The 136,762-nt window shown below is 54.9% G+C and overlaps 9 protein-coding genes across 18 annotated transcripts; 7 read left to right on the forward strand and 2 right to left on the reverse strand.

Annotated features, from left to right (window-relative positions):
* Positions 1–16,426: 16,426 nt before the first annotated feature.
* Positions 16,427–21,403, forward strand: LOC142364813 (uncharacterized). The gene is made up of 4 exons (XM_075444938.1): positions 16,427–16,591; positions 16,679–16,849; positions 18,051–18,196; positions 21,068–21,403. Exons 1-4 carry the CDS (start codon positions 16,427–16,429, stop codon positions 21,270–21,272), a joined length of 687 nt encoding a protein of 228 aa, XP_075301053.1. The 3' UTR covers positions 21,273–21,403.
* Positions 21,404–26,104: 4,701 nt separating this feature from the next.
* On the forward strand, positions 26,105–32,088 carry LOC142364798 (transmembrane protease serine 11A-like). Its single transcript, XM_075444926.1, has 4 exons — positions 26,105–26,373; positions 26,631–26,801; positions 28,004–28,149; positions 31,754–32,088. Exons 1-4 carry the CDS (start codon positions 26,368–26,370, stop codon positions 31,956–31,958), a joined length of 528 nt encoding a protein of 175 aa, XP_075301041.1. The 5' UTR covers positions 26,105–26,367; the 3' UTR covers positions 31,959–32,088.
* A 4,291-nt stretch (positions 32,089–36,379) lies between these two features.
* On the forward strand, positions 36,380–40,447 carry LOC142364797 (acrosin-like). Its single transcript, XM_075444925.1, has 2 exons — positions 36,380–36,507; positions 40,112–40,447. The coding sequence occupies exons 1-2, from the start codon at positions 36,398–36,400 to the stop codon at positions 40,314–40,316; spliced, it is 315 nt and encodes a 104-aa protein (XP_075301040.1). The 5' UTR covers positions 36,380–36,397; the 3' UTR covers positions 40,317–40,447.
* A 2,114-nt stretch (positions 40,448–42,561) lies between these two features.
* On the forward strand, positions 42,562–50,155 carry LOC142364847 (urokinase-type plasminogen activator-like). 3 transcript variants are annotated; one of them, XM_075444967.1, is made up of 5 exons: positions 42,562–43,196; positions 43,315–43,412; positions 45,536–45,706; positions 46,910–47,055; positions 49,927–50,155. In XM_075444967.1, exons 3-5 carry the CDS (start codon positions 45,560–45,562, stop codon positions 50,129–50,131), a joined length of 498 nt encoding a protein of 165 aa, XP_075301082.1. In that variant the 5' UTR covers positions 42,562–43,196; positions 43,315–43,412; positions 45,536–45,559; the 3' UTR covers positions 50,132–50,155. The 3 variants fall into 3 exon arrangements, with proteins under 3 accessions (XP_075301082.1, XP_075301081.1, XP_075301080.1); XM_075444966.1 differs by having other exon boundaries at positions 42,562–43,412; XM_075444965.1 differs by lacking the exons at positions 42,562–43,196; positions 43,315–43,412 and adding an exon at positions 44,325–45,279.
* A 1,506-nt stretch (positions 50,156–51,661) lies between these two features.
* LOC142364849 (urokinase-type plasminogen activator-like) lies at positions 51,662–59,969 on the forward strand. 2 transcript variants are annotated; one of them, XM_075444971.1, is made up of 5 exons: positions 51,662–53,010; positions 53,129–53,226; positions 55,350–55,520; positions 56,724–56,869; positions 59,741–59,969. In XM_075444971.1, the coding sequence occupies exons 3-5, from the start codon at positions 55,374–55,376 to the stop codon at positions 59,943–59,945; spliced, it is 498 nt and encodes a 165-aa protein (XP_075301086.1). In that variant the 5' UTR covers positions 51,662–53,010; positions 53,129–53,226; positions 55,350–55,373; the 3' UTR covers positions 59,946–59,969. The 2 variants fall into 2 exon arrangements, with proteins under 2 accessions (XP_075301086.1, XP_075301085.1); XM_075444970.1 differs by lacking the exons at positions 51,662–53,010; positions 53,129–53,226 and adding an exon at positions 54,194–55,093.
* A 1,833-nt stretch (positions 59,970–61,802) lies between these two features.
* LOC142364850 (uncharacterized) lies at positions 61,803–69,502 on the forward strand. Of its 4 annotated transcripts, none has more exons than XM_075444972.1 (4): positions 63,469–64,804; positions 64,892–65,062; positions 66,265–66,410; positions 69,282–69,502. In XM_075444972.1, exons 1-4 carry the CDS (start codon positions 64,448–64,450, stop codon positions 69,484–69,486), a joined length of 879 nt encoding a protein of 292 aa, XP_075301087.1. In that variant the 5' UTR covers positions 63,469–64,447; the 3' UTR covers positions 69,487–69,502. The 4 variants fall into 4 exon arrangements, 2 of the variants coding, with proteins under 2 accessions (XP_075301087.1, XP_075301088.1); XM_075444973.1 differs by having other exon boundaries at positions 63,469–64,759; XR_012766352.1 differs by lacking the exons at positions 63,469–64,804; positions 66,265–66,410; positions 69,282–69,502 and adding exons at positions 61,803–62,824; positions 62,943–63,040 and having other exon boundaries at positions 64,892–65,303.
* Positions 69,503–71,016: 1,514 nt separating this feature from the next.
* On the forward strand, positions 71,017–79,044 carry LOC142364848 (uncharacterized). Of its 4 annotated transcripts, none has more exons than XM_075444968.1 (4): positions 73,010–74,345; positions 74,433–74,603; positions 75,806–75,951; positions 78,823–79,044. In XM_075444968.1, exons 1-4 carry the CDS (start codon positions 73,989–73,991, stop codon positions 79,025–79,027), a joined length of 879 nt encoding a protein of 292 aa, XP_075301083.1. In that variant the 5' UTR covers positions 73,010–73,988; the 3' UTR covers positions 79,028–79,044. The 4 variants fall into 4 exon arrangements, 2 of the variants coding, with proteins under 2 accessions (XP_075301083.1, XP_075301084.1); XM_075444969.1 differs by having other exon boundaries at positions 73,010–74,300; XR_012766350.1 differs by lacking the exons at positions 73,010–74,345; positions 75,806–75,951; positions 78,823–79,044 and adding exons at positions 71,017–72,365; positions 72,484–72,581 and having other exon boundaries at positions 74,433–74,844.
* A 42,482-nt stretch (positions 79,045–121,526) lies between these two features.
* On the reverse strand, positions 121,527–122,543 carry LOC142364814 (olfactory receptor 14A16-like). Its single transcript, XM_075444939.1, has one exon. It carries the CDS (start codon positions 122,496–122,498, stop codon positions 121,527–121,529), a length of 972 nt encoding a protein of 323 aa, XP_075301054.1. The 5' UTR covers positions 122,499–122,543.
* A 13,263-nt stretch (positions 122,544–135,806) lies between these two features.
* LOC142364793 (olfactory receptor 14J1-like) lies at positions 135,807–136,742 on the reverse strand. Its single transcript, XM_075444921.1, has one exon. It carries the CDS (start codon positions 136,740–136,742, stop codon positions 135,807–135,809), a length of 936 nt encoding a protein of 311 aa, XP_075301036.1.
* Between the last annotated feature and the right edge of the window lie 20 nt (positions 136,743–136,762).

A 136,762-nucleotide genomic window follows, 5' to 3' on the forward strand; every position in this document is an offset into this window, starting at 1 on the left:
CGCAGCAGCCTGCAGGGTGGTGAGGAGGGGCAGGACGTGGCTGCCGTCCAGTGTCTGCCCTGAGGTTGTCACCGAAAATCCGGGAATAAAACCTCGTAACACCAATGTAGTGTTAAAAGGCAGCATTCTTTATTGCGACGTCGGATGCATGGGGGATAATTCCGCCGAACGTGCATACCCCATACCCTTTCCGTGCAGTTTATATAGATCAAAATATACATATTCATCTGATTACATAAGCCCTTTCTTTCATAGTCAAATCAGTTCATTTTCATACACTCCTCCCACCCGCACTTGCGCAGTGCCTCCTAGTGGTGGTCGTCGGGGGTCCTAAGATGAAGGCTTATCCTCTTCATCACAGTTTCTGCGCAAACTCAGTCCTCTTCTGGCTCTTGTCCCTGCGGCACGGGTCATCTTGACCAGTTCTAGGCACCTGCTGGTTTTAATTGAAACTACCTTCTTTGGGGAGAGATGTATGACTTTTTGCTTCAATTAATTCACACAATAGATAGGTACCACAAATACACCTGCAATCATTTGGTAACGCTATTTCTATTAAAAAAATCCCCTTCACCATTATTGTTTAACGTTAATGATTACCTAGGGACTAAACCCTCTGTTCCCAGACCTAATGTTCAGATGGGTAGGGCTGTACAAGAGACATAGCAGCATTGTTCGTGCTTTATGATTAACTAATTCCATCACTGTGGTTACATTTCCCCCCTTTGGAAGTTTTGAAATAATTATCTTTTCAATACTTCCATAATTAAATTTTTTTTTGATCATATAATGATTAAATACTATTAAAATATACTTTTCAAAATTACAACACTACACTTATAGTCCACTTGTTTCGCTATAGGGTGGTGGAAGTGTTACAACCGACTCACTAAGGTTTTGTCTTCTTGCAATAGCCTGAATAATCATTTGATTAAAAGCTGTTCTGTTGGTGAGTTCCTTTTTTAGACAATAATAAATGAGCAGTATTATTATTAAAACTACTACCAGTAAAAGCAGTCCGGTACCGACTAAAGATTTGACCCAAGAACTAATATTCCACCTGAATCCATTAAAAATTTTATCAAGCCAATTTTCTTGCATGTCTTGTTGAATTTCTTCATGGGACTGATTTTCCTACCGCCCTTGGGATTGGAAGACATGTAGTTATTTGGGTCACATTTTGTAAATTTGCAAATTCTTCTATAAGCCCGATCATCAAATTTTTTCTGGAGTCCTCCTTAGGAGGTATATTAATTGTTTTGCTTTTATTGGCAGTGAATTAACGTTTTTTGTTCTTACTTCTAATACACTGAACAGTGTTCTTAGTATCATCAGTTTTCAGATCGAGATACAGTCTCCTCGCATTTTACAGTAATAACTACTCTTTTTAGATATATTTCAAAGTCAGTTTTGCAGTCTCTGGATCTCTATTGATGACTCTCCACGAAGGGGCCTTCTTCACTCGAGTGTAGTGTATCTACGGTTCCACCCCTTCTACTTTGATTGCAGTGTAAGTTGTTAACAGTACCTGAAAAGGTTCTTTCCACTTTTTTTGCAGTGGTTCAGAGTTCCAAGTTCTTATGTACATGAAATCACCTGGTTGATACTGATGCACAGGGGTATCCAAAGCAAGCGATTTGGTCAGCACAATGTATTTTCGGAGTGCTTCAAGTGTTTTTCCTAAAGAAACCAAATACATTTTTAAATCTGTTTCCCTTGTTATTTTTATATCCCCTGGGATTAAAGGAGTCTGATAAGGTTTGCCATACAAAATTTCGTATGGACTTACACCATCTTTAGATCTTGGTTGGATTCTGATTCTCAGAAGTGCTAATGGTAAAGCTTGTGGCCATTTTAAAGACACTTTTTGACAAATTTTATTTATTTGTCTTTTTAATGTTTGGTTTATTCTTTCAATTTTCCCACTTGATTGTGGCCTCCAGGGGGTATGTAAATCTTAATTTATTCTTAAAATTTTATTTACTTGCTGAACTATTTTTGTTACAAAATGTGGTCCCCTATCGGAAGACATGCCAATTGGTACCCTAAACCTTGGTATTATTTTTTTTAACAATATTTTAACTACTTTTTTCGCTTTGTTGGTGTGACAAGGAAAGGCTTCCGGCCATCCAGAAAAAGTATTAATTAATACTAATAGATACTTGAATCCATTCTGCCTGGGCAGTTCAGAAAAATCAACTTGTCAATAATTTTCTGGGGTGTTATCCTGTTTTGTTATTCCTAGGGGTGCTCTTTTCCGATTTAAAGGATTATTTTTGAGACAAATTGGACACTTAGTTATTATAGATTTCATTACTTCTGTCATTCCTACACACACTGCAGATGATTTTAGGCTCGAGATTATAGCATCTACACCCCAATGTGTCTGTGTATGTTTTTTTTCGCAAGTTCTATCATGACTTGCGGGGTTATTGTTATCTGCTTTTTTGGTGTTACCCACCACTCTTCTGTATTTTGTGATGCCTTTAATTGTTCTGTCAATTGTTCATCCAATTTACTGTATTTTGTTTCAGATTTGGGATTTTTATTTGTTTTACTGGTATTAGTGCAAAGATACTTTGTTTAGCAGTCTCTTTTGTTGTTTTGTCTGCCAATCGATTACTTATGTTTATAGTTGTCCGACCAAATTGATGAGCCTTGCAGAGCATCACTGCCACTTTCTTTCGTTTCTGCGCCTCTTCGAGGAGCTGAAGGATTTTTTCTTTATGTTTTATCGATGAACCTTGGGCTGAGAGCAGTCCTCTTTCTTTCCAGATGGCTTCATGAGCATGAATTACACCAAATGCATATTTAGAGTCAGTCCATATATTTACCCTTTTTTCTTCTGCCATTCGCAAGGCTTGCCTCAATGCCACCAGTTCTGCTTTCTGTGCCGAGGTATTTGCAGGTAGCGTTCCTGACTCCAGTACCTCGGTGGTGGTGACAACAGCGTATCCGGCCGTTCGTCTTTCTTCTTTCACAAAGCTGCTTCCATCCGTGAACAATTCGAAATCAGGATTTTCCAGAGGCTCATCCCTCAGGTCCGGTCTGCTGGAATAGACTTGTTCAACAGTTAGCAGGCAGTCATGTTCTAGATTTTCTGTTGGATTTTTCGTTGACAGAAACATTGCTGGATTTACGATGGTTGTGGTTTTTAGTTCCACATCATCCTGCTCTGGCAAGACAACCTGATATTTTAGCATTCTGCTGGGGGACAGCCAATGACCCCCCTTTTGTTCTAGAACAGTTACCACCATGTGTGGTACATACACCACCATCTTTTGGCCCATAGTCAATTTTCAAGCTTCCTGAATTAGCAATACCGTCGCTGCCACGGCGCGCAAACATCCCGGCCATCCTTTACTCACGTTGTCAAGTTGTTTAGAGAGGTATCCTACTGGCTGCTTCCAGGATCCCAGACGTTGTGCCAGCACTCTAAGGACCAGATGTTGTCTTTTATGGACAAACAGTTTTCCAAATATTGTGGGGCTATTTTTAAATCCTTGTGGAAGTATAGTCCATGTCAGTTGTATCTTTCGTTCTGTTGCAGGGCTCTTCCATTCAAAAGCAAATATGCTTTGACTTTGTGCATCCAGAGGTATGCAAAAGAAGGTATTCTTTAAATCTAGTACAGTAAACCATTTATGCTCCTCTTTCAGGGATGTCCATAAAGTATAGGGATTGGCCACTACTGGGTGTATATCTTGAACTATTTGATTTATAGCTCTTAGATCCTGGACTAGTCGATATTCTCGTCCTCCAGGTTTCTTTACCGGTAGTATAGGTGTGTTGTATTTTGACTCGCATTCTACCAAAAGCCTATATTCCAAAAATTTCATGATTAACCCCTTTAATTCTTTTCGTGCCTCCCACTTAATAGGATGTTATTTTTGTCTTACCGGTTTGGATCCAGGTTTTAAGGTCACTTTTACCAGTTCTGCCAATTTGGACTGTCCCGGAACTTCATTTGCCTAAACCAAGCAGGATTACTGCGTTTTCCACCTCTTCTGGAATTTGTTCCTCCTTAAAAGAATCCTGTAACACAAACACCCTTGCCTCTACGGCTTTTGATTCTGGTATCAATAATTTAATTTTTTCATTTTTTTTTAAAGTTATTTGTGCCTCTAATTTGCTTAATAAATCTTGTCTTAACAAAGGCAACGGACATTCAGGCATATATAGAAACTGGTGAGTCACCCACTGTTTTCTTAATTTCAACAGCTCTAAGAAAGGTTAATTTTCTTTTTACCCTGTCGCACCAACAACATCTACAGATTTATGACTATATTTCCCTTTACATGTGTTTAATACCAAATAAGTGGTTCTTGTATTTATTAAAAATTTTACTTCCTCATTCTCTGTCTTTTCAGAGAGGGGCTTGGAGGGGAGAAGCCGATTCTGGTACCCCCCCCCCCGCCCCGTCCTTCCCTGTGTCCTTCCCGAAACCGGGCTAAATCCTCTCGCACCCTCCCCCAGAGGGGAGGTGGAAGGGCTAACGATCTCGGATTCCTCTTCCTAATTATCCCCCCATCTCCGATGCGGTGCCACTATTAATTCAACATCATCCTCCTCAGGCTCATATTTCAAACACTCTTTGCCAACACTACAAGCGACGCAACATTTCTTTGAACCCTTTTCGCAGTTTCCTTTCTTTAAAGCCATTACCATAGAACCGCGCGGATGTATCCTACACTGCCTTTGCCATTTCGAATGATTTCTTAACGAGAAAAACAAATCTACATATGTCATTTTTTTCTATTTATTTTCCCTTTTACAAAACAACATTAATTGCAAAATGGTATTATAACACAGTGTCCCATCCTCCGGCCACTTCTCCCCGTCATCTAGAGTATATAACGGCCACCGATGATTACAATACTCAATTAACTGCTTCCGAGTTAAAGGGCCCCCCCCCAGTTCTTTCCAGTGCTTTAAAATACATCCCAAAGGCGTGTCCCTTGGCATGGGTCTTTTACTCGGAAAGGTGCCCATCCTTCAAATGACCAGTGGTAGTGATTGTGCACTATATCACAAACACTAATCAGAGGGACCCCAACCCTTGTTGGAGCTCCCTTTTGGGATCCCAGCCCCCTGCTGAGATCCTGGAGACTTCAACCCCCTGTTGAAGACCTCCCCCTTGGGCCCCGCTCCACCGGCTTTCACCGAGCAGAGACTTTCCACAAAGGTACCTTTCAGCCCAACTCTACGAGGTTTTCACCACGATTTACGAGCAGGCGTATATTATACCTAAAGAATGCCTTAATTAAGTTCCAGGGGACTTACTTGGAATCCTTCGGTCCGGGGATCAGAGGTTCTCCTCGAGAATCCCTCGATGCCGGCTGGAGGTCCCGTGATCCCGCGGATCCGTCGGTATTCACAAGCAGGGTCCCATCTGGGTCGCCAGAAACTGTCACCGAAAATCCGGGAATAAAACCTCGTCACACCAATGTAGTGTTAAAAGGCAGGCATTCTTTATTGCGACGTCGGATGCACGGGGGATAATTCCGCCGAACGTGCATACCCCATACCCTTTCCGTGCAGTTTATATAGATCAAAATATACATATTCATCTGATTACATAAGCCCTTTCTTTCATAGTCAAATCAGTTCATTTTCATACACTCCTCCCACCCGCACTTGCGCAGTGCCTCCTAGTGGTGGTCGTCGGGGGTCCTAAGATGAAGGCTTATCCTCTTCATCACAGTTTCTGCGCAAACTCAGTCCTCTTCTGGCTCTTGTCCCTGCGGCACGGGTCATCTTGACCAGTTCTAGGCACCTGCTGGTTTTAATTGAAACTACCTTCTTTGGGGAGAGATGTATGACTTTTTGCTTCAATTAATTCACACAATAGATAGGTACCACAAATACATCTGCAACCATTTGGTAACGCTATTTCTATTAAAAAAATCCCCTTCACCATTATTGTTTAACGTTAATGATTACCTAGGGACTAAACCCTCTGTTCCCAGACCTAATGTTCAGATGGGTAGGGCTGTACAAGAGACATAGCAGCATTGTTCGTGCTTTATGATTAACTAATTCCATCACTGTGGTTACAAGGTGGCGAGGACGGGGGGGATGTGGGGCTGGGGTCTGCCCCCCGAAGTAGGGGGGTCCCAGGGCTGATGCTCTCCCCCATCCCCACAGCTCCTGCACATCATCTCCTTCCTGACGCTGCCCGCCCTGCTGAGACGGGGCCAGACCTGCCGCTGCCTCCACGAGGGCTGCGACAGCGAGGCCGCCTGCACCTCCTCTGCACCGCTCTCTGCCCCGCCACCGCCAGCGCCCGCCCCTGCAAGAGGGCCACCATCCTCAGCTGTGAGTCTGTCATTGCCAAGGGACGGGGTGGGGGTGGCGCTTGGTCTCCAGGACTCATCTTTAGTGTCCAAACTTTTATTGTAGGTTTTAATGCCTTCTTTTTAGGACCCAAAGCCTCCTTTTTAGGGTACAAACCCTCATTTCTAAGTTCCAAACCCAGGGCTCATAGCATCATTTTGAAGGTGCAGAGCCTCCTTTTCAGAGTCCAAAGCATTGTTTATAGGGTCCAAAGTCTCCATTTGAGGTCTCAACCCTCATCTTTATCTTCAAAACCCTGCTTTTCAGGAGCCAAAGCCTCCATGTAGAATCAAAACTGCTCCTTTAGACTTAGAAGCCTTGTTTGTTTGATGTCCCAAGCTTCATTCTGAGGGTCTAAAATCCCATTTCAACAGTACAAAGCCCTGATTTTCAAACCCGAAGCATCACTTCAGGGCTTAAAACCATCAGAAGTTCAGGGTTCAATGCCTCAATGTAATTTCCAAAGCCCCATTTTCAGGGCCCAATGTTGCATTCTTAAGCCCCAAGCCATCCTTTGGCGGGTCTAAACTCTACTTTGAAGGGTCCCAAGCCCTCTTTTACACCTGAAAGCCTCCACTGGAAGTGCCCAGAGCCCTCTATTTGGGACGAAATCTCCATTTCTGGAGGCCATGGAGGAACCAAGTCGTTCCCCTCCTTTTCAGGGTCTAAAGCGTCCCTTGTAGCATCTAGCCTATCCTTTGGAGTGCCCAGAGCCCCATTTTCAGGGCTGAAGCCCTCGTTTATGGGATCCAAACCTGTCTTTTATCACTCACAACCTTCTTTTAGGGCCCACAGTTCCATTTTGAGGGTCCTAACTCTCATTTTGGAGGCAGAAAGCCTCTTTTTAGGCTCCAGAGCTATATTTCTAGCATCCAAAGCATCATTTTGACTTTCCAAAGTCTTAGCTTTGGTGGCAGAGCAGAGAGCAGCCTGGTCCCACTGAGCGCAAGGCTGCTCTCCTGCCTCGGCTGCCCTCAGCCCGCCGTTGCTCTGCACACCGCTGCCCACGCGATGACCCACAGAGGTCCCTTCCAACCCCTAACACACCGCCCTGGCAGTTTTCCTGTGGAGCGCTGGGGACAGCTGCCCAGGGGAACGGGGAGATGGCTCTGCCCCGTCCTGCTGCGAGAGCAGGGCTCGGCCCTGGTGCTGAGGGCACTGAGCGTCTGCCTTGCTGCTCTCCAGCTCCTCCGGCGTGCGTGGAGCCCTCCGTCACCAGGCATGGGAAGTGTGCGGCTCCAGCGTACGCACCCGTGGGTGTCCCAGGGCACACGTGGAGATCCCGCCTGGACCCGGGGAGTGACAGCTCTGCAGCCGCTCGTTCAGGCGAGGTGAGCACGCTTTGTTTTTGCCCTGCGTTAGTGGGGCACGAAGCACTCAGCCCAGCCCTTGAGCGAGCTGTGCATGCTTTCAGCCAGCTGGCACTTGTGCCGCTGCTCAGGAGAGCCCCTGCAGGTGAATTTGCCGCCTTGGCTTGAAAAACAGGCCAGCACTTCCCTGCTCTTGGGCTGTTGTCCTCTGCCCTCGGTGATTCCTGCCCTGGCAAGTCCAAGAGACGCCTCTGTGAATGCCCGCCTGCGCAGTGCGTGTCCTTCTGGCCTGGGGCCGTCAAAGCAGATCTCCCTGCAGCTAAGTGATGGCTGGGAAATGCGTACCCTTGCAGCCCCAGTGTCCTCCAGTGACAACCTGCTGGTCAGCTGAGTCCCCAGGGCTGGCTCAAAGCCTGCACAGTGGGACGCAACTGCTGCCTCACAAGACCTCTTTCTGTCCTACAAGAGGTCGATGGTGATAGCACCATCTGGAGGGCACAAAGCCTTTTTTTAGGGTCCAAACCCTCCTTTGCAGGGTCAAACCCTCATTGATAAGTTGCAAGCTTCGCTTTTACAATTCACAGACTCCTTTTAAGGGACCAAAGCATTCTCTTGAAGGCCCAAAGTCTGATCTGAGTGTCAAAGGGCTCCTTTTTAGAGTCCAAAGCCTTATTTGTAGGGTCTAAAGTCTCCTTTCATGGCACCAAAGCCTCATTATCTGGATCCATAGCCTGACTTAGAGGATCCAGTCGGCAAGCTGGAGGGTCCAAAGCCTCATTTTAGCATCCAAACTGCTCATTTTGGGTACAAAGCCTCACTTGTTTAATGACCGAAGCCTCATTTGGAGGCTCCAAAGACCTGTTTTTAGCATACAGAGCCCTAGCTTTTGGACCAAAACATCATGTGAGGGCAAAAGTCCTGATTTGAGGGTTCAGCATCTCATTTTCATTTCCAAAGCCTTATTTTCACATCCCAACGCCCCATGCTTCAGGCCCAAACTCTTTTTTGGAGAGTCCAAAGTCTCACTTCTAGGGCCAAACCCCTCTTACAGCTCTAGGCCTGCACTGGAGTGTTTCGTTTTATGGGGCAACGGAGGAACCAAGAGGTTCCCCTCCTTTGCAGGGCCCAAAGCGTCATTTGTAGACACTCTCCATCCATTTTAGATCCCAGAGCCTTATTTGCAGGGCGGAAATCCTCATTTTTTTGGGTCCAAAGCTGTCTTTTATTAGCCATAGACTTTCTTAGGGCACACCGTTCCCTTGTTAGGGTTTAAACCCTCACTTTCAGAGCAGAAAGCATCTTTTTAGGATCCAAAGCTCTATTGGTAGTGACCTCCCCAGGGCCAGGACTCTGCGCTTCCCCTGGCTGCACTTGTTGGGGCTCTGCTGGGGCAGGGTGCGACCCTGGGCTGGTGCAGAGAGCAGCACCACGTCGTGACTCTGTGCAGGAGCAGGGTTTTGGGTGCCACCGTCGCGAGGCTGCGCCCAGCAGTGCAGGCTGGTCGGGGAGCAGCGCCCCGAGACGTGGGGGCAGAGGGTGCGGGAAGAGGGGGACAGGCGTGGGGTGCTGAGCGATGGGGCACGGGCTGGCCCTGGAGACCCCCGGGCTGGAGACATCTGCCCCGGGACCAGTGCAGAGCTGCAGGCCTGGAGCTGGGCAGCACTTGCCTTGGGGGAGAACAACAAAATAGTGCCTGGCACGCGCAGAAGGACCCCTCAGCGTTCACATCCCACCCCTCCCTGTAAAAGAAAAGCTAAAAAGGGTGAGGACAGCAAAGCCATCTGCGCTGTTGGTAACACTGAGACTTTTTCTGTCATTTGCATGCGATTCTTTTATTTGGCTAATGGGATCTGGGAGCCCTTGAGGGCCAGCGTGTGCTGCAGCTGGTGGCCCAGTCCTGGTTCGGCCGTCTGGCGAGGGCCCCTCCAGGGTCCCTGGTGTGGTGCTGGCCTCTTGTTGGCTGGAGAGTCCTCAGAGCTGCTGGTGCTCCTCTTTGGGGGTGGCCGTGGCCCCCCGGGGGCGTTCCCTGCCCCAGCTGGTAGTGGAGGGCCTGGGCACAGCCTCCCCAGGCTCCTCCTGGGGCTCTTCTTGCTCCGTGGGGATGGCAGCGGGAGCAGCGGGGCAGCTGCCAGGTGCCCACCAACAGCGGCGCATGAGGTGCCGAGGAGCTCGTCCGTGCCGGATCTCGCAGGGCTGCCGGGGGAGGCAGAGACCCTCCTCAGGAGGCAGCGGGGTCGGGGGCATCTTGGTCAACATGGCCATGATGGTGTCTTCCACCATGGCTGACTCCAACCCCCTGTTGTCAAAGATCTGCACCAGCTCCTGCTGGACCCAGGGCTGCATGGTCTGCAGGAGCATTGGGTGGTTCTGGAAAAGGTCGCTCCCGTTCGGGGTACAATATAATACAGACAATAATAAACTGTATAGCGCAGTCCCATACCTACCATACCCACAATACCCACAATGGCTGCAAAACAATAAAAACTACACAATACGTACTGTACAGAGCAGTGCATACTCTACATACAGTAATCTACATGCAACATATTATAAAACAAAATACCTTAGAAAACTAAACACTCGAGAATGACCAAGCGCCACCACCACCCCATCCCTTGGCAATGACAGAGCCAGCGTGGAGCGTGCTCCATCTGTGTTTCGCTGTGCTTTGTGCAGGACAGGATGGCAGTGCTTGGCTATGCTTGGTTGATTTGGCTTGCCCATCCCTGCTTGCCTGCCGCGGCTGTAAGCAGATTGGCTCTTCAGCCCCCAACCAGGTGCCTACTGCCTGTAGTAGTTCCGTTCTGCGGTGTCAGTTTCTTTGGGAAGGACCTGGTGGCAAGCGGCTGCGCAGAGCGGGGTGGCAGTGAACTTCCCAAAGAGGCTATGGTGCCACACTTGGTTTTCCCGGCTAGCTGTTAGCAGGCAGCACTGGGAGGCAGGCGCTGCTGCCTGCCACGAGGTCTGCAGAGCCTCGTCCCGCAAGCAGAGCATTCAGCGGGGGTCTGCTGGGGGTGTCCGAGCCCAGCTTCTGCCTCCCCTCCTGCTCGGAACCCTCCATGTTGCCCGCCCCCCCCTAGAATCCACCGTGCCCAGCACCCGGAACCAGCCACTCTGTGACATCAGCCACGGGGCCAAGGGTTCCCTGGGCAGCGGGACTGCTGCAGGCACTACGTCGGCTGCTGCACTGCTGGCCACCAGCTCTCGCTTCTTGCAGCTGCCACGTGCCGCTGGCAGCCATGAATTTTCTCCCCGTCCTGGTCCTGCTGGCCGTGTGCTGGCCGGCGTACGGCATGTGGGACAACTGTGGGTAAGTGGCCCGAGGCTCTGGGAGGGAGCTGGGGCAGCCCTTGTGGGCTTCACTGGCGGGTGCTCGCTTTTCCCCCTGGCCACCCCAAAGCTTCCCAAACGCCATGTGAGAGCCTCAGTTCCTTGCCAGCAGCCAGGCCGCTGGCACAACTCGCCTACGGGGCTCAAGCACAAACAGGGGTAGATGGACGCATGCCCCACAGGGTTCCGCGGCCCTGCTGTCCATGCAGCGCCTGGTGGGGGGGAAGGGGGCTGACCTGCAGCCTGAACAGCAGCAAGCCACCGAGCAGGACATTCATCAGTTTCTGCTTACAGAGGGACCTGCGGGCACCGGCCCGTGGATTCTTACTACGGCATGTCACGCGTCGTGGGTGGCACCGATGCCCAGCTAGGGGCCTGGCCCTGGATCGTCAGCATCCAGAAGCCCATCATAGGAGGCATGGCGCATGTCTGCGGAGGGTCGCTCATCAGCCCACAGTGGGTGCTGACAGCAGCCCACTGCTTCATCACGCCCGGGTAAGGAGGACCAGGGAACAGCCCCACAGCACTAGCACGTGCCCGCTCCACAGCAGCACGTGCTAGCGCCATCCCGCTTCCCTGCAGCACGCCCAGTGCCTGGGCACTGCCAAGCCCAGCTGAGAGACTGCTCGCGAGAGGGCTGGGCTCACGCCACGGCTTCCTAGCAGCCTCCCGCCCGACACTCCTTGTGCCCAAGGCGTGCTAGGGCAGTCGCACCCTCCGTAGCGCTGCCTTCCTCTCTGCCCTGTGCAGCAGAAGGCAGGCAACTGCTGGGCTGCTTGCAGCACGTGGCTGCGCTCCCTCTGACCCCTCTCTCCACCTGCCTTGCAGGCACATCACCATGTGGCACGTGGTGATCGGGGCCAGCCACTTGACTCAGCTGGGCCCTGAGACCCAAGTGCGCACTATTAAGCGGCTACTGGTTCACGAGCACTACTACAACATCACGCAGAGGAACGACATTGCCTTGCTGGAATTGGACCAGCCTGTCCTGTGCGGCTACTACGTGCAGCTTGCCTGTGTGCCCGACGCCTGGCTGAGAGTGTCGCAGCTGAGAAGCTGCTACGTCAGTGGCTGGGGTTCCACGACTGCAAGAGGTGAGTTCCCAAAAGGGAGGGGTGTCCTGAGCGCAGGCTGGGCACACTGGGGAGGCGGGGTGGGCTTCCTGACAGCAGAGGCGAAAGCCAGAGTCGGGCTGCGGGGTGCATGCCGATGGAGAGGTGGGCCTGGCCCATTACCCCAAGCAAGACAGAAGGGAGACAGCAGCGGCACAGGGCCTCTGGAGACGCAAAGCCCAGCCCTAGGGCAGGGCTTCAGCCAGACGCCGGGGGCATGGGGAGGGGAGGAGAGGAGAAGTGGCAGCGAGCTGCTGGCTGTTAACTCCTTTCTGTGCTGACAGCTGGGGGACCAAGTTATGTCCTGCAGGAGGCCAAGGTCCGCCTCATCGATATCAAGCTCTGCAACAGCAGCCGCTGGTACGGAGGGGCCATCCACAGCCACAACTTGTGTGCTGGCTATCCGCAGGGCGGCATCGACACCTGCCAGGTAGGAGCGTGCTACAAGTCCACCCCCAACAGCACAGGCAGCCCTGTGGCAACCGCCCAAACCTGCCCCAGCGCGTGCTTTGCCTGGCAAGTCAGCCTGCCACTGCTGGGTCCCCTCCACTCTTGGGGTTCACCTCCCCTTGCCCAGATGCAGGTCCTTGCCCAGGGCCGCCCTTGTCCCAGAGGCCTGGCTCTCTGCCCACAAAGCCCATCTAGTGCTCTTGGCAGCCCACAGCTCCAGAGCCCAGTCCTGCAACATCCCCCTTCCACACATCCAGGATCACTGTGCAAAGAGGACAGAGAGAGAGCCCTGCCTGACTGGCCCACCACCCCCTGCCAGACAAGCTTCTGTAGGCTCCAGCACCTGAGCAGAGCCTTTGTGTGCAGTCAGGACAGCTCTGGCAGCTGCTGCGGGAGAGAAGGAGCCAGCCAGAGTGCTGACCGGGGCCACCCAACACCACCTTAACCCTCTCTCCTCCGCTGCAGGGTGACAGCGGTGGTCCTCTGGTCTGCAAAGATAACACCTACGACTACTTCTGGCTTGTTGGAGTGACCAGCTGGGGGAGAGGCTGTGCCAGACCAAACCAGCCTGGAGTCTACACCTCCACGCAGCACTTCTACGACTGGATCCTGCTACAGATGGGACTGCGCTCAGCAAGAAGAGATAGTCCAACAGCACAGCCATGGAGTCATTTTCTCTCCACCTCAAGCCCCTCTCAGAGGCCAAGGCCAACACCAACACAGTCGGGCAGCATTAGCTCCTGTCCATTTCCACGCCAGAAGCTGGTGGAATTCTTTACTCGGCTGAAGGAGCTCCTGCAGTTCCTCAGGGGAAAAAAGGCTTGAGGAGCAGGATCAACAGGAACCAGCGCAGGCTGCACTGGACCATGATCATTTCCTTCTGGGGCAATGCCTGCTGCTCCAAAGGCAGCCTCAGCATCAAAGGCCTGCTCTGTGCTGCCCGCTCTCCTCCCCGTGCACACAAATGCTGAAGCTGACTTAGTTCTTGGAATAAAGTTGCCAGGTTTCACAGTTAACCGTGCCTGAGTCCAATTCACTCTCGTGCGCAAGGCAAGGATTTCCACGCCCGGCAAAATGAGGCTGCAGGCAGTCAAGGAGGGCACAAAGGGCAAGAGTCGCTCAGCAGGGCTGACACCATGCCTGGTCAGACAGGAGCGTGCTCAGAGCCACCATGGCATGAAGAAGACTGGCACATTGAGGCTAGAAAGAGGACGCAAAATAATGATGTGGCGTGCAGACAACTCTGGGGATGATGATTAGGACCTGGTTGAAGCATCTGCTAATTGGAAATATGAAAGAAAGCTGGCAGGAGTTACAGTGCCATGAGGAAGAGCCAGATGTCACCAGAAGTTAAGGGGGAATGGTGTGAGAGGTGGCCAGACTTCAGCAATATCTGAAGGAAGAGCTGGGGTCATTCTGGGGACAACATCACGAACAGGAACGACATTGCCTTGCTGGAATTGGACCAGCCTGTCCAGTGCGGCTACTACGTGCAGCTTGCCTGTGTGCCCGACGCCTGGCTGAGAGTGTCGCAGCTGAGAAGCTGCTACGTCAGTGGCTGGGGTTCCACGACTGCAAGAGGTGAGTTCCCAAAAGGGACTTGTTTGGCAGGCACAGAGTGACTTCTGCCAGCCCAAGCCCTTACCAAGAGAAACAAGTCCTTCAGCTTCACCTCAGGCAGGCCGGCGTTTCACTGGTCATTTGGCCAACAGAGAAAGTGATGGAGGAAGGTGGGGTCATCCCAGATCACAAAACAACTCTTCTCTAGAGCTGAAACTCAGCTTCTGGAATCTCCTGGCTCCTAGTCCTGGGTAATGTGCTTGATACGTCTGGGCTAAGCTCCTGAATCGTGAAGAAAAAGTTTTTCTTTGTGTAGGGGTGGCGCGACCACAGGTATTTCCAACATATTGTACAACCTCTCTTCTCCAGGAGAAACCTAGACTGAGAGAAGAAATGTGGAAATATCACCAGAGGAGGAGACAGAAGGAGTGTGAGCTCGGGAAGGTGTGGATGCTGACAAGAAGCAGGTGCTCAAATGTTACTGCTTTGCACACACCCTGTGTGCTCACCTTCTCCCAGAATCCCACAGCTGTGTAGCAGGAGGGCTTTGGTAGGGCAGTGTCAGCCTCACCTCAGCCGGGGCCTGGAGCAGAGCCTGCCCCTCCGACAGCAGCATGGCTGCCTGGCAGCTGGGTGGGAAAATGGGAAATGGCAGCCCCCGGGGGAAGCAGGGTTGCCCGGGGAGCATCCCAATGCCATCCCTTCCCAGCAGCCCAAGGCAGCACAGCGCATGCTGACCCCGGGTGTCCTTACAGCAGAGCCCCAGCTGCCCCACTGGAGCACAGAGACCTGGAGGGGAGGAGGAGGGGAGACGCTTTAGGCAGCCTGCCCCCTCCCCAGACACCCCCGGGCATGGAAAGGCCCCGCGCCCTGCCAAGCCGGCGAGTCGCCACTCGTGCCGCGGTGCAGAGGCGGCCACCTCCTGCGTGCTCTGGGCTGGCGCAGCCTTGCCCTGAGCCGGGGGAAGGTTCCCTGTGCCTCAGTCCAGAGTCCTCACCTGCAAAGCCTCATTTTCAGGGCCAAAATCCTCATTTTTGGGGCCCCAACCTGTCTGTTCTTGCCCACAGCCGCGTATTTCCCTGTCCCACTTCACCGCTCTCCACAGCTTCCCCAGGAGGGGACGTGAGAGGGAGGTGCTGAGCTCTGCTGCTGGGGTCCAGGGACAGGATGCGTGGGAACGGCTCAGAGCTGCGTCAGGGCAGGTTCAGCTGGGCTCAAGGATCCGTTTCTGCACCGAGAGGGCGGCCGGGCGCTGGGACAGGCTGCCTGAGAGGCGGTCGGTGCCCCCGGCCTGTCCGTGCCCAGGAGCCCTTTGGGCAGTGCCCTCCATGCTCTGCTGTCAGGCCGGGCCAGCCCTGCAGGGCGGGCGGTTGGACGGGGCGATGGCTGCCGCTCCCTCCCCAGCCGAAGCTCCCTGCTCTGCCGTGCCCACAGGGTCACCGCGAGCACCCAGCCCACCCTGTGGAGTTCATCACCACATCGCCTGGGAGCAGGGCAGGCACGGGCGGAGGGGAGAGCGGCCCCTCAGGCAGCCAATAGCGGAGAGCAGCACCTCAGGGGAGGGTGGGCACTGCATCTGGGCAGAGTGACAGCACTGTCAGCCAATGGCAGGTCATGACTTCAGGTGAAGGGCAGGCACTGCAGCCCAGCAGCCTGACCACCTGGGGTCCAATCAGAGGCAGCAGCACCTCAGGGGCGGGTGGGCATTGCATCTGGGCAGAGTGACAGCCCTGGAAGCCAATGGCAGGTCATTCCCTCAGGTGAAGGGCAGGCACTGTAACCCAGCAGCCTGACCACAAGGGGGCCAATCAGAGGCAGCGTCACCTCAGGGGAGGGTGGGCACTGCATCTGGGCAGAGTGACAGCACTGTCAGCCAATGGCAGGTCATCACTTCAGGTGAAGGGCAGGCACTGCAGCCCAGCAGCCTGACCACCTGGGGTCCAATCAGAGGCAGCAGCACCTCAGGGGCGGGTGGGCATTGCATCTGGGCAGAGTGACAGCCCTGGCAGCCAATGGCAGGTCATTCCCTCAGGTGAAGGGCAGGCACTGTAACCCAGCAGCCTGACCACAAGGGGGCCAATCAGAGGCAGCAGCACCTCAGGGGAGGAGACTGACAGCCCTCCCGACCTCTGCCGGCCAAGACTACATGGGAAGGAGGCGGGCCCCGATTGCAGCCAGGCCCAGCTTCACCGTGGCTCCTGTGGGGCCTGCCCCGAGGCCGAGCAGCCCCTGGACCAGGCCCAGGGCCCCTCCTCCCCCCTTGCAGCGCTCCTCTCTGTCTCCTCTGCACCCCCCAGCTGTCCCCGTGTTCTGGAACCCCCCGTCTCCATGATGCTGAGGCCGGTGGGGTGGACAAGGCTGGGTGGGGGTGATGCTTGCCCTGGGGCCATCGGCTCCCCCACATCCCCTCCGCGCAGCCCCAGCGACCCCGCAGCAGCCTGCAGGGTGGTGAGGAGGGGCAGGACGTGGCTGCCGTCCAGCGTCTGCCCTGAGGTGGCGAGGACGGGGGGGATGTGGGGCTGGGGTCTGCCCCCCGAAGCAGGGGCGTCCCAGGGCTGATGCTCTCCCCCATCCCCACAGCTCCTGCACATCATCTCCTTCCTGACGCTGCCCGCCCTGCTGAGACGGGGCCAGACCTGCCGCTGCCTCCACGAGGGCTGCGACAGCGAGGCTGCCTGCACCTCCTCTGCACCGCTCTCTGCCCCGCCGCCGCCAGCGCCCGCCCCTGCAAGAGGGCCACCATCCTCAGCTGTGAGTCTGTCATTGCCAAGGGACGGGGTGGGGGTGGCGCTTGGTCTCCAGGACTCATCTTTAGTGTCCAAACTTTTATTGTAGGTTTTAATGCCTTCTTTTTAGGACCCAAAGCCTCCTTTTTAGGGTACAAACCCTCATTTCTAAGTTCCAAACCCAGGGCTCATAGCATCATTTTGAAGGTGCAGAGCCTCCTTTTCAGAGTCCAAAGCATTGTTTATAGGGTCCAAAGTCTCCATTTGAGGTCTCAACCCTCATCTTTATCTTCAAAACCCTGCTTTTCAGGAGCCAAAGCCTCCATGTAGAATCAAAACTGCTCCTTTAGACTTAGAAGCCTTGTTTGTTTGATGTCCCAAGCTTCATTCTGAGGGTCTAAAATCCCATTTCAACAGTACAAAGCCCTGATTTTCAAACCCAAAGCATCACTTCAGGGCTTAAAACCATCAGAAGTTCAGGGTTCAATGCCTCAATGTAATTTCCAAAGCCCCATTTTCAGGGCCCAATGTTGCATTCTTAAGCCCCAAGCCATCCTTTGGCGGTCTAAACTCTACTTTGAAGGGTCCCAAGCCCTCTTTTACACCTGAAAGCCTCCACTGGAGTGCCCAGAGCCCTCTATTTGGGACGAAATCTCCATTTCTGGAGGCCATGGAGGAACCAAGTCGTTCCCCTCCTTTTCAGGGTCTAAAGCGTCCCTTGTAGCATCTAGCCTATCCTTTGGAGTGCCCAGAGCCCCATTTTCAGGGCTGAAGCCCTCGTTTATGGGATCCAAACCTGTCTTTTATCACTCACAACCTTCTTTTAGGGCCCACAGTTCCATTTTGAGGGTCCTAACTCTCATTTTGGAGGCAGAAAGCCTCTTTTTAGGCTCCAGAGCTATATTTCTAGCATCCAAAGCATCATTTTGACTTTCCAAAGTCTTAGCTTTGGTGGCAGAGCAGAGAGCAGCCTGGTCCCACTGAGCGCAAGGCTGCTCTCCTGCCTCGGCTGCCCTCAGCCCGCCGTTGCTCTGCACACCGCTGCCCACGCGATGACCCACAGAGGTCCCTTCCAACCCCTAACACACCGCCCTGGCAGTTTTCCTGTGGAGCGCTGGGGACAGCTGCCCAGGGGAACGGGGAGATGGCTCTGCCCCGTCCTGCTGCGAGAGCAGGGCTCGGCCCTGGTGCTGAGGGCACTGAGCATCTGCCTTGCTGCTCTCCAGCTCCTCCGGCGTGCGTGGAGCCCTCCGTCACCAGGCATGGGAAGTGTGCGGCTCCAGCGTACGCACCCGTGGGTGTCCCAGGGCACACGTGGAGATCCCGCCTGGACCCGGGGAGTGACAGCTCTGCAGCCGCTCGTTCAGGCGAGGTGAGCACGCTTTGTTTTTGCCCTGCGTTAGTGGGGCACGAAGCACTCAGCCCAGCCCTTGAGCGAGCTGTGCATGCTTTCAGCCAGCTGGCACTTGTGCCGCTGCTCAGGAGAGCCCCTGCAGGTGAATTTGCCGCCTTGGCTTGAAAAACAGGCCAGCACTTCCCTGCTCTTGGGCTGTTGTCCTCTGCCCTCGGTGATTCCTGCCCTGGCAAGTCCAAGAGACGCCTCTGGGAATGCCCGCCTGTGCAGTGCGTGTCCTTCTGGCCTGGGGCCGTCAAAGCAGATCTCCCTGCAGCTAAGTGATGGCTGGGAAATGCGTACCCTTGCAGCCCCAGTGTCCTCCAGTGACAACCTGCTGGTCAGCTGAGTCCCCAGGGCTGGCTCAAAGCCTGCACAGTGGGACGCAACTGCTGCCTCACAAGACCCCTTTCTGTCCTACAAGAGGTCGATGGTGATAGCACCATCTGGAGGGCACAAAGCCTTTTTTTAGGGTCCAAACCCTCCTTTGCAGGGTCAAACCCTCATTGATAAGTTGCAAGCTTCGCTTTTACAATTCACAGACTCCTTTTAAGGGACCAAAGCATTCTCTTGAAGGCCCAAAGTCTGATCTGAGTGTCAAAGGGCTCCTTTTTAGAGTCCAAAGCCTTATTTGTAGGGTCTAAAGTCTCCTTTCATGGCACCAAAGCCTCATTATCTGGATCCATAGCCTAATTTAGAGGATCCAGTCGGCAAGCTGGAGGGTCCAAAGCCTCATTTTAGCATCCAAACTGCTCATTTTGGGTACAAAGCCTCACTTGTTTAATGACCGAAGCCTCATTTGGAGGCTCCAAAGACCTGTTTTTAGCATACAGAGCCCTAGCTTTTGGCACCAAAACATCATGTGAGGGCAAAAGTCCTGATTTGAGGGTTCAGCATCTCATTTTCATTTCCAAAGCCTTATTTTCACATCCCAACGCCCCATGCTTCAGGCCCAAACTCTTTTTTGGAGAGTCCAAAGTCTCACTTCTAGGGCCAAACCCCTCTTACAGCTCTAGGCCTGCACTGGAGTGTTTCGTTTTATGGGGCAACAGAGGAACCAAGAGGTTCCCCTCCTTTGCAGGGCCCAAAGCGTCATTTGTAGACACTCTCCATCCATTTTAGATCCCAGAGCCTTATTTGCAGGGCGGAAATCCTCATTTTTTTGGGTCCAAAGCTGTCTTTTATTAGCCATAGACTTTCTTAGGGCACACCGTTCCCTTGTTAGGGTTTAAACCCTCACTTTCAGAGCAGAAAGCATCTTTTTAGGATCCAAAGCTCTATTGGTAGTGACCTCCCCAGGGCCAGGACTCTGCGCTTCCCCTGGCTGCACTTGTTGGGGCTCTGCTGGGGCAGGGTGCGACCCTGGGCTGGTGCAGAGAGCAGCACCACGTCGTGACTCTGTGCAGGAGCAGGGTTTTGGGTGCCACCGTCGCGAGGCTGCGCCCAGCAGTGCAGGCTGGTCGGGGAGCAGCGCCCCGAGACGTGGGGGCAGAGGGTGCGGGAAGAGGGGGACAGGCGTGGGGTGCTGAGCGATGGGGCACGGGCTGGCCCTGGAGACCCCCGGGCTGGAGACATCTGCCCCGGGACCAGTGCAGAGCTGCAGGCCTGGAGCTGGGCAGCACTTGCCTTGGGGGAGAACAACAAAATAGTGCCTGGCACGCGCAGAAGGACCCCTCAGCGTTCACATCCCACCCCTCCCTGTAAAAGAAAAGCTAAAAAGGGTGAGGACAGCAAAGCCATCTGCACTGTTGGTAACACTGAGACTTTTTCTGTCATTTGCATGCGATTCTTTTATTTGGCTAATGGGATCTGGGAGCCCTTGAGGGCCAGCGTGTGCTGCAGCTGGTGGCCCAGTCCTGGTTCGGCCGTCTGGCGAGGGCCCCTCCAGGGTCCCTGGTGTGGTGCTGGCCTCTTGTTGGCTGGAGAGTCCTCAGAGCTGCTGGTGCTCCTCTTTGGGGGTGGCCGTGGCCCCCCGGGGGCGTTCCCTGCCCCAGCTGGTAGTGGAGGGCCTGGGCACAGCCTCCCCAGGCTCCTCCTGGGGCTCTTCTTGCTCCGTGGGGATGGCAGCGGGAGCAGCGGGGCAGCTGCCAGGTGCCCACCAACAGCGGCGCATGAGGTGCCGAGGAGCTCGTCCGTGCCGGATCTCGCAGGGCTGCCGGGGGAGGCAGAGACCCTCCTCAGGAGGCAGCGGGGTCGGGGGCATCTTGGTCAACATGGCCATGATGGTGTCTTCCACCATGGCTGACTCCAACCCCCTGTTGTCAAAGATCTGCTCCAGCTCCTGCTGGACCCAGGGCTGCATGGTCTGCAGGAGCATTGGGTGGTTCTGGAAAAGGTCCATCCCGTTCGGGGTACAATATAATACAGACAATAATAAACTGTATAGCGCAGTCCCATACCTACCATACCCACAATACCCACAATGGCTGCAAAACAATAAAAACTACACAATACGTACTGTACAGAGCAGTGCATACTCTACATACAGTAATCTACATGCAACATATTATAAAACAAAATACCTTAGAAAACTAAACACTCGAGAATGACCAAGCGCCACCCCCACCCCGTCCCTTGGCAATGACAGAGCCAGCGTGGAGCGTGCTCCATCTGTGCCACACCAAAGCTTCCCAAACGCCATGTGGGAGCCTCAGTTCCTTGCCAGCAGCCAGGCCGCTGGCACAACTCGCCTACGGGGCTCAAGCACAAACAGGGGTAGATGGACGCATGCCCCACAGGGTTCCGCGGCCCTGCTGTCCATGCAGCGCCTGGTGGGGGGGAAGGGGGCTGACCTGCAGCCTGAACAGCAGCAAGCCACCGAGCAGGACATTCATCAGTTTCTGCTTACAGAGGGACCTGCGGGCACCGGCCCGTGGATTCTTACTACGGCATGTCACGCGTCGTGGGTGGCACCGATGCCCAGCTAGGGGCCTGGCCCTGGATCGTCAGCATCCAGAAGCCCATCATAGGAGGCATGGCGCATGTCTGCGGAGGGTCTCTCATCAGCCCACAGTGGGTGCTGACAGCAGCCCACTGCTTCATCACGCCCGGGTAAGGAGGACCAGGGAACAGCCCCACAGCACTAGCACGTGCCCGCTCCACAGCAGCACGTGCTAGCGCCATCCCGCTTCCCTGCAGCACGCCCAGTGCCTGGGCACTGCCAAGCCCAGCTGAGAGACTGCTCGCGAGAGGGCTGGGCTCACGCCACGGCTTCCTAGCAGCCTCCCGCCCGACACTCCTTGTGCCCAAGGCGTGCTAGGGCAGTCGCACCCTCCGTAGCGCTGCCTTCCTCTCTGCCCTGTGCAGCAGAAGGCAGGCAACTGCTGGGCTGCTTGCAGCACGGGGCTGCGCTCCCTCTGACCCCTCTCTCCACCTGCCTTGCAGGCACATCACCATGTGGCACGTGGTGATCGGGGCCAGCCACTTGACTCAGCTGGGCCCTGAGACCCAAGTGCGCACTATTAAGCGGCTACTGGTTCACGAGCACTACTACAACATCACGCAGAGGAACGACATTGCCTTGCTGGAATTGGACCAGCCTGTCCTGTGCGGCTACTACGTGCAGCTTGCCTGTGTGCCCGACGCCTGGCTGAGAGTGTCGCAGCTGAGAAGCTGCTACGTCAGTGGCTGGGGTTCCACGACTGCAAGAGGTGAGTTCCCAAAAGGGAGTGGTGTCCTGAGCGCAGGCTGGGCACACTGGGGAGGCGGGGTGGGCTTCCTGACAGCAGAGGCGAAAGCCAGAGTCGGGGCTGCGGGGTGCATGCCGATGGAGAGGTGGGCCTGGCCCATTACCCCAAGCAAGACAGAAGGGAGACAGCAGCGGCACAGGGCCTCTGGAGACGCAAAGCCCAGCCCTAGGGCAGGGCTTCAGCCAGACGCCGGGGGCATGGGGAGGGGAGGAGAGGAGAAGTGGCAGCGAGCTGCTGGCTGTTAACTCCTTTCTGTGCTGACAGCTGGGGGACCAAGTTATGTCCTGCAGGAGGCCAAGGTCCGCCTCATCGATATCAAGCTCTGCAACAGCAGCCGCTGGTACGGAGGGGCCATCCACAGCCACAACTTGTGTGCTGGCTATCCGCAGGGCGGCATCGACACCTGCCAGGTAGGAGCGTGCTACAAGTCCACCCCCAACAGCACAGGCAGCCCTGTGGCAACCGCCCAAACCTGCCCCAGCGCGTGCTTTGCCTGGCAAGTCAGCCTGCCACTGCTGGGTCCCCTCCACTCTTGGGGTTCACCTCCCCTTGCCCAGATGCAGGTCCTTGCCCAGGGCCGCCCTTGTCCCAGAGGCCTGGCTCTCTGCCCACAAAGCCCATCTAGTGCTCTTGGCAGCCCACAGCTCCAGAGCCCAGTCCTGCAACATCCCCCTTCCACACATCCAGGATCACTGTGCAAAGAGGACAGAGAGAGAGCCCTGCCTGACTGGCCCACCACCCCCTGCCAGACAAGCTTCTGTAGGCTCCAGCACCTGAGCAGAGCCTTTGTGTGCAGTCAGGACAGCTCTGGCAGCTGCTGCGGGAGAGAAGGAGCCAGCCAGAGTGCTGACCGGGGCCACCCAACACCACCTTAACCCTCTCTCCTCCGCTGCAGGGTGACAGCGGTGGTCCTCTGGTCTGCAAAGATAACACCAACGACTACTTCTGGCTTGTTGGAGTGACCAGCTGGGGGAGAGGCTGTGCCAGACCAAACCAGCCTGGAGTCTACACCTCCACGCAGCACTTCTACGACTGGATCCTGCTACAGATGGGACTGCGCTCAGCAAGAAGAGATAGTCCAACAGCACGGCCATGGAGTCATTTTCTCTCCACCTCAAGCGCCTCTCAGAGGCCAAGGCCAACACCAGCACCAACACAGTCGGGCAGCATTAGCTCCTGTCCATTTCCACGCCAGAAGCTGGTGGAATTCTTTACTCGGCTGAAGGAGCTCCTGCAGTTCCTCAGGGGAAAAAAGGCTTGAGGAGCAGGATCAACAGGAACCAGCGCAGGCTGCACTGGACCATGATGATTTCCTTCTGGGGCAATACCTGCTGCTCCAAAGGCAGCCTCGGCATCAAAGGCCTGCTCTGTGCTGCCCGCTCTCCTCCCTGTGGAGGATGAAGCATTAAAGGACTGGGGACATGTGAGCAATCCAGCATTTCTCTAGAAGGCCATGAAGCCTTAGCCTAAGGCCGCAGAGCCTTAGCATAAGGCCGCAAGGGCATCCAGAGGACAAACTGCGATTTGAATGAGGAAGTAAGAATGCAGAGACAAACAACTCCCAGATGCCGAAGAGGAACTTGCCGCCTGCAAGAAGGCCACGAGCAGTGCGCGTGAGCTAGTGACGCACACCAATCATAATCGAGTTACTATGTGAGTTAAATTGATTATCACCAATGGGGGATCGCCGCGTATGTAGTGGGGAATATAAAAGTGAGCTATCTGAGGCTAATAAACGGCTTGTACGTGATCACATTGATCATCGTGTCGAGTCCGGTTCTTCCTCCGCAACACTTCCCAGTGCACACAAATGCTGAAGCTGACTTAGTTCTTGGAATAAAGTTGCCAGGTTTCACAGTTAACCGTGCCTGAGTCCAATTCACTCTCGTGCGCAAGGCAAGCATTTCCACGCCCGGCAAAATGAGGCTGCAGGCAGTCAAGGAGGGCACAAAGGGCAAGAGTCGCTCAGCAGGGCTGGCACCATGGCTGGTCAGACAGGAGCGTGCTCAGAGCCACCATGGCATGAAGAAGACTGGCACATTGAGGCTAGAAAGAGGACGCAAATTAATGATGTGGCGTGCAGACAACTCTGGGGATGATGATTAGGACCTGGTTGAAGCCTTTGCTAAATGGAAAGATGAAAGAAAGCTGGCAGGAGTTACAGTGCCATGAGGAAGAGCCAGATGTCACCAGAAGTTAAGGGGGAATGGTGTGAGAGGTGGCCAGACTTCAGCAATATCTGAAGGAAGAGCTGGGGTCATTCTGGGGACAACATCACGCAGAGGAACGACATTGCCTTGCTGGAATTGGACCAGCCTGTCCAGTGCGGCTACTACGTGCAGCTTGCCTGTGTGCCCGACGCCTGGCTGAGAGTGTCGCAGCTGAGAAGCTGCTACGTCAGTGGCTGGGGTTCCACGACTGCAAGAGGTGAGTTCCCAAAAGGGACTTGTTTGGCAGGCACAGAGTGACTTCTGCCAGCCCAAGCCCTTACCAAGAGAAACAAGTCCTTCAGCTTCACCTCAGGCAGGCCGGCGTTTCACTGGTCATTTGGCCAACAGAGAAAGTGATGGAGGAAGGTGGGGTCATCCCAGATCACAAAACAACTCTTCTCTAGAGCTGAAACTCAGCTTCTGGAATCTCCTGGCTCCTAGTCCTGGGTAATGTGCTTGATACGTCTGGGCTAAGCTCCTGAATCGTGAAGAAAAAGTTTTTCTTTGTGTAGGGGTGGCGCGACCACAGGTATTTCCAACATATTGTACAACCTCTCTTCTCCAGGAGAAACCTAGACTGAGAGAAGAAATGTGGAAATATCACCAGAGGAGGAGACAGAAGGAGTGTGAGCTCGGGAAGGTGTGGATGCTGACAAGAAGCAGGTGCTCAAATGTTACTGCTTTGCACACACCCTGTGTGCTCACCTTCTCCCAGAATCCCACAGCTGTGTAGCAGGAGGGCTTTGGTAGGGCAGTGTCAGCCTCACCTCAGCCGGGGCCTGGAGCAGAGCCTGCCCCTCCGACAGCAGCATGGCTGCCTGGCAGCTGGGTGGGAAAATGGGAAATGGCAGCCCCCGGGGGAAGCAGGGTTGCCCGGGGAGCATCCCAATGCCATCCCTTCGCAGCAGCCCAAGGCAGCACAGCGCATGCTGACCCCGGGTGTCCTTACAGCAGAGCCCCAGCTGCCCCGCTGGAGCACAGAGACCTGGAGGGGAGGAGGAGGGGAGACGCTTTAGGCAGCCTGCCCCCTCCCCAGACACCCCCGGGCATGGAAAGGCCCCGCGCCCTGCCAAGCCGGCGAGTCGCCACTCGTGCCGCGGTGCAGAGGCGGCCACCTCCTGCGTGCTCTGGGCTGGCGCAGCCTTGCCCTGAGCCGGGGGAAGGTTCCCTGTGCCTCAGTCCAGAGTCCTCACCTGCAAAGCCTCATTTTCAGGGCCAAAATCCTCATTTTTGGGGCCCCAACCTGTCTGTTCTTGCCCACAGCCGCGTATTTCCCTGTCCCACTTCACCGCTCTCCACAGCTTCCCCAGGAGGGGACGTGAGAGGGAGGTGCTGAGCTCTGCTGCTGGGGTCCAGGGACAGGATGCGTGGGAACGGCCCAGAGCTGCGTCAGGGCGGGTTCAGCTGGGCTCAAGGATCTGTTTCTGCACCGAGAGGGCGGCCGGGCGCTGGGACAGGCTGCCTGAGAGGCGGTCGGTGCCCCCGGCCTGTCCGTGCCCAGGAGCCCTTTGGGCAGTGCCCTCCATGCTCTGCTGTCAGGCCGGGCCAGCCCTGCAGGGCGGGCGGTTGGACGGGGCGATGGCTGCCGCTCCCTCCCCAGCGGAAGCTCCCTGCTCTGCCGTGCCCACAGGGTCACCGCGAGCACCCAGCCCACCCTGTGGAGTTCATCACCACATCGCCTGGGAGCAGGGCAGGCACCGGCGGAGGGGAGAGCGGCCCCTCAGGCAGCCAATAGCGGAGAGCAGCACCTCAGGGGAGGGTGGGCCCCACACCATGGCACAGCGACAGCCCAGGTAGCCAATCAGAGGTCACATTTCAAATGAAGGGCAGGCACCCAGCGGGGCAGCCTGAACGCAAAGGGGGCCAATCAGAGGCAGCGTCACCTCAGGGGAGGGTGGGCACTGCATCTGGGCAGAGTGACAGCACTGTCAGCCAATGGCAGGTCATTCCCTCAGGTGAAGGGCAGGCACTGTAACCCAGCAGCCTGACCACAAGGGGGCCAATCAGAGGCAGCAGCACCTCAGGGGAGGAGACTGACAGCCCTCCCGACCTCTGCCGGCCAAGACTACATGGGAAGGAGGCGGGCCCCGATTGCAGCCAGGCCCAGCTTCACCATGGCTCCTGTGGGGCCTTCCCCGAGGCCGAGCAGCCCCTGGACCAGGCCCAGGGCCCCTCCTCCCCCCTTGCAGCGCTCCTCTCTGTCTCCTCTGCACCCCCCAGCTGTCCCCGTGTTCTGGAACCCCCCGTCTCCATGATGGTGAGGCCGCCGGGGTGGCGGTGGGGTGGACAAGGCTGGGTGGGGGTGATGCTTGCCCTGGGGCCATCGGCTCCCCCACATCCCCTCCGCGCAGCCCCAGCGACCCCGCAGCAGCCTGCAGGGTGGTGAGGAGGGGCAGGACGTGGCTGCCGTCCAGTGTCTGCCCTGAGGTGGCGAGGACGGGGGGGATGTGGGGCTGGGGTCTGCCCCCCGGAGCAGGGGCGTCCCAGGGCTGATGCTCTCCCCCATCCCCACAGCTCCTGCACATCATCTCCTTCCTGACGCTGCCCGCCCTGCTGAGACGGGGCCAGACCTGCCGCTGCCTCCACGAGGGCTGCGACAGCGAGGCCGCCTGCACCTCCTCTGCACCGCTCTCTGCCCCGCCGCCGCCAGCGCCCGCCCCTGCAAGAGGGCCACCATCCTCAGCTGTGAGTCTGTCATTGCCAAGGGACGGGGTGGGGGTGGCGCTTGGTCTCCAGGACTCATCTTTAGTGTCCAAACTTTTATTGTAGGTTTTAATGCCTTCTTTTTAGGACCCAAAGCCTCCTTTTTAGGGTACAAACCCTCATTTCTAAGTTCCAAACCCAGGGCTCATAGCATCATTTTGAAGGTGCAGAGCCTCCTTTTCAGAGTCCAAAGCATTGTTTATAGGGTCCAAAGTCTCCATTTGAGGTCTCAACCCTCATCTTTATCTTCAAAACCCTGCTTTTCAGGAGCCAAAGCCTCCATGTAGAATCAAAACTGCTCCTTTAGACTTCGAAGCCTTGTTTGTTTGATGTCCCAAGCTTCATTCTGAGGGTCTAAAATCCCATTTCAACAGTACAAAGCCCTGATTTTCAAACCCAAAGCATCACTTCAGGGCTTAAAACCATCAGAAGTTCAGGGTTCAATGCCTCAATGTAATTTCCAAAGCCCCATTTTCAGGGCCCAATGTTGCATTCTTAAGCCCCAAGCCATCCTTTGGCGGGTCTAAACTCTACTTTGAAGGGTCCCAAGCCCTCTTTTACACCTGAAAGCCTCCACTGGAGTGCCCAGAGCCCTCTATTTGGGACGAAATCTCCATTTCTGGAGGCCATGGAGGAACCAAGTCGTTCCCCTCCTTTTCAGGGTCTAAAGCGTCCCTTGTAGCATCTAGCCTATCCTTTGGAGTGCCCAGAGCCCCATTTTCAGGGCTGAAGCCCTCGTTTATGGGATCCAAACCTGTCTTTTATCACTCACAACCTTCTTTTAGGGCCCACAGTTCCATTTTGAGGGTCCTAACTCTCATTTTGGAGGCAGAAAGCCTCTTTTTAGGCTCCAGAGCTATATTTCTAGCATCCAAAGCATCATTTTGACTTTCCAAAGTCTTAGCTTTGGTGGCAGAGCAGAGAGCAGCCTGGTCCCACTGAGCGCAAGGCTGCTCTCCTGCCTCGGCTGCCCTCAGCCCGCCGTTGCTCTGCACACCGCTGCCCACGCGATGACCCACAGAGGTCCCTTCCAACCCCTAACACACCGCCCTGGCAGTTTTCCTGTGGAGTGCTGGGGACAGCTGCCCAGGGGAACGGGGAGATGGCTCTGCCCCGTCCTGCTGGGAGAGCAGGGCTCGGCCCTGGTGCTGAGGGCACTGAGCGTCTGCCTTGCTGCTCTCCAGCTCCTCCGGCGTGCGTGGAGCCCTCCGTCACCAGGCATGGGAAGTGTGCGGCTCCAGCGTACGCACCCGTGGGTGTCCCAGGGCACACGTGGAGATCCCGCCTGGACCCGGGGAGTGACAGCTCTGCAGCCGCTCGTTCAGGCGAGGTGAGCACGCTTTGTTTTTGCCCTGCGTTAGTGGGGCACGAAGCACTCAGCCCAGCCCTTGAGCGAGCTGTGCATGCTTTCAGCCAGCTGGCACTTGTGCTGCTGCTCAGGAGAGCCCCTGCAGGTGAATTTGCCGCCTTGGCTTGAAAAACAGGCCAGCACTTCCCTGCTCTTGGGCTGTTGTCCTCTGCCCTCGGTGATTCCTGCCCTGGCAAGTCCAAGAGATGCCTCTGGGAATGCCCGCCTGCGCAGTGCGTGTCCTTCTGGCCTGGGGCCGTCAAAGCAGATCTCCCTGCAGCTAAGTGATGGCTGGGAAATGCGTACCCTTGCAGCCCCAGTGTCCTCCAGTGACAACCTGCTGGTCAGCTGAGTCCCCAGGGCTGGCTCAAAGCCTGCACAGTGGGACGCAACTGCTGCCTCACAAGACCTCTTTCTGTCCTACAAGAGGTCGATGGTGATAGCACCATCTGGAGGGCACCAAGCCTTTTTTTAGGGTCCAAACCCTCCTTTGCAGGGTCAAACCCTCATTGATAAGTTGCAAGCTTCGCTTTTACAATTCACAGACTCCTTTTAAGGGACCAAAGCATTCTCTTGAAGGCCCAAAGTCTGATCTGAGTGTCAAAGGGCTCCTTTTTAGAGTCCAAAGCCTTATTTGTAGGGTCTAAAGTCTCCTTTCATGGCACCAAAGCCTCATTATCTGGATCCATAGCCTGACTTAGAGGATCCAGTCGGCAAGCTGGAGGGTCCAAAGCCTCATTTTAGCATCCAAACTGCTCATTTTGGGTACAAAGCCTCACTTGTTTAATGACCGAAGCCTCATTTGGAGGCTCCAAAGACCTGTTTTTAGCATACAGAGCCCTAGCTTTTGGCACCAAAACATCATGTGAGGGCAAAAGTCCTGATTTGAGGGTTCAGCATCTCATTTTCATTTCCAAAGCCTTATTTTCACATCCCAACGCCCCATGCTTCAGGCCCAAACTCTTTTTTGGAGAATCCAAAGTCTCACTTCTAGGGCCAAACCCCTCTTACAGCTCTAGGCCTGCACTGGAGTGTTTCGTTTTATGGGGCAACAGAGGAACCAAGAGGTTCCCCTCCTTTGCAGGGCCCAAAGCGTCATTTGTAGACACTCTCCATCCATTTTAGATCCCAGAGCCTTATTTGCAGGGCGGAAATCCTCATTTTTTTGGGTCCAAAGCTGTCTTTTATTAGCCATAGACTTTCTTAGGGCACACCGTTCCCTTGTTAGGGTTTAAACCCTCACTTTCAGAGCAGAAAGCATCTTTTTAGGATCCAAAGCTCTATTGGTAGTGACCTCCCCAGGGCCAGGACTCTGCGCTTCCCCTGGCTGCACTTGTTGGGGCTCTGCTGGGGCAGGGTGCGACCCTGGGCTGGTGCAGAGAGCAGCACCACGTCGTGACTCTGTGCAGGAGCAGGGTTTTGGGTGCCACCGTCGCGAGGCTGCGCCCAGCAGTGCAGGCTGGTCGGGGAGCAGCGCCCCGAGACGTGGGGGCAGAGGGTGCGGGAAGAGGGGGACAGGCGTGGGGTGCTGAGCGATGGGGCACGGGCTGGCCCTGGAGACCCCCGGGCTGGAGACATCTGCCCCGGGACCAGTGCAGAGCTGCAGGCCTGGAGCTGGGCAGCACTTGCCTTGGGGGAGAACAACAAAATAGTGCCTGGCACGCGCAGAAGGACCCCTCAGCGTTCACATCCCACCCCTCCCTGTAAAAGAAAAGCTAAAAAGGGTGAGGACAGCAAAGCCATCTGCGCTGTTGGTAACACTGAGACTTTTTCTGTCATTTGCATGCGATTCTTTTATTTGGCTAATGGGATCTGGGAGCCCTTGAGGGCCAGCGTGTGCTGCAGCTGGTGGCCCAGTCCTGGTTCGGCCGTCTGGCGAGGGCCCCTCCAGGGTCCCTGGTGTGGTGCTGGCCTCTTGTTGGCTGGAGAGTCCTCAGAGCTGCTGGTGCTCCTCTTTGGGGGTGGCCGTGGCCCCCCGGGGGCGTTCCCTGCCCCAGCTGGTAGTGGAGGGCCTGGGCACAGCCTCCCCAGGCTCCTCCTGGGGCTCTTCTTGCTCCGTGGGGATGGCAGCGGGAGCAGCGGGGCAGCTGCCAGGTGCCCACCAACAGCGGCGCATGAGGTGCCGAGGAGCTCGTCCGTGCCGGATCTCGCAGGGCTGCCGGGGGAGGCAGAGACCCTCCTCAGGAGGCAGCGGGGCCGGGGGCATCTTGGTCAACATGGCCATGATGGTGTCTTCCACCATGGCTGACTCCAACCCCCTGTTGTCAAAGATCTGCTCCAGCTCCTGCTGGACCCAGGGCTGCATGGTCTGCAGGAGCATTGGGTGGTTCTGGAAAAGGTCGCTCCCGTTCGGGGTACAATATAATACAGACAATAATAAACTGTATAGCGCAGTCCCATACCTACCATACCCACAATACCCACAATGGCTGCAAAACAATAAAAACTACACAATACGTACTGTACAGAGCAATGCATACTCTACATACAGTAATCTACATGCAACATATTATAAAACAAAATACCTTAGAAAACTAAACACTCGAGAATGACCAAGCGCCACCCCCACCCCGTCCCTTGGCAATGACAGAGCCAGTGTGGAGCGTGCTCCATCTGTGTTTCGCTGTGCTTTGTGCAGGACAGGATGGCAGTGCTTGGCTATGCTTGGTTGATTTGGCTTGCCCATCCCTGCTTGCCTGCCGCGGCTGTAAGCAGATTGGCTCTTCAGCCCCCAACCAGGTGCCTACTGCCTGTAGTAGTTCCGTTCTGCGGTGTCAGTTTCTTTGGGAAGGACCTGGTGGCAAGCGGCTGCGCAGAGCGGGGTGGCAGTGAACTTCCCAAAGAGGCTATGGTGCCACACTTGGTTTTCCCGGCTAGCTGTTAGCAGGCAGCACTGGGAGGCAGGCGCTGCTGCCTGCCACGAGGTCTGCAGAGCCTCGTCCCGCAAGCGGAGCATTCAGCGGGGGTCTGCTGGGGGTGTCCGAGCCCAGCTTCTGCCTCCCCTCCTGCTCGGAACCCTCCATGTTGCCCGCCCCCCCCTAGAATCCACCGTGCCCAGCACCCGGAACCAGCCACTCTGTGACATCAGCCACGGGGCCAAGGGTTCCCAGGGCAGCGGGACTGCTGCAGGCACTACGTCGGCTGCTGCACTGCTGGCCACCAGCTCTCGCTTCTTGCAGCTGCCACGTGCCGCTGGCAGCCATGAATTTTCTCCCCGTCCTGGTCCTGCTGGCCGTGTGCTGGCCGGCGTACGGCATGTGGGACAACTGTGGGTAAGTGGCCCGAGGCTCTGGGAGGGAGCTGGGGCAGCCCTTGTGGGCTTCACTGGCGGGTGCTCGCTTTTCCCCCTGGCCACACCAAAGCTTCCCAAACGCCATGTGGGAGCCTCAGTTCCTTGCCAGCAGCCAGGCCGCTGGCACAACTCGCCTACGGGGCTCAAGCACAAACAGGGGTAGATGGACGCATGCCCCACAGGGTTCCGCGGCCCTGCTGTCCATGCAGCGCCTGGTGGGGGGGAAGGGGGCTGACCTGCAGCCTGAACAGCAGCAAGCCACCGAGCAGGACATTCATCAGTTTCTGCTTACAGAGGGACCTGCGGGCACCGGCCCGTGGATTCTTACTACGGCATGTCACGCGTCGTGGGTGGCACCGATGCCCAGCTAGGGGCCTGGCCCTGGATCGTCAGCATCCAGAAGCCCATCATAGGAGGCATGGCGCATGTCTGCGGAGGGTCTCTCATCAGCCCACAGTGGGTGCTGACAGCAGCCCACTGCTTCATCACGCCCGGGTAAGGAGGACCAGGGAACAGCCCCACAGCACTAGCACGTGCCCGCTCCACAGCAGCACGTGCTAGCGCCATCCCGCTTCCCTGCAGCACGCCCAGTGCCTGGGCACTGCCAAGCCCAGCTGAGAGACTGCTCGCGAGAGGGCTGGGCTCACGCCACGGCTTCCTAGCAGCCTCCCGCCCGACACTCCTTGTGCCCAAGGCGTGCTAGGGCAGTCGCACCCTCCGTAGCGCTGCCTTCCTCTCTGCCCTGTGCAGCAGAAGGCAGGCAACTGCTGGGCTGCTTGCAGCACGGGGCTGCGCTCCCTCTGACCCCTCTCTCCACCTGCCTTGCAGGCACATCACCATGTGGCACGTGGTGATCGGGGCCAGCCACTTGACTCAGCTGGGCCCTGAGACCCAAGTGCGCACTATTAAGCGGCTACTGGTTCACGAGCACTACTACAACATCACGCAGAGGAACGACATTGCCTTGCTGGAATTGGACCAGCCTGTCCAGTGCGGCTACTACGTGCAGCTTGCCTGTGTGCCCGACGCCTGGCTGAGAGTGTCGCAGCTGAGAAGCTGCTACGTCAGTGGCTGGGGTTCCACGACTGCAAGAGGTGAGTTCCCAAAAGGGACTTGTTTGGCAGGCACAGAGTGACTTCTGCCAGCCCAAGCCCTTACCAAGAGAAACAAGTCCTTCAGCTTCACCTCAGGCAGGCCGGCGTTTCACTGGTCATTTGGCCAACAGAGAAAGTGATGGAGGAAGGTGGGGTCATCCCAGATCACAAAACAACTCTTCTCTAGAGCTGAAACTCAGCTTCTGGAATCTCCTGGCTCCTAGTCCTGGGTAATGTGCTTGATACGTCTGGGCTAAGCTCCTGAATCGTGAAGAAAAAGTTTTTCTTTGTGTAGGGGTGGCGCGACCACAGGTATTTCCAACATATTGTACAACCTCTCTTCTCCAGGAGAAACCTAGACTGAGAGAAGAAATGTGGAAATATCACCAGAGGAGGAGACAGAAGGAGTGTGAGCTCGGGAAGGTGTGGATGCTGACAAGAAGCAGGTGCTCAAATGTTACTGCTTTGCACACACCCTGTGTGCTCACCTTCTCCCAGAATCCCACAGCTGTGTAGCAGGAGGGCTTTGGTAGGGCAGTGTCAGCCTCACCCCAGCCGGGGCCTGGAGCAGAGCCTGCCCCTCCGACAGCAGCATGGCTGCCTGGCAGCTGGGTGGGAAAATGGGAAATGGCAGCCCCCGGGGGAAGCAGGGTTGCCCGGGGAGCATCCCAATGCCATCCCTTCCCAGCAGCCCAAGGCAGCACAGCGCATGCTGACCCCGGGTGTCCTTACAGCAGAGCCCCAGCTGCCCCGCTGGAGCACAGAGACCTGGAGGGGAGGAGGAGGGGAGACGCTTTAGGTAGCCTGCCCCCTCCCCAGACACCCCCGGGCATGGAAAGGCCCCGCGCCCTGCCAAGCCGGCGAGTCGCCACTCGTGCCGCGGTGCAGAGGTGGCCACCTCCTGCGTGCTCTGGGCTGGCGCAGCCTTGCCCTGAGCCGGGGGAAGGTTCCCTGTGCCTCAGTCCAGAGTCCTCACCTGCAAAGCCTCATTTTCAGGGCCAAAATCCTCATTTTTGGGGCCCCAACCTGTCTGTTCTTGCCCACAGCCGCGTATTTCCCTGTCCCACTTCACCGCTCTCCACAGCTTCCCCAGGAGGGGACGTGAGAGGGAGGTGCTGAGCTCTGCTGCTGGGGTCCAGGGACAGGATGCGTGGGAACGGCTCAGAGCTGCGTCAGGGCGGGTTCAGCTGGGCTCAAGGATCCGTTTCTGCACCGAGAGGGCGGCCGGGCGCTGGGACAGGCTGCCTGAGAGGCGGTCGGTGCCCCCGGCCTGTCCGTGCCCAGGAGCCCTTTGGGCAGTGCCCTCCATGCTCTGCTGTCAGGCCGGGCCAGCCCTGCAGGGCGGGCGGTTGGACGGGGCGATGGCTGCCACTGCCTCCCCAGCCGAAGCTCCCTGCTCTGCCGTGCCCACAGGGTCACCGCGAGCAGCCAGCCCACCCTGTGGAGTTCATCACCACATCGCCTGGGAGCAGGGCAGGCACCGGCGGAGGGGAGAGCGGCCCCTCAGGCAGCCAATAGCGGAGAGCAGCACCTCAGGGGAGGGTGGGCACTGCATCTGGGCAGAGTGACAGCACTGTCAGCCAATGGCAGGTCATGACTTCAGGTGAAGGGCAGGCACTGCAGCCCAGCAGCCTGACCACCTGGGGTCCAATCAGAGGCAGCAGCACCTCAGGGGCGGGTGGGCATTGCATCTGGGCAGAGTGACAGCCCTGGCAGCCAATGGCAGGTCATTCCCTCAGGTGAAGGGCAGGCACTGTAACCCAGCAGCCTGACCACAAGGGGGCCAATCAGAGGCAGCGTCACCTCAGGGGAGGGTGGGCACTGCATCTGGGCAGAGTGACAGCACTGTCAGCCAATGGCAGGTCATTCCCTCAGGTGAAGGGCAGGCACTGTAACCCAGCAGCCTGACCACAAGGGGGCCAATCAGAGGCAGCAGCACCTCAGGGGAGGAGACTGACAGCCCTCCCGACCTCTGCCGGCCAAGACTACATGGGAAGGAGGCGGGCCCCGACTGCAGCCAGGCCCAGCTTCACCATGGCTCCTGTGGGGCCTTCCCCGAGGCCGAGCAGCCCCTGGACCAGGCCCAGGGCCCCTCCTCCCCCCTTGCAGCGCTCCTCTCTGTCTCCTCTGCACCCCCCAGCTGTCCCCGTGTTCTGGAACCCCCCGTCTCCATGATGCTGAGGCCGCCGGGGTGGTGGTGGGGTGGACAAGGCTGGGTGGGGGTGATGCTTGCCCTGGGGCCATCGGCTCCCCCACATCCCCTCCGTGCAGCCCCAGCGACCCCGCAGCAGCCTGCAGGGTGGTGAGGAGGGGCAGGACGTGGCTGCCGTCCAGTGTCTGCCCTGAGGTGGCGAGGACGGGGGGGATGTGGGGCTGGGGTCTGCCCCCCGGAGCAGGGGCGTCCCAGGGCTGATGCTCTCCCCCATCCCCACAGCTCCTGCACATCATCTCCTTCCTGACGCTGCCCGCCCTGCTGAGACGGGGCCAGACCTGCCGCTGCCTCCACGAGGGCTGCGACAGCGAGGCCGCCTGCACCTCCTCTGCACCGCTCTCTGCCCCGCCGCCGCCAGCGCCCGCCCCTGCAAGAGGGCCACCATCCTCAGCTGTGAGTCTGTCATTGCCAAGGGACGGGGTGGGGGTGGCGCTTGGTCTCCAGGACTCATCTTTAGTGTCCAAACTTTTATTGTAGGTTTTAATGCCTTCTTTTTAGGACCCAAAGCCTCCTTTTTAGGGTACAAACCCTCATTTCTAAGTTCCAAACCCAGGGCTCATAGCATCATTTTGAAGGTGCAGAGCCTCCTTTTCAGAGTCCAAAGCATTGTTTATAGGGTCCAAAGTCTCCATTTGAGGTCTCAACCCTCATCTTTATCTTCAAAACCCTGCTTTTCAGGAGCCAAAGCCTCCATGTAGAATCAAAACTGCTCCTTTAGACTTAGAAGCCTTGTTTGTTTGATGTCCCAAGCTTCATTCTGAGGGTCTAAAATCCCATTTCAACAGTACAAAGCCCTGATTTTCAAACCCAAAGCATCACTTCAGGGCTTAAAACCATCAGAAGTTCAGGGTTCAATGCCTCAATGTAATTTCCAAAGCCCCATTTTCAGGGCCCAATGTTGCATTCTTAAGCCCCAAGCCATCCTTTGGCGGGTCTAAACTCTACTTTGAAGGGTCCCAAGCCCTCTTTTACACCTGAAAGCCTCCACTGGAAGTGCCCAGAGCCCTCTATTTGGGACGAAATCTCCATTTCTGGAGGCCATGGAGGAACCAAGTCGTTCCCCTCCTTTTCAGGGTCTAAAGCGTCCCTTGTAGCATCTAGCCTATCCTTTGGAGTGCCCAGAGCCCCATTTTCAGGGCTGAAGCCCTCGTTTATGGGATCCAAACCTGTCTTTTATCACTCACAACCTTCTTTTAGGGCCCACAGTTCCATTTTGAGGGTCCTAACTCTCATTTTGGAGGCAGAAAGCCTCTTTTTAGGCTCCAGAGCTATATTTCTAGCATCCAAAGCATCATTTTGACTTTCCAAAGTCTTAGCTTTGGTGGCAGAGCAGAGAGCAGCCTGGTCCCACTGAGCGCAAGGCTGCTCTCCTGCCTCGGCTGCCCTCAGCCCGCCGTTGCTCTGCACACCACTGCCCACGCGATGACCCACAGAGGTCCCTTCCAACCCCTAACACACCGCCCTGGCAGTTTTCCTGTGGAGCGCTGGGGACAGCTGCCCAGGGGAACGGGGAGATGGCTCTGCCCCGTCCTGCTGCGAGAGCAGGGCTCGGCCCTGGTGCTGAGGGCACTGAGCGTCTGCCTTGCTGCTCTCCAGCTCCTCCGGCGGGCGTGGAGCCCTCCGTCACCAGGCATGGGAAGTGTGCGGCTCCAGCGTACGCACCCGTGGGTGTCCCAGGGCACACGTGGAGATCCCGCCTGGACCCGGGGAGTGACAGCTCTGCAGCCGCTCGTTCAGGCGAGGTGAGCACGCTTTGTTTTTGCCCTGCGCTAGTGGGGCACGAAGCACTCAGCCCAGCCCTTGAGCGAGCTGTGCATGCTTTCAGCCAGCTGGCACTTGTGCCGCTGCTCAGGAGAGCCCCTGCAGGTGAATTTGCCGCCTTGGCTTGAAAAACAGGCCAGCACTTCCCTGCTCTTGGGCTGTTGTCCTCTGCCCTCGGTGATTCCTGCCCTGGCAAGTCCAAGAGACGCCTCTGTGAATGCCCGCCTGTGCAGTGCGTGTCCTTCTGGCCTGGGGCCGTCAAAGCAGATCTCCCTGCAGCTAAGTGATGGCTGGGAAATGCGTACCCTTGCAGCCCCAGTGTCCTCCAGTGACAACCTGCTGGTCAGCTGAGTCCCCAGGGCTGGCTCAAAGCCTGCACAGTGGGACGCAACTGCTGCCTCACAAGACCTCTTTCTGTCCTACAAGAGGTCGATGGTGATAGCACCATCTGGAGGGCACAAAGCCTTTTTTTAGGGTCCAAACCCTCCTTTGCAGGGTCAAACCCTCATTGATAAGTTGCAAGCTTCGCTTTTACAATTCACAGACTCCTTTTAAGGGACCAAAGCATTCTCTTGAAGGCCCAAAGTCTGATTTGAGTGTCAAAGGGCTCCTTTTTAGAGTCCAAAGCCTTATTTGTAGGGTCTAAAGTCTCCTTTCATGGCACCAAAGCCTCATTATCTGGATCCATAGCCTAATTTAGAGGATCCAGTCGGCAAGCTGGAGGGTCCAAAGCCTCATTTTAGCATCCAAACTGCTCATTTTGGGTACAAAGCCTCACTTGTTTAATGACCGAAGCCTCATTTGGAGGCTCCAAAGACCTGTTTTTAGCATACAGAGCCCTAGCTTTTGGCACCAAAACATCATGTGAGGGCAAAAGTCCTGATTTGAGGGTTCAGCATCTCATTTTCATTTCCAAAGCCTTATTTTCACATCCCAACGCCCCATGCTTCAGGCCCAAACTCTTTTTTGGAGAGTCCAAAGTCTCACTTCTAGGGCCAAACCCCTCTTACAGCTCTAGGCCTGCACTGAAGTGTTTCGTTTTATGGGGCAACAGAGGAACCAAGAGGTTCCCCTCCTTTGCAGGGCCCAAAGCGTCATTTGTAGACACTCTCCATCCATTTTAGATCCCAGAGCCTTATTTGCAGGGCGGAAATCCTCATTTTTTTGGGTCCAAAGCTGTCTTTTATTAGCCATAGACTTTCTTAGGGCACACCGTTCCCTTGTTAGGGTTTAAACCCTCACTTTCAGAGCAGAAAGCATCTTTTTAGGATCCAAAGCTCTATTGGTAGTGACCTCCCCAGGGCCAGGACTCTGCGCTTCCCCTGGCTGCACTTGTTGGGGCTCTGCTGGGGCAGGGTGCGACCCTGGGCTGGTGCAGAGAGCAGCACCACGTCGTGACTCTGTGCAGGAGCAGGGTTTTGGGTGCCACCGTCGCGAGGCTGCGCCCAGCAGTGCAGGCTGGTCGGGGAGCAGCGCCCCGAGACGTGGGGGCAGAGGGTGCGGGAAGAGGGGGACAGGCGTGGGGTGCTGAGCGATGGGGCATGGGCTGGCCCTGGAGACCCCCGGGCTGGAGACATCTGCCCCGGGACCAGTGCAGAGCTGCAGGCCTGGAGCTGGGCAGCACTTGCCTTGGGGGAGAACAACAAAATAGTGCCTGGCACGCGCAGAAGGACCCCTCAGCGTTCACATCCCACCCCTCCCTGTAAAAGAAAAGCTAAAAAGGGTGAGGACAGCAAAGCCATCTGCGCTGTTGGTAACACTGAGACTTTTTCTGTCATTTGCATGCGATTCTTTTATTTGGCTAATGGGATCTGGGAGCCCTTGAGGGCCAGCGTGTGCTGCAGCTGGTGGCCCAGTCCTGGTTCGGCCGTCTGGCGAGGGCCCCTCCAGGGTCCCTGGTGTGGTGCTGGCCTCTTGTTGGCTGGAGAGTCCTCAGAGCTGCTGGTGCTCCTCTTTGGGGGTGGCCGTGGCCCCCCGGGGGCGTTCCCTGCCCCAGCTGGTAGTGGAGGGCCTGGGCACAGCCTCCCCAGGCTCCTCCTGGGGCTCTTCTTGCTCCGTGGGGATGGCAGCGGGAGCAGCGGGGCAGCTGCCAGGTGCCCACCAACAGCGGCGCATGAGGTGCCGAGGAGCTCGTCCGTGCCGGATCTCGCAGGGCTGCCGGGGGAGGCAGAGACCCTCCTCAGGAGGCAGCGGGGTCGGGGGCATCTTGGTCAACATGGCCATGATGGTGTCTTCCACCATGGCTGACTCCAACCCCCTGTTGTCAAAGATCTGCTCCAGCTCCTGCTGGACCCAGGGCTGCATGGTCTGCAGGAGCATTGGGTGGTTCTGGAAAAGGTCGCTCCCGTTCGGGGTACAATATAATACAGACAATAATAAACTGTATAGCGCAGTCCCATACCTACCATACCCACAATACCCACAATGGCTGCAAAACAATAAAAACTACACAATACGTACTGTACAGAGCAATGCATACTCTACATACAGTAATCTACATGCAACATATTATAAAACAAAATACCTTAGAAAACTAAACACTCGAGAATGACCAAGCGCCACCCCCACCCCGTCCCTTGGCAATGACAGAGCCAGTGTGGAGCGTGCTCCATCTGTGTTTCGCTGTGCTTTGTGCAGGACAGGATGGCAGTGCTTGGCTATGCTTGGTTGATTTGGCTTGCCCATCCCTGCTTGCCTGCCGCGGCTGTAAGCAGATTGGCTCTTCAGCCCCCAACCAGGTGCCTACTGCCTGTAGTAGTTCCGTTCTGCGGTGTCAGTTTCTTTGGGAAGGACCTGGTGGCAAGCGGCTGCGCAGAGCGGGGTGGCAGTGAACTTCCCAAAGAGGCTATGGTGCCACACTTGGTTTTCCCGGCTAGCTGTTAGCAGGCAGCACTGGGAGGCAGGCGCTGCTGCCTGCCACGAGGTCTGCAGAGCCTCGTCCCGCAAGCGGAGCATTCAGCGGGGGTCTGCTGGGGGTGTCCGAGCCCAGCTTCTGCCTCCCCTCCTGCTCGGAACCCTCCATGTTGCCCGCCCCCCCCTAGAATCCACCGTGCCCAGCACCCGGAACCAGCCACTCTGTGACATCAGCCACGGGGCCAAGGGTTCCCAGGGCAGCGGGACTGCTGCAGGCACTACGTCGGCTGCTGCACTGCTGGCCACCAGCTCTCGCTTCTTGCAGCTGCCACGTGCCGCTGGCAGCCATGAATTTTCTCCCCGTCCTGGTCCTGCTGGCCGTGTGCTGGCCGGCGTACGGCATGTGGGACAACTGTGGGTAAGTGGCCCGAGGCTCTGGGAGGGAGCTGGGGCAGCCCTTGTGGGCTTCACTGGCGGGTGCTCGCTTTTCCCCCTGGCCACACCAAAGCTTCCCAAACGCCATGTGGGAGCCTCAGTTCCTTGCCAGCAGCCAGGCCGCTGGCACAACTCGCCTACGGGGCTCAAGCACAAACAGGGGTAGATGGACGCATGCCCCACAGGGTTCCGCGGCCCTGCTGTCCATGCAGCGCCTGGTGGGGGGGAAGGGGGCTGACCTGCAGCCTGAACAGCAGCAAGCCACCGAGCAGGACATTCATCAGTTTCTGCTTACAGAGGGACCTGCGGGCACCGGCCCGTGGATTCTTACTACGGCATGTCACGCGTCGTGGGTGGCACCGATGCCCAGCTAGGGGCCTGGCCCTGGATCGTCAGCATCCAGAAGCCCATCATAGGAGGCATGGCGCATGTCTGCGGAGGGTCTCTCATCAGCCCACAGTGGGTGCTGACAGCAGCCCACTGCTTCATCACGCCCGGGTAAGGAGGACCAGGGAACAGCCCCACAGCACTAGCACGTGCCCGCTCCACAGCAGCACGTGCTAGCGCCATCCCGCTTCCCTGCAGCACGCCCAGTGCCTGGGCACTGCCAAGCCCAGCTGAGAGACTGCTCGCGAGAGGGCTGGGCTCACGCCACGGCTTCCTAGCAGCCTCCCGCCCGACACTCCTTGTGCCCAAGGCGTGCTAGGGCAGTCGCACCCTCCGTAGCGCTGCCTTCCTCTCTGCCCTGTGCAGCAGAAGGCAGGCAACTGCTGGGCTGCTTGCAGCACGGGGCTGCGCTCCCTCTGACCCCTCTCTCCACCTGCCTTGCAGGCACATCACCATGTGGCACGTGGTGATCGGGGCCAGCCACTTGACTCAGCTGGGCCCTGAGACCCAAGTGCGCACTATTAAGCGGCTACTGGTTCACGAGCACTACTACAACATCACGCAGAGGAACGACATTGCCTTGCTGGAATTGGACCAGCCTGTCCTGTGCGGCTACTACGTGCAGCTTGCCTGTGTGCCCGACGCCTGGCTGAGAGTGTCGCAGCTGAGAAGCTGCTACGTCAGTGGCTGGGGTTCCACGACTGCAAGAGGTGAGTTCCCAAAAGGGAGGGGTGTCCTGAGCGCAGGCTGGGCACACTGGGGAGGCGGGGTGGGCTTCCTGACAGCAGAGGCGAAAGCCAGAGTCGGGCTGCGGGGTGCATGCCGATGGAGAGGTGGGCCTGGCCCATTACCCCAAGCAAGACAGAAGGGAGACAGCAGCGGCACAGTGCCTCTGGAGACGCAAAGCCCAGCCCTAGGGCAGGGCTTCAGCCAGACGCCGGGGGCATGGGGAGGGGAGGAGAGGAGAACTGGCAGCGAGCTGCTGGCTGTTAACTCCTTTCTGTGCTGACAGCTGGGGGACCAAGTTATGTCCTGCAGGAGGCCAAGGTCCGCCTCATCGATATCAAGCTCTGCAACAGCAGCCGCTGGTACGGAGGGGCCATCCACAGCCACAACTTGTGTGCTGGCTATCCGCAGGGCGGCATCGACACCTGCCAGGTAGGAGCGTGCTACAAGTCCACCCCCAACAGCACAGGCAGCCCTGTGGCAACCGCCCAAACCTGCCCCAGCGCGTGCTTTGCCTGGCAAGTCAGCCTGCCACTGCTGGGTCCCCTCCACTCTTGGGGTTCACCTCCCCTTGCCCAGATGCAGGTCCTTGCCCAGGGCCGCCCTTGTCCCAGAGGCCTGGCTCTCTGCCCACAAAGCCCATCTAGTGCTCTTGGCAGCCCACAGCTCCAGAGCCCAGTCCTGCAACATCCCCCTTCCACACATCCAGGATCACTGTGCAAAGAGGACAGAGACAGAGCCCTGCCTGACTGGCCCACCACCCCCTGCCAGACAAGCTTCTGTAGGCTCCAGCACCTGAGCAGAGCCTTTGTGTGCAGTCAGGACAGCTCTGGCAGCTGCTGCGGGAGAGAAGGAGCCAGCCAGAGTGCTGACCGGGGCCACCCAACACCACCTTAACCCTCTTTCCTCCGCTGCAGGGTGACAGCGGTGGTCCTCTGGTCTGCAAAGATAACACCTACGACTACTTCTGGCTTGTTGGAGTGACCAGCTGGGGGAGAGGCTGTGCCAGACCAAACCAGCCTGGAGTCTACACCTCCACGCAGCACTTCTACGACTGGATCCTGCTACAGATGGGACTGCACTCAGCAAGAAGAGATAGTCCAACAGCACGGCCATGGAGTCATTTTCTCTCCACCTCAAGCGCCTCTCAGAGGCCAAGGCCAACACCAGCACCAACACAGTCGGGCAGCATTAGCTCCTGTCCATTTCCACGCCAGAAGCTGGTGGAATTCTTTACTCGGCTGAAGGAGCTCCTGCAGTTCCTCAGGGGAAAAAAGGCTTGAGGAGCAGGATCAACAGGAACCAGCGCAGGCTGCACTGGACCATGATGATTTCCTTCTGGGGCAATGCCTGCTGCTCCAAAGGCAGCCTCAGCATCAAAGGCCTGCTCTGTGCTGCCCGCTCTCCTCCCCGTGCACACAAATGCTGAAGCTGACTTAGTTCTTGGAATAAAGTTGCCAGGTTTCACAGTTAACCGTGCCTGAGTCCAATTCACTCTCGTGCGCAAGGCAAGGATTTCCACGCCCGGCAAAATGAGGCTGCAGGCAGTCAAGGAGGGCACAAAGGGCAAGAGTCGCTCAGCAGGGCTGGCAACATGCCTGGTCAGACAGGAGCGTGCTCAGAGCCACCATGGCATGAAGAAGACTGGCACATTGAGGCTAGAAAGAGGACGCAAAATAATGATGTGGCATGCAGACAACTCTGGGGATGATGATTAGGACCTGGTTGAAGCATCTGCTAATTGGAAATATGAAAGAAAGCTGGCAGGAGTTACAGTGCCATGAGGAAGAGCCAGATGTCACCAGAAGTTAAGGGGGAATGGTGTGAGAGGTGGCCAGACTTCAGCAATATCTGAAGGAAGAGCTGGGGTCATTCTGGGGACAACATCACGAACAGGAACGACATTGCCTTGCTGGAATTGGACCAGCCTGTCCAGTGCGGCTACTACGTGCAGCTTGCCTGTGTGCCCGACGCCTGGCTGAGAGTGTCGCAGCTGAGAAGCTGCTACGTCAGTGGCTGGGGTTCCACGACTGCAAGAGGTGAGTTCCCAAAAGGGACTTGTTTGGCAGGCACAGAGTGACTTCTGCCAGCCCAAGCCCTTACCAAGAGAAACAAGTCCTTCAGCTTCACCTCAGGCAGGCCGGCGTTTCACTGGTCATTTGGCCAACAGAGAAAGTGATGGAGGAAGGTGGGGTCATCCCAGATCACAAAACAACTCTTCTCTAGAGCTGAAACTCAGCTTCTGGAATCTCCTGGCTCCTAGTCCTGGGTAATGTGCTTGATACGTCTGGGCTAAGCTCCTGAATCGTGAAGAAAAAGTTTTTCTTTGTGTAGGGGTGGCGCGACCACAGGTATTTCCAACATATTGTACAACCTCTCTTCTCCAGGAGAAACCTAGACTGAGAGAAGAAATGTGGAAATATCACCAGAGGAGGAGACAGAAGGAGTGTGAGCTCGGGAAGGTGTGGATGCTGACAAGAAGCAGGTGCTCAAATGTTACTGCTTTGCACACACCCTGTGTGCTCACCTTCTCCCAGAATCCCACAGCTGTGTAGCAGGAGGGCTTTGGTAGGGCAGTGTCAGCCTCACCCCAGCCGGGGCCTGGAGCAGAGCCTGCCCCTCCGACAGCAGCATGGCTGCCTGGCAGCTGGGTGGGAAAAAGGGAAATGGCAGCCCCCGGGGGAAGCAGGGTTGCCCGGGGAGCATCCCAATGCCATCCCTTCCCAGCAGCCCAAGGCAGCACAGCGCATGCTGACCCCGGGTGTCCTTACAGCAGAGCCCCAGCTGCCCCGCTGGAGCACAGAGACCTGGAGGGGAGGAGGAGGGGAGACGCTTTAGGCAGCCTGCCCCCTCCCCAGACACCCCCGGGCATGGAAAGGCCCCGCGCCCTGCCAAGCCGGCGAGTCGCCACTCGTGCCGCGGTGCAGAGGCGGCCACCTCCTGCGTGCTCTGGGCTGGCGCAGCCTTGCCCTGAGCCGGGGGAAGGTTCCCTGTGCCTCAGTCCAGAGTCCTCACCTGCAAAGCCTCATTTTCAGGGCCAAAATCCTCATTTTTGGGGCCCCAACCTGTCTGTTCTTGCCCACAGCCGCGTATTTCCCTGTCCCACTTCACCGCTCTCCACAGCTTCCCCAGGAGGGGACGTGAGAGGGAGGTGCTGAGCTCTGCTGCTGGGGTCCAGGGACAGGATGCGTGGGAACGGCTCAGAGCTGCGTCAGGGCAGGTTCAGCTGGGCTGAAGGATCCGTTTCTGCACCGAGAGGGCGGCCGGGCGCTGGGACAGGCTGCCTGAGAGGCGGTCGGTGCCCCCGGCCTGTCCGTGCCCAGGAGCCCTTTGGGCAGTGCCCTCCATGCTCTGCTGTCAGGCCGGGCCAGCCCTGCAGGGCGGGCGGTTGGACGGGGCGATGGCTGCCGCTCCCTCCCCAGCCGAAGCTCCCTGCTCTGCCGTGCCCACAGGGTCACCGCGAGCACCCAGCCCACCCTGTGGAGTTCATCACCACATCGCCTGGGAGCAGGGCAGGCACCGGCGGAGGGGAGAGCGGCCCCTCAGGCAGCCAATAGCGGAGAGCAGCACCTCAGGGGAGGGTGGGCACTGCATCTGGGCAGAGTGACAGCACTGTCAGCCAATGGCAGGTCATCACTTCAGGTGAAGGGCAGGCACTGCAGCCCAGCAGCCTGACCACCTGGGGTCCAATCAGAGGCAGCAGCACCTCAGGGGCGGGTGGGCATTGCATCTGGGCAGAGTGACAGCCCTGGCAGCCAATGGCAGGTCATTCCCTCAGGTGAAGGGCAGGCACTGTAACCCAGCAGCCTGACCACAAGGGGGCCAATCAGAGGCAGCGTCACCTCAGGGGAGGGTGGGCACTGCATCTGGGCAGAGTGACAGCACTGTCAGCCAATGGCAGGTCATCACTTCAGGTGAAGGGCAGGCACTGCAGCCCAGCAGCCTGACCACCTGGGGTCCAATCAGAGGCAGCAGCACCTCAGGGGCGGGTGGGCATTGCATCTGGGCAGAGTGACAGCCCTGGCAGCCAATGGCAGGTCATTCCCTCAGGTGAAGGGCAGGCACTGTAACCCAGCAGCCTGACCACAAGGGGGCCAATCAGAGGCAGCAGCACCTCAGGGGAGGAGACTGACAGCCCTCCCGACCTCTGCCGGCCAAGACTACATGGGAAGGAGGCGGGCCCCGATTGCAGCCAGGCCCAGCTTCACCATGGCTCCTGTGGGGCCTTCCCCGAGGCCGAGCAGCCCCTGGACCAGGCCCAGGGCCCCTCCTCCCCCCTTGCAGCGCTCCTCTCTGTCTCCTCTGCACCCCCCAGCTGTCCCCGTGTTCTGGAACCCCCCGTCTCCATGATGGTGAGGCCGCCGGGGTGGCGGTGGGGTGGACAAGGCTGGGTGGGGGTGATGCTTGCCCTGGGCCATCGGCTCCCCCACATCCACTCCGCGCAGCCCCAGCGACCCCGCAGCAGCCTGCAGGGTGGTGAGGAGGGGCAGGACGTGGCTGCCGTCCAGTGTCTGCCCTGAGGTGGCGAGGACGGGGGGGATGTGGGGCTGGGGTCTGCCCCCCGGAGCAGGGGCGTCCCAGGGCTGATGCTCTCCCCCATCCCCACAGCTCCTGCACATCATCTCCTTCCTGATGCTGCCCGCCCTGCTGAGACGGGGCCAGACCTGCCCTTGCCTCCACGAGGGCTGCGACAGCGAGGCCGCCTGCACCTCCTCTGCACCGCTCTCTGCCCCGCCGCCGCCAGCGCCCGCCCCTGCAAGAGGGCCACCATCCTCAGCTGTGAGTCTGTCATTGCCAAGGGACGGGGTGGGGGTGGCGCTTGGTCTCCAGGACTCATCTTTAGTGTCCAAACTTTTATTGTAGGTTTTAATGCCTTCTTTTTAGGACCCAAAGCCTCCTTTTTAGGGTACAAACCCTCATTTCTAAGTTCCAAACCCAGGGCTCATAGCATCATTTTGAAGGTGCAGAGCCTCCTTTTCAGAGTCCAAAGCATTGTTTATAGGGTCCAAAGTCTCCATTTGAGGTCTCAACCCTCATCTTTATCTTCAAAACCCTGCTTTTCATGAGCCAAAGCCTCCATGTAGAATCAAAACTGCTCCTTTAGACTTAGAAGCCTTGTTTGTTTGATGTCCCAAGCTTCATTCTGAGGGTCTAAAATCCCATTTCAACAGTACAAAGCCCTGATTTTCAAACCCAAAGCATCACTTCAGGGCTTAAAACCATCAGAAGTTCAGGGTTCAATGCCTCAATGTAATTTCCAAAGCCCCATTTTCAGGGCCCAATGTTGCATTCTTAAGCCCCAAGCCATCCTTTGGCGGGTCTAAACTCTACTTTGAAGGGTCCCAAGCCCTCTTTTACACCTGAAAGCCTCCACTGGAAGTGCCCAGAGCCCTCTATTTGGGACGAAATCTCCATTTCTGGAGGCCATGGAGGAACCAAGTCGTTCCCCTCCTTTTCAGGGTCTAAAGCGTCCCTTGTAGCATCTAGCCTATCCTTTGGAGTGCCCAGAGCCCCATTTTCAGGGCTGAAGCCCTCGTTTATGGGATCCAAACCTGTCTTTTATCACTCACAACCTTCTTTTAGGGCCCACAGTTCCATTTTGAGGGTCCTAACTCTCATTTTGGAGGCAGAAAGCCTCTTTTTAGGCTCCAGAGCTATATTTCTAGCATCCAAAGCATCATTTTGACTTTCCAAAGTCTTAGCTTTGGTGGCAGAGCAGAGAGCAGCCTGGTCCCACTGAGTGCAAAGCTGCTCTCCCGCCTCGGCTGCCCTCAGCCCGCCGTTGCTCTGCACACCGCTGCCCACGCGATGACCCACAGAGGTCCCTTCCAACCCCTAACACACCGCCCTGGCAGTTTGCCTGTGGAGCGCTGGGGACAGCTGCCCAGGGGAACGGGGAGATGGCTCTGCCCCGTCCTGCTGCGAGAGCAGGGCTCGGCCCTGGTGCTGAGGGCACTGAGCGTCTGCCTTGCTGCTCTCCAGCTCCTCCGGCGTGCGTGGAGCCCTCCGTCACCAGGCATGGGAAGTGTGCGGCTCCAGCGTACGCACCCGTGGGTGTCCCAGGGCACACGTGGAGATCCCGCCTGGACCCGGGGAGTGACAGCTCTGCAGCCGCTCGTTCAGGCGAGGTGAGCACGCTTTGTTTTTGCCCTGCGTTAGTGGGGCACGAAGCACTCAGCCCAGCCCTTGAGCGAGCTGTGCATGCTTTCAGCCAGCTGGCACTTGTGCCGCTGCTCAGGAGAGCCCCTGCAGGTGAATTTGCCGCCTTGGCTTGAAAAACAGGCCAGCACTTCCCTGCTCTTGGGCTGTTGTCCTCTGCCCTCGGTGATTCCTGCCCTGGCAAGTCCAAGAGACGCCTCTGTGAATGCCCGCCTGTGCAGTGCGTGTCCTTCTGGCCTGGGGCCGTCAAAGCAGATCTCCCTGCAGCTAAGTGATGGCTGGGAAATGCGTACCCTTGCAGCCCCAGTGTCCTCCAGTGACAACCTGCTGGTCAGCTGAGTCCCCAGGGCTGGCTCAAAGCCTGCACAGTGGGACGCAACTGCTGCCTCACAAGACCTCTTTCTGTCCTACAAGAGGTCGATGGTGATAGCACCATCTGGAGGGCACAAAGCCTTTTTTTAGGGTCCAAACCCTCCTTTGCAGGGTCAAACCCTCATTGATAAGTTGCAAGCTTCGCTTTTACAATTCACAGACTCCTTTTAAGGGACCAAAGCATTCTCTTGAAGGCCCAAAGTCTGATCTGAGTGTCAAAGGGCTCCTTTTTAGAGTCCAAAGCCTTATTTGTAGGGTCTAAAGTCTCCTTTCATGGCACCAAAGCCTCATTATCTGGATCCATAGCCTAATTTAGAGGATCCAGTCGGCAAGCTGGAGGGTCCAAAGCCTCATTTTAGCATCCAAACTGCTCATTTTGGGTACAAAGCCTCACTTGTTTAATGACCGAAGCCTCATTTGGAGGCTCCAAAGACCTGTTTTTAGCATACAGAGCCCTAGCTTTTGGCACCAAAACATCATGTGAGGGCAAAAGTCCTGATTTGAGGGTTCAGCATCTCATTTTCATTTCCAAAGCCTTATTTTCACATCCCAACGCCCCATGCTTCAGGCCCAAACTCTTTTTTGGAGAGTCCAAAGTCTCACTTCTAGGGCCAAACCCCTCTTACAGCTCTAGGCCTGCACTGGAGTGTTTCGTTTTATGGGGCAACAGAGGAACCAAGAGGTTCCCCTCCTTTGCAGGGCCCAAAGCGTCATTTGTAGACACTCTCCATCCATTTTAGATCCCAGAGCCTTATTTGCAGGGCGGAAATCCTCATTTTTTTGGGTCCAAAGCTGTCTTTTATTAGCCATAGACTTTCTTAGGGCACACCGTTCCCTTGTTAGGGTTTAAACCCTCACTTTCAGAGCAGAAAGCATCTTTTTAGGATCCAAAGCTCTATTGGTAGTGACCTCCCCAGGGCCAGGACTCTGCGCTTCCCCTGGCTGCACTTGTTGGGGCTCTGCTGGGGCAGGGTGCGACCCTGGGCTGGTGCAGAGAGCAGCACCACGTCGTGACTCTGTGCAGGAGCAGGGTTTTGGGTGCCACCGTCGCGAGGCTGCGCCCAGCAGTGCAGGCTGGTCGGGGAGCAGCGCCCCGAGACGTGGGGGCAGAGGGTGCGGGAAGAGGGGGACAGGCGTGGGGTGCTGAGCGATGGGGCACGGGCTGGCCCTGGAGACCCCCGGGCTGGAGACATCTGCCCCGGGACCAGTGCAGAGCTGCAGGCCTGGAGCTGGGCAGCACTTGCCTTGGGGGAGAACAACAAAATAGTGCCTGGCACGCGCAGAAGGACCCCTCAGCGTTCACATCCCACCCCTCCCTGTAAAAGAAAAGCTAAAAAGGGTGAGGACAGCAAAGCCATCTGCGCTGTTGGTAACACTGAGACTTTTTCTGTCATTTGCATGCGATTCTTTTATTTGGCTAATGGGATCTGGGAGCCCTTGAGGGCCAGCGTGTGCTGCAGCTGGTGGCCCAGTCCTGGTTCGGCCGTCTGGCGAGGGCCCCTCCAGGGTCCCTGGTGTGGTGCTGGCCTCTTGTTGGCTGGAGAGTCCTCAGAGCTGCTGGTGCTCCTCTTTGGGGGTGACCGTGGCCCCCCGGGGGCGTTCCCTGCCCCAGCTGGTAGTGGAGGGCCTGGGCACAGCCTCCCCAGGCTCCTCCTGGGGCTCTTCTTGCTCCGTGGGGATGGCAGCGGGAGCAGCGGGGCAGCTGCCAGGTGCCCACCAACAGCGGCGCATGAGGTGCCGAGGAGCTCGTCCGTGCCGGATCTCGCAGGGCTGCCGGGGGAGGCAGAGACCCTCCTCAGGAGGCAGCGGGGTCGGGGGCATCTTGGTCAACATGGCCATGATGGTGTCTTCCACCATGGCTGACTCCAACCCCCTGTTGTCAAAGATCTGCTCCAGCTCCTGCTGGACCCAGGGCTGCATGGTCTGCAGGAGCATTGGGTGGTTCTGGAAAAGGTCCATCCCGTTCGGGGTACAATATAATACAGACAATAATAAACTGTATAGCGCAGTCCCATACCTACCATACCCACAATACCCACAATGGCTGCAAAACAATAAAAACTACACAATACGTACTGTACAGAGCAATGCATACTCTACATACAGTAATCTACATGCAACATATTAGAAAACAAAATACCTTAGAAAACTAAACACTCGAGAATGACCAAGCGCCACCCCCACCCCGTCCCTTGGCAATGACAGAGCCAGCGTGGAGCGTGCTCCATCTGTGCCACACCAAAGCTTCCCAAACGCCATGTGGGAGCCTCAGTTCCTTGCCAGCAGCCAGGCCGCTGGCACAACTCGCCTACGGGGCTCAAGCACAAACAGGGGTAGATGGACGCATGCCCCACAGGGTTCCGCGGCCCTGCTGTCCATGCAGCGCCTGGTGGGGGGGAAGGGGGCTGACCTGCAGCCTGAACAGCAGCAAGCCACCGAGCAGGACATTCATCAGTTTCTGCTTACAGAGGGACCTGCGGGCACCGTCCCATGGATTCTTACTACGGCATGTCACGCGTCGTGGGTGGCACCGATGCCCAGCTAGGGGCCTGGCCCTGGATCGTCAGCATCCAGAAGCCCATCATAGGAGGCATGGCGCATGTCTGCGGAGGGTCTCTCATCAGCCCACAGTGGGTGCTGACAGCAGCCCACTGCTTCATCACGCCCGGGTAAGGAGGACCAGGGAACAGCCCCACAGCACTAGCACGTGCCCGCTCCACAGCAGCACGTGCTAGCGCCATCCCGCTTCCTTGCAGCACGCCCAGTGCCTGGGCACTGCCAAGCCCAGCTGAGAGACTGCTCGCGAGAGGGCTGGGCTCACGCCACGGCTTCCTAGCAGCCTCCCGCCCGACACTCCTTGTGCCCAAGGCGTGCTAGGGCAGTCGCACCCTCCGTAGCGCTGCCTTCCTCTCTGCCCTGTGCAGCAGAAGGCAGGCAACTGCTGGGCTGCTTGCAGCACGTGGCTGCGCTCCCTCTGACCCCTCTCTCCACCTGCCTTGCAGGCACATCACCATGTGGCACGTGGTGATCGGGGCCAGCCACTTGACTCAGCTGGGCCCTGAGACCCAAGTGCGCACTATTAAGCGGCTACTGGTTCACGAGCACTACTACAACATCACGCAGAGGAACGACATTGCCTTGCTGGAATTGGACCAGCCTGTCCTGTGCGGCTACTACGTGCAGCTTGCCTGTGTGCCCGACGCCTGGCTGAGAGTGTCGCAGCTGAGAAGCTGCTACGTCAGTGGCTGGGGTTCCACGACTGCAAGAGGTGAGTTCCCAAAAGGGAGTGGTGTCCTGAGCGCAGGCTGGGCACACTGGGGAGGCGGGGTGGGCTTCCTGACAGCAGAGGCGAAAGCCAGAGTCGGGGCTGCGGGGTGCATGCCGATGGAGAGGTGGGCCTGGCCCATTACCCCAAGCAAGACAGAAGGGAGACAGCAGCGGCACAGTGCCTCTGGAGACGCAAAGCCCAGCCCTAGGGCAGGGCTTCAGCCAGACGCCGGGGAGGGGGGGGGGAGGAGAGGAGAACTGGCAGCGAGCTGCTGGCTGTTAACTCCTTTCTGTGCTGACAGCTGGGGGACCAAGTTATGTCCTGCAGGAGGCCAAGGTCCGCCTCATCGATATCAAGCTCTGCAACAGCAGCCGCTGGTACGGAGGGGCCATCCACAGCCACAACTTGTGTGCTGGCTATCCGCAGGGCGGCATCGACACCTGCCAGGTAGGAGCGTGCTACAAGTCCACCCCCAACAGCACAGGCAGCCCTGTGGCAACCGCCCAAACCTGCCCCAGTGCGTGCTTTGCCTGGCAAGTCAGCCTGCCACTGCTGGGTCCCCTCCACTCTTGGGGTTCACCTCCCCTTGCCCAGATGCAGGTCCTTGCCCAGGGCCGCCCTTGTCCCAGAGGCCTGGCTCTCTGCCCACAAAGCCCATCTAGTGCTCTTGGCAGCCCACAGCTCCAGAGCCCAGTCCTGCAACATCCCCCTTCCACACATCCAGGATCACTGTGCAAAGAGGACAGAGAGAGAGCCCTGCCTGACTGGCCCACCACCCCCTGCCAGACAAGCTTCTGTAGGCTCCAGCACCTGAGCAGAGCCTTTGTGTGCAGTCAGGACAGCTCTGGCAGCTGCTGCGGGAGAGAAGGAGCCAGCCAGAGTGCTGACCGGGGCCACCCAACACCACCTTAACCCTCTCTCCTCCGCTGCAGGGTGACAGCGGTGGTCCTCTGGTCTGCAAAGATAACACCTACGACTACTTCTGGCTTGTTGGAGTGACCAGCTGGGGGAGAGGCTGTGCCAGACCAAACCAGCCTGGAGTCTACACCTCCACGCAGCACTTCTACGACTGGATCCTGCTACAGATGGGACTGCGCTCAGCAAGAAGAGATAGTCCAACAGCACGGCCATGGAGTCATTTTCTCTCCACCTCAAGCGCCTCTCAGAGGCCAAGGCCAACACCAGCACCAACACAGTCGGGCAGCATTAGCTCCTGTCCATTTCCACGCCAGAAGCTGGTGGAATTCTTTACTCGGCTGAAGGAGCTCCTGCAGTTCCTCAGGGGAAAAAAGGCTTGAGGAGCAGGATCAACAGGAACCAGCGCAGGCTGCACTGGACCATGATGATTTCCTTCTGGGGCAATGCCTGCTGCTCCAAAGGCAGCCTCGGCATCAAAGGCCTGCTCTGTGCTGCCCGCTCTCCTCCCCGTGCACACAAATGCTGAAGCTGACTTAGTTCTTGGAATAAAGTTGCCAGGTTTCACAGTTAACCGTGCCTGAGTCCAATTCACTCTCGTGCGCAAGGCAAGCATTTCCACGCCCGGCAAAATGAGGCTGCAGGCAGTCAAGGAGGGCACAAAGGGCAAGAGTCGCTCAGCAGGGCTGGCACCATGCCTGGTCAGACAGGAGCGTGCTCAGAGCCACCATGGCATGAAGAAGACTGGCACATTGAGGCTAGAAAGAGGACGCAAAATAATGATGTGGCATGCAGACAACTCTGGGGATGATGATTAGGACCTGGTTGAAGCATCTGCTAATTGGAAATATGAAAGAAAGCTGGCAGGAGTTACAGTGCCATGAGGAAGAGCCAGATGTCACCAGAAGTTAAGGGGGAATGGTGTGAGAGGTGGCCAGACTTCAGCAATATCTGAAGGAAGAGCTGGGGTCATTCTGGGGACAACATCACGAACAGGAACGACATTGCCTTGCTGGAATTGGACCAGCCTGTCCAGTGCGGCTACTACGTGCAGCTTGCCTGTGTGCCCGACGCCTGGCTGAGAGTGTCGCAGCTGAGAAGCTGCTACGTCAGTGGCTGGGGTTCCACGACTGCAAGAGGTGAGTTCCCAAAAGGGACTTGTTTGGCAGGCACAGAGTGACTTCTGCCAGCCCAAGCCCTTACCAAGAGAAACAAGTCCTTCAGCTTCACCTCAGGCAGGCCGGCGTTTCACTGGTCATTTGGCCAACAGAGAAAGTGATGGAGGAAGGTGGGGTCATCCCAGATCACAAAACAACTCTTCTCTAGAGCTGAAACTCAGCTTCTGGAATCTCCTGGCTCCTAGTCCTGGGTAATGTGCTTGATACGTCTGGGCTAAGCTCCTGAATCGTGAAGAAAAAGTTTTTCTTTGTGTAGGGGTGGCGCGACCACAGGTATTTCCAACATATTGTACAACCTCTCTTCTCCAGGAGAAACCTAGACTGAGAGAAGAAATGTGGAAATATCACCAGAGGAGGAGACAGAAGGAGTGTGAGCTCGGGAAGGTGTGGATGCTGACAAGAAGCAGGTGCTCAAATGTTACTGCTTTGCACACACCCTGTGTGCTCACCTTCTCCCAGAATCCCACAGCTGTGTAGCAGGAGGGCTTTGGTAGGGCAGTGTCAGCCTCACCTCAGCCGGGGCCTGGAGCAGAGCCTGCCCCTCCGACAGCAGCATGGCTGCCTGGCAGCTGGGTGGGAAAAAGGGAAATGGCAGCCCCCGGGGGAAGCAGGGTTGCCCGGGGAGCATCCCAATGCCATCCCTTCCCAGCAGCCCAAGGCAGCACAGCGCATGCTGACCCCGGGTGTCCTTACAGCAGAGCCCCAGCTGCCCCGCTGGAGCACAGAGACCTGGAGGGGAGGAGGAGGGGAGACGCTTTAGGCAGCCTGCCCCCTCCCCAGACACCCCCGGGCATGGAAAGGCCCCGCGCCCTGCCAAGCCGGCGAGTCGCCACTCGTGCCGCGGTGCAGAGGCGGCCACCTCCTGCGTGCTCTGGGCTGGCGCAGCCTTGCCCTGAGCCGGGGGAAGGTTCCCTGTGCCTCAGTCCAGAGTCCTCACCTGCAAAGCCTCATTTTCAGGGCCAAAATCCTCATTTTTGGGGCCCCAACCTGTCTGTTCTTGCCCACAGCCGCGTATTTCCCTGTCCCACTTCACCGCTCTCCACAGCTTCCCCAGGAGGGGACGTGAGAGGGAGGTGCTGAGCTCTGCTGCTGGGGTCCAGGGACAGGATGCGTGGGAACGGCTCAGAGCTGCGTCAGGGCAGGTTCAGCTGGGCTCAAGGATCCGTTTCTGCACCGAGAGGGCGGCCGGGCGCTGGGACAGGCTGCCTGAGAGGCGGTCGGTGCCCCCGGCCTGTCCGTGCCCAGGAGCCCTTTGGGCAGTGCCCTCCATGCTCTGCTGTCAGGCCGGGCCAGCCCTGCAGGGCGGGCGGTTGGACGGGGCGATGGCTGCCGCTCCCTTCCCAGCCGAAGCTCCCTGCTCTGCCGTGCCCACAGGGTCACCGCGAGCACCCAGCCCACCCTGTGGAGTTCATCACCACATCGCCTGGGAGCAGGGCAGGCACCGGCGGAGGGGAGAGCGGCCCCTCAGGCAGCCAATAGCGGAGAGCAGCACCTCAGGGGAGGGTGGGCACTGCATCTGGGCAGAGTGACAGCACTGTCAGCCAATGGCAGGTCATCACTTCAGGTGAAGGGCAGGCACTGCAGCCCAGCAGCCTGACCACCTGGGGTCCAATCAGAGGCAGCAGCACCTCAGGGGCGGGTGGGCATTGCATCTGGGCAGAGTGACAGCCCTGGCAGCCAATGGCAGGTCATTCCCTCAGGTGAAGGGCAGGCACTGTAACCCAGCAGCCTGACCACAAGGGGGCCAATCAGAGGCAGCGTCACCTCAGGGGAGGGTGGGCACTGCATCTGGGCAGAGTGACAGCACTGTCAGCCAATGGCAGGTCATCACTTCAGGTGAAGGGCAGGCACTGCAGCCCAGCAGCCTGACCACCTGGGGTCCAATCAGAGGCAGCAGCACCTCAGGGGCGGGTGGGCATTGCATCTGGGCAGAGTGACAGCCCTGGCAGCCAATGGCAGGTCATTCCCTCAGGTGAAGGGCAGGCACTGTAACCCAGCAGCCTGACCACAAGGGGGCCAATCAGAGGCAGCAGCACCTCAGGGGAGGAGACTGACAGCCCTCCCGACCTCTGCCGGCCAAGACTACATGGGAAGGAGGCGGGCCCCGATTGCAGCCAGGCCCAGCTTCACCATGGCTCCTGTGGGGCCTTCCCCGAGGCCGAGCAGCCCCTGGACCAGGCCCAGGGCCCCTCCTCCCCCCTTGCAGCGCTCCTCTCTGTCTCCTCTGCACCCCCCAGCTGTCCCCGTGTTCTGGAACCCCCCGTCTCCATGATGGTGAGGCCGCCGGGGTGGCGGTGGGGTGGACAAGGCTGGGTGGGGGTGATGCTTGCCCTGGGCCATCGGCTCCCCCACATCCACTCCGCGCAGCCCCAGCGACCCCGCAGCAGCCTGCAGGGTGGTGAGGAGGGGCAGGACGTGGCTGCCGTCCAGTGTCTGCCCTGAGGTGGCGAGGACGGGGGGGATGTGGGGCTGGGGTCTGCCCCCCGGAGCAGGGGCGTCCCAGGGCTGATGCTCTCCCCCATCCCCACAGCTCCTGCACATCATCTCCTTCCTGATGCTGCCCGCCCTGCTGAGACGGGGCCAGACCTGCCCTTGCCTCCACGAGGGCTGCGACAGCGAGGCCGCCTGCACCTCCTCTGCACCGCTCTCTGCCCCGCCGCCGCCAGCGCCCGCCCCTGCAAGAGGGCCACCATCCTCAGCTGTGAGTCTGTCATTGCCAAGGGACGGGGTGGGGGTGGCGCTTGGTCTCCAGGACTCATCTTTAGTGTCCAAACTTTTATTGTAGGTTTTAATGCCTTCTTTTTAGGACCCAAAGCCTCCTTTTTAGGGTACAAACCCTCATTTCTAAGTTCCAAACCCAGGGCTCATAGCATCATTTTGAAGGTGCAGAGCCTCCTTTTCAGAGTCCAAAGCATTGTTTATAGGGTCCAAAGTCTCCATTTGAGGTCTCAACCCTCATCTTTATCTTCAAAACCCTGCTTTTCAGGAGCCAAAGCCTCCATGTAGAATCAAAACTGCTCCTTTAGACTTAGAAGCCTTGTTTGTTTGATGTCCCAAGCTTCATTCTGAGGGTCTAAAATCCCATTTCAACAGTACAAAGCCCTGATTTTCAAACCCAAAGCATCACTTCAGGGCTTAAAACCATCAGAAGTTCAGGGTTCAATGCCTCAATGTAATTTCCAAAGCCCCATTTTCAGGGCCCAATGTTGCATTCTTAAGCCCCAAGCCATCCTTTGGCGGGTCTAAACTCTACTTTGAAGGGTCCCAAGCCCTCTTTTACACCTGAAAGCCTCCACTGGAAGTGCCCAGAGCCCTCTATTTGGGACGAAATCTCCATTTCTGGAGGCCATGGAGGAACCAAGTCGTTCCCCTCCTTTTCAGGGTCTAAAGCGTCCCTTGTAGCATCTAGCCTATCCTTTGGAGTGCCCAGAGCCCCATTTTCAGGGCTGAAGCCCTCGTTTATGGGATCCAAACCTGTCTTTTATCACTCACAACCTTCTTTTAGGGCCCACAGTTCCATTTTGAGGGTCCTAACTCTCATTTTGGAGGCAGAAAGCCTCTTTTTAGGCTCCAGAGCTGTATTTCTAGCATCCAAAGCATCATTTTGACTTTCCAAAGTCTTAGCTTTGGTGGCAGAGCAGAGAGCAGCCTGGTCCCACTGAGCGCAAGGCTGCTCTCCTGCCTCGGCTGCCCTCAGCCCGCCGTTGCTCTGCACACCGCTGCCCACGCGATGACCCACAGAGGTCCCTTCCAACCCCTAACACACCGCCCTGGCAGTTTGCCTGTGGAGCGCTGGGGACAGCTGCCCAGGGGAACGGGGAGATGGCTCTGCCCCGTCCTGCTGCGAGAGCAGGGCTCGGCCCTGGTGCTGAGGGCACTGAGCGTCTGCCTTGCTGCTCTCCAGCTCCTCCGGCGTGCGTGGAGCCCTCCGTCACCAGGCATGGGAAGTGTGCGGCTCCAGCGTACGCACCCGTGGGTGTCCCAGGGCACACGTGGAGATCCCGCCTGGACCCGGGGAGTGACAGCTCTGCAGCCGCTCGTTCAGGCGAGGTGAGCACGCTTTGTTTTTGCCCTGCGTTAGTGGGGCACGAAGCACTCAGCCCAGCCCTTGAGCGAGCTGTGCATGCTTTCAGCCAGCTGGCACTTGTGCTGCTGCTCAGGAGAGCCCCTGCAGGTGAATTTGCCGCCTTGGCTTGAAAAACAGGCCAGCACTTCCCTGCTCTTGGGCTGTTGTCCTCTGCCCTCGGTGATTCCTGCCCTGGCAAGTCCAAGAGACGCCTCTGTGAATGCCCGCCTGTGCAGTGCGTGTCCTTCTGGCCTGGGGCCGTCAAAGCAGATCTCCCTGCAGCTAAGTGATGGCTGGGAAATGCGTACCCTTGCAGCCCCAGTGTCCTCCAGTGACAACCTGCTGGTCAGCTGAGTCCCCAGGGCTGGCTCAAAGCCTGCACAGTGGGACGCAACTGCTGCCTCACAAGACCCCTTTCTGTCCTACAAGAGGTCGATGGTGATAGCACCATCTGGAGGGCACAAAGCCTTTTTTTAGGGTCCAAACCCTCCTTTGCAGGGTCAAACCCTCATTGATAAGTTGCAAGCTTCGCTTTTACAATTCACAGACTCCTTTTAAGGGACCAAAGCATTCTCTTGAAGGCCCAAAGTCTGATCTGAGTGTCAAAGGGCTCCTTTTTAGAGTCCAAAGCCTTATTTGTAGGGTCTAAAGTCTCCTTTCATGGCACCAAAGCCTCATTATCTGGATCCATAGCCTAATTTAGAGGATCCAGTCGGCAAGCTGGAGGGTCCAAAGCCTCATTTTAGCATCCAAACTGCTCATTTTGGGTACAAAGCCTCACTTGTTTAATGACCGAAGCCTCATTTGGAGGCTCCAAAGACCTGTTTTTAGCATACAGAGCCCTAGCTTTTGGCACCAAAACATCATGTGAGGGCAAAAGTCCTGATTTGAGGGTTCAGCATCTCATTTTCATTTCCAAAGCCTTATTTTCACATCCCAACGCCCCATGCTTCAGGCCCAAACTCTTTTTTGGAGAGTCCAAAGTCTCACTTCTAGGGCCAAACCCCTCTTACAGCTCTAGGCCTGCACTGGAGTGTTTCGTTTTATGGGGCAACAGAGGAACCAAGAGGTTCCCCTCCTTTGCAGGGCCCAAAGCGTCATTTGTAGACACTCTCCATCCATTTTAGATCCCAGAGCCTTATTTGCAGGGCGGAAATCCTCATTTCTTTGGGTCCAAAGCTGTCTTTTATTAGCCATAGACTTTCTTAGGGCACACCGTTCCCTTGTTAGGGTTTAAACCCTCACTTTCAGAGCAGAAAGCATCTTTTTAGGATCCAAAGCTCTATTGGTAGTGACCTCCCCAGGGCCAGGACTCTGCGCTTCCCCTGGCTGCACTTGTTGGGGCTCTGCTGGGGCAGGGTGCGACCCTGGGCTGGTGCAGAGAGCAGCACCACGTCGTGACTCTGTGCAGGAGCAGGATTTTGGGTGCCACCGTCGCGAGGCTGCGCCCAGCAGTGCAGGCTGGTCGGGGAGCAGCGCCCCGAGACGTGGGGGCAGAGGGTGCGGGAAGAGGGGGACAGGCGTGGGGTGCTGAGCGATGGGGCACGGGCTGGCCCTGGAGACCCCCGGGCTGGAGACATCTGCCCCGGGACCAGTGCAGAGCTGCAGGCCTGGAGCTGGGCAGCACTTGCCTTGGGGGAGAACAACAAAATAGTGCCTGGCACGCGCAGAAGGACCCCTCAGCGTTCACATCCCACCCCTCCCTGTAAAAGAAAAGCTAAAAAGGGTGAGGACAGCAAAGCCATCTGCGCTGTTGGTAACACTGAGACTTTTTCTGTCATTTGCATGCGATTCTTTTATTTGGCTAATGGGATCTGGGAGCCCTTGAGGGCCAGCGTGTGCTGCAGCTGGTGGCCCAGTCCTGGTTCGGCCGTCTGGCGAGGGCCCCTCCAGGGTCCCTGGTGTGGTGCTGGCCTCTTGTTGGCTGGAGAGTCCTCGGAGCTGCTGGTGCTCCTCTTTGGGGGTGGCCGTGGCCCCCCGGGGGCGTTCCCTGCCCCAGCTGGTAGTGGAGGGCCTGGGCACAGCCTCCCCAGGCTCCTCCTGGGGCTCTTCTTGCTCCGTGGGGATGGCAGCGGGAGCAGCGGGGCAGCTGCCAGGTGCCCACCAACAGCGGCGCATGAGGTGCCGAGGAGCTCGTCCGTGCCGGATCTCGCAGGGCTGCCGGGGGAGGCAGAGACCCTCCTCAGGAGGCAGCGGGGTCGGGGGCATCTTGGTCAACATGGCCATGATGGTGTCTTCCACCATGGCTGACTCCAACCCCCTGTTGTCAAAGATCTGCTCCAGCTCCTGCTGGACCCAGGGCTGCAGGGTCTGCAGGAGCATTGGGTGGTTCTGGAAAAGGTCCATCCCGTTCGGGGTACAATATAATACAGACAATAATAAACTGTATAGCGCAGTCCCATACCTACCATACCCACAATACCCACAATGGCTGCAAAACAATAAAAACTACACAATACGTACTGTACAGAGCAGTGCATACTCTACATACAGTAATCTACATGCAACATATTAGAAAACAAAATACCTTAGAAAACTAAACACTCGAGAATGACCAAGCGCCACCCCCACCCCGTCCCTTGGCAATGACAGAGCCAGCGTGGAGCGTGCTCCATCTGTGCCACACCAAAGCTTCCCAAACGCCATGTGGGAGCCTCAGTTCCTTGCCAGCAGCCAGGCCGCTGGCACAACTCGCCTACGGGGCTCAAGCACAAACAGGGGTAGATGGACGCATGCCCCACAGGGTTCCGCGGCCCTGCTGTCCATGCAGCGCCTGGTGGGGGGGAAGGGGGCTGACCTGCAGCCTGAACAGCAGCAAGCCACCGAGCAGGACATTCATCAGTTTCTGCTTACAGAGGGACCTGCGGGCACCGTCCCATGGATTCTTACTACGGCATGTCACGCGTCGTGGGTGGCACCGATGCCCAGCTAGGGGCCTGGCCCTGGATCGTCAGCATCCAGAAGCCCATCATAGGAGGCATGGCGCATGTCTGCGGAGGGTCTCTCATCAGCCCACAGTGGGTGCTGACAGCAGCCCACTGCTTCATCACGCCCGGGTAAGGAGGACCAGGGAACAGCCCCACAGCACTAGCACGTGCCCGCTCCACAGCAGCACGTGCTAGCGCCATCCCGCTTCCTTGCAGCACGCCCAGTGCCTGGGCACTGCCAAGCCCAGCTGAGAGACTGCTCGCGAGAGGGCTGGGCTCACGCCACGGCTTCCTAGCAGCCTCCCGCCCGACACTCCTTGTGCCCAAGGCGTGCTAGGGCAGTCGCACCCTCCGTAGCGCTGCCTTCCTCTCTGCCCTGTGCAGCAGAAGGCAGGCAACTGCTGGGCTGCTTGCAGCACGTGGCTGCGCTCCCTCTGACCCCTCTCTCCACCTGCCTTGCAGGCACATCACCATGTGGCACGTGGTGATCGGGGCCAGCCACTTGACTCAGCTGGGCCCTGAGACCCAAGTGCGCACTATTAAGCGGCTACTGGTTCACGAGCACTACTACAACATCACGCAGAGGAACGACATTGCCTTGCTGGAATTGGACCAGCCTGTCCTGTGCGGCTACTACGTGCAGCTTGCCTGTGTGCCCGACGCCTGGCTGAGAGTGTCGCAGCTGAGAAGCTGCTACGTCAGTGGCTGGGGTTCCACGACTGCAAGAGGTGAGTTCCCAAAAGGGAGTGGTGTCCTGAGCGCAGGCTGGGCACACTGGGGAGGCGGGGTGGGCTTCCTGACAGCAGAGGCGAAAGCCAGAGTCGGGCTGCGGGGTGCATGCCGATGGAGAGGTGGGCCTGGCCCATTACCCCAAGCAAGACAGAAGGGAGACAGCAGCGGCACAGTGCCTCTGGAGACGCAAAGCCCAGCCCTAGGGCAGGGCTTCAGCCAGACGCCGGGGAGGGGGGGGGGGAGGAGAGGAGAACTGGCAGCGAGCTGCTGGCTGTTAACTCCTTTCTGTGCTGACAGCTGGGGGACCAAGTTATGTCCTGCAGGAGGCCAAGGTCCGCCTCATCGATATCAAGCTCTGCAACAGCAGCCGCTGGTACGGAGGGGCCATCCACAGCCACAACTTGTGTGCTGGCTATCCGCAGGGCGGCATCGACACCTGCCAGGTAGGAGCGTGCTACAAGTCCACCCCCAACAGCACAGGCAGCCCTGTGGCAACCGCCCAAACCTGCCCCAGCGCGTGCTTTGCCTGGCAAGTCAGCCTGCCACTGCTGGGTCCCCTCCACTCTTGGGGTTCACCTCCCCTTGCCCAGATGCAGGTCCTTGCCCAGGGCCGCCCTTGTCCCAGAGGCCTGGCTCTCTGCCCACAAAGCCCATCTAGTGCTCTTGGCAGCCCACAGCTCCAGAGCCCAGTCCTGCAACATCCCCCTTCCACACATCCAGGATCACTGTGCAAAGAGGACAGAGAGAGAGCCCTGCCTGACTGGCCCACCACCCCCTGCCAGACAAGCTTCTGTAGGCTCCAGCACCTGAGCAGAGCCTTTGTGTGCAGTCAGGACAGCTCTGGCAGCTGCTGCGGGAGAGAAGGAGCCAGCCAGAGTGCTGACCGGGGCCACCCAACACCACCTTAACCCTCTCTCCTCCGCTGCAGGGTGACAGCGGTGGTCCTCTGGTCTGCAAAGATAACACCTACGACTACTTCTGGCTTGTTGGAGTGACCAGCTGGGGGAGAGGCTGTGCCAGACCAAACCAGCCTGGAGTCTACACCTCCACGCAGCACTTCTACGACTGGATCCTGCTACAGATGGGACTGCACTCAGCAAGAAGAGATAGTCCAACAGCACGGCCATGGAGTCATTTTCTCTCCACCTCAAGCGCCTCTCAGAGGCCAAGGCCAACACCAGCACCAACACAGTCGGGCAGCATTAGCTCCTGTCCATTTCCACGCCAGAAGCTGGTGGAATTCTTTACTCTTCTGAAGGAGCTCCTGCAGTTCCTCAGGGGAAAAAAGGCTTGAGGAGCAGGATCAACAGGAACCAGCGCAGGCTGCACTGGACCATGATGATTTCCTTCTGGGGCAATGCCTGCTGCTCCAAAGGCAGCCTCGGCATCAAAGGCCTGCTCTGTGCTGCCCGCTCTCCTCCCCGTGCACACAAATGCTGAAGCTGACTTAGTTCTTGGAATAAAGTTGCCAGGTTTCACAGTTAACCGTGCCTGAGTCCAATTCACTCTCGTGCGCAAGGCAAGCATTTCCACGCCCGGCAAAATGAGGCTGCAGGCAGTCAAGGAGGGCACAAAGGGCAAGAGTCGCTCAGCAGGGCTGGCACCATGCCTGGTCAGACAGGAGCGTGCTCAGAGCCACCGTGGCATGAAGAAGACTGGCACATTGAGGCTAGAAAGAGGACGCAAAATAATGATGTGGCATGCAGACAACTCTGGGGATGATGATTAGGACCTGGTTGAAGCATCTGCTAATTGGAAATATGAAAGAAAGCTGGCAGGAGTTACAGTGCCATGAGGAAGAGCCAGATGTCACCAGAAGTTAAGGGGGAATGGTGTGAGAGGTGGCCAGACTTCAGCAATATCTGAAGGAAGAGCTGGGGTCATTCTGGGGACAACATCACGAACAGGAACGACATTGCCTTGCTGGAATTGGACCAGCCTGTCCAGTGCGGCTACTACGTGCAGCTTGCCTGTGTGCCCGACGCCTGGCTGAGAGTGTCGCAGCTGAGAAGCTGCTACGTCAGTGGCTGGGGTTCCACGACTGCAAGAGGTGAGTTCCCAAAAGGGACTTGTTTGGCAGGCACAGAGTGACTTCTGCCAGCCCAAGCCCTTACCAAGAGAAACAAGTCCTTCAGCTTCACCTCAGGCAGGCCGGCGTTTCACTGGTCATTTGGCCAACAGAGAAAGTGATGGAGGAAGGTGGGGTCATCCCAGATCACAAAACAACTCTTCTCTAGAGCTGAAACTCAGCTTCTGGAATCTCCTGGCTCCTAGTCCTGGGTAATGTGCTTGATACGTCTGGGCTAAGCTCCTGAATCGTGAAGAAAAAGTTTTTCTTTGTGTAGGGGTGGCGCGACCACAGGTATTTCCAACATATTGTACAACCTCTCTTCTCCAGGAGAAACCTAGACTGAGAGAAGAAATGTGGAAATATCACCAGAGGAGGAGACAGAAGGAGTGTGAGCTCGGGAAGGTGTGGATGCTGACAAGAAGCAGGTGCTCAAATGTTACTGCTTTGCACACACCCTGTGTGCTCACCTTCTCCCAGAATCCCACAGCTGTGTAGCAGGAGGGCTTTGGTAGGGCAGTGTCAGCCTCACCCCAGCCGGGGCCTGGAGCAGAGCCTGCCCCTCCGACAGCAGCATGGCTGCCTGGCAGCTGGGTGGGAAAAAGGGAAATGGCAGCCCCCGGGGGAAGCAGGGTTGCCCGGGGAGCATCCCAATGCCATCCCTTCCCAGCAGCCCAAGGCAGCACAGCGCATGCTGACCCCGGGTGTCCTTACAGCAGAGCCCCAGCTGCCCCGCTGGAGCACAGAGACCTGGAGGGGAGGAGGAGGGGAGACGCTTTAGGCAGCCTGCCCCCTCCCCAGACACCCCCGGGCATGGAAAGGCCCCGCGCCCTGCCAAGCCGGCGAGTCGCCACTCGTGCCGCGGTGCAGAGGTGGCCACCTCCTGCGTGCTCTGGGCTGGCGCAGCCTTGCCCTGAGCCGGGGGAAGGTTCCCTGTGCCTCAGTCCAGAGTCCTCACCTGCAAAGCCTCATTTTCAGGGCCAAAATCCTCATTTTTGGGGCCCCAACCTGTCTGTTCTTGCCCACAGCCGCGTATTTCCCTGTCCCACTTCACCGCTCTCCACAGCTTCCCCAGGAGGGGACGTGAGAGGGAGGTGCTGAGCTCTGCTGCTGGGGTCCAGGGACAGGATGCGTGGGAACGGCTCAGAGCTGCGTCAGGGCAGGTTCAGCTGGGCTCAAGGATCCGTTTCTGCACCGAGAGGGCGGCCGGGCGCTGGGACAGGCTGCCTGAGAGGCGGTCGGTGCCCCCGGCCTGTCCGTGCCCAGGAGCCCTTTGGGCAGTGCCCTCCACGCTCTGCTGTCAGGCCGGGCCAGCCCTGCAGGGCGGGCGGTTGGACGGGGCGATGGCTGCCACTGCCTCCCCAGCGGAAGCTCCCTGCTCTGCCGTGCCCACAGGGTCACCGCGAGCACCCAGCCCACCCTGTGGAGTTCATCACCACATCGCCTGGGAGCAGGGCAGGCACCGGCGGAGGGGAGAGCGGCCCCTCAGGCAGCCAATAGCGGAGAGCAGCACCTCAGGGGAGGGTGGGCACTGCATCTGGGCAGAGTGACAGCACTGTCAGCCAATGGCAGGTCATCACTTCAGGTGAAGGGCAGGCACTGCAGCCCAGCAGCCTGACCACCTGGGGTCCAATCAGAGGCAGCAGCACCTCAGGGGCGGGTGGGCATTGCATCTGGGCAGAGTGACAGCCCTGGCAGCCAATGGCAGGTCATTCCCTCAGGTGAAGGGCAGGCACTGTAACCCAGCAGCCTGACCACAAGGGGGCCAATCAGAGGCAGCAGCACCTCAGGGGAGGAGACTGACAGCCCTCCCGACCTCTGCCGGCCAAGACTACATGGGAAGGAGGCGGGCCCCGATTGCAGCCAGGCCCAGCTTCACCATGGCTCCTGTGGGGCCTTCCCCGAGGCCGAGCAGCCCTGGACCAGGCCCAGGGCCCCTCCTCCCCCCTTGCAGCGCTCCTCTCTGTCTCCTCTGCACCCCCCAGCTGTCCCCGTGTTCTGGAACCCCCCGTCTCCATGATGCTGAGGCCGCCGGGGTGGCGGTGGGGTGGACAAGGCTGGGTGGGGGTGATGCTTGCCCTGGGGCCATCGGCTCCCCCACATCCCCTCCGCGCAGCCCCAGCGACCCCGCAGCAGCCTGCAGGGTGGTGAGGAGGGGCAGGACGTGGCTGCCGTCCAGTGTCTGCCCTGAGGTGGCGAGGACGGGGGGGATGTGGGGCTGGGGTCTGCCCCCCGAAGCAGGGGCGTCCCAGGGCTGATGCTCTCCCCCATCCCCACAGCTCCTGCACATCATCTCCTTCCTGACGCTGCCCGCCCTGCTGAGACGGGGCCAGACCTGCCGCTGCCTCCACGAGGGCTGCGACAGCGAGGCCGCCTGCACCTCCTCTGCACCGCTCTCTGCCCCGCCGCCGCCAGCGCCCGCCCCTGCAAGAGGGCCACCATCCTCAGCTGTGAGTCTGTCATTGCCAAGGGACGGGGTGGGGGTGGCGCTTGGTCTCCAGGACTCATCTTTAGTGTCCAAACTTTTATTGTAGGTTTTAATGCCTTCTTTTTAGGACCCAAAGCCTCCTTTTTAGGGTACAAACCCTCATTTCTAAGTTCCAAACCCAGGGCTCATAGCATCATTTTGAAGGTGCAGAGCCTCCTTTTCAGAGTCCAAAGCATTGTTTATAGGGTCCAAAGTCTCCATTTGAGGTCTCAACCCTCATCTTTATCTTCAAAACCCTGCTTTCAGGAGCCAAAGCCTCCATGTAGAATCAAAACTGCTCCTTTAGACTTAGAAGCCTTGTTTGTTTGATGTCCCAAGCTTCATTCTGAGGGTCTAAAATCCCATTTCAACAGTACAAAGCCCTGATTTTCAAACCCAAAGCATCACTTCAGGGCTTAAAACCATCAGAAGTTCAGGGTTCAATGCCTCAATGTAATTTCCAAAGCCCCATTTTCAGGGCCCAATGTTGCATTCTTAAGCCCCAAGCCATCCTTTGGCGGGTCTAAACTCTACTTTGAAGGGTCCCAAGCCCTCTTTTACACCTGAAAGCCTCCACTGGAAGTGCCCAGAGCCCTCTATTTGGGACGAAATCTCCATTTCTGGAGGCCATGGAGGAACCAAGTCGTTCCCCTCCTTTTCAGGGTCTAAAGCGTCCCTTGTAGCATCTAGCCTATCCTTTGGAGTGCCCAGAGCCCCATTTTCAGGGCTGAAGCCCTCGTTTATGGGATCCAAACCTGTCTTTTATCACTCACAACCTTCTTTTAGGGCCCACAGTTCCATTTTGAGGGTCCTAACTCTCATTTTGGAGGCAGAAAGCCTCTTTTTAGGCTCCAGAGCTATATTTCTAGCATCCAAAGCATCATTTTGACTTTCCAAAGTCTTAGCTTTGGTGGCAGAGCAGAGAGCAGCCTGGTCCCACTGAGCGCAAGGCTGCTCTCCTGCCTCGGCTGCCCTCAGCCCGCCGTTGCTCTGCACGCCGCTGCCCACGCGATGACCCACAGAGGTCCCTTCCAACCCCTAACACACCGCCCTGGCAGTTTTCCTGTGGAGCGCTGGGGACAGCTGCCCAGGGGAACGGGGAGATGGCTCTGCCCCGTCCTGCTGCGAGAGCAGGGCTCGGCCCTGGTGCTGAGGGCACTGAGCGTCTGCCTTGCTGCTCTCCAGCTCCTCCGGCGTGCGTGGAGCCCTCCGTCACCAGGCATGGGAAGTGTGCGGCTCCAGCGTACGCACCCGTGGGTGTCCCAGGGCACACGTGGAGATCCCGCCTGGACCCGGGGAGTGACAGCTCTGCAGCCGCTCGTTCAGGCGAGGTGAGCACGCTTTGTTTTTGCCCTGCGTTAGTGGGGCACGAAGCACTCAGCCCAGCCCTTGAGCGAGCTGTGCATGCTTTCAGCCAGCTGGCACTTGTGCCGCTGCTCAGGAGAGCCCCTGCAGGTGAATTTGCCGCCTTGGCTTGAAAAACAGGCCAGCACTTCCCTGCTCTTGGGCTGTTGTCCTCTGCCCTCGGTGATTCCTGCCCTGGCAAGTCCAAGAGACGCCTCTGTGAATGCCCGCCTGTGCAGTGCGTGTCCTTCTGGCCTGGGGCCATCAAAGCAGATCTCCCTGCAGCTAAGTGATGGCTGGGAAATGCGTACCCTTGCAGCCCCAGTGTCCTCCAGTGACAACCTGCTGGTCAGCTGAGTCCCCAGGGCTGGCTCAAAGCCTGCACAGTGGGACGCAACTGCTGCCTCACAAGACCTCTTTCTGTCCTACAAGAGGTCGATGGTGATAGCACCATCTGGAGGGCACAAAGCCTTTTTTTAGGGTCCAAACCCTCCTTTGCAGGGTCAAACCCTCATTGATAAGTTGCAAGCTTCGCTTTTACAATTCACAGACTCCTTTTAAGGGACCAAAGCATTCTCTTGAAGGCCCAAAGTCTGATCTGAGTGTCAAAGGGCTCCTTTTTAGAGTCCAAAGCCTTATTTGTAGGGTCTAAAGTCTCCTTTCATGGCACCAAAGCCTCATTATCTGGATCCATAGCCTAATTTAGAGGATCCAGTCGGCAAGCTGGAGGGTCCAAAGCCTCATTTTAGCATCCAAACTGCTCATTTTGGGTACAAAGCCTCACTTGTTTAATGACCGAAGCCTCATTTGGAGGCTCCAAAGACCTGTTTTTAGCATACAGAGCCCTAGCTTTTGGCACCAAAACATCATGTGAGGGCAAAAGTCCTGATTTGAGGGTTCAGCATCTCATTTTCATTTCCAAAGCCTTATTTTCACATCCCAACGCCCCATGCTTCAGGCCCAAACTCTTTTTTGGAGAGTCCAAAGTCTCACTTCTAGGGCCAAACCCCTCTTACAGCTCTAGGCCTGCACTGGAGTGTTTCGTTTTATGGGGCAACAGAGGAACCAAGAGGTTCCCCTCCTTTGCAGGGCCCAAAGCGTCATTTGTAGACACTCTCCATCCATTTTAGATCCCAGAGCCTTATTTGCAGGGCGGAAATCCTCATTTTTTTGGGTCCAAAGCTGTCTTTTATTAGCCATAGACTTTCTTAGGGCACACCGTTCCCTTGTTAGGGTTTAAACCCTCACTTTCAGAGCAGAAAGCATCTTTTTAGGATCCAAAGCTCTATTGGTAGTGACCTCCCCAGGGCCAGGACTCTGCGCTTCCCCTGGCTGCACTTGTTGGGGCTCTGCTGGGGCAGGGTGCGACCCTGGGCTGGTGCAGAGAGCAGCACCACGTCGTGACTCTGTGCAGGAGCAGGGTTTTGGGTGCCACCGTCGCGAGGCTGCGCCCAGCAGTGCAGGCTGGTCGGGGAGCAGCGCCCCGAGACGTGGGGGCAGAGGGTGCGGGAAGAGGGGGACAGGCGTGGGGTGCTGAGCGATGGGGCACGGGCTGGCCCTGGAGACCCCCGGGCTGGAGACATCTGCCCCGGGACCAGTGCAGAGCTGCAGGCCTGGAGCTGGGCAGCACTTGCCTTGGGGGAGAACAACAAAATAGTGCCTGGCACGCGCAGAAGGACCCCTCAGCGTTCACATCCCACCCCTCCCTGTAAAAGAAAAGCTAAAAAGGGTGAGGACAGCAAAGCCATCTGCGCTGTTGGTAACACTGAGACTTTTTCTGTCATTTGCATGCGATTCTTTTATTTGGCTAATGGGATCTGGGAGCCCTTGAGGGCCAGCGTGTGCTGCAGCTGGTGGCCCAGTCCTGGTTCGGCCGTCTGGCGAGGGCCCCTCCAGGGTCCCTGGTGTGGTGCTGGCCTCTTGTTGGCTGGAGAGTCCTCGGAGCTGCTGGTGCTCCTCTTTGGGGGTGGCCGTGGCCCCCCGGGGGCGTTCCCTGCCCCAGCTGGTAGTGGAGGGCCTGGGCACAGCCTCCCCAGGCTCCTCCTGGGGCTCTTCTTGCTCCGTGGGGATGGCAGCGGGAGCAGCGGGGCAGCTGCCAGGTGCCCACCAACAGCGGCGCATGAGGTGCCGAGGAGCTCGTCCGTGCCGGATCTCGCAGGGCTGCCGGGGGAGGCAGAGACCCTCCTCAGGAGGCAGCGGGGCCGGGGGCATCTTGGTCAACATGGCCATGATGGTGTCTTCCACCATGGCTGACTCCAACCCCCTGTTGTCAAAGATCTGCTCCAGCTCCTGCTGGACCCAGGGCTGCAGGGTCTGCAGGAGCATTGGGTGGTTCTGGAAAAGGTCCATCCCGTTCGGGGCACAATATAATACAGACAATAATAAACTGTATAGCGCAGTCCCATACCTACCATACCCACAATACCCACAATGGCTGCAAAACAATAAAAACTACACAATACGTACTGTACAGAGCAGTGCATACTCTACATACAGTAATCTACATGCAACATATTATAAAACAAAATACCTTAGAAAACTAAACACTCGAGAATGACCAAGCGCCACCCCCACCCCGTCCCTTGGCAATGACAGAGCCAGCGTGGAGCGTGCTCCATCTGTGCCACACCAAAGCTTCCCAAACGCCATGTGGGAGCCTCAGTTCCTTGCCAGCAGCCAGGCCGCTGGCACAACTCGCCTACGGGGCTCAAGCACAAACAGGGGTAGATGGACGCATGCCCCACAGGGTTCCGCGGCCCTGCTGTCCATGCAGTGCCTGGTGGGGGGGAAGGGGGCTGACCTGCAGCCTGAACAGCAGCAAGCCACCGAGCAGGACATTCATCAGTTTCTGCTTACAGAGGGACCTGCGGGCACCGTCCCATGGATTCTTACTACGGCATGTCACGCGTCGTGGGTGGCATCGATGCCCAGCTAGGGGCCTGGCCCTGGATCGTCAGCATCCAGAAGCCCATCATAGGAGGCATGGCGCATGTCTGCGGAGGGTCTCTCATCAGCCCACAGTGGGTGCTGACAGCAGCCCACTGCTTCATCACGCCCGGGTAAGGAGGACCAGGGAACAGCCCCACAGCACTAGCACGTGCCCGCTCCACAGCAGCACGTGCTAGCGCCATCCCGCTTCCTTGCAGCACGCCCAGTGCCTGGGCACTGCCAAGCCCAGCTGAGAGACTGCTCGCGAGAGGGCTGGGCTCACGCCACGGCTTCCTAGCAGCCTCCCGCCCGACACTCCTTGTGCCCAAGGCGTGCTAGGGCAGTCGCACCCTCCGTAGCGCTGCCTTCCTCTCTGCCCTGTGCAGCAGAAGGCAGGCAACTGCTGGGCTGCTTGCAGCACGTGGCTGCGCTCCCTCTGACCCCTCTCTCCACCTGCCTTGCAGGCACATCACCATGTGGCACGTGGTGATCGGGGCCAGCCACTTGACTCAGCTGGGCCCTGAGACCCAAGTGCGCACTATTAAGCGGCTACTGGTTCACGAGCACTACTACAACATCACGCAGAGGAACGACATTGCCTTGCTGGAATTGGACCAGCCTGTCCTGTGCGGCTACTACGTGCAGCTTGCCTGTGTGCCCGACGCCTGGCTGAGAGTGTCGCAGCTGAGAAGCTGCTACGTCAGTGGCTGGGGTTCCACGACTGCAAGAGGTGAGTTCCCAAAAGGGAGTGGTGTCCTGAGCGCAGGCTGGGCACACTGGGGAGGCGGGGTGGGCTTCCTGACAGCAGAGGCGAAAGCCAGAGTCGGGCTGCGGGGTGCATGCCGATGGAGAGGTGGGCCTGGCCCATTACCCCAAGCAAGACAGAAGGGAGACAGCAGCGGCACAGTGCCTCTGGAGACGCAAAGCCCAGCCCTAGGGCAGGGCTTCAGCCAGACGCCGGGGAGGGGGGGGGGGAGGAGAGGAGAACTGGCAGCGAGCTGCTGGCTGTTAACTCCTTTCTGTGCTGACAGCTGGGGGACCAAGTTATGTCCTGCAGGAGGCCAAGGTCCGCCTCATCGATATCAAGCTCTGCAACAGCAGCCGCTGGTACGGAGGGGCCATCCACAGCCACAACTTGTGTGCTGGCTATCCGCAGGGCGGCATCGACACCTGCCAGGTAGGAGCGTGCTACAAGTCCACCCCCAACAGCACAGGCAGCCCTGTGGCAACCGCCCAAACCTGCCCCAGCGCGTGCTTTGCCTGGCAAGTCAGCCTGCCACTGCTGGGTCCCCTCCACTCTTGGGGTTCACCTCCCCTTGCCCAGATGCAGGTCCTTGCCCAGGGCCGCCCTTGTCCCAGAGGCCTGGCTCTCTGCCCACAAAGCCCATCTAGTGCTCTTGGCAGCCCACAGCTCCAGAGCCCAGTCCTGCAACATCCCCCTTCCACACATCCAGGATCACTGTGCAAAGAGGACAGAGAGAGAGCCCTGCCTGACTGGCCCACCACCCCCTGCCAGACAAGCTTCTGTAGGCTCCAGCACCTGAGCAGAGCCTTTGTGTGCAGTCAGGACAGCTCTGGCAGCTGCTGCGGGAGAGAAGGAGCCAGCCAGAGTGCTGACCGGGGCCACCCAACACCACCTTAACCCTCTCTCCTCCGCTGCAGGGTGACAGCGGTGGTCCTCTGGTCTGCAAAGATAACACCTACGACTACTTCTGGCTTGTTGGAGTGACCAGCTGGGGGAGAGGCTGTGCCAGACCAAACCAGCCTGGAGTCTACACCTCCACGCAGCACTTCTACGACTGGATCCTGCTACAGATGGGACTGCACTCAGCAAGAAGAGATAGTCCAACAGCACGGCCATGGAGTCATTTTCTCTCCACCTCAAGCGCCTCTCAGAGGCCAAGGCCAACACCAGCACCAACACAGTCGGGCAGCATTAGCTCCTGTCCATTTCCACGCCAGAAGCTGGTGGAATTCTTTACTCTTCTGAAGGAGCTCCTGCAGTTCCTCAGGGGAAAAAAGGCTTGAGGAGCAGGATCAACAGGAACCAGCGCAGGCTGCACTGGACCATGATGATTTCCTTCTGGGGCAATGCCTGCTGCTCCAAAGGCAGCCTCGGCATCAAAGGCCTGCTCTGTGCTGCCCGCTCTCCTCCCCGTGCACACAAATGCTGAAGCTGACTTAGTTCTTGGAATAAAGTTGCCAGGTTTCACAGTTAACCGTGCCTGAGTCCAATTCACTCTCGTGCGCAAGGCAAGCATTTCCACGCCCGGCAAAATGAGGCTGCAGGCAGTCAAGGAGGGCACAAAGGGCAAGAGTCGCTCAGCAGGGCTGGCACCATGCCTGGTCAGACAGGAGCGTGCTCAGAGCCACCGTGGCATGAAGAAGACTGGCACATTGAGGCTAGAAAGAGGACGCAAAATAATGATGTGGCATGCAGACAACTCTGGGGATGATGATTAGGACCTGGTTGAAGCATCTGCTAATTGGAAATATGAAAGAAAGCTGGCAGGAGTTACAGTGCCATGAGGAAGAGCCAGATGTCACCAGAAGTTAAGGGGGAATGGTGTGAGAGGTGGCCAGACTTCAGCAATATCTGAAGGAAGAGCTGGGGTCATTCTGGGGACAACATCACGAACAGGAACGACATTGCCTTGCTGGAATTGGACCAGCCTGTCCAGTGCGGCTACTACGTGCAGCTTGCCTGTGTGCCCGACGCCTGGCTGAGAGTGTCGCAGCTGAGAAGCTGCTACGTCAGTGGCTGGGGTTCCACGACTGCAAGAGGTGAGTTCCCAAAAGGGACTTGTTTGGCAGGCACAGAGTGACTTCTGCCAGCCCAAGCCCTTACCAAGAGAAACAAGTCCTTCAGCTTCACCTCAGGCAGGCCGGCGTTTCACTGGTCATTTGGCCAACAGAGAAAGTGATGGAGGAAGGTGGGGTCATCCCAGATCACAAAACAACTCTTCTCTAGAGCTGAAACTCAGCTTCTGGAATCTCCTGGCTCCTAGTCCTGGGTAATGTGCTTGATACGTCTGGGCTAAGCTCCTGAATCGTGAAGAAAAAGTTTTTCTTTGTGTAGGGGTGGCGCGACCACAGGTATTTCCAACATATTGTACAACCTCTCTTCTCCAGGAGAAACCTAGACTGAGAGAAGAAATGTGGAAATATCACCAGAGGAGGAGACAGAAGGAGTGTGAGCTCGGGAAGGTGTGGATGCTGACAAGAAGCAGGTGCTCAAATGTTACTGCTTTGCACACACCCTGTGTGCTCACCTTCTCCCAGAATCCCACAGCTGTGTAGCAGGAGGGCTTTGGTAGGGCAGTGTCAGCCTCACCCCAGCCGGGGCCTGGAGCAGAGCCTGCCCCTCCGACAGCAGCATGGCTGCCTGGCAGCTGGGTGGGAAAAAGGGAAATGGCAGCCCCCGGGGGAAGCAGGGTTGCCCGGGGAGCATCCCAATGCCATCCCTTCCCAGCAGCCCAAGGCAGCACAGCGCATGCTGACCCCGGGTGTCCTTACAGCAGAGCCCCAGCTGCCCCGCTGGAGCACAGAGACCTGGAGGGGAGGAGGAGGGGAGACGCTTTAGGCAGCCTGCCCCCTCCCCAGACACCCCCGGGCATGGAAAGGCCCCGCGCCCTGCCAAGCCGGCGAGTCGCCACTCGTGCCGCGGTGCAGAGGTGGCCACCTCCTGCGTGCTCTGGGCTGGCGCAGCCTTGCCCTGAGCCGGGGGAAGGTTCCCTGTGCCTCAGTCCAGAGTCCTCACCTGCAAAGCCTCATTTTCAGGGCCAAAATCCTCATTTTTGGGGCCCCAACCTGTCTGTTCTTGCCCACAGCCGCGTATTTCCCTGTCCCACTTCACCGCTCTCCACAGCTTCCCCAGGAGGGGACGTGAGAGGGAGGTGCTGAGCTCTGCTGCTGGGGTCCAGGGACAGGATGCGTGGGAACGGCTCAGAGCTGCGTCAGGGCAGGTTCAGCTGGGCTCAAGGATCCGTTTCTGCACCGAGAGGGCGGCCGGGCGCTGGGACAGGCTGCCTGAGAGGCGGTCGGTGCCCCCGGCCTGTCCGTGCCCAGGAGCCCTTTGGGCAGTGCCCTCCACGCTCTGCTGTCAGGCCGGGCCAGCCCTGCAGGGCGGGCGGTTGGACGGGGCGATGGCTGCCACTGCCTCCCCAGCGGAAGCTCCCTGCTCTGCCGTGCCCACAGGGTCACCGCGAGCACCCAGCCCACCCTGTGGAGTTCATCACCACATCGCCTGGGAGCAGGGCAGGCACCGGCGGAGGGGAGAGCGGCCCCTCAGGCAGCCAATAGCGGAGAGCAGCACCTCAGGGGAGGGTGGGCACTGCATCTGGGCAGAGTGACAGCACTGTCAGCCAATGGCAGGTCATCACTTCAGGTGAAGGGCAGGCACTGCAGCCCAGCAGCCTGACCACCTGGGGTCCAATCAGAGGCAGCAGCACCTCAGGGGCGGGTGGGCATTGCATCTGGGCAGAGTGACAGCCCTGGCAGCCAATGGCAGGTCATTCCCTCAGGTGAAGGGCAGGCACTGTAACCCAGCAGCCTGACCACAAGGGGGCCAATCAGAGGCAGCAGCACCTCAGGGGAGGAGACTGACAGCCCTCCCGACCTCTGCCGGCCAAGACTACATGGGAAGGAGGCGGGCCCCGATTGCAGCCAGGCCCAGCTTCACCATGGCTCCTGTGGGGCCTTCCCCGAGGCCGAGCAGCCCTGGACCAGGCCCAGGGCCCCTCCTCCCCCCTTGCAGCGCTCCTCTCTGTCTCCTCTGCACCCCCCAGCTGTCCCCGTGTTCTGGAACCCCCCGTCTCCATGATGCTGAGGCCGCCGGGGTGGCGGTGGGGTGGACAAGGCTGGGTGGGGGTGATGCTTGCCCTGGGGCCATCGGCTCCCCCACATCCCCTCCGCGCAGCCCCAGCGACCCCGCAGCAGCCTGCAGGGTGGTGAGGAGGGGCAGGACGTGGCTGCCGTCCAGTGTCTGCCCTGAGGTGGCGAGGACGGGGGGGATGTGGGGCTGGGGTCTGCCCCCCGAAGCAGGGGCGTCCCAGGGCTGATGCTCTCCCCCATCCCCACAGCTCCTGCACATCATCTCCTTCCTGACGCTGCCCGCCCTGCTGAGACGGGGCCAGACCTGCCGCTGCCTCCACGAGGGCTGCGACAGCGAGGCCGCCTGCACCTCCTCTGCACCGCTCTCTGCCCCGCCGCCGCCAGCGCCCGCCCCTGCAAGAGGGCCACCATCCTCAGCTGTGAGTCTGTCATTGCCAAGGGACGGGGTGGGGGTGGCGCTTGGTCTCCAGGACTCATCTTTAGTGTCCAAACTTTTATTGTAGGTTTTAATGCCTTCTTTTTAGGACCCAAAGCCTCCTTTTTAGGGTACAAACCCTCATTTCTAAGTTCCAAACCCAGGGCTCATAGCATCATTTTGAAGGTGCAGAGCCTCCTTTTCAGAGTCCAAAGCATTGTTTATAGGGTCCAAAGTCTCCATTTGAGGTCTCAACCCTCATCTTTATCTTCAAAACCCTGCTTTCAGGAGCCAAAGCCTCCATGTAGAATCAAAACTGCTCCTTTAGACTTAGAAGCCTTGTTTGTTTGATGTCCCAAGCTTCATTCTGAGGGTCTAAAATCCCATTTCAACAGTACAAAGCCCTGATTTTCAAACCCAAAGCATCACTTCAGGGCTTAAAACCATCAGAAGTTCAGGGTTCAATGCCTCAATGTAATTTCCAAAGCCCCATTTTCAGGGCCCAATGTTGCATTCTTAAGCCCCAAGCCATCCTTTGGCGGGTCTAAACTCTACTTTGAAGGGTCCCAAGCCCTCTTTTACACCTGAAAGCCTCCACTGGAAGTGCCCAGAGCCCTCTATTTGGGACGAAATCTCCATTTCTGGAGGCCATGGAGGAACCAAGTCGTTCCCCTCCTTTTCAGGGTCTAAAGCGTCCCTTGTAGCATCTAGCCTATCCTTTGGAGTGCCCAGAGCCCCATTTTCAGGGCTGAAGCCCTCGTTTATGGGATCCAAACCTGTCTTTTATCACTCACAACCTTCTTTTAGGGCCCACAGTTCCATTTTGAGGGTCCTAACTCTCATTTTGGAGGCAGAAAGCCTCTTTTTAGGCTCCAGAGCTATATTTCTAGCATCCAAAGCATCATTTTGACTTTCCAAAGTCTTAGCTTTGGTGGCAGAGCAGAGAGCAGCCTGGTCCCACTGAGCGCAAGGCTGCTCTCCTGCCTCGGCTGCCCTCAGCCCGCCGTTGCTCTGCACGCCGCTGCCCACGCGATGACCCACAGAGGTCCCTTCCAACCCCTAACACACCGCCCTGGCAGTTTTCCTGTGGAGCGCTGGGGACAGCTGCCCAGGGGAACGGGGAGATGGCTCTGCCCCGTCCTGCTGCGAGAGCAGGGCTCGGCCCTGGTGCTGAGGGCACTGAGCGTCTGCCTTGCTGCTCTCCAGCTCCTCCGGCGTGCGTGGAGCCCTCCGTCACCAGGCATGGGAAGTGTGCGGCTCCAGCGTACGCACCCGTGGGTGTCCCAGGGCACACGTGGAGATCCCGCCTGGACCCGGGGAGTGACAGCTCTGCAGCCGCTCGTTCAGGCGAGGTGAGCACGCTTTGTTTTTGCCCTGCGTTAGTGGGGCACGAAGCACTCAGCCCAGCCCTTGAGCGAGCTGTGCATGCTTTCAGCCAGCTGGCACTTGTGCCGCTGCTCAGGAGAGCCCCTGCAGGTGAATTTGCCGCCTTGGCTTGAAAAACAGGCCAGCACTTCCCTGCTCTTGGGCTGTTGTCCTCTGCCCTCGGTGATTCCTGCCCTGGCAAGTCCAAGAGACGCCTCTGTGAATGCCCGCCTGTGCAGTGCGTGTCCTTCTGGCCTGGGGCCATCAAAGCAGATCTCCCTGCAGCTAAGTGATGGCTGGGAAATGCGTACCCTTGCAGCCCCAGTGTCCTCCAGTGACAACCTGCTGGTCAGCTGAGTCCCCAGGGCTGGCTCAAAGCCTGCACAGTGGGACGCAACTGCTGCCTCACAAGACCTCTTTCTGTCCTACAAGAGGTCGATGGTGATAGCACCATCTGGAGGGCACAAAGCCTTTTTTTAGGGTCCAAACCCTCCTTTGCAGGGTCAAACCCTCATTGATAAGTTGCAAGCTTCGCTTTTACAATTCACAGACTCCTTTTAAGGGACCAAAGCATTCTCTTGAAGGCCCAAAGTCTGATCTGAGTGTCAAAGGGCTCCTTTTTAGAGTCCAAAGCCTTATTTGTAGGGTCTAAAGTCTCCTTTCATGGCACCAAAGCCTCATTATCTGGATCCATAGCCTAATTTAGAGGATCCAGTCGGCAAGCTGGAGGGTCCAAAGCCTCATTTTAGCATCCAAACTGCTCATTTTGGGTACAAAGCCTCACTTGTTTAATGACCGAAGCCTCATTTGGAGGCTCCAAAGACCTGTTTTTAGCATACAGAGCCCTAGCTTTTGGCACCAAAACATCATGTGAGGGCAAAAGTCCTGATTTGAGGGTTCAGCATCTCATTTTCATTTCCAAAGCCTTATTTTCACATCCCAACGCCCCATGCTTCAGGCCCAAACTCTTTTTTGGAGAGTCCAAAGTCTCACTTCTAGGGCCAAACCCCTCTTACAGCTCTAGGCCTGCACTGGAGTGTTTCGTTTTATGGGGCAACAGAGGAACCAAGAGGTTCCCCTCCTTTGCAGGGCCCAAAGCGTCATTTGTAGACACTCTCCATCCATTTTAGATCCCAGAGCCTTATTTGCAGGGCGGAAATCCTCATTTTTTTGGGTCCAAAGCTGTCTTTTATTAGCCATAGACTTTCTTAGGGCACACCGTTCCCTTGTTAGGGTTTAAACCCTCACTTTCAGAGCAGAAAGCATCTTTTTAGGATCCAAAGCTCTATTGGTAGTGACCTCCCCAGGGCCAGGACTCTGCGCTTCCCCTGGCTGCACTTGTTGGGGCTCTGCTGGGGCAGGGTGCGACCCTGGGCTGGTGCAGAGAGCAGCACCACGTCGTGACTCTGTGCAGGAGCAGGGTTTTGGGTGCCACCGTCGCGAGGCTGCGCCCAGCAGTGCAGGCTGGTCGGGGAGCAGCGCCCCGAGACGTGGGGGCAGAGGGTGCGGGAAGAGGGGGACAGGCGTGGGGTGCTGAGCGATGGGGCACGGGCTGGCCCTGGAGACCCCCGGGCTGGAGACATCTGCCCCGGGACCAGTGCAGAGCTGCAGGCCTGGAGCTGGGCAGCACTTGCCTTGGGGGAGAACAACAAAATAGTGCCTGGCACGCGCAGAAGGACCCCTCAGCGTTCACATCCCACCCCTCCCTGTAAAAGAAAAGCTAAAAAGGGTGAGGACAGCAAAGCCATCTGCGCTGTTGGTAACACTGAGACTTTTTCTGTCATTTGCATGCGATTCTTTTATTTGGCTAATGGGATCTGGGAGCCCTTGAGGGCCAGCGTGTGCTGCAGCTGGTGGCCCAGTCCTGGTTCGGCCGTCTGGCGAGGGCCCCTCCAGGGTCCCTGGTGTGGTGCTGGCCTCTTGTTGGCTGGAGAGTCCTCGGAGCTGCTGGTGCTCCTCTTTGGGGGTGGCCGTGGCCCCCCGGGGGCGTTCCCTGCCCCAGCTGGTAGTGGAGGGCCTGGGCACAGCCTCCCCAGGCTCCTCCTGGGGCTCTTCTTGCTCCGTGGGGATGGCAGCGGGAGCAGCGGGGCAGCTGCCAGGTGCCCACCAACAGCGGCGCATGAGGTGCCGAGGAGCTCGTCCGTGCCGGATCTCGCAGGGCTGCCGGGGGAGGCAGAGACCCTCCTCAGGAGGCAGCGGGGCCGGGGGCATCTTGGTCAACATGGCCATGATGGTGTCTTCCACCATGGCTGACTCCAACCCCCTGTTGTCAAAGATCTGCTCCAGCTCCTGCTGGACCCAGGGCTGCAGGGTCTGCAGGAGCATTGGGTGGTTCTGGAAAAGGTCCATCCCGTTCGGGGCACAATATAATACAGACAATAATAAACTGTATAGCGCAGTCCCATACCTACCATACCCACAATACCCACAATGGCTGCAAAACAATAAAAACTACACAATACGTACTGTACAGAGCAGTGCATACTCTACATACAGTAATCTACATGCAACATATTATAAAACAAAATACCTTAGAAAACTAAACACTCGAGAATGACCAAGCGCCACCCCCACCCCGTCCCTTGGCAATGACAGAGCCAGCGTGGAGCGTGCTCCATCTGTGCCACACCAAAGCTTCCCAAACGCCATGTGGGAGCCTCAGTTCCTTGCCAGCAGCCAGGCCGCTGGCACAACTCGCCTACGGGGCTCAAGCACAAACAGGGGTAGATGGACGCATGCCCCACAGGGTTCCGCGGCCCTGCTGTCCATGCAGTGCCTGGTGGGGGGGAAGGGGGCTGACCTGCAGCCTGAACAGCAGCAAGCCACCGAGCAGGACATTCATCAGTTTCTGCTTACAGAGGGACCTGCGGGCACCGTCCCATGGATTCTTACTACGGCATGTCACGCGTCGTGGGTGGCATCGATGCCCAGCTAGGGGCCTGGCCCTGGATCGTCAGCATCCAGAAGCCCATCATAGGAGGCATGGCGCATGTCTGCGGAGGGTCTCTCATCAGCCCACAGTGGGTGCTGACAGCAGCCCACTGCTTCATCACGCCCGGGTAAGGAGGACCAGGGAACAGCCCCACAGCACTAGCACGTGCCCGCTCCACAGCAGCACGTGCTAGCGCCATCCCGCTTCCTTGCAGCACGCCCAGTGCCTGGGCACTGCCAAGCCCAGCTGAGAGACTGCTCGCGAGAGGGCTGGGCTCACGCCACGGCTTCCTAGCAGCCTCCCGCCCGACACTCCTTGTGCCCAAGGCGTGCTAGGGCAGTCGCACCCTCCGTAGCGCTGCCTTCCTCTCTGCCCTGTGCAGCAGAAGGCAGGCAACTGCTGGGCTGCTTGCAGCACGTGGCTGCGCTCCCTCTGACCCCTCTCTCCACCTGCCTTGCAGGCACATCACCATGTGGCACGTGGTGATCGGGGCCAGCCACTTGACTCAGCTGGGCCCTGAGACCCAAGTGCGCACTATTAAGCGGCTACTGGTTCACGAGCACTACTACAACATCACGCAGAGGAACGACATTGCCTTGCTGGAATTGGACCAGCCTGTCCTGTGCGGCTACTACGTGCAGCTTGCCTGTGTGCCCGACGCCTGGCTGAGAGTGTCGCAGCTGAGAAGCTGCTACGTCAGTGGCTGGGGTTCCACGACTGCAAGAGGTGAGTTCCCAAAAGGGAGTGGTGTCCTGAGCGCAGGCTGGGCACACTGGGGAGGCGGGGTGGGCTTCCTGACAGCAGAGGCGAAAGCCAGAGTCGGGCTGCGGGGTGCATGCCGATGGAGAGGTGGGCCTGGCCCATTACCCCAAGCAAGACAGAAGGGAGACAGCAGCGGCACAGTGCCTCTGGAGACGCAAAGCCCAGCCCTAGGGCAGGGCTTCAGCCAGACGCCGGGGAGGGGGGGGGGGAGGAGAGGAGAACTGGCAGCGAGCTGCTGGCTGTTAACTCCTTTCTGTGCTGACAGCTGGGGGACCAAGTTATGTCCTGCAGGAGGCCAAGGTCCGCCTCATCGATATCAAGCTCTGCAACAGCAGCCGCTGGTACGGAGGGGCCATCCACAGCCACAACTTGTGTGCTGGCTATCCGCAGGGCGGCATCGACACCTGCCAGGTAGGAGCGTGCTACAAGTCCACCCCCAACAGCACAGGCAGCCCTGTGGCAACCGCCCAAACCTGCCCCAGCGCGTGCTTTGCCTGGCAAGTCAGCCTGCCACTGCTGGGTCCCCTCCACTCTTGGGGTTCACCTCCCCTTGCCCAGATGCAGGTCCTTGCCCAGGGCCGCCCTTGTCCCAGAGGCCTGGCTCTCTGCCCACAAAGCCCATCTAGTGCTCTTGGCAGCCCACAGCTCCAGAGCCCAGTCCTGCAACATCCCCCTTCCACACATCCAGGATCACTGTGCAAAGAGGACAGAGAGAGAGCCCTGCCTGACTGGCCCACCACCCCCTGCCAGACAAGCTTCTGTAGGCTCCAGCACCTGAGCAGAGCCTTTGTGTGCAGTCAGGACAGCTCTGGCAGCTGCTGCGGGAGAGAAGGAGCCAGCCAGAGTGCTGACCGGGGCCACCCAACACCACCTTAACCCTCTCTCCTCCGCTGCAGGGTGACAGCGGTGGTCCTCTGGTCTGCAAAGATAACACCTACGACTACTTCTGGCTTGTTGGAGTGACCAGCTGGGGGAGAGGCTGTGCCAGACCAAACCAGCCTGGAGTCTACACCTCCACGCAGCACTTCTACGACTGGATCCTGCTACAGATGGGACTGCGCTCAGCAAGAAGAGATAGTCCAACAGCACGGCCATGGAGTCATTTTCTCTCCACCTCAAGCGCCTCTCAGAGGCCAAGGCCAACACCAGCACCAACACAGTCGGGCAGCATTAGCTCCTGTCCATTTCCACGCCAGAAGCTGGTGGAATTCTTTACTCGGCTGAAGGAGCTCCTGCAGTTCCTCAGGGGAAAAAAGGCTTGAGGAGCAGGATCAACAGGAACCAGCGCAGGCTGCACTGGACCATGATGATTTCCTTCTGGGGCAATGCCTGCTGCTCCAAAGGCAGCCTCGGCATCAAAGGCCTGCTCTGTGCTGCCCGCTCTCCTCCCCGTGCACACAAATGCTGAAGCTGACTTAGTTCTTGGAATAAAGTTGCCAGGTTTCACAGTTAACCGTGCCTGAGTCCAATTCACTCTCGTGCGCAAGGCAAGCATTTCCACGCCCGGCAAAATGAGGCTGCAGGCAGTCAAGGAGGGCACAAAGGGCAAGAGTCGCTCAGCAGGGCTGGCACCATGCCTGGTCAGACAGGAGCGTGCTCAGAGCCACCATGGCATGAAGAAGACTGGCACATTGAGGCTAGAAAGAGGACGCAAAATAATGATGTGGCATGCAGACAACTCTGGGGATGATGATTAGGACCTGGTTGAAGCATCTGCTAATTGGAAATATGAAAGAAAGCTGGCAGGAGTTACAGTGCCATGAGGAAGAGCCAGATGTCACCAGAAGTTAAGGGGGAATGGTGTGAGAGGTGGCCAGACTTCAGCAATATCTGAAGGAAGAGCTGGGGTCATTCTGGGGACAACATCACGAACAGGAACGACATTGCCTTGCTGGAATTGGACCAGCCTGTCCAGTGCGGCTACTACGTGCAGCTTGCCTGTGTGCCCGACGTCTCGCTGAGAGTGTCGCAGCTGAGAAGCTGCTACGTCAGTGGCTGGGGTTCCACGACTGCAAGAGGTGAGTTCCCAAAAGGGACTTGTTTGGCAGGCACAGAGTGACTTCTGCCAGCCCAAGCCCTTACCAAGAGAAACAAGTCCTTCAGCTTCACCTCAGGCAGGCCGGCGTTTCACTGGTCATTTGGCCAACAGAGAAAGTGATGGAGGAAGGTGGGGTCATCCCAGATCACAAAACAACTCTTCTCTAGAGCTGAAACTCAGCTTCTGGAATCTCCTGGCTCCTAGTCCTGGGTAATGTGCTTGATACGTCTGGGCTAAGCTCCTGAATCGTGAAGAAAAAGTTTTTCTTTGTGTAGGGGTGGCGCGACCACAGGTATTTCCAACATATTGTACAACCTCTCTTCTCCAGGAGAAACCTAGACTGAGAGAAGAAATGTGGAAATATCACCAGAGGAGGAGACAGAAGGAGTGTGAGCTCGGGAAGGTGTGGATGCTGACAAGAAGCAGGTGCTCAAATGTTACTGCTTTGCACACACCCTGTGTGCTCACCTTCTCCCAGAATCCCACAGCTGTGTAGCAGGAGGGCTTTGGTAGGGCAGTGTCAGCCTCACCCCAGCCGGGGCCTGGAGCAGAGCCTGCCCCTCCGACAGCAGCATGGCTGCCTGGCAGCTGGGTGGGAAAAAGGGAAATGGCAGCCCCCGGGGGAAGCAGGGTTGCCCGGGGAGCATCCCAATGCCATCCCTTCCCAGCAGCCCAAGGCAGCACAGCGCATGCTGACCCCGGGTGTCCTTACAGCAGAGCCCCAGCTGCCCCGCTGGAGCACAGAGACCTGGAGGGGAGGAGGAGGGGAGACGCTTTAGGCAGCCTGCCCCCTCCCCAGACACCCCCGGGCATGGAAAGGCCCCGCGCCCTGCCAAGCCGGCGAGTCGCCACTCGTGCCGCGGTGCAGAGGTGGCCACCTCCTGCGTGCTCTGGGCTGGCGCAGCCTTGCCCTGAGCCGGGGGAAGGTTCCCTGTGCCTCAGTCCAGAGTCCTCACCTGCAAAGCCTCATTTTCAGGGCCAAAATCCTCATTTTTGGGGCCCCAACCTGTCTGTTCTTGCCCACAGCCGCGTATTTCCCTGTCCCACTTCACCGCTCTCCACAGCTTCCCCAGGAGGGGACGTGAGAGGGAGGTGTTGAGCTCTGCTGCTGGGGTCCAGGGACAGGATGCGTGGGAACGGCTCAGAGCTGCGTCAGGGCAGGTTCAGCTGGGCTCAAGGATCCGTTTCTGCACCGAGAGGGCGGCCGGGCGCTGGGACAGGCTGCCTGAGAGGCGGTCGGTGCCCCCGGCCTGTCCGTGCCCAGGAGCCCTTTGGGCAGTGCCCTCCATGCTCTGCTGTCAGGCCGGGCCAGCCCTGCAGGGCGGGCGGTTGGACGGGGCGATGGCTGCCGCTCCCTCCCCAGCCGAAGCTCCCTGCTCTGCCGTGCCCACAGGGTCACCGCGAGCACCCAGCCCACCCTGTGGAGTTCATCACCACATCGCCTGGGAGCAGGGCAGGCACCGGCGGAGGGGAGAGCGGCCCCTCAGGCAGCCAATAGCGGAGAGCAGCACCTCAGGGGAGGGTGGGCACTGCATCTGGGCAGAGTGACAGCACTGTCAGCCAATGGCAGGTCATCACTTCAGGTGAAGGGCAGGCACTGCAGCCCAGCAGCCTGACCACCTGGGGTCCAATCAGAGGCAGCAGCACCTCAGGGGCGGGTGGGCATTGCATCTGGGCAGAGTGACAGCCCTGGCAGCCAATGGCAGGTCATTCCCTCAGGTGAAGGGCAGGCACTGTAACCCAGCAGCCTGACCACAAGGGGGCCAATCAGAGGCAGCAGCACCTCAGGGGAGGAGACTGACAGCCCTCCCGACCTCTGCCGGCCAAGACTACATGGGAAGGAGGCGGGCCCCGATTGCAGCCAGGCCCAGCTTCACCATGGCTCCTGTGGGGCCTTCCCCGAGGCCGAGCAGCCCCTGGACCAGGCCCAGGGCCCCTCCTCCCCCCTTGCAGCGCTCCTCTCTGTCTCCTCTGCACCCCCCAGCTGTCCCCGTGTTCTGGAACCCCCCGTCTCCATGATGCTGAGGCCGCCGGGGTGGCGGTGGGGTGGACAAGGCTGGGTGGGGGTGATGCTTGCCCTGGGGCCATCGGCTCCCCCACATCCCCTCCGCGCAGCCCCAGCGACCCCGCAGCAGCCTGCAGGGTGGTGAGGAGGGGCAGGACGTGGCTGCCGTCCAGCGTCTGCCCTGAGGTGGCGAGGACGGGGGGGATGTGGGGCTGGGGTCTGCCCCCCGAAGCAGGGGCGTCCCAGGGCTGATGCTCTCCCCCATCCCCACAGCTCCTGCACATCATCTCCTTCCTGACGCTGCCCGCCCTGCTGAGACGGGGCCAGACCTGCCGCTGCCTCCACGAGGGCTGCGACAGCGAGGCCGCCTGCACCTCCTCTGCACCGCTCTCTGCCCCGCCGCCGCCAGCGCCCGCCCCTGCAAGAGGGCCACCATCCTCAGCTGTGAGTCTGTCATTGCCAAGGGACGGGGTGGGGGTGGCGCTTGGTCTCCAGGACTCATCTTTAGTGTCCAAACTTTTATTGTAGGTTTTAATGCCTTCTTTTTAGGACCCAAAGCCTCCTTTTTAGGGTACAAACCCTCATTTCTAAGTTCCAAACCCAGGGCTCATAGCATCATTTTGAAGGTGCAGAGCCTCCTTTTCAGAGTCCAAAGCATTGTTTATAGGGTCCAAAGTCTCCATTTGAGGTCTCAACCCTCATCTTTATCTTCAAAACCCTGCTTTTCAGGAGCCAAAGCCTCCATGTAGAATCAAAACTGCTCCTTTAGACTTAGAAGCCTTGTTTGTTTGATGTCCCAAGCTTCATTCTGACGGTCTAAAATCCCATTTCAACAGTACAAAGCCCTGATTTTCAAACCCAAAGCATCACTTCAGGGCTTAAAACCATCAGAAGTTCAGGGTTCAATGCCTCAATGTAATTTCCAAAGCCCCATTTTCAGGGCCCAATGTTGCATTCTTAAGCCCCAAGCCATCCTTTGGCGGGTCTAAACTCTACTTTGAAGGGTCCCAAGCCCTCTTTTACACCTGAAAGCCTCCACTGGAAGTGCCCAGAGCCCTCTATTTGGGACGAAATCTCCATTTCTGGAGGCCATGGAGGAACCAAGTCGTTCCCCTCCTTTTCAGGGTCTAAAGCGTCCCTTGTAGCATCTAGCCTATCCTTTGGAGTGCCCAGAGCCCCATTTTCAGGGCTGAAGCCCTCGTTTATGGGATCCAAACCTGTCTTTTATCACTCACAACCTTCTTTTAGGGCCCACAGTTCCATTTTGAGGGTCCTAACTCTCATTTTGGAGGCAGAAAGCCTCTTTTTAGGCTCCAGAGCTATATTTCTAGCATCCAAAGCATCATTTTGACTTTCCAAAGTCTTAGCTTTGGTGGCAGAGCAGAGAGCAGCCTGGTCCCACTGAGCGCAAGGCTGCTCTCCCGCCTCGGCTGCCCTCAGCCCGCCGTTGCTCTGCACGCCGCTGCCCACGCGATGACCCACAGAGGTCCCTTCCAACCCCTAACACACCGCCCTGGCAGTTTTCCTGTGGAGCGCTGGGGACAGCTGCCCAGGGGAACGGGGAGATGGCTCTGCCCCGTCCTGCTGCGAGAGCAGGGCTCGGCCCTGGTGCTGAGGGCACTGAGCGTCTGCCTTGCTGCTCTCCAGCTCCTCCGGCGTGCGTGGAGCCCTCCGTCACCAGGCATGGGAAGTGTGCGGCTCCAGCGTACGCACCCGTGGGTGTCCCAGGGCACACGTGGAGATCCCGCCTGGACCCGGGGAGTGACAGCTCTGCAGCCGCTCGTTCAGGCGAGGTGAGCACGCTTTGTTTTTGCCCTGCGTTAGTGGGGCACGAAGCACTCAGCCCAGCCCTTGAGCGAGCTGTGCATGCTTTCAGCCAGCTGGCACTTGTGCCGCTGCTCAGGAGAGCCCCTGCAGGTGAATTTGCCGCCTTGGCTTGAAAAACAGGCCAGCACTTCCCTGCTCTTGGGCTGTTGTCCTCTGCCCTCGGTGATTCCTGCCCTGGCAAGTCCAAGAGACGCCTCTGTGAATGCCCGCCTGTGCAGTGCGTGTCCTTCTGGCCTGGGGCCATCAAAGCAGATCTCCCTGCAGCTAAGTGATGGCTGGGAAATGCGTACCCTTGCAGCCCCAGTGTCCTCCAGTGACAACCTGCTGGTCAGCTGAGTCCCCAGGGCTGGCTCAAAGCCTGCACAGTGGGACGCAACTGCTGCCTCACAAGACCTCTTTCTGTCCTACAAGAGGTCGATGGTGATAGCACCATCTGGAGGGCACAAAGCCTTTTTTTAGGGTCCAAACCCTCCTTTGCAGGGTCAAACCCTCATTGATAAGTTGCAAGCTTCGCTTTTACAATTCACAGACTCCTTTTAAGGGACCAAAGCATTCTCTTGAAGGCCCAAAGTCTGATCTGAGTGTCAAAGGGCTCCTTTTTAGAGTCCAAAGCCTTATTTGTAGGGTCTAAAGTCTCCTTTCATGGCACCAAAGCCTCATTATCTGGATCCATAGCCTAATTTAGAGGATCCAGTCGGCAAGCTGGAGGGTCCAAAGCCTCATTTTAGCATCCAAACTGCTCATTTTGGGTACAAAGCCTCACTTGTTTAATGACCGAAGCCTCATTTGGAGGCTCCAAAGACCTGTTTTTAGCATACAGAGCCCTAGCTTTTGGCACCAAAACATCATGTGAGGGCAAAAGTCCTGATTTGAGGGTTCAGCATCTCATTTTCATTTCCAAAGCCTTATTTTCACATCCCAACGCCCCATGCTTCAGGCCCAAACTCTTTTTTGGAGAGTCCAAAGTCTCACTTCTAGGGCCAAACCCCTCTTACAGCTCTAGGCCTGCACTGGAGTGTTTCGTTTTATGGGGCAACAGAGGAACCAAGAGGTTCCCCTCCTTTGCAGGGCCCAAAGCGTCATTTGTAGACACTCTCCATCCATTTTAGATCCCAGAGCCTTATTTGCAGGGCGGAAATCCTCATTTCTTTGGGTCCAAAGCTGTCTTTTATTAGCCATAGACTTTCTTAGGGCACACCGTTCCCTTGTTAGGGTTTAAACCCTCACTTTCAGAGCAGAAAGCATCTTTTTAGGATCCAAAGCTCTATTGGTAGTGACCTCCCCAGGGCCAGGACTCTGCGCTTCCCCTGGCTGCACTTGTTGGGGCTCTGCTGGGGCAGGGTGCGACCCTGGGCTGGTGCAGAGAGCAGCACCACGTCGTGACTCTGTGCAGGAGCAGGGTTTTGGGTGCCACCGTCGCGAGGCTGCGCCCAGCAGTGCAGGCTGGTCGGGGAGCAGCGCCCCGAGACGTGGGGGCAGAGGGTGCGGGAAGAGGGGGACAGGCGTGGGGTGCTGAGCGATGGGGCACGGGCTGGCCCTGGAGACCCCCGGGCTGGAGACATCTGCCCCGGGACCAGTGCAGAGCTGCAGGCCTGGAGCTGGGCAGCACTTGCCTTGGGGGAGAACAACAAAATAGTGCCTGGCACGCGCAGAAGGACCCCTCAGCGTTCACATCCCACCCCTCCCTGTAAAAGAAAAGCTAAAAAGGGTGAGGACAGCAAAGCCATCTGCGCTGTTGGTAACACTGAGACTTTTTCTGTCATTTGCATGCGATTCTTTTATTTGGCTAATGGGATCTGGGAGCCCTTGAGGGCCAGCGTGTGCCGCAGCTGGTGGCCCAGTCCTGGTTCGGCCGTCTGGCGAGGGCCCCTCCAGGGTCCCTGGTGTGGTGCTGGCCTCTTGTTGGCTGGAGAGTCCTCAGAGCTGCTGGTGCTCCTCTTTGGGGGTGGCCGTGGCCCCCCGGGGGCGTTCCCTGCCCCAGCTGGTAGTGGAGGGCCTGGGCACAGCCTCCCCAGGCTCCTCCTGGGGCTCTTCTTGCTCCGTGGGGATGGCAGCGGGAGCAGCGGGGCAGCTGCCAGGTGCCCACCAACAGCGGCGCATGAGGTGCCGAGGAGCTCGTCCGTGCCGGATCTCGCAGGGCTGCCGGGGGAGGCAGAGACCCTCCTCAGGAGGCAGCGGGGTCGGGGGCATCTTGGTCAACATGGCCATGATGGTGTCTTCCACCATGGCTGACTCCAACCCCCTGTTGTCAAAGATCTGCTCCAGCTCCTGCTGGACCCAGGGCTGCAGGGTCTGCAGGAGCATTGGGTGGTTCTGGAAAAGGTCCATCCCGTTCGGGGTACAATATAATACAGACAATAATAAACTGTATAGCGCAGTCCCATACCTACCATACCCACAATACCCACAATGGCTGCAAAACAATAAAAACTACACAATACGTACTGTACAGAGCAATGCATACTCTACATACAGTAATCTACATGCAACATATTATAAAACAAAATACCTTAGAAAACTAAACACTTGAGAATGACCAAGCGCCACCCCCACCCCGTCCCTTGGCAATGACAGAGCCAGCGTGGAGCGTGCTCCATCTGTGTTTCGCTGTGCTTTGTGCAGGACAGGATGGCAGTGCTTGGCTATGCTTGGTTGATTTGGCTTGCCCATCCCTGCTTGCCTGCCGCGGCTGTAAGCAGATTGGCTCTTCAGCCCCCAACCAGGTGCCTACTGCCTGTAGTAGTTCCGTTCTGCGGTGTCAGTTTCTTTGGGAAGGACCTGGTGGCAAGCGGCTGCGCAGAGCGGGGTGGCAGTGAACTTCCCAAAGAGGCTATGGTGCCACACTTGGTTTTCCCAGCTAGCTGTTAGCAGGCAGCACTGGGAGGCAGGCGCTGCTGCCTGCCACGAGGTCTGCAGAGCCTCGTCCCGCAAGCAGAGCATTCAGCGGGGGTCTGCTGGGGGTGTCCGAGCCCAGCTTCTGCCTCCCCTCCTGCTCGGAACCCTCCATGTTGCCCGCCCCCCCCTAGAATCCACCGTGCCCAGCACCCGGAACCAGCCACTCTGTGACATCAGCCACGGGGCCAAGGGTTCCCTGGGCAGCGGGACTGCTGCAGGCACTACGTCGGCTGCTGCACTGCTGGCCACCAGCTCTCGCTTCTTGCAGCTGCCACGTGCCGCTGGCAGCCATGAATTTTCTCCCCGTCCTGGTCCTGCTGGCCATGTGCTGGCCGGCGTACGGCATGTGGGACAACTGTGGGTAAGTGGCCCGAGGCTCTGGGAGGGAGCTGGGGCAGCCCTTGTGGGCTTCACTGGCGGGTGCTCGCTTTTCCCCCTGGCCACACCAAAGCTTCCCAAACGCCATGTGGGAGCCTCAGTTCCTTGCCAGCAGCCAGGCCGCTGGCACAACTCGCCTACGGGGCTCAAGCACAAACAGGGGTAGATGGACGCATGCCCCACAGGGTTCCGCGGCCCTGCTGTCCATGCAGCGCCTGGTGGGGGGGAAGGGGGCTGACCTGCAGCCTGAACAGCAGCAAGCCACCGAGCAGGACATTCATCAGTTTCTGCTTACAGAGGGACCTGCGGGCACCGGCCCGTGGATTCTTACTACGGCATGTCACGTGTCGTGGGTGGCACCGATGCCCAGCTAGGGGCCTGGCCCTGGATCGTCAGCATCCAGAAGCCCATCATAGGAGGCATGGCGCATGTCTGCGGAGGGTCGCTCATCAGCCCACAGTGGGTGCTGACAGCAGCCCACTGCTTCATCACGCCCGGGTAAGGAGGACCAGGGAACAGCCCCACAGCACTAGCACGTGCCCGCTCCACAGCAGCACGTGCTAGCGCCATCCCGCTTCCCTGCAGCACGCCCAGTGCCTGGGCACTGCCAAGCCCAGCTGAGAGACTGCTCGCGAGAGGGCTGGGCTCACGCCACGGCTTCCTAGCAGCCTCCCGCCCGACACTCCTTGTGCCCAAGGCGTGCTAGGGCAGTCGCACGCTCCGTAGCGCTGCCTTCCTCTCTGCCCTGTGCAGCAGAAGGCAGGCAACTGCTGGGCTGCTTGCAGCACGTGGCTGCGCTCCCTCTGACCCCTCTCTCCACCTGCCTTGCAGGCACATCACCATGTGGCACGTGGTGATCGGGGCCAGCCACTTGACTCAGCTGGGCCCTGAGACCCAAGTGCGCACTATTAAGCGGCTACTGGTTCACGAGCACTACTACAACATCACGCAGAGGAACGACATTGCCTTGCTGGAATTGGACCAGCCTGTCCTGTGCGGCTACTACGTGCAGCTTGCCTGTGTGCCCGACGCCTGGCTGAGAGTGTCGCAGCTGAGAAGCTGCTACGTCAGTGGCTGGGGTTCCACGACTGCAAGAGGTGAGTTCCCAAAAGGGAGTGGTGTCCTGAGCGCAGGCTGGGCACACTGGGGAGGCGGGGTGGGCTTCCTGACAGCAGAGGCGAAAGCCAGAGTCGGGCTGCGGGGTGCATGCCGGTGGAGAGGTGGGCCTGGCCCATTACCCCAAGCAAGACAGAAGGGAGACAGCAGCGGCACAGTGCCTCTGGAGACGCAAAGCCCAGCCCTAGGGCAGGGCTTCAGCCAGACGCCGGGGGCATGGGGAGGGGAGGAGAGGAGAACTGGCAGCGAGCTGCTGGCTGTTAACTCCTTTCTGTGCTGACAGCTGGGGGACCAAGTTATGTCCTGCAGGAGGCCAAGGTCCGCCTCATCGATATCAAGCTCTGCAACAGCAGCCGCTGGTACGGAGGGGCCATCCACAGCCACAACTTGTGTGCTGGCTATCCGCAGGGCGGCATCGACACCTGCCAGGTAGGAGCGTGCTACAAGTCCACCCCCAACAGCACAGACAGCCCTGTGGCAACCGCCCAAACCTGCCCCAGCGCGTGCTTTGCCTGGCAAGTCAGCCTGCCACTGCTGGGTCCCCTCCACTCTTGGGGTTCACCTCCCCTTGCCCAGATGCAGGTCCTTGCCCAGGGCCGCCCTTGTCCCAGAGGCCTGGCTCTCTGCCCACAAAGCCCATCTAGTGCTCTTGGCAGCCCACAGCTCCAGAGCCCAGTCCTGCAACATCCCCCTTCCACACATCCAGGATCACTGTGCAAAGAGGACAGAGAGAGAGCCCTGCCTGACTGGCCCACCACCCCCTGCCAGACAAGCTTCTGTAGGCTCCAGCACCTGAGCAGAGCCTTTGTGTGCAGTCAGGACAGCTCTGGCAGCTGCTGCGGGAGAGAAGGAGCCAGCCAGAGTGCTGACCGGGGCCACCCAACACCACCTTAACCCTCTCTCCTCCGCTGCAGGGTGACAGCGGTGGTCCTCTGGTCTGCAAAGATAACACCTACGACTACTTCTGGCTTGTTGGAGTGACCAGCTGGGGGAGAGGCTGTGCCAGACCAAACCAGCCTGGAGTCTACACCTCCACGCAGCACTTCTACGACTGGATCCTGCTACAGATGGGACTGCGCTCAGCAAGAAGAGATAGTCCAACAGCACGGCCATGGAGTCATTTTCTCTCCACCTCAAGCGCCTCTCAGAGGCCAAGGCCAACACCAGCACCAACACAGTCGGGCAGCATTAGCTCCTGTCCATTTCCACGCCAGAAGCTGGTGGAATTCTTTACTCGGCTGAAGGAGCTCCTGCAGTTCCTCAGGGGAAAAAAGGCTTGAGGAGCAGGATCAACAGGAACCAGCGCAGGCTGCACTGGACCGTGATCATTTCCTTCTGGGGCAATGCCTGCTGCTCCAAAGGCAGCCTCAGCATCAAAGGCCTGCTCTGTGCTGCCCGCTCTCCTCCCTGTGGAGGATGAAGCGTTAAAGGACTGGGGACATGTGAGCAATCCAGCATTTCTCTAGAAGGCCATGAAGCCTTAGCCTAAGGCCGCAGAGCCTTAGCATAAGGCCGCAAGGGCATCCAGAGGACAAACTGCGGTTGGAATGAGGAAGTAAGAATGCAGAGACAAACAACTCCCAGATGCCGAAGAGGAACTTGCCGCCTGCAAGAAGGCCACGAGCAGTGCGCGTGAGCTAGTGACGCACACCAATCATAATCGAGTTGCTATGTGAGTTAAATTGATTATCACCAATGGGGGATCGCCGCGTATGTAGTGGGGAATATAAAAGTGAGCTATCTGAGGCTAATAAACGGCTTGTACGTGATCACATTGATCATCGTGTCGAGTCCGGTTCTTCCTCCGCAACACTTCCCAGTGCACACAAATGCTGAAGCTGACTTAGTTCTTGGAATAAAGTTGCCAGGTTTCACAGTTAACCGTGCCTGAGTCCAATTCACTCTCGTGCGCAAGGCAAGGATTTCCACGCCCGGCAAAATGAGGCTGCAGGCAGTCAAGGAGGGCACAAAGGGCAAGAGTCGCTCAGCAGGGCTGGCACCATGCCTGGTCAGACAGGAGCGTGCTCAGAGCCACCGTGGCATGAAGAAGACTGGCACATTGAGGCTAGAAAGAGGATGCAAAATAATGATGTGACATGCAGACAACTCTGGGGATGATGATTAGGACCTGGTTGAAGCCTTTCACAGAATCACAGAATCACAGAATAGTAGGGGTTGGAAGGGACCTCTGTGGGTCATCTAGTCCAACCCCCCCGCCGAAGCAGGGTCACCTACAGCAGGCTGCACTAAATGGAAAGATGAAAGAAAGCTGGCAGGAGTTACAGTGCCATGAGGAAGAGCCAGATGTCACCAGAAGTTAAGGGGGAATGGTGTGAGAGGTGGCCAGACTTCAGCAATATCTGAAGGAAGAGCCGGGGTCATTCTGGGGAGAGGACTCTGGCAGGGACAGCTGTAGCCAGGAAACCACTGCAGTAATGCCACGCAAGGCCAAGATGACCTAGCTAACAGCCCCTGAAAGACCCAATCTGTTCCCAGATGTGACAGACCTGGGAGCAAGGGGGACTAGTAGGCGGGGCTAGGTCCCTTGATTGGGAGGAGACAAGGGCAGAGAAAGTGAGGAGCCAAGGAAGTCGAGGGCGATGAATAAGTGTGGAAAATGGAGAGCTGGGGGGCTCAAGAAGCTCGTGCTTGAGCATAAGCAAAGTGCCGGTTGGTTTGCTTGTTTGGCTGAACCCTGTCCCTACTCCCCACAGCCTGTCCGACCTTCTTCTTGAGAGCCATTCCACATCCTTTTCTGTGTGGTCCCGCTCTGTACCTGCTAGAGGGGTGGGTCTAGCGGCCTGGCTGCTGGCGATGGCAGAAGGGAACACAGGTCATAGGGACCCCGCAGTTGGAAAGACCGAGTGTCTCGGGCCAGCTCCTGGTGGGAGCGCTGTGTGCGTGCGCAGTGCACTAGCGAACCTGAAGCTGGCCTAGCTCTCGAGCAAGAGGACAGAGACCTTTTCAGTCCCGTGGGTGGCATGTGGCTGCAGCCTACCTGACTGATCAGCCCCAGCATTCACAGACCTTACAAGAGGACCAGGCCTGCCAACCACCGGCCACATCTCCACCTGCTGGAGTCAGGAAGGACTTGGAGGTGCTTGACCACGCATACCCCGAGCTGCTTCCCACCTAGGCACGTCCCCTCTGCACTACCTGTTTGGGGGCTGTGGTGATTAGGGACAGGGCTCACACAAACCAGCAAAGCAACCGGCAGTTTGCTTTTGCATGATGAGCTCCTTGAGCCCCCCTTCTCTCCATTTTCCATGCTTATTCATCCACCTTGACTTCCTTACTTCCTCCCTTTCTTTCCCTTTGTCTGCTACCAAACAAGGGACCTAACCCTGGCTGCTCCTTCCCTCTTGCTCCCAGGTTTAGTCACATCTGTCAACAGATTGGATCACAGAACCACAGAATCACGGAATCACAGAATCAGAGAATCACAGAATGGTAGGAGTTGGAAGGGACCTCTGTGGGTCATCTAGTCCAAACCTCCTGCCGAAGCTGGGTCACCTACAGTAGGCTGCAGAGGACCACATCCAGGTGGGTCTTGAATATCTCCAGAGAAGGAGACTCCACAACATCCCTGGGCAGCCTGTTCCAGGGCTCCGCCACCCTCAGAGGGAAGAAGTTCTTTCTCGTGTTCAGACAGAACTTCCTGTGCTTCAGTTTGTGGCCGTTGCCCCTTGTCCTGTCACTGGGCAGCACTGAAAAGAGTTTGGCCCCATCCTTTTGACACCCACCCTTCAGATATTTGTAAGTATATATTAGGTCCCCTCGCAGCCTTCTCTTCTCCAGGCTGAACAAGCCCAGCTCCCTCAGCCTCTCCTCGTAGCAGAGATGCTCCAGTCCCCTCACCATCCTCGTAGCCCTCCGCTGGACTCTGTCCAGTAGCTCCTCATCTTTCTTGAAGTGGGGAGCCCAGAACTGGACAGAGTACTCCAGATGAGGCCTCACTAGGGCAGTGTAGAGGGGAAGGAGAACCTCCCTCGACCTGCTGGCCACAGTCTTCTTGATGCACCCCAGGATGCCATTGGCTTTCTTTGCAGCCAGGGCACACTGCAGGCTCATGGTTAACCTGTCGTCCACCAGGACACCCAGGTCCCTCTCCACAGAGCTGTTCTCCAGCAGGTCTGCCCCATGCCTGTACTGATGCATGGGGTTTTTCCTCTCCAGGTGCAGGACCCTGCATTTGCCTTTGTTGAACCGCATCAGGTTCCTCTCTGCCCAACTTCCCAGGCTATCCAGGTCACGCTGAATGGCAGCACAGCCTTCCGGTGTATCTACCACTCCTCCCTGTTTGGTGTCATCAGCAAACTTGCTGAGTGTACATTCTAACTCTTCATCCAGGTCATTGATGAAGAAGTGAAACAAGGCTGCGCCCAGTACTGACCCCTGAGGGACACCACTAGTTACCGGCCTCCAACTAGACTCAGCGCCGCTGATGACAACCCTCTGAGCTCTGCCATTCAGCCAGTTCTCAATCCACCTCACCGACCACTCATCTAGCCCACACTTCCTGAGCTTCGCTAGGAGGATGTTATGAGAGACTGTGTCGAAAGCCTTGCTGAAGTCGAGGTAGACAACATCCACGGCTCTCGCTTCGTCTAGCCAGCCAGTCATGTCATCGTAGAAAGCTATGAGATTGGTCAGGCATGATTTCCCCTTGGTGAATCCATGCTGACTACTCCTGATAACCTTCTTTTCCTCCACTTGCTTGATGATGGCCTCCAGGATATGCTGCTCCATCGCCTTTCCCAGGATGGAGGTGAGGCTGACTGGCCTGTAGTTCCCTGCGTCCTCCTTCTTGTCCTTTTTGAAGATTGGAGTGACACTGGCCTTTCTCCAGTCCTCGGGCACCTCTCCTGTGTGCTAATAATGAATGTCATCCCCTCTCCACACCCTTTCCCTCAGCTTTTATTGCTGAGCTTGATCTCGTATGGCATGGAATATCCCTTTAGTCAGTTAAGGTAAGCTGTCCCATCTGTGTCCACTCTCAACCACTTCTCCACCCTGAGCCTACGAGCTTTTGGAGGCATTGCAGAGACAACCTTCATATGGTGCAAGCACTGCCAGTAAAAGCCAAGCCAAACATTGGTGTATGGTCAACATTGTTCTAGACACGAGTGCAAAGCACAGCAGTAAATGGGCTTCTATGGGGAAAGTGGACTTCATCCCAGCCAGATCCAGTACAGTGGTGTTCAGGTGTCTCTTCCAACCTGCGTTATTCTATAATTCAGTGCATGTTTCTTTGGAGAGCTCTTTGACGAAAGAATAGATAGAGGAAGAAGAAGAAACAGGGTAGACAGAAGTAGACATAGAAGATGCACCTGTTTAAAAAGAGCAGTTCCTCTGAGGAACGCTTCTCCATTCAAACCATCAGTAGGAGATCTGTTCCATAAATCTGAGCAAAAAAGCTTACAATTCTCTGCTCAGGTACTGGGCCACAAGGATGGTGATGGTTGGGTATGGTGTCATGTGGACAATTGTTTCTCATGAACTCTGAAGAGTTGTGTTGCTCAAAAGAATTTTAGATTAAATCTAAGGACTGAATATTTTCCTGTGAGGGTGTTGAGGCACAAGAACAGGTTGTCCAGAGCAGTAGTGCAACCCCTCCTTGGAATAATGCATGAAGTTGGATGGTTGGAAGTAGTTGGGGTGGAAGTAGGTGATCTAGAGGTCCTTTCCAACCCAAACCATTCTAATATTCTGTGATTCTATGATTCTATTCTATGATTCTAACTCCTAATCCAGTAGGGAGCCAATGGCTGTGAAGAGGGCTGTGAGGTCACTTGTGCCTCTGGCAGTGACAGGCCAGTAGCAGGAACATGGCTGAGAAAGGCACTGTGAGATCACTTGATTCTGAAACAGCTGACAGGTCAGCCCTTGACTCATGACTGGGATATGTGCTTTGAAGCTGCCATCTGCCAGTACCTCTGACAGGCCGGGAGAAGGCACCTGGCTGGCACATTGACTGGGAGATGCCCTCTGCCAAAGGACTTAGGCTCACTCCAGGAAGGGGGCTGAGACTTTGGCTGTCGTGTCTCTCCTGCCTGACTATGTGATGGGACAGCAACAAGCACACAGCTTGGTCATGTCTATCCAACAAGCTGAATGGCTAGCAGCCTTGGGAGATCATGGTGAGGTTACTTCTGTCTGGTCAGGTGAAAGGCCACAAGAAGGCTGATGAATTGGGATGTCTGCTTGAAGGATTGTTTCAGGTATGGTTCTAGGATAAAACAGGAGAGAGAAACATTGACACACAGTGTAGCTTGGAAGGTGAGGACTGGACACAAGAAGAAAGAAATGTCACTCAGAGGGTAGTGCTGTGTACAAGAAGCCATCCAGAAGGAGTATGAGATCAGTCCATGTCCTTGTGTTTCAAGGAACAGAGGGTGAGGGTGGACAGATGTCAGTGAATGTATGGATATGCCAGAGGGAGAGCAAGGTGGGGAAATGAGGTGGGCGTCTACAGCCTGCAGGCAAACAGAAGCATCTGTGGGACAGTGCAGGACAACCTGTGGTGGAGATGGTAAAGGCTGCAAGCAAAGGTGGAAGTCACAAAGAAAATCCAAGTATTTGTCCCCTTGGTTATGGCAGCTGCCTCTGCCACCAAGGCCTAAGAGGACACACGGTGTCCTAAGGCGCTGGGGCCTCACGGCCTCCTTGTACACCCTCAGTAGGGCTGGGAACTGTCAGACCATTGTCCTTCACTCAGCATCACACACCCCACATCCCTCTGCCCCTCAACAGCCCGGAGCAGTATGTGAAGCACAAGATCTGCCTTCCCAGGGCTGACCTTTCTGCTTCTTCAGACAAACCCAGCGTTTTCTCAGCATCTGGATTACCTGCACATCACTTTTGCCTACTGCAATCATGGCCTCTGACTATCTGTTTTAACAAGTCCCTGGGGAGGCTTTGTTGGTAACCTCCATGGGGCTCATTAATGCTTTAAGGTACTTTGAGTTTTGTTTTTTACGCTGAGTCTTTGAGAGGTTTGCGCAACCTCCTCTCAGTACCCGAGGTTCAAGGACTTGGCACCAAATAGACCGTGGGGCTCATTAAAATAAAGCAAGCCCTAACAAGCCATGTCTCTTCCTGTAGTTGTCTTCAAGTCTTCAAGAGTTGTATAGGTAATGGGAGCTGTTTTCTAAGGTAGTGATGGAGAACGATTTCAAAGAGGTTCTAATAAAAACGAGGTGTTATGTTCAATAGTGTGTTTTCTGACTTTTCAGTTTAGAGAAGAGATGATGGCAGCATTCTCCAACAGGTGTTGACCCAGGCTGTCTCCTCAGAGATCATCCCTTGAAGAAAGGTGACCTCATAAAACACAGCTTGTACTTAGCATATGGCCACAGAGTGTGTTTTGTTTATGAAAACTGATCGTACTTTAATTATTTTGCTTTCAAAGAGGAAAAATTCTTCTGTGCCTCTGTGCAGCCAGTTCTCGAAGGAAAGCAGGTGGGAGATGATGCAATGCAGAGGTAGCATCCAGTTTCAGGCTTCAGTGGAGAAGTCTGAGGCAAGGAAGAGTGATATAAGTCCCAGGAGGCCAATGACAGAAATGGTGAGTTAGGGAAGGTGAGGAGCAAGGTTGTCCGTACAGTGTCAGACCTCAGGGGACTTCTCTTCCTACCTGTCCAGACCTCCTGAGGAGACATCCTGGACCAATATCACTTGGACCATTCTTCTGTCACCTCTTTGCTGAAGTAAAGAGTAACAAAGACTACCCTTAAAAATAACAAATCATTAGTGTTACATGCATTTTCAAATCTTCCTCCTTAACTGGACTATGTTACCTCTTTAAATGGCTGTACAAGTCTTAAAGACTTGGAAAAAATTACAGGATCAGACATGGGTCTTAAGGGCTTTTGTATTTTAATGAGCCCCATGGTGTATTTGGTGGTGAGTCTCTGAAACTCAGTTACTGAGAAGATAGAATAAGCTGCTCAGGAAGTCAGAAGAAAAACTCCAAGTACCTTGAAGTATTAATGGGCCCCACTGAGGGCCATTACTGACAAAGCCTCCCCAGGGACTCCTTAGAGCAGAGAATTGGAGGACATGATTGCAGGTAGGCAGAGGCACTGTGCAGGTGGCTGAAATGCTGAGAAAACCCTTGGTTTGTTTGATGAAGCAGAAAGGCCAAGCCCTGACCCTCAAGCTCTGGGAAGGCACAACCTGTCCCTCAGATGTGGCTCAGGGGTCTCCTGGGGTCAGTGGGATGTGAGGGTGAGCAGTGCCAAGTGTAGGAAAACTGTACAACACATCCTGGTTTCCTCAAGGAAAGGTGAGAAGGAAACAAAGACCAGTGCCTCAAAATGAAGTTTCTCCTGGTAGGCCTCAGGGGCAGATGCAACTGTCATAGCCAAGGGGACAAAGATCTTGGTCTTGTGTGGCCTTTCAGCCTATCATGAGCTATCTCTACTGCAGGTGGTCTTACACTGTCCTGTGCCTGTAGCTCTTTCCTTTCAGGCTGCAGACACCCATCTTGCTTTCCCACCTAACTCCTATCCCAGCATTTCTGTGCATTCACTGATGTCTCTCCATCCTCACTGGTTGTTCCTCGAAACACAAAGCCATGGGCTAATCCACACTCCCTTTGTGTGACCTCTTGCACCACAAGGCTACCACAATGTGACCCTTTGATGAAGATTTCTGTTTCCTCACATCCAATCAGAACCTTCCAATATACACTTTGTGGAGATTTCCCTCTCCTTCCACTATGCAGTAGTGCAGTACCCTTCAAGCAGTGGCAGACCTCTACTATAGAGCCCTGAGCCTCTACTTCACCAAGCTAAAGAGGCCTAGGTCCCTCAGCCTCTCCACAGAGGCTTCACATCCCTGGCAGGTCTCTTTTGGACCCTCTCTGGTTCCATCCCACTTCTCCAGAACACAGATCCTTACAGCCAGATGCACTAGTCCAGATGTGGCAACACCAATGGTCAGTCAAGGGAGATCCTCACTCACTTGTCTGCGTTGCCATGCTATCTCCAATGCAGCCCAGTGTGCACTTGGCCTTATTAATCGTAGAATCATAGAATCATTGAATGGTTTGGGTTGGAGGGGACCTTAAAGATCATTTGCTTCCAAGCCCTCTGCCATGAGCAGGGACATCTTCCACTAGACCAGGATGCTCACAGCTCACTCCAACCTGGCCTTGAACACTTCCAGGAAGGAGGCATCCACAACTTCTCTGGGCAACCTCTGCCAGTGTTTCACCACCCTCATGGTGAAGAATTAATTCCTAATAGCTAATCTAAATCTGCCCACTTTTAGTTTACAGCCATTCCCCCTAGTCCTATCACTACACATCCTTGTGAAAAGTCCCTCTCCGTTCTTCCTGTAGCCCCCTCAGGTACTGCTCTAAGGTCACCCCGCAGCCTTCTCTTCTCCAGGCTGAACAGCCCCAACTCCCTCAGCCTGTCCTCATAGGAGAGGTGCTCCAGCCCTCGGATCATCTTCGTGGCCTCCTCTGGACCCACTCCAACACATCCATGTCCTTCTTATGTTGGGGGCTCCAGAGCTGGACGCAGGACTCCAGGTGGGGTAAGACGAGAGTGGAGTAAAGGGGCAGAATCCCCTCCCTCGCCCTGCTGGCCATGCTTCTCTTGATGCAGCCCCCAATACGGTTGGGTTTCTGGGTTGCAAGCGCACATTGCCGGCTCATGTTGAGCTTCTCATCCACCAGTACCCCCAAGTCCTTCTCCTCTGGCTGGTCTCAAGCCACTCTACGCCCAGCCTGTACTTGTGTTTGGGATTGCCCCGACTCACTTGCAGGACCTTGCGCTTGGCCTTGTTGAACTTCATGCAGTTCACACAGGCCCACCTCTCCAGCCTCTAAAGGTCCCTCTGAGTGGCTTCCCTTCTCTCCAGCGTGTCAATAACACCACACAGCTTGGTGTCGTTGGCAATCTTGCTGAGAGTACACTCAGTCCTGCTGTCCATGTCACCAATAAAGATACTGAACAGCACCGGCCCTGGGGCACACCACTCGTCACTGGTCTCGAACTGAACATCGAGCCATTGACTGCAACTCTTTGCATCCATCGAGGCAGTTTCTTATCCAACGAGTGGTCCATCTATCAAATCCGTGTCCTTCCAATTTAGAGAAAAGGACATTAACTTTGAGCATGCGCTACTGGCTCTTATGGCATTCCTCTTCATGCCCAGGCCCTCCTCCTCAGGGTCACTCCTGAGCTGTTCAGGTCTCAGCCTGCCCAAATTTGTGGGCTTATTCTGTCCCTGATAAAGGACAGAATGCTTCGCCATGTAAAGCTTCATGAGCTTTCTACTGACTGAATCGCAGAGTTTTTGAAAGTCCCCCTGGAGTGAGCATCTGTTTTGACAGCAATTAATGTGTGTGTGCAGATGGCTCACCAGATTTGCAATTTTCCACACCAAAAGAATTTGCCATTTTCTGCATACAGAGGAAGCCAATCTAGGGCCAGGGAGGAAAGGGTAAACAGCGATGGGTTTTTTGTGTGGGAGGGTAGAAGGATGTTCAAGAGGAAGAAATTATGAGGAGGAAAAGAGGGAAAAAAAAAAACTGGAGAAGTAATCAGGGCTGTTTGGGGGTACCTGCCAAACAGCCCTGCATCTGAGCAATGCCTGGAGTGGGACAAGAAAGACACAGATCATCTGACGAAACTTCTTTCTGCCTGACTTCAGTGGTCACCGGGAAGCTGAGTGTTCTCCCTCCCATCGTGAGGGCAAGATCCATGGCAGATGGAAGCACCGAATCATTCGTGGTAGAAGGGACTGAGGAGGGTCTGTAGGCCAACCTCCTGCTCACAGCAGGGTCAGCTATGGGGTCAGATCAAACTTCTCAGATGTTTAATGATTTTGGTCTTGAATATCTTTGAGGATGGAGGTGACACAAATACTCTGGGAGATCTGCTCAGGTGCTGAACTGTCTTAATGGGGAGAAACTTTTTCCTCCCTTGTTTCAGCGGAAATATGAAAGATGCTCACTGATCCTCAACCTCCCATCGTACAATATAGTGAAGAACCTGGCTCCATTTTCTCATTGATGTTCAACGAGATGTGGCAGGCTATTAGAATGTGTCCCCAAGACTTGTCCTGTCCTGGCTTTGCATCTGTGTAGCAAAAAGCCCAGTGACATCTTGCACTGCATTAGGAAGCGCACTGCCGAAGAGCTGGTGGAGGTGATCCTTCCTCTCCACTTGTCAATTCTATAATCTGTCTCGCTGCCTTCCCTCAGGGTTTTCCACTGTGCCACCTCACTCACACTGCAGACAAAGCTTCCCTCCACAACTTCTACAAGTCCTGCCTTGTCATTTTGTGAAACACAAATCGAGGAGAGCATCCCTCCACGTCACATAGAAATACCGAATTATAGAATGTTATCACTTGGAAAGGACCATATAGATCATCCTGTTCCAACCCTTCTGCCATAGGCAGGGACAACTTCTACTTGAAAACGGTGATCAAAGCCTCATCCAATCTGGCCTTGAACATTTCCAGGGAGGGGGCATCCATGACTTCTCTCGGCAACATGTTCCAGTGCCTCACCACCCTCATAGTAAAGAATTTCTTCCTTCTATCTAATATAAACCTACCCTCTTTTCTGCCTGAAGCCGTTACCCCTTGTCCTGTCACTCCAGGCCCTTGTCAAAAATCCCTCTTCATCTTTCTTGTAGGCCCCTTCTGGTACTGGCAGACTCCTCTAAGGTCTCCCGGCAGCCTTCCCTTCTCCAGGCTGAAGAGAACCAACTCTCTCAGCCTGTCCTCGTAGGAGATGTGCTCCAGTCCTCTGATTGTTTTTGCAGCGTTCCCTGAAAGAACCCTTCAAGCACTCTCAGGCAACTCCTATAGTTCCCTGAGACTCTTCACCATGGGGCCAAAGGGGCAAAGAAGCCCACATCCTTCAGTGTCCCCACACAGAGCAAGATAACATGAGGAGTTTCAGGGTACCACAGACAAATAAAGGAGCATTCTGTAGAATTTCTGACTGAAGTAGGAAGCACCATGACAAACATCACCAAAATACCAGTGAAATTACAAAAGCAGAACAGAAGGCAAGCCGGAAAACAGCAAACAAGTGTCAGGCTCTTTTTAAGGTAGTGGATAATATATACTTCTACAGACACACAGAGAAAATGGATCCCTCCAGAAGGTGGTTTTAGACCCTTTGTCAATACAGCAGCTGGGCTTGGGATCCCCTTCTGTCTGCAGTTCCCCCACACATAGACAGACAAGCAAGCACTCACACCAAAATGGCTCTCTCCAGTACAGAAACACAAAACCATCGAGGCTGGAAGGCAGCTGCATTCCACCTTCTCTGTGGTTCCTCTTCATAGTTGGTTTTTGTTAGGAGCTCCTTTCTCCTCCCTGCCTTCCTCCAGTACAGTTCTCTTTTTAAAGAACAAGGAGAGAGTTTTCTAACACCATCAAAACATCCACCTGTACTGCAGGCATCATTCAGTGTGGGTGACTTAGTCCCAGCCTTATCATGATGATAAAGATGATGATCAAGATGATTCCCACTACTGGCCATGATCCACCACAACTAAAAGGACTCCCCTCAGCAGCACACCTGTGGTCCTGGCATGGTGAGCACCTCCTGGGCCCAGCTGAAGAAGCTCTGCAGTGACACAGCTGTGCTGGCCTCTCTGTATAGGACAGACTCTGGCACTTGGAGGGACAGGGTATTGTGCCATTTTGCACCCCTAAAGGATCAAGCTGGGAAATAAATCTCTGAGTCAGAGCCAAAGACATATATACCGTCAGTCCCTGACACTCACCACTAATGGCACCCTGTTGGCGTGGGATACGGATCCGTTGTAACGATGTCACCCCAATATGAGTATTGATCGTTCAACATTTATTAATCAGCAAAACAAGGTTTAATTGGCAAAGCAATTACAGCATCTGATTGGTTAGACCCTTAATCCATATATAGGCAAAACTGCTGCAACTCGCTGTAATTGGCGCAAGGCTTCGCCTCTCGATGCGGAAGCAGTGTTGTGGCAGGAAACGACAGCGTGGCAGGAAGGAAGTGACAGTGCGGCAGGAAACGGCGACGTGACGGTCCCCCTGCTCCAGTGTCCCGAGCTCGTCGCTCTACCTTCCCAACAGGGTTCCGTGTGCGCCGTTCTCAAGGCATACCTCCGGATCGGAACATGGGTTGCTCAACGGCACCAAGCTATGTCCCCTCTCGTCCAGCCAGGACTCCACAATTCCCCCTTCTTGTTTTTGAGCAAGCCAGGTATGCTTCGTCCTCTTGGAGAGAGCCCTTTTAAGACAGCTAAAGCAAATACATATTATAATTCCAACAGCAAGTAACACGATACATATGCGCAAAATTTCTACAATTAAACTTTTAAGCCAAGCGGGCAGATTACCAAAGAGCGAGGTGAGAAACCCATCGAAAAATCCCTGGTTTTGTTGTATTTGATCGGCGTGCTGTTCGAGCCATTGTAATTGCTTGTGGATGGACTTACTATGATCGGACAAGTTCATACAGCACGTGCCTTCAAAATCCTCACAGCCATGTCCCTGGGCCAGCAGTAAAAAATCAATTGCGGCTCTATTTTGCAATACTGCATGTCGTAGACTACTCTGATCTTCTAGCAGGGATTGCAAGACTTTTGTGGTAACACTGGCTTGCTTCTCTGCCCAGCGTTCCGTGTTCAGCAATCTACTTCTGTAGCAGTGTTCTGTGTTCGCTACTTTCAAGGTCTATCTCCATTACCAAGCCTGGGTTGCTCAACAGCACCAAACTATGTCCCCTCTCGTCCAGCCAGGACTCCACAATTCCCCCTTTTTGTTTTTTGAGCAAGCCAGGTATAGTTGATGAGGTTGTTGATGATGATGAGAGCTGACATAATTTTGGTCTTCAGCTTGCTACCACTCTTTCAGAGGCCCACACAAACTACAATACTAACAGTATAAGAACACAAATGCTAGTTGAAGACATAGAGATGTGAAGCGCATACCACAACCTACTGGATATAAAGAAAGATTAAATTAACTTGAGAATGATACATACTGATGGTAAATCTGTTACCTAGCATATGCGTGTAGATTGATTTACTTGTACTCAATTTTCTTGCTGGATTTACTTGTATCCAATTTTCTTCCTGTGTGGATGGTGGGACTAAAGTACCGCTTGACCACAGCATATCATTATTGTCAATGGGAGGGGATGCATCTCATCGCGTCAGGCATCGAAATAGCAGTGTATCAATAATATGAGCTCAGTAAATTTGCACTTGGGTCATAGGTATACTTATCATATATACAAACATCCATAACATTTAGTATTGGCTATCGATATTAATTACCTAGGTTAAGATCAATGTACCTAGAACTATGACTCATTAACTATATAGGCTAAAATTAATGTACATAAAAGCATAAAGCTGCAAACATCACCACATCTATTCCCTGCTGCATCAAATGCTTCCGAAGTTTTGATAAATCAGAGTCCAAATACAACAATCTAAAGTCAAAAACCAGAAATAGTCAATACCTGCAGAACTTACCAAACCAAAAGACACAAAACAGTTACTTAGTCCAGACAAATCCGTTAGATCACAGAAACCAAATAAATCCATCAGAACACAGAAATACAAACAGTGTAACATAAAACCACACGTTCATGGTCGCGACCACACACACACACACAGGCACACCAAGTTTTTAGCATAAATCCAAATATTGCAAAGACAGGACTTACAATAATATTCAACATTTAACAGACAAATTCCCAAGCTTCAGTTTCAGGAAGAGTACTCTCTTTTCAATTCAGGATTAGAAAGGACACTTTCCCTTCTCGTCAGGGATATGGCTCAATGCTGTGAAGCTTTTGCTATGACTAACAAATAGGCAACAAAAAACAATACTGGAAGAATGCCTTTGCCTTATTAATGGTTCACGCTCAGAACTTTTTGGTCCAGTGATCAGAGGTTCTCCCCGAGAATCCCTCGGTGCCGGCTGGAGGTCCTGCAATCCCTCGGACCATTGAAGTTCAAGAGCAGCGTCCTACCTGGGTACCCAAAATCTATTACTAGAAAGCAGCAAAATAATTAACTTCCTAAAACTTAATGTTGGAGTTCTAGAAAGCAGGCATTCTTTACTGCAGTACTGAACGCACAGGGAATAGTTCTACTCAAATGTGTGTACCGAAAAGACACTCTTACTAGATATTTATGCCATGTTAACATACATAATCATTACATTTCTGCAAAGTACTTATCATTCTCCATTTCTCCCCCCCCCCTTTTTTTTTTTTTTTTTTATATTAATGTCTTTTGTACATGCATATTGGCACCTCTAGGCAGTTGTCAGGAGCCCTCAGGTGAAGGTTTATACTTTTCCTCACGGTGTCTGCTAGTTGACCTTTGCTCTTGTGCAGACGCAGTTCTAAAATCGCGTATACCGTGTCCTCCAAGATTGCTTCGTTATACAAAAGCTGTTGTGGGAGATAATTGCCAAATATGCAAGGAATGTATTAATTGGTGTGGGTGGTGCACCCACTGCAGTCATCAGAGTACTTGCGTTTGCTGCAATTTTTTCAGTGTTCCCTGTGTAATAGGATCATCCAGAGTGGGTCTCTTCTGCTTCCATGTCAGAGGTTGCTCCCTGAGAGTGAGCGTGGTCACCTCTGGCATCGGATTCTGTGTTACATTCTTTCAGCTCATGATATAGCTTCACATATTTTGCTGGTAACCATCAGGGCCTGTTGAAAGAAGAACACACGCATACCCTCTTCCCCACGTTATTAGTTCTATAGGACTTGTCCATTGTGATTCCCCAAATTCTTTATACCATACTTTTGGTCGAACCACAAATGGAGGGACCATCCCGAATTGACGGTCAGCTGCTATTGTAAATAATTGATCATCAGAACGATTTTAAAATTTAAGTACATTAACTGTTCCTGTGGGGTAACACTGCCCATGGGATTCCCCCTTTTTTGTTTATTTAGCATAGCTTTGAGGGTCCCGTGGACACTTTCGACAATGGCTTGTGCAGTAGAAGAATGTTGTATACCTGTAACATGTTGTATACTCCAGTCCTGTAGGAAAACAGAAATTGTCCGTGAAACGTTCCTTTTCTCCCGTATGTGCCGTGGCTACCAGAAATCCTGAGAAAGTATCCACATTAACATGTACACAATGCAGTCGACCAAATGTTGATATATGTGTAACATCACTTTGCCACAACTCATCAGCTCGTAAACCACGAGGGTTCCCTCCTGCACACGATGGTACGGGTGTAATACATTGACAATCAGGGCATGCATGAACATTTTCTGTGGCTTGCCCCTGGGGCAAAGCAAATTGTTTATTCAAGGAAGAAGCATTTTGATGAAAGAAGTCATGAGATAATCGGGCTTGCTTGAAACGGTGTGGCAGTACTGCTGCCATTGTCAATTGATCTGCTGCAACTTTTTCTTCAGTTTTTGGTTTTACTAGAGTAGTATGTAACTATATATGCATTATAAAATATACACGTACACGATTTTCTAATTTCAATAGCAATTGCATCTGCAATGCGTTGAACAATATTCACAACATATGCAGAATCTGTGACAACATTGAGTGGTTCAGTCGAAAACAATTCAAAAAACGTGCAAGGCCGCTGATAGCTTAAAAATTTGTGTGGATCCTTCAACGACTAAAATAGATGATTGCTGATCTGATGAATTTGTTTGTTTCCGAAACACTGTTCATGCTCCTTTAATAGGAACAGAAACACGTCAGTTTTTTGGCTGCAACGAAATTTGAGAGAGGGAATGTAACAGCTTATGTTGTGGAAGGGTATAACGTATGTTATTTAAATAATCAGCTAGAGCGGCTTGCAGTGATAAGGATTCACTGTTTAAAGCCACAAACTCATCTTTATCCAGCAGCAGGCAAATAGTATCAACTTGCTGACAGTGATTCCAACTTTGTGCTATTAAGGACACTATGATGTGTACCTTTGAAGTCAATGTTTTCATGGGCGTATGAGACAAAAAGATTCATTCCAGAGTCTTCAACTTCTGCGTGTTAACACACCACTGATTGAAAAGAGGGTAAGGCTGTAAAACAAAACCTTCATAAATGATATACAAATTTGTTGGCAAACAAAACCTTCATAAATGATATACAAATTTGTTGGCAATTCGACATTAATTCTGAAGGTAAAGGCAATTGCAATTCTATCTGAAATCTTTTGTAAAACAGTTTTGGCTTTTGGCATTGATCTTCGGGAAAATAATAAATCTGAGTCCTTTTTGACAAAGTAAATAGAGGGGACAAATCTTCAGCTGTAAAGTCAATATTTTCACTTTTCAGCAGAGTGAATAACATCATCTGGGTAGACTATCTGAACCTTGGAAAGATAATAAAGTCCAGCTGTTTGTTCACAAGGAATTCTACTGCAGTAATTGAATTGTATACATTTTTTGTAACCAAGTCCTTGAATGTTAGAAAAGATGGTTCTCGCCGCGCCGCTTCTGGGCTGGCCGGAACGGGCCGGTGCCCTGGGATCGAGGGAAGGGGGGGGGGGGGAGAAAAAGGGGGGGGGTGGGGGAGGAACCGTGCCGCCGTTTGCCCGGGGGGAGCCATGTGCCCCACCAGGTGTAAGGTTTGCTGACCCATTCGATGCGGTGACTGCTGGCGCGGCGACTGTACAGCGTCTGAGGGACTGTGCAGTTTTATGTTGGAATTCACCTCGTTTTGATCTCAGGTCGGGTACGCCAATTGCTGTCGAGAGACCCTGTTGTACACTTTCGGGATGCCGGATTTTTACACCCCACTTCCCGTTTCTCTGGATTCAAAGGATCGTCAGGTTTTGGCAGATTTACTTCCCGCACTTCTCATGTTCGGTAGGAATTTCGTCGTATGTAGGGTTAAATTTCAGCAGACTGCTGCTCTGTCCTTGCTTTTGAGATAAGGACAGAGCTATAGCAGCTGCTTCTGAGATAGTCTCTGTAAGTTTTAGAGCATTTAAAGCTGTATGCACTGATTTTGATTTCCAAGTAATGATTTCCTCAGGTATTTTAAACTGCAAGACTTTGTTCTTTCAAACTTCACTGTAAAAAAATTCTTTAATGAAGCCTTCGCTCCTTTTCTCAGTGACTGTCCCATTCTCCAGCGAGCCGGGGGGGGGGGGGCGGGGAAAACAGACCTGATTCCTGCTTAGGGTCTGTTAGACCCAGCCCCTGCTCACGGCTTTCTTCACGTGGTAACTTAGTGGCCACTCCTCCGGCCAAACACCTGTACTTATGATTGTCATCCATTAACCTGTTCCACAGGACAGGCTGAGGCTTCTGTACCTCAGATAATGGTGGCAACGTTCCACTGTCCATCTAGGATGGCATCTCTTGTAACACTGCTCCAGCGGGTAGGTGTGATCCGTGCCAGAGGTCCAGCTAAACATCTCGGAGAGGAAGCCTCATTTTCCCGGTGGGGGGGTTGGTAACGATTGACATATGCTGGAACTGCGAGCTCTTGTCTTGAAGATGCTGCAAAACTGACTGCAACAGATCGCATGGTTTTTGGGTTTGTTTGGTGGTTTTTTTTTTTTTTTTTGAGTAATTCGTTCTGGCCGGCATCAGAGGGCGTCGGGAGTGGAGACGCCTCGCTGGAATGTGGCAGAGGTGGATAGAGAGGAGGGGCCGATGTTGCAGGCCGCGCCCCAGGAGGGGCCGATGTCGTAAGCCGCACCCCTTCTCCCTCCCCCTCTGGGGGTGGTACTAGCCGCTCCTCCCCTCTTCCGAAAGACAGTCGCAGTTCCGCGCCCGACTCCTCCCCGCTCCCTGGGGGCGGTCGTACTACCGCGTCCGGCTCGCATTTCGAGTTGATGTCTCTGGCAGCAACTTCCGGTGGGCCACCCCACTCTGCGCCGAGACCGGAACCGCACTCTGCACTTTCTCGAATCCCGGCAATTGTGTTACAAGTGATCCCAGTCATCCCTCTAACGGCAGGTAGCCCGAAAACCCGTGCTAATGTCCCAGGCTTAGGCGCGTGATCCTTCCCAGGCTCCGGAGCTAGCATCTGAGCTGCAGCACACGCCACCTCTCGTTCAGCTTTCATGGCTTTTAAAGTGTGTAATACTGTTCGCCAGAGCTCGCGGACGGCTTTTATCTCCTTTTCCTCCTTGTCCTCCCCTGTTATTGTCCTTTCCCACATCATCTCTCCTAACTCTTGCCATTCCGAGATGGAAATCAGTACCGGGGTATCCGCAAAGTGACCCCATCGTTGCCCCAGTTTAATCAACTTCATGAGTTGGTTTGCCGTTGTGTCTATTCCTCTCTTAGAGAGAATACCGACTAACAACGTTGCCGCGGCATCCACCTCCATGCCAGCGACCCCAGCCTCCACGTTAAAATTTAGCTGCGCCAGGCAGCCCCAGTGTGGCTCTAAAATCCCTGGGAGTCGGCCATCCGTACCTGCCCTGCGCATCCGCACCCAGGCAGGACCCTCCCAGCCGTTACTCCCACGCCCCCCTCTCTAGCTGCTCACCGCAGACCGAGGGCCTCCTGCAGGGAAACCGTCCATCCGCTGCTACCAAATGTAGGCGTGGGTAACGGACCGTTGTAACGATGTGACCCCAATATGAGTATGATCGTACAGCTTTATTAGTCAGCAAAACAAGGTTTATATAGCAAAACTATTACAGCATCTGAATGGTTAAAACCCCAACCCATATATAGGCAAAACTACTGCAACTCGTTGTGATTGGTGCAGAGCTGCATCTCGAAGTGAAAACAGTACTGTGGCAGGTAACAGCAACGTGGCAGGAAGGAAGTGACAGTGTGGCAGGAAACGGTGAAGTTCCCCCTGCTCCAGTGTCCCGAGCTCGTCGCTCCGCCTTCCCAGTGGGGTTCCGTGTCAGCCGCTCCCAAGGCTTACCTCCGGATCAGAACCTGGGTTGCTCAACGCACCAAACTATGTCCCCTCTCGTCCAGCCAGGACTCCACATTCTTCCTCCTCAACCTCTCCCTCTTCGACCTGGGCTCCATCTCCACTACTGTGCCCACATCCATGACCAATTCCCTCTGGTGTTCCAGGGCCATCTCCTATGCAGGATGTGCTGCCCAGCTCTTTTTATTTCTCTTCTTCATTGTAGGGGAGTACTGCCTTCTGACCGTCATGGCCTATGACCGCTACGTTGCCATCTGCAGACCCCTGTACTACGGGACCCTCCTGAGCAGCAGAGCTTGTGTCCACATGACAGCAGCTGCCTGGGGCAGTGCTTTGCTCTACTCTCTCCTTCACACCGTTAACACATTTTCACTTTCTCTCTGCCAAGGCAATGTTCTTGACCAGTTCTTCTGTGAAGTGCCCCAGATCCTCAAGCTCTCCTGCTCAGAATCCTACCTCAGAAAGGCTGGCCTTCTTGTGCTTGGTTTCTCTTTAGGTTTTGGATGTTTCATTTTCATTGTGCTGTCCTATGTTCAGATCTTCAGGGCCGTGCTGAGGATCCCCTCTGAGCAGGGACGGCACAAAGCATTTTCCACGTGCCTCCCTCACCTGGCTGTGGTCTCTGTGTTTATCAGCACTGCCATGTATGCCTACCTGAAGCCCCCCTCCATCTCTTCCCCATTTCTGGGTCTGGTGATGGCTGTTTTTTATTCAGTGGTACCCCCAGCACTGAGTCCCCTCATCTACAGCATGAGGAACCAGGAGCTCAAGGACGCGGTGCGGAAACTGGTGACTGCATTTCTTTCAACAGCCGTGGACTGCCTATTTTCCTCTCCAAATGGATCCCAAATTAGGTCATGACAGGCCAAGTCTGTCTTTCCTTTTTCATAATTTTTTTTCTTTTTCTTTTTCCTTCCTTTTTGGCCTTGAAACAATTGTCATGATTCATTCTTTCCTACTTAGGTGTCCACCCAACTTGTGTGACCCAGAGACTTTGTGTAAGGGCTTACGGAAGGCCTTGAATCCATGCAGGTGCAGGAGAAGGAGGCTGGTCTGTGCCCTTGGTGGCATGGACAGACCAGAAAGGTGGCCCAGGGCCCTGTTCACTACCCAGCCATTGGGCATTTCTCACTGGATTTTTCCATCATTGGTCGTTCAATGCAGGTTTCTGGGTAAGTTTTGCTGTAGAGACATCTGCATCCTCCTGCTGGGCTCACTGCCTGCATCGTGGGAATGGCAAACCCTTCTCTGTTTTGGCTCAGAACCTTGAACAGGGCTGCCTGTGAAGCCCCATGTGTGACACGACCTTTCCAGGAGCTTGGAGAGGTTCCTTAACAGGAAGGCCATGGGCTGAGAAACCACTAAGCACTGCTGTGAGCACCATGTCAGAGTGACCATTCCCCACCCTGAACACATCCTGTCCTGTGCTGTGCCTGCACAGAAGGGCCATGGAACCATGTGTGGGACAGTGGGGCAGCGACACTGCAGGAAAGCTGGCAGACAAAGCCACCTTCTGGGCCATGAAGAAGCTGCTAAGGGGAGACAGCAAAGACAGGTATAGACCAGGATTTATGTACACTGCCTTTGCAGTGCAGGTGTGACTATGGGAAAAGCAAAGCTCACCCTAAGTTTGTGGCTGTAAGAAAAGTCAAGAGCAAAGAAAAGGGCCTGAATTTCTGTGTTAGAAACTAAGGTGAACAAGGGAAATATAGGGCTGCAGCTGAATGGGAAATGGAATTCAAGAACAGTAAACAGCAATGGGGCTGACAGACTCAATGCCTTCTTTGCCTGAATCTTTCCCAAAAAGGTCTCCCAGGCCTCTCTGCTCAAGACAGGAGCTGAAGGAGGAGGAGAGCATGTATTGGCAGGAACCTCATGAAATGCCAGCAGGACAGATGCCATTTTCTGGCCCTGCAGCGGACTCACCATGGCAATGGCACAGGCTGGGGGTTGTCTGGCTGAGCACAGCCCTGTGGGAAAGCTGCTGTTGGTCAGGGAGCTGGACAGGAGGCAGCCGTTTGCCCTGGCAGCCAGGGAGGACATCAGCATCCTGGGCTGTACGACCGGGAGCGTAGCCAGGAGATGGAGAGAAGGGATTCTCTGGAATACTGCATCCAGATTTCAGATCCACAGTTCAGGAACCATACTGGCAAGCTGTACTAGGTTTAGCAAAGGGCCCTCAGGACATCCAGGGACAGGAGCACTTCGACTATGAGGAGAGTCTGAGGGAGTTGGGCTTGTCCAGCCCAGAGAAGGGAAGGCTGAGGGGGTCCTCATCCAAGCCTGGCAGTACCTACGAGAATTTCACCGAGAATAGAGAGCCAGTCTCTTCACAATGGTGCATGGTGGGATGACTGTTAAAAATTTTATCCTCACACGAGTGGGTTACACTGGGTATTGCTTTATTCACAACTCAGAGTTGGGCCATCACCTCAGTGAGTGGCAAAGCTGAACTCGCTAGACCAGTTTATATACATTCATTAAACCGATTACATCAAGGCTAGAATCCTCATAAGTTTCTAAGCAACTGTTCCCTTCCTTTAAGTACATCATTTATTGAGTTCTTTCTATGCTTCTATCTTTGTAGAATTCTCCCTCGCTGGTTTCAGGCCTTGCTTGGTTTCAGGGTCGTCTCGGCTTCTTTTGTGAATTCTGTTTGATACAATCCATACAATGGATTTCTATCCCAATTGCAACACACCGATTGTATGGTTTCTTAACACAGCTGTGTTTACACAACTGAATCTACGTTCTAGTTCTATGATTTTATTCTATTCTATAATCAATCTTTATAATTGGTCTCTAGCATTCCCTCCTTTTGTTTTTATTGCATCCCTGCAATTACTATACTTCCAAACTTCTTTTTGACACTTCTTAGTGATTGACATTAAACAAGTTAGTATACATTGAAAAATCACAAACAGACAAATAACGATTATTACAACAAAGAATACCTGGACTTCAGGAGATATAACTTGATACCAATAAGCTTGATTTCTCATCTGGGAAAAAGAATCCTGGAGGTACAAAAGACATTGTGATGAAGATGACTTCTGCAAACCACTTCAGCGTGTTCACAATCCTTCTCGCCAACCTTCCACGACTACCCCACATGCGGCATGTGACAATCCAACAACACACACCATCTCTGCTGCCCTGAAAGACTGTTATGACAGATGGACCCCAAAGTCACGGACTAAAGGAACTCAGTGAACCTTATAGAGGGCTAGCCCATAGGGTAAGGAATGATGTCTCTGTGCACAAATCAAAAGTGGTTGTCATTTTTTGGAAAGTGTTATACCTGAGCATGATGTAGACGGTATAGAGTAAGGGGTGGATACTGTCCTGGTTTCAGCTGGGATAGAGGTAATTATAATGTCAGTAGCTGCTGTGTTTTGGATTTAGTATGAGAAGCATGTTGGTAACAGTGATGATTATAGCTGTTTCTAGGAAATTAAGGTCTTTTTTCTGGTTTCTCATGTTCAGCTCTTGAGCAAATTTGCAGGAGCTAGGAGGGATCATAGCCAGACAGCTAACCCAAGCTGACCAGTGGAAATATTCCATACTGTAGACGCCATGCTCAATATACAGATGGGGGTTGTCTGGGGACATATCCATGAATTCCAGGAGTTCTGTGGATTCTGCGATGGCTTCCTGGGGACAAACTGTGCAATTGGTCATTGGGCAGTGAGAAAAATTGTATTGTGTATCACTTGTTTTGCATAATCATCATTATTAGTATTATATTATACTTTCCCTTCATTTCTTAGTAAACTGGCTTTATCTCAACCCATGAGTATTAGTTTTGCCCATTCTCCTCCCCATCCCACTGCAGGCAGGAAGAGAGAGCAAGAGGCTGTCTGGTCCTAGTTGCCAGCTGCCAGGTTAAATCACGACACCATGGCAATTCCTCCCTGGGTCAACAGTTCCACTGAACAGGTACCTCCTTCATTCACCAGTAGTGTCCTGCAATTCCTCATGCTGCTGTCTTGTCAGAGGCAACACAAGTCTGGTACGCACACATGAAAAGCTGTCAAAACAGAGCTTCAATACAGGGGGAACTTTGAGAAACTTTTAGATTTGGCAGTAGAACCCTCATGAGGTTTTGCAAGAAGTTGTAAGTCATTTTGAGGGGGGAGAATAACTCCAAAAAAATGAGGGCAAGTGGGGACCTGAACAGCTAAGGAGTGACCCTGAGGAGAAGGGCCTGGGCGTTCCAAGGGATACCAGATGAGCGAGTGGTGCATGCTTGAAGCGAGTAAGGCTAAGAGCATACAGGGCTGCATTAGGAGGAGCCTGGCCACCCAAACGAGAGAGTTATCACCCCCCTTGCCTCAGCGGTGCAGTAGTCACATCTGGACTAGTGTGACTGCACATGTGGCTACCCATTCTGGAGGAACACGGAAGAACTATGAAAGTGCTAGAGGAGATCTGCCAGGATGGGTTTTGGGCTTCTGTGGAGAGACGGAGGGACTCGAGCCTGGTGAATCGGAGGCTGAGGGAGATAAAGTAGTAGACTGCAACTCCTTAAGGGGTGGTTTCAGAGATGCAGAAGCTTTCCTTTGTAGTGGGAAGAGAAGAAAGTTTCCACAATGTGCAGACTGAAGTGTTCAGACTGAAGATGAAAAGGAAGTCTCCCTCAAAGTGTATCCTTGTTGTGTATGAGGTCACCCAGAGGGAGTCTCGCGCAACCCATGGATCTGTGTTTCACGGAAAATCCCGTGAGCGTGGAGAGACATCAGTGAAGGTGAGGAAATGCTGGGGTTAGAGTTAGGTGTGAAAGAAAGAAGGGTGTCTACAGGCTGAAGGGAAAGAGGTGCAGGCATGGGACAGTGCAGGACAGCCTGCAGTACAGATGGCTAAGGACTCTGGCAGGGCTGAAGGTTTCAACAGGAGCAAGGGCTTTGTACCCTTGGCCATGGCAGTTGCCTCTACCACCAAGTACTACAGGGAGAAACTTTCTTTGGAGGCACTGTACTGTGTTTCATCCCTGCGTCTTCTTAGGGAGGCTGAGAGGTTTTGCAGAATTTTCCCGCACTTGTCATTCCTCACCCACACATTCAGCTGTCCCCAAGAAGAATCCTGAGCCACATGTGAGGGACAGGGCCTGCCTTCCCAGGCCTGGGGCTGAGGCCTTGGCCTTGCTGCTTCATAAAGCAGAACAAGGGTTTTCTCAGTATTTCAGCCACCTGCACAGTGCCTCTGCCTACCTGCAATCATGGCCTCCAATTCTCTGCTCTAAGGAGTCCCTGGGGAGGCTTTGTCAGTAATGGCCCTCAGTGGGGCCAATCAATGTTTCAAGGTAATTTGAATTTTGTTTCTAGAACATGAGCATTTTTTTCAATCTCCTCTCAGTATCTGAGCTTCATGGACTCAACACCAAATACCCCATGGGGCTCATTAAAATACAGAAAGTGCTAAGCTAACAAGCTCCTGAAATTTTCTTCAATTCTTCAAGACATGTACCGCTAGCTGGAGTTTTTTCACAGTGTAGATAAGGAAAAAGATAAAATACTGTGCCTAATAAGTATTTTTTTTTATATTAAGGGATATTTTTAATTGCTTTTCAGTTTACAGGTGAAGTGGTAGAAACATTATCCAAGTGATATTGTTCCAGGCTTTCTCTTCAGGAGGGCTGAACAGGTAGGAGAAGCAGTCCCTTGAGGTCTGACACTCTTTGGACAACTTTACTCCTCACCTCCCCAACCTCAACATTTCTTTCATCGTGTCACTGCTCTTTGCATCAGACTTCTACACTGATCTCTGCAGCTGGATGTTACAGCTCCATTGCACCATCTCCCACCTACTCTCCATAGAGAGCTGGCTGCACACAGGCACAGCAGGAGTTGTCCCATTTGCAAGAAAAACAAAATTCAAACATAATCAAGTTCCTTAAAAAAACCCCACACTGTGCAATTACATGGTAATTACAATTTACATATAATGAGGTTGCCTTCCTATAAGGAATAATCTTATGAGAAATATTGTAGCTATGTAGAGGAAATAAAATAGTTATGAACATATTTAGAGAGTTGGCTAGGAATACAGACTACTGAAAGGCAAGCAAACTTTTAACTCCCCGATGTCAAAAGAGCTGCTCGGTAGGTGCCAGGAATCTGAATGAACAAAGAGTAAAGGGAGGAGAAAACTGGACAATAATGGAAAAGGCCTATGTCTAGGCAGACTGCATCTGAAAATATTACTTTAGAAATAGTCAAGACAGGTGAAAATATATGAAAAATTAGAGAAATTCCATACACCATTTAACAGGCAGAATATCAGTTATGAAGTGATAGGGACAGATCAACATTTCTTTGGAATATCCCTTTCAAAACTTCCTGGCACTGGTCGAGGGCTCTTGTGAGTGAGGACAAGGCAATGTTGCGCCTGTTGTTGAAAGAGTTCAGAAAGTCACCCCAGGGAACCCCAGGCTGTACAAGGTCACTTTGGCATTTCTGTGCACCTAAAAAAGAAGAACATGTCTGAAAGGAGTCAGCAAGGATTGATGATGGGTCAGTCATGCCTCTAAAACCTGATTGCCATCTGTTTTGGTTTGGCCTGGATAAATGCCAGGAGCCCACTAAGTACCCCTCTATCACTCCCCCTCCTCAACTGGACAGGGGACAGGAAATATGCTGAAGGGCTTGAGGGTCAAGACAAGGACAGGGAGAGATCACTCAACAATTACCACCACGGACAAAACAGACTGTTCTCGGTGAGAAAAAGGAGTGGAGTAAGTGGATTGTGCTGATCACACAGTGGGCCCGAATGGGAAACCCCAGTCGCCCAGGAATTCTGGAGTTAATCATGGACTGGCCAGAAGGCAAAGATTTTGGAGCATCGCCAGAGGAGGAGGTGACACGTGCTGAAGAGGCCCCACTGTATAACCAGCTGCCAGAAGATAAGAAACAGTATGCCCTGTTCACGGATGGGTCCTGTCGCATTGTGGGGAAGCAGCGGAGGTGGAAGGCTGCTGTATGGAGCCCTACACGACAAGTGGCGGAAACTGCCGAGGGAGAAGGTGAGTCCAGCCAGTTTGCAGAGGTGAAAGCCATCCAGCTGGCTTTCGACATTGCCAATCAAGAGAAGTGGCCAGTGTTCTATCTTGACACCAACTCCTGGATGGTGGCCAATGCCTTGCGGGGGTGGCTGCAGCAATGGAAGAAGAACAACTGGCAGCGCAGAGGCAAACCCATCTGGGCTGCCCCATTGTGGCACGATATTGCTGCCCATCTGGAGCAGTTTGTTGTAAAAGTGTGTCACATGGACGCCCATGTCCCTAAGAGTCGGGCCACTGAGGAACATCAAAACAACCACCAGGTGGATCAGGCTGCCAAGATTGAAGTGGCTCAGGTGGATGTGGACTGGCAACAGAAGGGTGAACTGTTCATATCTCGGTGGGCTCATGACACCTCGGGCCACCAAGGAAGAGACACGACATACAGATGGGCTCGTGACCGAGGGGTGGACTTGACCGTGGACACCATCGCACAGGTTATCCATGAATGTGAAACATGCGCTGCAATCAAGCAAACCAAGCGGGTAAAGCCTCAGTGGTATGGAGGACGATGGCTAAAATATAAATATGGGGAGGCTTGGCAGATTGACTACATCACACTGCCACAAGCCCGCCAAGGCAAGCGCTATGTGCTCACAATGGTGGAGGCCACCACCGGATGGTTGCAAACCTACCCTGTGCCCCATGCCACCCCCTGGAATACAATCCTGGGCCTGGAAAAACAAGTCCTGTGGCGACATGGCACTCCCGAAAGAACTGAGTCGGACAACGGGACTCACTTTCGCAACAGCCTCATAGACACCTGGGCCAAAGAACAGGGTATCGAGTGGGTGTATCACATCCCCTACCATGCACCAGCCTCTGGAATGATCGAACGGTACAATGGGCTGCTAAAAACCACTCTGAGAGCAATGGGGGTTGGGACTTTCAAAAACTGGAATACTCAATTAGCAAGGGCCACTTTGTTAGTTAACACCGGAGGATCCACCATCCACGCTGGTCCTGCCCAATGAAATCCTCAGCACCCCATAGAAGAGGATAAAGTCCCCGTAGTGCACAAGCGGAACATGTTAGGGAAGACGGTTTGGGTTAGTCCTGCCTCGGGAAAAGGCAAGCCCGTCCGCAGGATTGCTTTTGCTCAAGGACCTGGGTGTACCTGGTGGGTAATGCGGAAGGATGGGGAAGTCCGATGTGTACCTCATAGGGATTTGATTTTGGGTGAGAATAGTCCATAAATAAATTGTCTACAGTTAATTGTTAAATAATCCTGTCACTGTCTGTTATCACTGTTATAATTTTTATATGTTATACCAGTAGTATTATAGTAAGCATTGTCCAGATTAAAGAAGGATGGACTTTTTGATGAAACCTAGCAGAGCACAGCGATGATGGGACTGGACCTGGTTTTTCAACAAGTGGCACCCAGCAACTTCATCAAGATCAACATGTCCTGCAAACTGTGAGCTCTGGATGTAGTGAGTGACTGTCCATCACCACACATAAACTCTCCTGCCACGGAAGACCATTATGACAGATGGAGCCCAAAGTCATGGATTAAATGAACTCAACGGACACTTTAGAGTGATGATCCATAGACTAAGGGAATGATATCTGGAGACAGGAGAAGTGGTGGTGATCAACTGGACAATGGGGGACAAGGGCATGATGTAGATGGTATGGAATAAGGGGTGGATAATGTCCTGGGTTTGGCCAGGACAGGGTTAATTTTCACCGGAATCCACGAAGGGGCACAGCTGGGCGGGCTGACCCAACCTGACCAAACAGAGCAGGGTGTTCCATACCACGTGCCATCATGCTGGGATCTGGTGGGGGGGAGCGGGGTGCCGGGAACTCTCTCGTGGCTCAGGAGCAGAGGAGCCGGTCCGGTCTGGGAGAGAACGGCTCTGTGGGTTGTGCGGTTTGTGTTGTGTTTTCTCCTTATCTGTATCGTTGTTGTTCCTGTTCCCTTTGTTTGCTGTTCTGTTAAACTGCACTTATCCAGACCCACCAGTTTCTGCCTGTTTCTTTCCATTCTCCTTCGCACCCCAGCAGGGGTGTGTCAACCGCGTGGTGCTTTTGTTGCCGGACGCAGCCAAACCAGAACAGACGGAACTTCCTGTGCTTCAGTTTGTGCCCGTTGTCCCTTGTCTTGTCCATGGGCACCACTGAAAAGAGTTTGGCCCCATCCTCCTGACATCCACCCTTGAGATATTTATAAGCATTTATAATGTCCCCTCACAGCCTTCTCTTCTCCAGGCTAAACAAGCCCAGCTCCCTCGGCCTCTCCTCATAGGAGAGATGCTCCAGTCCCCTCATCACCCTTGTAGCCCTCTGCTGGACTCTCTCCAGTAGCTCCTCATCTTTCTGGAAGTGGAGAACCCAGAACCGGACACAGTACTCCAGATGGGGCCTCATCATAGAATGCTTTGGTTTGGAAGGGACATTTAGTAGTCATCTATCCCAAGTCCCCTGCAGGAGCAGGGACATCTTCAACTAGACCAGGTGGCTCAGAGCCCTATCCAATCTGGCCTTCAGCGTTTCCAGGGATGGTGTCTCCACTACCTCTCTGGGCATTCTGTTCCAGGGTTTCACCACCGTTTTGGGAAAAAAAAAAATTCTTCCAGTCTTGATTTACCCCCCCTTTATTTAAAGTCATTACTCCTTCCTTTATCACATTAGACCTTGCTAAAAAGACTTTCCCTGTCTTTCTTAGATGCTCCCTTTAAGTACTGAAAGTCTGCAATAACTTATCCCCACAGCCTGATCATCTCCAGGCTGAGCAGCCCCAACTCTCTGAGCTTTTCCTCACAGGAGAGGTGCTTCAGCCCTCAGATCATTTTTGTCACACTCCTCTGGAACTGCAACAACTGCTCCATGTCCTTCTTCTGCTGGGGGCTCCAGCGCTGGATGCAGGACTCCAGGTGGGGTCTCACCAGAGCAGAGCAGAGGGGCAGAATCCCCTCCGTCGACCTGCTGGCCACACTTCTCTTGATGTAGCCCAGGATGCACTTGGCCTTCTGGGCTGCAAGCACACATTGGTGGTTCACATCCAGCTTTTCATCCACTAGCACGCCTGAGACCTACTCTGAATGGGGCTACTCTCAAGCCCTTCATCCCCCAGCCTGTATTGATAGTGGGGCTTGCCCCAATCCAGGTGCAGGAACTTGCACTTGGCCTTTCTGAACCTGTTAAAGTTCACTCAGACCTATGTCTCAAGCTTGTCCAGGACTCTGTAGATGGCATCCTATCTTTCTGGCATGTCAACTGAAACACTCAGCTTGGCATCATGTGCAAACTTGCTGAGGCTGCACTTGATCTCTCTGTGTCATTGATGAAGATGCTAAACGGCACTGGTCCCAGTACGGACCCCTGAGGGACACCACTTGTCACCAGCATCCAATTTGGATATTGAGCTGTTGACAACTACCCTCTGGCTGCACCCTGCCGACCAATTCCTTATCCACCAAACAGTCCACTCATCAAATCCGTTTCTCTCCAGCTTACAGAGAAGGATGTTGTAGGGAACTGTGACGAAGGCTTTACAGAAGCCCAGATAGATCACACCCATTGCTCTTCCCTTGTCCACTGATGTAGTCATGCCATCACAGAAGGCCACTAGGCTGGTCAGGGAGGACTTGCCTTTGGTGACGCCATGCTGACTGTCTCGAAGCACCTCCCTGTCCTTCATGGGCCTTAGCATAGCTTCTAGGAGGATCTGTTCCATGATCTTCCCAGGCACAGACGTGAGGCTGACAGGTCGGTAGTTCCCAGGGTCCACCTTTCTATCCTTTTTAAAAATGGGCACAATGTTTCCCCTCCTCCAGTCACCAGGGACTTTCCCTGACTGCCATGTTCTTTCAAATATCATGGAGAGAGTCTTGGCAACAACATCAGCCAATTCCCTCAGGACTCAGATGCATCTCGTCAGGTCCAAATGCAGGCCTGGGATAGTGTAAGACAGCCTGCAGTAGAGATTGTCAAGGGCTCATGAAAGTCTGAAAGGACACACAAGATCAAGGTCTTTCGCCCTTTGGTTATGACAGTTGCATCTGCCGCTGAAGCCTACCAGGAGAATTTCTATTTTGAGACTCTGGTCTTTGTTTCCTCCTCACCTCTTCCTGAGGAAACCAGGATGTGTTGTACAGTTCTCCTACGCTTGGCATTGCTCACCCTCACATTCCACTGACCCCAGGAGAGCCCTGAGCCACATCTGAGGGACTGGTTCTGCCTTCCCAAGGCCTGGGGCTCAGGCCTTGGCCTTTCTGCTTCATCAAACAAACCAAGGTTTTTCTCAGCATTTCAGTCACCTGCACAGTGCCTTTGCCTGCCTGAAATCACAGCCTCCACTTCTCTGCTCTAAGGAGTCCCTGGGGAGGCTTTGTCAGTAATGGCCCTCAGTGGGGCTCATTAATACTGCAAGGTACTGTGAGTTTTGCTTCTGACTTCCTGAGCAGTTTATGCTATCTCGTCTCAGTATATGAGGATCTTGGACTCAGCGCCAAATACCCCACGGGGCTCATTAAAATACAGAAAGTCCGGAAGAGCTATCCATCTTTATTGGATAGCTGCTATCTGACAGGCCACATATAAGAGAGTGTTGTGCAAGGGTCAGACACAATAGGATCAAATCTCAAGACAAGTAGTATAAATCCAGAAAATTATCTCTAAGTAGGATTTTCACATAAGAAAAAAGCAGATGCCTGTCCTAAGATTAACTCTGAAAAATGTGCAGAGAAATGGAGGCAAGACATTGGCGTTGAAAAAGCGTCCGTTGGGCCAGTTTCCATAGAGCATCCTTGAGCTGCTGGTTCCTCATGCTGTAGATGAGGGGGTTCACAGCTGGTGGCAGCACCGAGTACAGAAATGACACCACCAGATCCAGGGATGGGGAGGAGACAGAGGGCGGCTTCAAGTAGGCAAACACTGCAGTGCTGACAAACAGGACAACCACGACCAGGTGAGGGAGGCATATGGAAAAGGCTTTGTGCCGTCCCTGCTCAGAGGGGATCCTCAGCACAGCCCTGAAGATCTGCACATAGGACAACACAATGAAAGTAAAACACCCGAAATCTAAACAGGCAGTAACCCCAAGAAGCCCAACTTCCCTGAGGTAGGAGTGTGAGCAGGAGAGCTTGAGGATCTGGGGGATTTCACAGAAGAACTGGTCCACAGCATTGCCCTTGCAGAGGGGTATGGAAAATGTGTTGGCAGTGTGCAGGAGAGAGTTGAGCAAAGCACTGCCCCAGGCAGCTGCTGCCATGTGGACACAAGCTCTACTTCCCAGGAGGCTCCCGTAGTGTAGGGGTTTGCAGATGGCAATGGAGCGGTCATAGGCCATGATGGTGAGGAGACAATACTCAGCAGAGAGAAAGAAAAGAAAGAAAAAGACCTGTACAGCACATCCCATGTAGGAGATGACCCTAGTGTCCCAGAGGGAGTTGGCCATGGATTTCGGGACAATGGTTGACAGGGACACCAGGTCAAGGAATGAGAGGTTGAGGAGGAAGAAGTACATGGGAGTGTGGAGGCGGTGGTCGCAGGTTATGGCGGTGATGATGAGGCCGTTGCCCAAGAGGGCAGCAAGGTAGATGCTCAGGAAGAGGCAGAAGTGCAAGAGCTGCAGCTCCCGTGTGTCTGCAAATGCCGGGAGGAGTATCTCAGTGACAGAAGTTTCATTGGACATTTACCACCTCTGGGCATGGGGACCTGTCCAAGGAGAAAAAGACAATGACAGTTTAGGGGGAGATTTCTCTCAGCAGAAAAAAATACCATTATGCACATTAACCCCCCTCATCGAGCAGAAAGAGGAATGAGTCAGTTCCTTGTCTGTTGCTACCAATTGAGTGGTATTGTTCATCCGAGATTTATGTGCAACCTTGGCACCTGCTGTCCATGAGAATTTCTCTGGGTCAGGGCCACCAGCATCGGTGTCAGAACAAAAACTGACCCACATTCCCAGCCCTGCCCCAGAGAGCAGGAACACCACAGACAAGTGCAGAAACAGGGAAGAACACTGCAATGCTCCAGAAAGAATGAAGCAAGGACAGAGGCATATGGACTTGCTGTGAATTCTTCTCCTTATGCAATTGTCTTCACTGCCACTCGGATGATGACACTGTAGGGCAAGTGCTTTGAGCATCTTTTTTTGTGTCCCATTTCCCAGGAATCTTTCATCTGAAGGTCTAGCAAGGGAGGCGCTGTCTCATGACCTGGACCCCACAGCTCTGGGGACAAAGTTTCTGTTGGGTAGCAGAGGAGACCAGGGGTTTGTGTTGGGTAATGTGTCTGCACTGCAAAGGATGGCAGGGAGGTGCTCGAATCCCCACTTCCACGACATCTCTGGTAGCAGCTCCCTTTCACTCCCTGCCCGTGTCTCTGCTGCCTGGCACTGTCCCTTGTGGGAGCTGTTTCTGTGTCCCTGGATCTGCTCCCTGTCAATGCTCACAGAACCCAACTCACCGGCTGTGTGCTCAGCTCTGCCCTGCAGACATCTCCTGGCAGTGGCGCACTGCCCAGGGATATCTCTGTGTTTGGGGGGTCTAAGAAGCATCTCAGAAAGATGCTAACAAGAACTGGGGTTTCAGTGCCTTCTCCAAAACAGAGAAATAAATTTGCATCTCACAGAACCACAGAGTCACAGAATGGTGGGTGTTGGAAGGGACCTCTGGAGATCAGCTTGTCCAACCCCCCTGCCAAAGCAGGGTCACCTAGAGAAGGTTGCACAGGACCACATCCAGGCAGGTTTTGAATATTTCCAGAGAAGGAAACTCCACAACCACTCTGGGCAGCCTGTTCCAGGGCTCCATCACGCTCAGAGTAAAGCAGCTCTTCCTCATGTTCAGCTGGAACTTCCTACGCTTCAGTTTGTGCCCAGTGCTCCAGTCTCCCACTGCCCACCCAGCCAACCAAGAGCGGAAAAACCGAAAGCACAGAATCCTTGCCTATCAGGTGAATGGTGCCTCAATGTCCTTCAGAAGCACCCTCCTTCAGAAGCAAATGTCCTCAGGGTGGTTTGGAGTGGAGAGCAGCCCTCACCGGAACAGGTCCCACTCTACAGCAGAAGACGCTCCCCTTCCCTGCCTGGGGTCATTCCTTCTACCAACAGCTTCTCCCTGTAGCGTCATGGTGAGCTCCCTAGGCAGGATGAGTGCTGGCCCTGGCAGGAGGCAGTCCCTGCCCCAGCACACAGCCCCCATGGGTTGCAGGGACCCTGCTCTGAAGGACAGCCCCGGGCACCCCTGGCTGCACACCAGAATTCACAGCCCTGCAGCCGGGAGGAGGCAGCTGCGGTGCCCTGTCCCTCTGACCATGCAGAAGGGAAGCCCTGCTGAGGAGCACATCCTTCACCCCACACCAGCCAGCTCTGTCAGGTAATTGCAGGCTACTCAACTACACTGCCCTTCAGCCAGAGACTGACTGTGTTAAGGACTGGGAAGAATTCTCTGCCAGTGAACTCTCAGCTGTCTTCCAAGTCCAGTCTGCCTTCAAGGTCTCTCTGCCTCGCTCCTTTCAACTTGCTACCTGCAGGCAGTGCCCTCAGCCCTGCTGGGCTTGGCAGAGGAGCTGCTCCTGGGCAGAGCTGTGTCTAATCTGTGCTGCCTGGACGCCATGATCTCCCTCCATCCCAGGAGCCCAGCCCAGCTCAGCAGCAGAGGACCAGCTCAATATGTCTCTCTGTCTTCCCCCTCTGGGCTCCCTTGAGGAGTCTTTTGGTCTCTAAGGCAACCTGTTTTGAAACAGGCTGAAGTCACCACTGACGTTCCCTCCCTCTGCTGGGGACAGACACTTCTTCCCTGCAGTGTCATTTCTCCTCTCAGAGAGAAAGTTAGAAAAATCACCTTTCCTTGCCCCATCATTACACAGGACAACCAGAAAATGACAGGGAGGGCTCTCCTTTACCCCTGCTGAAGGAAGAGATTCAGCCTGGTCATTCAAGGCATCTCATCCTGGGTTTGAAGTCCTAGAAGAGGGCTCAGCTCCTTCTCATGTGCACTACAAAACCACTGGATGTGGAATTCCTCCTGCCTCAGTTCAGATGTGCACCAAAACAGGCTCCTGCATTGAAGCTCCTTATCTCAGGTCCCTTGCTAATTCATGGACGTAGAGGGCAGGAGGAAGATGTTCTGACACAGACACATGGTGACAGGTTTGGTTCCAGAGGTGACCAAGATGCCTGCTGGTAACTGCAAGCTCTAATGGAGCAGTTCATAGAGACAGGGCAGTGTCTGAGGGCACCTTCCTGGAGGCTGGTGGGAAATGCCTTTGGCAAACTTAAATGACAGAAGTTGCCCATATTTAAGACAACTGAACCTGGGCTTTTCCAGCCCAGAGAAGGGAAGGCTGACGGGGACCTCATTCCAGCTTGCCAGTACCAATGAAGAGGTCATGGAGAATACATGCACCGCAGTGCATGATGGGAGGACAAAAACAATTGGAGGAAGGTGCAAGAAGAGAGGTTCATTCAGGACAGAAAGACAATATTTTTCCCCAGAATCTCAGCCAAGTGCTGGAACAGCTCACCCAGAGATGTTGGGCAGTCTCTGTCCATGGGGATTTTCAAACTCGGAAAGAATCAAACCTTCAATAGCTTGGTCTGCTCCTGTCTTTGTCAGGCTGGACTGCAGACTTACTGAGGTCTCTTCCAATCGCAGTCCTCTTCTGATCCTATGATGTTGGACCCTGTTTCTAACTGGAGCCGAGCAGATGTCTACCTTTTGTTTGTTGGCAAGGAAGAGAAAGATTTCTGTGCCCATGTGCAGCCCAGTTCTCTAAAGAAAGCAGGTGGGAGCTGGTGCAAAGGAGCTGTACCAGGCAGCTGCAGAGCTCAGTGGAGAAGTCTGATGTGAGGAGAAATGATCCAAGTCCCAGGAGGCCAGTGAGGGAACTGGTGGGCTTTGGGTCAGGTGAGGAGCAAGGTCATCCATACAGATTCCAAGGGACTGCTTTACCCTCCTTGTTAGACCTCTTTAGGAGACAGCCTGGATCAGTACCTGTTGGAGAGTGCTGCTATCACTTCTTCAGTAGACTGATAAATAAGAAAAAATACCCTGAATGAAGTAAAATTCATGTTTTTTCACTACTCACTGAATTCTGTCCCTTTAGCTGCCTGCTTGAAAGAGCTCCAATTAGCTATACGAGGCATGACGAGTTGAAAAAGGAAGTATAGGAAGAGAAAGGCACGTGAGGGCTTGTTGCATTGTAAGGACCCCCAGGGTGCATTTGATGCTCAATGTGTGAACCCAAGATATTGAGAGAAGACTGCACAAACCTTTCCAGAAGTCAAAGTGGGGTAATGATCCCAAAGGACCCTGAACCATTAATGGATCTCACTGAGGGCCACTAGTGACGCAGACTCTTCAGAGCAGATAACTGGAGGCCATGATTCCAGGCAGGCAAAGACAAAGTGCAGGCAACTCTGATGCTGAGAAAACTGCTGGAGTTTTTGGATACAAATGCTGGCCAAGCCCTGACCTCCATCTCTAGGGAAGGGAGATCCTGTCCCTCACTCATGACTCAGGGCTATTCCTGGGGCTGTGGGAAGTCGATGCTGGGAGAAGTCAAATGGTGTGACAGCCCCTGGCCTCCCCAGGGTGGGTGCAAGGAGGCAATGAGGTCTCGTTGCCATGAGCATGATGTATCTCCTCCTAGGCCTGGGTTGCAGAGAAACCTGCCTGACTCAGGGAGACAAAGACCTGGGTTTTGTCGTGGCCTTTCAGACTTTCCAGCGCCCTTAGCCTTCTCCACCACAGGCCATTCTATGCTGTCCCATGCGTGTGTCTGTTTCCCTGCAGGCTGCAGACACCCAGTGCCCCTTGTCCTCACCCTAGTATGTCCCTGCCTATACTGGTGTCTCACCTTCCTCGCCAGATGGTCCTTGAAACCCAAAGCCATAGGCTGATCCAGACTCCCTCTCTGTGACTTTTTGCACAACAGCACTACCCTCAGAATGACATCTCTTTATCCTCGGGTTTAGTTTGGACCACCAAAGCTACGGTTTCTGATGATTGTCCTTTCTCATGTTGTTTCCCACTACCTGAAAAAAAGCACTATCATTTCATAAAGAAATTTTCAAGCTGTCTTGACGTCCTACTATTTTTCCCTCGGCCTCCACTTCACCAGGCTAATGAAGCCCAGGTCTCTCATCATATCCAGCAGAAATGTTCTGGGTATAATAATGCTTACGTCATAACAACATTGTTTAATTTTAGGCCTGACTACTTTGTATAGACGATGCATACCTTGACATCAATGATGCCCTTGGAGAGGAGCTATGTGTGAGCGTGCATAGTTAATTGAGGAAGGAGTATACTTGTAAGATAAGAATGTAATGCAATGAACCAATCAGAAAGTAACAAGTAATTCCTGTGTTTTTGTAAGATTATATAGTCTTGTGACTCTGCTCAGCAATGTGCTAGCTTTGTGGAATCATCAGCCAGCACCAGTATCTGCACAAACATGCCATAAAGACAATACCTCTGCTCTGTGTCTATACTGGCGTACTGCACATGGGTAAACAATCCACATTTTGGGACAATATCTCCACACGTGACTGCTAAGCCTATCTCGGCAGACTTTCTCTGACCACCTCACACAGTTCCTCCCCATTCTTCCAGAATGAGGAGCCCCACACAAGGACACACTGCTCCAGATATGGCCACACCTGTCTGAGTCCAGAAGGACAATAACTGCCCTTGTCTGGGTGGCCATGCTCCACCTAGTGCAGCCCAATGTGCTCATGGCCATCTGCCTGTTTAGCACCACTGGCCACTACAGCATCCCTTCTAATCCGCAAAGCCTCCTCCTTGAGGCTGCTCCTCAGCCAGTCATGTCTGAGCCTGCCATGATGTACAGGCGTTGTGGTTTAACCTTGGTAGAGAGCTAATTCCGACGCAGCTGCTCGCTCACTGATGATGTGAAAAGGTATGGAATACCCCTCTGGTCACATGGGGACAGCTGTCCCAGCTACGTCCCTTCCCAGCTTCTGGGGCACCCCCAGTCTACTTGCTCATAAGGCAGCATCAGAAGCCACAAAGCCTTGATGCTGTGCAAGCACTGCTCAGCTGTAACTGCTCAGCTGACTGTCTCAGGCAGAGACTGCAGAGACACTGCGTCTTCGGGACGGAGCACTGGATACTTATGGGCAAACAGCAAAGTGCTGCCTGAAAACCTGAGAAATTTTTACACATGTTTGAAAGTATAAGTATGACTTCATCAGCTTAAACAGTTGAAATCTTTTGATAAAATATAGGTGTTTTCTGATGAGATCAAAAAGAGAAGCTTCCAGGATGTGCATTAATAGCAAGAGGAGACCTGTTCACCTTCCATGATATTTGCCTTGTCAGAGATCTCTCTATTAGGCTGTGCATCTAATCTCCCTCATCTGTCACATATTTCCACCAGTCCAAAATACAATGACAATGGCTGAAGTCACCTTTCCAGCAGCATATCTGCATATATATACACTTGTGATTGCCCGCTAGATTTACCTTCCCCTTACTCTTTGGTCATTCTGACACCTCTCCACAATCCAATTGCTGATTTGAACTTCGGGGAGTTAAAAGCTTGCCCATATTTAAGTAGTTGGCCTAATTCTGCCTTTACCCAACTCTTTAAGTGTGTTTATTTTATAATTGTCTTTCTGTTTAAAACATTTCATGCGTGATTGTGTTTTGAGGAGGTGAAAGTCTCTGGTGGCAGCTTGTACTTGGCATAGAGTGGAGGAGGGTGTTTTATGCAAAATTTTGGATTTCTCAGTATTATTTTGTTTGTTCAAAAAGGGAAAGTATCCCTCTGTGCCTGTGTGCAGCCAGTTCTCCAAGGAAAGCAGGAGGGAACAGGTGCAAAGGAGCTGTAACAGGCAGCTGCAGAGCTCCTTGGAGAAGGCTGATGTAAGGAAAAGGGATGCGAGTCCCAAGTGGCCCCAAGGAGAGAAATGCTGGGGTTGGGGAGGCGTGAAGCAAAGTTGTCCACACTGTGTCAGACCTCAAGAAACAGCTTCTGCAACCAAGCCAGACCTCCTGAGGAGAGACCCTGCATTAATATTAGTCAGAGAATGCTGCTGTCACCACTTATCGAAACTCCAAGATGATAAACTACACCTCTTTAAAATGAAAAGACGTTTTTCTTAGAAGCTTTTTGAAATCTTTCTCCATAAATATATTAGGAAACCTCTCTAATAAACTGTATCAGACTAGAAGAAAACTACAAGAAGAGGCATAGTTTGTTAGGGCTTTCTTCACTGTAATGAGCCCCATGGAGTGTCTGAGCTGAGTCCTTGAAGCTTGGGTACTGAGAGGAGATTTCACAAACCTTTCCACAATTGAAAATGAGGAGGAAAACATCCTGAGTACCCTGAAGCATTGCTGAGTCCCACTGAGGACCATTAGCAGCAAAGCCTCCCCAGGGGCTCGTTAGAGCAGAGAACTGGAGGCCATGATGGCAGGCAGCAAAGGGAAGGTGCAGGCAGCTCAGATGCTGAGAACACCCTGGGTGTGTCTGGTGAAGCAGAAAGGCCAAGGGCTGAGCCCCAGCCCCTGGCAAGGCAGATCCTGTCCCTCAGGCCTTGCTCAGGGCTCTTGCTGGGGCAGTGGGAGGTGGGGTGGGTGATGCTGAGGGAAGGCCAATGGGGTGACAGTTCCCTGCCTTCCTGGGGCTGTGCAAGGAGGCAATGAGCACCCCCCCCAGTGCCTTAGGACAACAGGTCTCCTCACAGGCCTTGGCGGCAGAAACACCTGCAATAGCCAAGGGGACAAAGCCTTGGGTTCTCTTGGCAAGTGCCAACTTTGCAAGGGCCCTTTGTCATCTCCACCAGAGCTTGTCCTATGCTGTCCCACAGCTGCTTGTGTTTCCCTGCAGGTTGCAGACACCCATCTCGCTTCCTCACCTTGCTCTCACCCTGACATTTCCATCCAGCCACAGGTGTCTATCTACCCTCTCGCTCTGTTCCTTGAATCACAAAGAAATGGACTGATCTCATCCTCCTTCTGGGTGACTTCTTGTACCACAGCACTACCACTTGAGTCACATTCCTTCCTCCTCATGTCTAGATTTCACCTGCCAAGCTGCACTGTCTGGTAGCTGTTTGTCTCTCCTGATGTTTCCTTCCTCCAAGGAAAGCTCCATCGTCTCAGAAACCACCCTTCTAGGAAGCATCCCAACCCACCAGGCCTTCTTTTGGCCTTTTTCCTGACCACCGAGGAGTAGCCTCCCTATCATCTCCCAGCGCTGCCAGCCTTTCAGCTTCTCGGATAGACATGCCCAAGATGAGTGCTTGCTGCTGTCCCATCATGAGCTCAGGCAGAAGAGACAGGACACCCGAACTATCAGCCCCCTTCCTGCAGTGAGCCTGGGTCCCTCGGCAGAAGGGATCTCCCAGTCCATGTGCCAGCCAGGTGCCTGCTGCTGGCCTGTCACAGACACCGGCAGAGGGGACCTTAAAAGCACATATCCCCACCTTGAGCCAAGGGCTGACCTACCAGCAACTTCAGAGAGAAGTGACCTCACAGTCCCTTTCTCAGCCATGTGCCTGCTGTTGGCCAATGACCTCCAGAGGCAGAAGTGACCTCACAGACCCGTTCACAGCCATTGGCTTGCTACTGGATTATGAGCTCCCGAGACAATATTGACCACATGCTACTGTACCCAACAATCACCCTCCTTGGGGCCCAGTACTTGAGCAGATAAAATTAAGCGTGTTTCATCAATTTTATGTAATAAATTTCCTGTCAACCTTTGGAGTGGAGATATGATCCACAGAGGAACTGCTGTATTTATACTTCTTCATTTTCTATCACTGCTTCTGCCTCTCGTCTTTTTCTTCTTCATCTGTCTGTTCTGTCTTCAAAGAGCTCTCAAAATAAAATCATTGAAGCATAGAATAATGCAAGCTAGAAGAGACCCCTGAACACCATTGTACAGGGTCTGGCTGGGATGGAGCTCACTTTCCCTAGAGCAGCCCACATGCTGCTGTGGTTTGGATTCCTGGTTGGAACGATGTTGATCACGCGTCAGTGTCTTGGCTATTACTGAGCAGTGCTCACATCGCATGAACGCTGTCTGTCCAAACCCTCCCATGGTTGCTGGCTCAGGGTGGGCCAGTGGCTGGGATGGGACTCAGATGGGATAGCTTACCTGAATTAAACAATGGGATATTCCATGCGACATCATGCTGAGCATGAAAACTGATGGAAAGGAGTTATGGGAGGAGATGACATTTTTTATTCAGTGATTTGTCTTCCAAAGCAGCTTCTACATGTCTTGAATCCTTGCTTTCAAGAGGTGGCTGGACATTGTCTGCTGATGAGAAGAAGAGAGAAAAACTCCTTTGGTTTTGCTTTCCTTCTGTGTGTGGCCTTTGCTTTTGCTTTTTTCTGTAATCCTGCTCCTCACCCCACATTAAACTGCCTTTAAACTGCCCCGAATTTTTTTCACCTTCATAGTGAGATAGTGGCTTGGTGAGCACCTGATAGTTTGCCAAATTTAACTCACCACGGGTATTTCGGGTAACTCTCTGTCTGTCCTCGTTTTGGTTAAAACAGAACCAATTCTCTTTCACTGAATCTTCTTTCAGCCAAGTTCTTCTACGTAACTGCCTTCTTCTGAAGTTGGCTGCATATTTTTCAGACAGAGTCCACTCCAGAGCTGATAACACCTAATATTTATAGTTTTACTGAGCTAACAGTAGGAAAGGAATGCAGAAAATGTCCATGTTTATAATTATTTCTATAGCCGCCAAGTTCGTTGATAAACCTCTTATGTTCCACGATTGAGAGGTCGTAAAGGGTGGTACTTGCAGGGAGAGGAGGACAGAACAGGTGACCCAATATTGACCAACGTGATACTCCATACTACACAAGTCATACTCGGTTTGAAGGTGGGGGATCGTGAGGGTCTTTTGGTCTTTGTCCATGGCCACCTTCTGAAGAGGAGCCTGCTTGTTGTCCTGTCTGTTATCCTGATCCAGATTCCGATCCACGCAGTCCTGAATCTATATCCCATCTACTGCTGAGTCCAGACCGTGACTTGGTAGTGTCTGCCTGGCAGCTGTTCTCATAACGTCAGCCCCCATTGCACACAACTCAGGGAAAGTCAATATTATTTTGTTTATTTCTGCATTTTTCCCATTATTATTGGCATTATTATTAAAGCTGGTTTATTTTCCAGTTTGTAAGGCCCTCTTGCTGTTCCTCCATTATCCTTTCCCCTGGTGAAGAGGGCAGGGGTAACAGCGAGCGTCTGCTGCTCTATTTATTGCCGCCCTGCTCTAAAAAGTGAACAAGCAGAGAGAAGAAACTGCCCCACAAATATCGTTCTAGATCCCATCACCTCGTAACATCCCCAGCCCACAGCCAGGCAGGGTTCTCTCCCTCGTCACTGCGATGGCTCCAGGGACTCAAGAGACACATGGTAACACATCGATGTTTCAGTTACATCTGAGCAGTCCTTGCACAGCATCAAGGCTTTGTGCCTTCTAATGCTACCCTATGATCAAGTAGCCTGGGGGTGCCCCAGAAGCTGATAGGGGACATGGCTGTGAAAAATGACCCCAAGTGACCAGAGGGGTATTCCGTATCGTATGATGTCATGAGTGAGCAAGCAGCTGTGTGGGACTTTGCTCTCTACCAGGCTTAATAGACAACACCCGTCCATCAAGGCAGGCTCAGACATAACTGGCTGAGGAGCAACCTCAAGGAGGAGGCTTTGGGCATTACAAGGGATACCGTAGGAGCCAGTGGTGCTAATCAGAAATATGGCCATGAGCATATTGGGCTGCACTGGGAGGACTGTGGCCATCCAGACAAAGGCAGTTCTTGTCTATCTTGACTCAGCAGCGGTGTGGCCACATCTGGAGCAGTGTGTCTCAGTGTGGGGCTCCCCATTTTGGAGGAATGTGGAGGAACTGTCTTGTGGCCAGCGAAATTCTTCCGCGATAGGGTTAGGGGTCGTGTGTGGAGAGGCTGAGAGACCTGGGCTTCTTTAGCCTGGTGAAGAGCAGGCTGAGAGAAGAATAGTAGGTGCTCAGGAGACCTTGAAAATTTCTCTCCGAGATGATGGCACTTTTTTTTGGGTAGTGGGAAACAGGTTGAGAAAGGGCAACCATCAGAAAGTGCAGCTTTGGAAGTCCAGAGTGGATCTGAGCATAAAGATATGTCATTCTGAGTGCAGTGCTGTGGTACAAAAAGTCACTTGGAGGGAGCCTGGATCTGCCCATGGCTTAGTTTTTCAAGGAACCTCTGGTGAGGATGGAGAGACACCAGTACATGTAGGGACATACTGGGGTGAGAGCAAGCTAAGGAAGCACACTGAGTGTCTGCAGCCTGCAGGGAAACAGGTACAGGCATGGGACGGTGTAGAACTGCCTGTGGTGGACATGGCCAAGGGCGCTGGAAAGGCTGAAAAGCCATGACAGAACCGAGGTCTTTGTCTCCTTGAGTAAGGCAGATTTCTCTGCAGCCAAGGCCTAAGAAGAGGCAAATGATCCTCAAGGCAATGGAGACTCATTTCCTCCTTGCATGAACCCTGAGGAGGCCAGGAGGTGTCATACCATCGTCCTTCACTTGCCATCACACTCCCCACAACCCCAGGAAACACTCTGAGCTACCAGTGAGGGATTGGTTCTCCCTTTCCTGGAGATGGGGGTCAGGGCTTGACCATCCTCCTTCATCCAAAAACCTCACAGTTTTCTCAGCATCAGATTTGCTCACACTTTACCTTTGTCTGCTTGAAATCATGGCATCTGATTATCTTCTCTCAGGAGTCTGTGTCGGTAGTGGCCCTCAGTGGGACCCATTAATGCTTGAAGGTACTTTGGGACTAACCTCTCATTTTGACTTCTGGAAAGGTTTGTGCAACCTTCTCTCAGTATCTCAGGTTCATGGACTCAGCACCAAATGCACCCTGGGGCTCATTACAATGCAGAAAGCCTTCATGTGCCTTTCTCTTCTCCTTGATTTTTCAGCTCTTAATGCCTTATATTGCTAATTGGAGCTGTTTCAAGGAGGTAGGTGAAGGGGAAGAGTTGAGTGAGTAATTAATAAAAAAAGAGGTTAACTTCTCAAGAGTATTTTTTATAGTTTTTCAGCCTATAGAAGAAGGGATAGCAGCACTCTCCAACGGATATTGATCCAGGCTGTCTCCTAAGGAGACAAGGCAAGGCAGGAAAAGCAGTCCCTTGGGGTGTCTATGGACAACCTTGCTCCTCACCTCCCCAAGCCCACTAGTTCCCTCATCAGCCTCCTGGCACTTGCATCACTTCTGCTCACATCAGACTTCTCCACTGAGCTCTGCAGCTGCCTGGTACAGCTCCTTTGCACCAGCTCCCACCTGCTTTCCTTAGAGAACCGAGCTGCACACAGGCACAGAAAGGGTTATCTTGCTTACCAACAAACAAAAGTGAAACATTATGCAATGTAATAAACTTTAAAACTCTCTCCTTAGCTGCATGCAAAGTCCAGGCAGCATCTCATGTGGTGAACCTTTCCCAAGGCATTTCCATAAAAAAACAGCTTTAGACAAACTGACAAGAAAGGAGATATATAAAATCAGTGAGGTGTTGACTAAAGAGTTATCCTTCTCAATGATGGGGCAGGTTCCTAACTGCTTGAAGCTCAAAGCAGAGACCATGTAGTGGAGAGGTATCTGAATGACCGAATACCAAGTGAAGGAGGAAACCCGAGTGTAATGAGAAGGGCATAATTCCACATAGCGTGCTGAAGAAATCCTTATGCATTGCAATTGAATCATGAGAGGCAGAAACTCCTAAATGATAAGGGAGATGAAATACTAGACCGTGTATTGGTAATACAAGAGCACAGAAAGGTCAATATTTATTCTCCTGCGCCTAGCACACTTGCTGGAAATTCCCGTTGTGTCATGGTGGGAGAACACCGTCATTTCTGAAAAATACTCCGAAGATTCAGCTGATCAAAATGTGCTTGGAGAGTTTTTTAAAATATAAATGTAATAATATTGTGCGTCAGTTATCTGACCATAAATAGGCAGTGCCCTTTCTAGGGGCCCCAAAGTACCTGGGGTGCAGGGCTGGGATTGGCACCCATCCCAGAGGACATGGGGAGACCAGAGGACCACAGGAATCTGCAGTTCATCCTGTGAGAAACAAAGTTTGACCAAGTGGTTCAACGTTTGATTCAGCCCAAATTTCAAAAGCCCCAAGGACAGAGATTGCCCAGCCTCTCTGGGTGACCTGTTCCAGCACTTGGCTGAACTCCTAGGGAAAAATGTTGTCCTTCTCTCCCAGCAAAACCTCTCCCCTTTTCCCTTCCTCCCATTGTCTTTTGTTCTCCCACCACGCACCATGGTGAAGAGATGACATCTGTATTCGCTAGGACATCCTCATAGGAACCGATAGGCTGGAATAAAGTTCCAGTTTGCCTCTCATGATCCCCCAGAAACCTCTTTGTGCCCTGTGCCACTTCTGTTCCTCCTGCTTGAGACAGCAAGGATGAGCAGGGGTGGCCATTCCCCCCCTTGCAGGCACTGAGTGCAGGAGCAGGAGGGAAGTGGCTGTGCAGAAAAATTCACATATAAACCTCTGGTGAGTGGCCAGTGCTGTAAATGGCCAAATAGGGAGCACACCAGTGAAAGCTCATTCAGCTCCCTCTTTCTAATACATCACCACACGACCTCCTCCCCTCAGACCACGGAGAATTCCAACACAGCAGAATGAACTAACAGGGTTAAAATCTTCCAACTGTCCCTGACCCCAGCTTTGAAAGAAGAGCCCCACCTCCAGACGCCAGCACTGAGAAAGTCGCCTTTTATTACAGAGATCTGATACATGAGGCCACCTGCACCATCGGGCCAGACACATGTGCAAAGACCTCTGGGTCAGACAGACTGGGTTCATGTCTCTGAGTAAGTTGAGTGGATGCAGACATTCCTAGAGAAACAGATTTACCGCAGGCAAAATGTCCAAAGCACAGGAGGTTTCCCAAGATACACTGGAAATCTCTTGCGAAGAGACATGGACAGCTCATTGCTGATTAAAGACTGCTGATTGAATGAGCTTCTTCAGGGCATCTTTGAGCTCCTGGTTCCTCATGCTGTAGATGAGGGGGTTCACTGCTGGAGGAAACACCGCGTACAGGACAGCTATCACCACATCCAAGGAAGGGGAGGAGATGTTAGGGGGCTTCAGATAAGAAATCACGATAGTGCTGATAAACAGGGAGACCACAGCCAGGTGAAGGAGGCACGTCGAAAAGGCTTTGAGCCGTCCCTGCTCAGAGGGGATTCTCAGCACGGCCCTGAAGATCTGCACATAGGACAACACAATGAAAACAAAACACCCAAAAGCTATAGATACACTAACCCCAAGAAGCCCAAATTCCCTGAGGTAGGAACGTGAGCAGGAGAGCTTGAGGATCTGGGGGATTTCACAGAAGAAGTGTTCCACAGCATTGCCCTTGCAGAGAGGAATTGAAAATGTATTGGCGGTGTGCAAGAGAGCATAGAGAAAAGCACTGCCCCAGGCAGCTGCTGCCATGTGGACACAAGCTCTGCTGCCCATCATCGGTTCATAGTGAAGAGGTTTGCAAATGGCCATGTAGCAGTCATAGGCCATGACGATGAGAAGACAATACTCCCCCACAATCAAGAAGACAAAGAAAAAGAGCTGGACAACACACCCTGCATAGGAAATGGCCCTGATGTCCCAGAAGGAATTGGCCATGGATTTAGGGACTGTGGTGGAGATGGAGCCCAGGTCAAGGATGGAGAGGTTCAGGAGGAAGAAGTACATGGGGGTGTGGAGGCAGTGGTCACAGGCTATGGCAATGATGATGAGGCTGTTGCTGAGGAGGGCAGCCAGGTAGATGCCAAGGAAGAGCCAGAAGTGCAAGAGCTGCAGCTCCCGTGTGTCTGCAAATGCCAGGAGGAGGAAGTGGGTGATGGAGCTGCGGTTGGTCATTTACTTTCTCTACACACGAG

The sequence above is a fragment of the Opisthocomus hoazin genome, chromosome 29, assembly GCF_030867145.1.
Source record: "Opisthocomus hoazin isolate bOpiHoa1 chromosome 29, bOpiHoa1.hap1, whole genome shotgun sequence".
Classification (NCBI taxonomy): domain Eukaryota; kingdom Metazoa; phylum Chordata; class Aves; order Opisthocomiformes; family Opisthocomidae; genus Opisthocomus; species Opisthocomus hoazin.

Bases quoted from the DNA above. Each gene is read 5' to 3' on its own strand.
- LOC142364813 (XM_075444938.1), top strand. From the start codon at position 16,427: ATGATGCTGAGGCCGGTGGGGTGGACAAGGCTGGGTGGGGGTGATGCT. The intron at 16,592-16,678 runs GTGGCGAGGACG...CCATCCCCACAG, and splicing joins CGTCCAGCGTCTGCCCTGAG to CTCCTGCACATCATCTCCTT. The intron at 18,197-21,067 runs GTGAGCACGCTT...TTCTGCTTACAG, and splicing joins CAGCCGCTCGTTCAGGCGAG to AGGGACCTGCGGGCACCGGC.
- LOC142364798 (XM_075444926.1), top strand. The intron at 26,802-28,003 runs GTGAGTCTGTCA...GCTGCTCTCCAG, and splicing joins GAGGGCCACCATCCTCAGCT to CTCCTCCGGCGTGCGTGGAG. The intron at 28,150-31,753 runs GTGAGCACGCTT...TTCTGCTTACAG, and splicing joins CAGCCGCTCGTTCAGGCGAG to AGGGACCTGCGGGCACCGGC.
- LOC142364797 (XM_075444925.1), top strand. From the start codon at position 36,398: ATGGGAAGTGTGCGGCTCCAGCGTACGCACCCGTGGGTGTCCCAGGGC. The intron at 36,508-40,111 runs GTGAGCACGCTT...TTCTGCTTACAG, and splicing joins CAGCCGCTCGTTCAGGCGAG to AGGGACCTGCGGGCACCGGC.
- LOC142364847 (XM_075444965.1), top strand. The intron at 45,707-46,909 runs GTGAGTCTGTCA...GCTGCTCTCCAG, and splicing joins GAGGGCCACCATCCTCAGCT to CTCCTCCGGCGTGCGTGGAG. The intron at 47,056-49,926 runs GTGAGCACGCTT...TTCTGCTTACAG, and splicing joins CAGCCGCTCGTTCAGGCGAG to AGGGACCTGCGGGCACCGTC.
- LOC142364849 (XM_075444970.1), top strand. The intron at 55,521-56,723 runs GTGAGTCTGTCA...GCTGCTCTCCAG, and splicing joins GAGGGCCACCATCCTCAGCT to CTCCTCCGGCGTGCGTGGAG. The intron at 56,870-59,740 runs GTGAGCACGCTT...TTCTGCTTACAG, and splicing joins CAGCCGCTCGTTCAGGCGAG to AGGGACCTGCGGGCACCGTC.
- LOC142364850 (XM_075444972.1), top strand. From the start codon at position 64,448: ATGGGAAGGAGGCGGGCCCCGATTGCAGCCAGGCCCAGCTTCACCATG. The intron at 64,805-64,891 runs GTGGCGAGGACG...CCATCCCCACAG, and splicing joins CGTCCAGTGTCTGCCCTGAG to CTCCTGCACATCATCTCCTT. The intron at 65,063-66,264 runs GTGAGTCTGTCA...GCTGCTCTCCAG, and splicing joins GAGGGCCACCATCCTCAGCT to CTCCTCCGGCGTGCGTGGAG.
- LOC142364848 (XM_075444968.1), top strand. From the start codon at position 73,989: ATGGGAAGGAGGCGGGCCCCGATTGCAGCCAGGCCCAGCTTCACCATG. The intron at 74,346-74,432 runs GTGGCGAGGACG...CCATCCCCACAG, and splicing joins CGTCCAGTGTCTGCCCTGAG to CTCCTGCACATCATCTCCTT. The intron at 75,952-78,822 runs GTGAGCACGCTT...TTCTGCTTACAG, and splicing joins CAGCCGCTCGTTCAGGCGAG to AGGGACCTGCGGGCACCGTC.
- LOC142364814 (XM_075444939.1), bottom strand. From the start codon at position 122,498: ATGTCCAATGAAACTTCTGTCACTGAGATACTCCTCCCGGCATTTGCA.
- LOC142364793 (XM_075444921.1), bottom strand. From the start codon at position 136,742: ATGACCAACCGCAGCTCCATCACCCACTTCCTCCTCCTGGCATTTGCA.